Source organism: Trachinotus anak, unplaced genomic scaffold (assembly GCF_046630095.1).
Source record: "Trachinotus anak isolate AG129_WGS33_773 ecotype Australia unplaced genomic scaffold, CSIRO_AGI_Tana_v1 ptg000008l, whole genome shotgun sequence".
Lineage (NCBI taxonomy): Eukaryota > Metazoa > Chordata > Actinopteri > Carangiformes > Carangidae > Trachinotus > Trachinotus anak.
In genome coordinates, this window is record NW_027273859.1 from 7,952,908 (window position 1) to 8,086,287 (window position 133,380).

Sequence of the window (133,380 nt, forward strand, 5' to 3'; positions counted from 1 at the left end):
AACTCCTGCCTGGTTTTTGTCATCACGAGGTACAAGGAGATGCGCAACGTCACCAACGTCTTCATCGTCAACTTGTCTTGCTCTGACATCCTCATGTGTATTGTTTGCCTGCCGGTCACCATTATCTACACTCTGATGGACCGCTGGATCCTTGGAGACACCCTCTGTAAGCTCACGCCCTTCATCCAGTGTATATCAGTTACTGTTTCCATCTTTTCCCTCGTCCTTATTGCCATGGAGCGCTACCAACTCATTGTCCACCCGACTGGATGGAAGCCCGTGGTGTGCCAGTCCTACTTGGCCGTGGCTGTCACCTGGATCGTGGCCTGCCTAATCTCAGTGCCTTTCCTCTCATACAGCGTACTTACCTTGCCTTTCCAGAACCTGAGCATGCCCTTCCCACTCAGTGATCACCTTGTCTGTATGGAGCAGTGGCCGTCAATTCAAGAACGCCGAGCTTACACCACCTCCCTGCTCATCTTCCAATACTTCCTTCCGCTCATCCTCATCATGGCCTGCTACATGCACATCTACCTGCGTCTGAGGAGGAGGAAGGACATGGTGGAGCGCGGCAGGAACACCACTCAAAAGAAAAACAAGGGCTCCACAAGGATCAACGCCATGTTAATCTCCATAGTGGTGGCAGTCACGCTCTCCTGGCTCCCTCTCAATGTCTTCAACACGGTGTTTGACTGGAACTATGAGGCCATCCCCTCCTGTAGCCACAATGTCATCTTCTCATTCTGCCACCTCACGGCCATGGCCTCCACCTGCATCAACCCCATCATCTACGGTTTCCTCAACAGCAATTTCCAGAAACACCTCAAATCCACTCTGTTGCGCTGTCGCTGCTGGGGGGTGGTAGAGAGGTATGAGACCGTCCCACTCTCCACTGTCAGCACGGAGGTCACCAAGGGGTCGATCTTGAGCAATGGATCTATTAGCATCAATACTTAAATGAAGCCTTTTCAGTAAAAGACAAAAAACTACTGGGGCCTCTCCAGCCCTCATTGTGTCATCCTTTAGAGCTTTTCTTGCTTCATTGCGTGCAAAAGCAGGGTTGACATTTACAAAGTTTTAAACCTCACAATTGCAGTCCGGAGGGAGCAGACTGAAGAGACTTAACCAATGGCGCGGTGTCCTCAATTCAGTACAAGTTCACATGTAAGAGGAAGTAGATAACAGAATGATGGTGCAAAGGTTGGACAAGTCTAAGTATTGTTGGGTGACAGAAGACACTTTACATGAGCACTTTTGCGACTGCAGTCTGAATCGTCTATTCCCCATGTGCTGCGGGCACACATGAATGAAGAGAAAGCATTTCCTCTCGTAAACAAATGTCATGTTTCCTTTCTCAAGTACTATCAGCTATTTTGGGTTTTGCTTTTCACACTTTTCCCTGCTGTAAATGTGAGCGATAGAATCACCGGAGAGTACTGAAAGGACAAAGGGTTTGGGGTTGTTTTGTTTTTTTTTCAGTTCTGCTGTTTTATGTTAATGCTATTGATGAAAATATTAAGGGATTGTGAACTGTGATGTGTTTGTGATAACTGGCAGAGTAGCTTATTACACCACCGAAGGAGAGAACATTAGTGCATTAAATGTGGCTCCAGGCGTTCATTCAGCCGATTTACTAGCATCATCTTAATGCATTTCTTATTACCTAAAATCACCACAAACGATGTAATGATCTTTAACAATGACCGTTGGCAAGAGCTATATACATTTCTGCTGTCTGCCAAGGTCTGCGTTCCATATACTGTGCGTGTATGCGGGATGGTTTTGTCATAAAATGTTACATACATCAACCGTATATCAAGTGCCATAAAACAAAATAAAAACGACAGTAATGGACTTTTCTAGAGCAGGGTTCTTCTGCTGTATGTAACATTACTAAATACATGTATGGCCTGTAAAAATGTGACACAGTAATAGTTTATGGTGTGGTCGGCAATAAAGAGCACTGTGTAGCATAGCAGATATCTCCTAGGAAACCTGTTGTTAGTCACTTCACTTTGTGGTATTGAACTGAATTAAAATATTTACTATCATCTTTAATTATAAAGTCTATGTTGTAATATTTGGTCTTGATGAGTCACCATCTTGCTTTTGTCCTTCAAATCTTGTGCTGCATTCATTTTTGTTTTGTTTGTTTGGCAGGCTTCATGTCCACCTTGCTGTCTGAGTCTGTGTTAAACCAGAATTGATTTTTCACTGTCACCGTGTAGGTCGTCCATCCACATCTCAGCTTTTAACCGATAATTGATTACCCATGAAAGGCAAAATGGTACACTGAGACCAGACTGCACCGTGTCCACAGCAGGAAACAGGTTGGACTGTGGAATTGGAATTCCCTGGAGATTATAGTGTTGATTTGTTTAAATACGAGCTAGTCAGCACTTGTATTAAATAGCAATATTTTAGTATGGGATATACGTTAAAAAAAAAAAAAACACTCAATATGTCAAACAATTTTTGTTGTTTCTGTCTGAGGTCAAATTCGGTGCACTGCCTGTGTTTGCATTATTCAGGAGGAAGTCTGAGATCACAACACGTTTTAGATGTGCTGGTAGTGCTGAATAAATCAGTGTTGTGTTTGGTGCCGTAGATGTTAAACAGCATGGAGAAAGAAAAAAAAAAACTGTATGAGAGATCAATGGGAATTGTGCTGAATATTCATTCTGAGGGAATGCATGTTAACAGCTCTACATTTATCTTTCTGAAATTAGAAGCCTATCATCTAAGCAGGAAGGAGAAAGGTAAGGTTTTGGCTGTCAGCGGCCTTGTGGTTTTGATGATACGTCAGGAGGTCAAGTATAGGATGTTTTTACGACTTAAAGCCAAACCTTAACCAGCCAAAGTGTTTTCTAAGGGCAAGAGAGCTCTCAGAGGTCCTTGTCAGCATAATTGACTCTGTGCTTCTGCTGTTTTGGCCCAGTCTGACCTTTGCAGGCTGTCAATCCTCTCTCCTCTCTTATACTCCCTTCCCCTCACCTGTCTTTCCTTTTAAAACACCACTGAATGAAGTAGCAGTGTTCATTTTGTTTGAAATAAAGGAAGCGAGATGCTGGAGGTGCTGATGGACTCCTGCGACACTTGACAATGAGTGGAACTTAAATGGTGCCATTGTACATTGTTACTCAAGTAACTGTGAAGTGGCTATGGGAACATTAATGTGCTATGAAATGAAGCTCAGTGGGAGACAAACACTTATGACTCCACAGGGCCAGACTCTCTTTGTCTGTGGAGCAGCTCCAGAAAGATTAGCATATTGGCTCTCTGCATTTTAATTTAGAGAGATTCTCATATAAGCAATTTCTGCAGATCACAGGAACAACATGAACTGCAGAGTTGGCCAGAGATTTCCTCAAGCTGTTATTTTGAGCGTTTAAATTATCTTCAGTCACATATTTTGCCTGCCTTACTACTGTAAGGAAATTCATCACATTTTGCCTTGTTCCCATATTAAGAGTAATAATAGCTTTCAATGCATTCTGTTGCATTGTAAAAGAAAGTGCAACCCTGATGTGCGAATCCTTCTCCCAAGCCAATACTTGTAAAGCTCTGGAGGATGCAAAAGACATACATACATACATAATTCACCACATACACTATCTTCAGTATAATGTGTACCTGCAGGGTCCATGCTGAGCCTGAAACACTGTGAGAAGTTATATAAGGTGTCTCAATACAGAAGACAAAATGATTTTCAGCTAAAAATCTTGTATGCAGTGATGTCAGACAAAGTCATTGGCCTCATGTTCTTTGATCCCTTGTGAGAGGGAACAAATCTTTTCGTTTTGACATATGAAAAGGTCAAAGGGAGTTTGACACTGGAATCCTAATGATGCTATTATGTGCACTAACATCTGTAGGATGCACTGAAACAGGTAGGTAACTCATGGAAGGGTCAAACACATAGATCACCTGAGTCAATAATTTCCTTGTTGTCTTATCTTTCTATTGGATTGCCCTAATGGTTCCGCCTTGTGTCAGACGCTTCCTGATTCATCAGATCTGTCAGGGAGGGTTTATGTCAGGGGGTATTTCCATGTTTTACCTATTTATTAGTTTGGATATCATAACAGCATGAATGTTGTGTCAGCCCGTTTATGTCCCAGGCCTGAGTTATACACTCATAATCCCCTACAATATATTCATGGCAAAACAGTCCTACGTGTTTCCCGCTTTTGAAATACATCTAGAAATATCACTTGTATACTGGAGGATATTTCTGGTCCTCAATTTCCTCTGTCCTCTGTAGTATTAATAACACACACACACACACACACACGCACGCAGAAACACATACACACACTTTTGTCTTGCATAACAAAAGCAGACTTGACAGCCGGGAATAGCAACCCCCAGATTGGTGTCGGCCAGTTTTTCCTCAGGATTAGTTTTGCCATTGCATGCATGAGCAATGTTCAAAAAGAAAATACAATAGATAGATAGATAGATAGATAGATAGATAGAATTCTTTCATCTCTATGATCTTGCCTGACAATTTAGGGCCTGGCCTTTGTGTCTGACCTTCCATTTTCTTTGATCAGAAGAAAACAGGTAGCCCACAGCCTGCTTTAGTTGCCTGGTTACAGCTTCCTCGGGGGTTTCAGTGGATTTCCTTCAAACTGACACAGAGCACCAAGCTATTAAAGGCACTTTATTAAACCCTGACAGAGGAGCTACACCAGACTGAGGCAGTTTTAGTGGAACCAGGTCAGTCAAATGGTTATCTCATGTGAAAAGAAGGACAAAAAAAGAAAGTGAAACGCAAAATTTATTACTGGGGATACTAGATGACACATAAAGTAACTTTCCTTTTGACTTGCATTGGCTTATCAAGGTATTTTAACTGAAGCAGCCACTGGAAAGTGATAGGGACTTTGTTTTCAGCAGTGTGTCATAGCTGGAAAAGCAAATGTGTACTTAAAAAGGTGGACTTGCACTTTTACAGCTATTGTAAAATTCTATCTATCTAGCTAATTTTAGGTACCAGCATTAAAGGAATAGTCTAATAATCTGTATGGATTTAACAAATGTTATATAATATGTGGGGCTAAAAGCACTGCTAGATTACTTTGGTTACCTTTGTACATGGCTAAATGATGCTAAGCTAAGCTAACCAGCCATTGGCAGTAGCTTCATATTTATTATACAGACAAGAGAATACTTTTAAAAGGAAGAGTTTGATATTTTGAGAAAACTTACTTTCTTGTTGAGAGTTAGATATGCACCCATTGTTTGTCTCTGTCCAAAGATTACCTGATGATTACCTGTTAACTTTGGACAGAACAAGGCTGTTAATGCAATGCTAAGCTAATTGGCTGATGGCAGTAGCTTCATTGTGCAGGCAAAACAAGTTCTGTTTGAAATCATCGAATGCCCCACTACTTTTGTCTAACTATTCTTTAATAACACAAGTTAGCACTGCTTTGAAGTTTCCTTTTTGTTTTTTTTAATGTAAATAATGTTTCTTGCTGTGTTTAAAGTGTGATATGATGTATTTGATTTTTAAAAGGAGGATAGATGGGCACTGAGAGTTACTGTTCATGGCAGTATTGATCCTGAGTAAATATTTTATGTCCTGTGCTTTTATCTTTCATATTTTTATCCCTTATCAAATCACTTCCAATAAAGGACAATACTTGACCCATATGGTGTCATGGTGTATGTTCAGTGAATGTAGCCGCAATCTCATCAACAAGATGAAACCCATGGAAGTGATTTTCTCTCGTGTGTTTGCTGAATAACAGCTGAGAGACAGACAGATTAACCCTAACTACATTGAAAAACATACTTTCCACTGAAGATAAGAGCATGGCCACCCATATTCTGGTCAGCAGGATATTACAGGCTGTTGTATCACTGTCAAATCTCCATGATGAATACACTTCGATTTGTTTTTCACTTTGTTTAAATTCCATACTCTATTGGCAAACACACACATGTGACGCCTGCTCAAATAATTTTCATGTTGCTTATCCATCCAAGAATAATCACTTTTATAATCCCAAGGAGATTGTGGAGTGTGCATGAAACATGCCAAGCAAACAATGAGCTATTACAATACAATAAATTGGTATCAGACACATGTCCTCATGGTGAACAAATACAATAAAGTACAGTAAATTACAATAAATTAGTGTTGACAGGATTTGATACAGGCTTATGAAAAAATGAGGACAAAATCTCAGCAGCAGTCAGGGAGATAGTATAGATTCTACAAACTTTGGATTTTCTGGCAGATTATTTTATGAATCATACAGGCACTTAATCACCACAGCAATAAAGGAGTAGAAACCTTGAGGATTCAGTTTCATCTTGGTTTCTAGTGCTCTCTGGTGGTTGGCCACTGAACTCCTGATCTGTTACAGTATGATGTTCAGATTAAAAGTTCTGCTAAAAGTATTCAAAAAACACCTTTTTCAATAGAAAAGTGCATGTACTTGGCTTATTTTCTATAAAGAAAACAACATATTAGGTACCCATGCTGAGCGCCCCCTATAAATTCAGGTCAAGGCCAAGTTTAATATAATTCCTACAGCAGGCTGGAAGGGTTTTTCTCTCACCACATCTCTGAAATCTCCAAGTCACCTCCACACTGACACCTGTTGGGTGGTACTGGACACGATCAGTGGTGGAGGAAATGCTCTGAGATTTTACACTATGTCATGGTCCGGCTCATAGACCATGATGAAAAGAGGAAAATACACACAGTTGTACTGGGAAGAACAAACAATCACATTTATTTACATAAATGGAAAAAGAATCCATGAACAAAATGTATGAAACGGTATATCAGTTGATTAGCTATGTTAGTGTGAAAATGCATCAAAGGGTACTGTTGTACGATAGAGATACAGTGAGAGAGAGAAGAAGTGGATAGCTGATCCTAAAGGCATTCTGGATGGACTGGCCAGGTGCACACTGTTGCTCTAATGTACTAGGACCTGAAGGGAGACACAAAATACAAGCAGCAGCCAACGACAAGACACAAATCTACAGGCAAAGGCAGAGCCAGAGGGGCGTCACAAGTAAAAGCAGGAAAACAAAAGAGAGGGAGGGTGGACGGGGAAATTGATTAGAAAGTATGACAACAATGGAAAGGTAATGTAAAGAAGATGAAGAATCTGAAAGGCGAAAAAATTTAAAAGGAAAAAGTTGGAAGTGAATGGAAGGAGGTGGGAGAGAGAGGGAGAAGAAGAAAAGGTAAACGTGGAAAGCTGATCCTAATCGCATTCTGGATGGACTGGCCGGGTGCACACAGTTGCTCTAAGGTAAGCTCCACCTACCAGGACCTGAAGGGAGACATAAAACACAAGCGGCAGCCAACGACAGGACACAAACCTAAAGGAGAGGGAGGGTGGAAAGGGAGATTGTTGAGAAAGTGTAGCAACAATGGAAAGGTAACGTAAAAAAAAGATGAAGAATTGGAAAGGCGGGAGTGGGAGGTGGGAGACGTAGGGAGAGGAAAGAAACAAGGTAGAGTAATTGAAAAGGGAAGAAGGGTGGATTGGAGAAGGAAGAAGGCAAAAAGAAAGGGAGAAAGGATGGAGAGCTAGAGAAAGCAAGATAAAGGGAAGGAAAGCTTGTCAGTAAAATCAATGAACGTGCCCCATGAAAAAAGAAGATAGAGAGGAATCATAGAAGGAAGAGGAAGACGATAAAAAGAAAATAAGTTCAAATTTAAAGGGGGGAAAACAAAGAAGGATGGGAATCAGACACGAAGGACAAAAAAGGAAGAAATGTTGTGAGGTAAATCACTGAATCTGCTGAATGAAAAAAGATGAAAGAAGAAGTGTGCTTTAACAGGAAGAAGATAAATGAGAAAAGAATTGAAAAGTTAAAGGAAGGAAAATGAAGATTGGAAATCAGCCATGAAGGACAAAAAGGGGTGAAAATGTAAAAAAAACAGGGAAGGAAAGGTGGATGGGAAATGGAGGGATGAGAAAGGGAAGAAAAATGAAAAGTGAAGGTGGAAAGAGAAATTGGTGAGAAAATATAAGAACAGTGGAAAGGTAACAAAAACAGGATGAAGAATTGGAAAGGCGAAAATGTGATGGGAAAAAGTTTGAAGTAAATGGAAGGAGATGAAAGGTAGGAGGGAGAGGGAGGGAGAGGAAAGAGAAAAGGTAGAGTAGCAGGAAAGGAAAGATAAGAAATATAGGAGAGTGAAAGGATAAGGACAATGAAGGGAGATCAAGGAGAGGAAGGGCAGATTGAAGAAAGAAGAAGAGGAAAGACAGATGGAAAGGATAGAGAGATTGAGGAAGCAAGATGAAAGAATGGAAAGGTTGTGAGGTAAATCACTGAATCTGCCCCATGAAAAACGATGAGAGAGAGGAAGCATGGAGGAGATAAAAAAGAGAGAAGTCAAAAGTTAAAGGAAAGAAAAAAGAGATGGAAATGAATAAGCCACGAAGGACAAAAAGGGTGAAAATGCAAAAAAAACAGGAAGAGAAAAGAAGCAACGGTGGATGGGAAATAGAGGAATGTGAAGACAGAATAAGAAGTTAAAGGAAGGAAGATAAAGGAGACGGAGGGTGGAAAGAGAAATCTTGAGAAAGTATAAAAACAATACAAAGGTAAAATGAAAAAGATGAAGAATAGGAAAGGTGAAAATTTACAGGGAAAAAGTTGGAAGTAAATGGAAAGAGATGAAAGGTAGGTGGGAGAGAGAGGGAGAGGAAAGATAAAAGGTAGATTAGTAGGAAAGGTAAGTAAAGAGAGACGGGAAGAAGAGGAAAGACAGGGAGAAAAGATAGAGATAGAGGAAGCAAGATGAAGGAAAGGAAAGACTGTGAGGTAAATCACTGAATCTGCCCCATGAAAAAAGATGAAAGAGAGCACTGGAGGAAGAGGAAGAACATGTTAAAAGTTAAAGAAAGGAAAAAAGATGGAAAGAAATGAACCATATAGAAAAAAGGTATTAAAAATATGAAAAAAAAGGAAGAGAAAAAGAACAGTGAATGGGAAATGGAGGGATGTGAAGAAAGAATGAGAAATCAAATGAGAAAGAACAAAGGAGAGAGAGAATGGAAAAAGAAATGTTTGGGAAAGCATGATATCAATGGAAAAGTATCGGAAACAAGATAAAGAACTGGGAAGGTGAAAATGTGAAGGGAAAATGTTGGAAGTAAATGGAAGGAGATGAAAGTAAGTTGGGATAGGCAGAGAGAGAGGAAAGTGAAAAGGCAGATTAGGAAGAAAATTAAAATGACAGAGACAGTAGAATTGAAAAACACAGGAAGGACAAATAAGGAAGATCAAGGAGAGGAAAGGTGGATTGGAGCAGGAAGAAGAGGAAAGACAGAAAAATTATAGAGAGTAAGAAGAAGGAAAGGAAAACTAGTGAGGTAAATCACTGCATCTATTGCATGAAACAAAATTAAAGAGAGGAAGCGTGAAACAAAGAGGAAGAAGTAAAAAGAAGAGAAAAGAGGATGAAGAATTTGAAAGGTGAAAATACAAAGGGAAAAAATTAGCAGGAGATGAAAGGTATGATTGAGAGGGAGGGAGAGGAAAAGGTGGAGTAGTAGGAAAGGTAGGAAAAGAGAGACAGGAGAATGGAAAGATACGAGAAGGACAATAAAGGAAGATAAAGGAGATGAAGGATGGATTAGAGAAGGAAGAAGAGGAAAGACAGAGAGAAAGGATGGAGAGATAGAGGAAGGAAGATGAAGGAAAGGAAAACTTTTGAGGTAAATCACTGCATCTAGTGCACGAAAAAAGATGAAAGAGAGGAAGTGTTGAAGGTAGAGGAAGAAGATGAAAATAAGTCAAAAGTTAAATGAAGTAAAAAAGATGGAAAGCAATCTGCCATGAAGGACAAAAAGGGTGTAAATGCAAAAAAAAAAAAAAAACAGGAAGAGAAAAGAAAGAACGGTGGATGGGAAATGGAGGAATGTGAAGAAAGGATGAGAAGTCAAAGGAAGGAAGACAAAGGAGATGGAGGGTGGAAAGAGAAATTGTTGAGAAAGTATAACAACAATGGAAAAGGAAACGTGAAAAAGAATTGGAAAGGCAAAAATATAAAGGGAAAAAGTTGGAAGTAAATGGAAGGAGATGAAGGGTAGGTGGGTAGAGAGGGGAGAGGAAAGATAAAAGAAAGAGTAGCAGGAAATGTAAGATAATAGATAGAAGAGAGAGAAAAGGTATAGGAAGGACAATGAAGGAGAATCAAGGAGAATTAGGGTGGCAGGAAAAGTTCAGATGAGAGAGACGGGAGAGTGGAAAGATACAGGAAGGACAATGAAGGAAGATCAAGGAGAGGAAAGGAAGATTGGAGAAAGAAGAAGAGGAAAGACAGGGAGAAAGGATAGAGAGATAAAGAAAGGAAGATGAAGGAAAGGAAAACTTGTGAGGTAAATCACTGAATCTGCCCCATGAAAAAAATGAGAGAGCATGGAAGGAAGAGGAAGAAGATAGAAAGAAGAGAGATGTCAAAAGTTAAAGGAAGGAAAAAAGATGGAAAGGAATGAGCCAGGACAGAAAAGGTCAAAATGTAAAAAAGAAATTAAAAGAGAAAAGAAGGAACAGTGTATGGGAAATGGAGGAATGGAAAGAAAGGATGAGAAGTCAAAGAAAGGAAGACAAAGGAGATGGAGAGTGGAAAGAGAAATTGTCGAGAAAGTATAACAACAATGTAAAGGTAACATAAAAAAGATGAAGAATAGAAAACTCAAAATTGTGAAGAGGAAATGCTGAAAGTAAATGGAAGGAGATGAAAGGTGGGTGGGAGAGGGAGGGAAAGTGAAAAGGTAGATTAGGAGGAAGGATAAGATGAGAGAGACAGAAGAGTGGAAAGATACAGGAAAGATAATGAAGGTAGATCAAGGAGAGGAAAGGTGGATTGGAGCAGGAAGAAGAGGAAAGACAGAAAAATTATGGAGAGTAAGAAGAAGGAAAGGAAAACTAGTGAGGTAAATCACTGCATCTGTTGCGTGAAACAAAATTAAAGAGAGGAAGCATGGAACAAAGAGGAAGAAGTAAAAAGAAGAGAAAAGAATATGAAGAATTGGAAAGGCGACAATACAAAGGGAAAAGGTTGGAAGTAAATGGCAGGAGATGAAAGGTAGGAGGGAGAGGGAGGAGAGGAAGGAGAAAAGGTAGAGTAGTAGGAGAGGTAAGATAAGAGAGAAAGGATGGTGAGAAAGAGGAAGCAAGATGAAGGGAAGGAAAGGTGGTGAGGTAAATCACTGAATCTGCCCCATGAAAAAAGATGAAAGAGAGGAAGTTTGGAAGGAAGAGGAAGAAGATGAAAAAAAAGAGCAAAGGAGTCAAATTTAAAGGAAAGAAAACAAAGATGGATAGGAACCAGTCATGATGGACAAAAAGGGTGAAAATGTAAAGAAAAAACAGGAAGAGAAAAGAGGGAATGATGGATGGGAAATGGAGGAATGTGAAGACAGGATGAGCTGTCAAAAGATGGAAGACAAAGGAGAGGGAGGGTCGGAGGGAAAGAGAAAGTGTTGAGAAAATATGACATGAATGGAAAGGAAACGTAAAAAAGATGAAGATTTGGAAAAGCGAAAATGTGAAGGGAAAAAGTTGGAAGTAAATGGAAGGAGATGAAAGGTAGGTGGGAGAGGAAAGGAGAGGAAAGATAAAAGGTAGAGTAGCAGGAAAGGTAAGATAAGAAATACAGGAGAGAGAAAAGATACAAGAAGGACAATGAAGGAGGATCAAGTAGAATTAGGGTGGTAGGAAAGGTAAGATGAGAGAGACGGGAGAGTGGAAAGATACAGGAAGGACAAAGTAGGAAGACCAAGGAGAGGAAGGGCAGATTGGAGAAAGAAGAAGAGCAAAGACAGGCAGAAAGGATGAGAGATATAGGAAGCAAGATAAGGAAAGGAAAGATTTTGAGGTAAATCACTGAATCTGCCCCATGAAAAAAGATGAAAGAACGTGGAAGGAAGAGAAGAAGATAGAAAGAAGAAAGATGTCAAAAGTTAAAGGAAGGAAAAAAGATGGAAAGGAATGAGCCATGAAGGACAAAAAGAGTGAAAATGTGGTGGATGGGAAATGGAGGAATGTGAAGAAAGGATGAGAAGTCAAAGGACGGAGGACAAAGGAGACGGAGGGTGGAAAGAGAAACTGTTGAGAAAGTATAACAACAATGGAAAGGAAACATAAAAAAGAATTGAAAAGGTGAAAATATAAAGGGAAAATGTTGGAAGTAAATGGACATGAAAGGTAGGTGGGAGAGGGAGGGAAAGAGAAAAGATGGATTAAGAGGAAAGGTAAGATGACAGAGACAAGAGAGTAGAAAGATACAGGAAGGACAATGAAGGAACAGGATAGTGAAAAGATAGCATAGTAGGAAAGGTAGGAAAAGAGAGACAGGAGAATGGAAAGATACAGGAAAGACAATGAAAGAAGATCAAGGAGAGGAAGGGTGGATTGGAGCAGGAAGAAGAGGAAAGACGGAGTAATTATGGAGAGAAAGAGGAAGGAAGTTGAAGGAAAGAAAACCTTGTGAGGTAAATCACTGCATCTGTTGCATGGAAAAGATGAAAGACAGGAAGCGTGGAGGAAAAAGGGGGAAGAAGATAAAAGAAGAAAAGAGAAGATGAAGAATTGGAAAGGTGAAAATACCAAGGGAAAAGGTTGGAAGTAAATGGTGGGAGATGAAAGGTAGGATTGAGATGGAGGGAGAGGAAAGAGAAAAGGTAGAGTAGTAGGAGAGGTAAGAAAAGCTGTACAGGAGAGTGGAAAGATACAAGAAGGACAATACAGGAAGATCAAGGAGATGGGTGGATTAGAGAGGGAAGAAGAGGAAAGACAGGCAGAAAGGATGAGAGATAGAGGAAGCAACATAAGGAAAGGAAAGATTTTGTGGTAAATCACTGAATCTGCCCCGAGAAAAAAATGGAAGAGCGTAGATGAAAGAAGAAGAAGATAGAAAAAAAGTTAAAACTTAAAGGAAGCAAAAAAGATGGAAAGCAATCTGCCATGAAGGACAAAAAGGGTGAAAATGCAAAAAAAGCAGGAAGAGAAAAGAAAGAATGGTGTATGGGAAATAGAGAAATGTGAAGAAAGGATGAGAAGTCAAAGGAAAGATAAAATGAAAAAAATGAAGAATAGGAAAGGCGAAAATTTACAGGGAAAAAGTTGGAGGTGGTGGTAGGAAAAGTAAGAAAAGAGAGACCGGAGAGTGTAAAGATACAGGAAGGACAATGAAGGAAGATAAAGGAGAGGAAGGGTGGGTTGGAGAAAGAAGATGAGGAAAGACAGGCAGGAAGGATAGAGAGATAGAAGAAGCAAGATGAAAAAACAGAAAGATTGTGAGGTAAATCACTAAATCTGCCCCATGAAAAAAGATGAAAGAGCGTGGAAGGTAGAGGAAGATGATAAAAAAGAAGTCCTGAGTTAATGTAAAAAGAAAATGTAAAAAAAAAAAACACAGGAAGAGAAAAGAAAGAATAGTTGATGGGAAATGGAGGAATGTGAAGACAGGATAGGAAATTAAAGGAAGGAAGACAAAGGAGATGGAGGGTGGAAAGAGAAAGTGTTGAGAAAATAGAACAACAATGCGAAGATAAAAATGAAAAACATGAAGAATAGGAAAGGTGAAAATTTACAGGGAAAAAGTTGGAAGTAAATGGAGATGAAAGGTAGGTGGGAGAGAGAGGGAAAGAGAAAAGATGGATTAAAAGGAAAGGTAGGAAAAGAGAGACAGGAGAATGGAAAGATACAGGAAAGACAATGAAAGAAGATCAAGGAGGGGAAGGGTGGATTGGAGCAGGAAGAAGAGGAAAGACAGAGAAAAAGGATGGAGAGTTAGAGGAAGCAAGATGAAAGGAAGGAAAGGTTGTGAGGTAAATGACTGAATCTGTAGGAAGAGGAAGCTGATAAAAGAAGAGAAAAGAGGATGAAGAATTTGAAAGGCGAAAATACAAAGGGAAAAAATTGGAAGTAAATGGAAAGTGATGAAAGATAGGGGAAGAGAGAAAAGGTAGAGTAGGAGAGGTAAGATGAGAGATACAGGAGAGTGGAAAGATACAGGAAGGACAAATAAGGAAGATCAAGGAAATGAAGGGTGGATTGGAGCAGGAGGAAGAGGAAAGACAGAGAAATTATGGAGAGTAAGAGGAAGCAAGATGAAGGAAAGGAAAACTTGTGAGGTAAATCACTGCATCTGTTGCATGAAAAAATATGAAAGAGAGGAAGCCTGGAGGGAAGAGAAAGAAGATAAAAGAAGAGAAAAGAAAATGATGAATTGGAACGGGGAAAATGCAAAGGGAAAAATTTAGTAGGAGAGGTAAGATAAGATATACAGGAAGGACATTGAAGGAAGATCAACGAGTGGAAAGTTGGATTAAAGAAGGAAGAAGAGGAAAAACAGGGAGAAAGGATGGAGAGATAGAGGAAGCAAGATGAAGGAAAGGAAAGGTTGTGAGGTAAATGTAAAAAAACACAGGAAGAGAAAAGAAGGAATGGTGGATGGGAAATGGAGGAATGTAAAGGAAGGCTGAGAAGTCAAAGGACGGTTGAAAAGGAGAGGGAGAGTGGAAAAAGAAATTTTTGAGAAAGTATAACATCAATGGAAAAGTAACATAAATAAGATGAAGAATTGGAAAGGTGAAAATGTGAAGGGAAAATGTTGGAAGTAAATGGAAGGAGATGAAAGGCAGGTGGGAGAGGGAGGGAGAAGAAAGACAATAGGTAGAATAGTAGGAAAAGTAAGATCAGAAATACAGGAGAGTGGAAAGATTAGGACAATGAAGGAAGATCAAGGAGAGGAAAGATGGTAGGAAAGGCAAGATGAGAGATGATGAGAGACAGAAGAGTGGAAAGATACAGGAACGACAATGAAGGGAGATCAAGGAGAAAGAAGAAGAGGACAGACAGGGAGAAAGGATGAGAGATAGAGGAAGCAAGATGAAAGAAAGGAAAGATTGTGATGTAAATCACTGAATCTGCCCCATGAAAAAAAAAAGAAAGAGTGTGGAAGGAGGAGGAAGATGATAAAAAAGAAGGATGTCAAAACTTAAAGGAAGGAAAAAAGATGGAAAGGAATGAGCTTTGAAGGACAAAAAAAGTCAAAATGTAAAAAAACAGTAAGAGAAAAGAAGACACAAGTCAAAGGAAGGAAGACAAAGGAGAGGGAGGGTAGAACAAGAAATTGTTGAGAAAGTATAACACCAATGAAAAGGCGACGTAAACAAGATGAAGAATTGGAAAGGCGAAAATGTTAAGGGAAAATGTTGGAAGTAAATGGAAGGAGATGAAAGGTAGGTGGGAGAGGGAGGGAAAGAGAAAAGATGGATTAGGAGGAAAGGTAAGATGACAGAGAGAGGAGAGTGCAAAGATACAGGAAGGACAATGAAGGAACAGGATTGTGAAAAGGTAGCATAGTCGGAAAGGTAGGAAAAGAGAGACAGGAGAATGGAAAGACACAGGGAGGGCAATGAAAGGAAGATAAAGGAGAGGAAGGGTGGATCTGAGCAGGAAGAAGAGGAAAGACAGAGAAATTATGGAGACAAAGAGGAATGAAGTTGAAGGAAAGGAAAACTTGTGAGGTAAATCACTGTATCTGTTGCATGAAAAAAGATGAAAGAGAGGAAGCGTAGAGGAAAAAGGGGGAAGAAGATAAAAGAATAAAAAAGAAGATGAAGAATTGGAAAGGTGAAAATACCAAGGGAAAAAGTTGTTGGGATGTAAATGGTGGGAGATGAAAGGTAGGATTGAAATGGAGGGAGAGGAAAGAGAAAAGGTCGAGTAGTAGGCGAGGTAAGAAAAGATGTACAGGAGAGTGGAAAGATACAAGAAGGACAAATAAGGAATATCAAGGAGAGGAAGGGTGGATTGGAGCAGGAAGAAGAGGAAAGATGGAGAAATTATGGAGAGTAAGAGGAAGTAAGAGAAAAGGTAGTGTAGTAGGAAAAGTAAGAAAAGAGAGGTGAGAGAGTGGAAAGATACAGGGAGGACAATGAAGAAAGATCAAGGAGATGTGTGGATTAGAGAAAGAAGAAGAGGAAAGACAGAGAAAAAGGATGGAGAGTTAGAGGAAGCAAGATGAAAGGAAGGAAAGGTTGTGAGGTAAATGACTGAATCTGTAGGAAGAGGAAGCTGATAAAAGAAGAGAAAAGAGGATGAAGAATTTGAAAGGCGAAAATACAAAGGGAAAAAATTGGAAGTAAATGGAAAGTGATGAAAGATAGGGGAAGAGAGAAAAGGTAGAGTAGGAGAGGTAAGATAAGAGATACAGGAGAGTGGAAAGATACAGGAAGGACAAATAAGGAAGATCAAGGAAATGAAGGGTGGATTGGAGCAGGAGGAAGAGGAAAGACAGAGAAATTATGGAGAGTAAGAGGAAGCAAGATGAAGGAAAGGAAAACTTGTGAGGTAAATCACTGCATCTGTTGCATGAAAAAATATGAAAGAGAGGAAGTGTGGAGGGAAGAACAAAGTAGGAAGACGAAGGAGAGGAAGGGCAGATTGGAGAAAGAAGAAGAGCAAAGACAGGCAGAAAGGATGGAGAGACTGAGGAAGCAAGATGAAAGAACAGAAAGATTGTGAGGTAAATCACTGAATCTGCCCCATGAAAAAAAATGAAAGAGCGTGGAAGGGAGGAGAAGAAGATAGAAAGAAGAGAGATGTCAAAAGTTAAAGGAAGGAAAAAAGATGGAAAGGAATGAGCCATGAAGGACAAAAAGAGTGAAAATGTGGTGGATGGGAAATGGAGGAATGTGAAGAAAGGATGAGAAGTCAAAGGAAGGAAGACAAAGGAAACGGAGGGTGGAAAGAGAAACTGTTGAGAAAGTATAACAACAATCGAAAGGCAATATAAAAAAGATGAAGAATAGAAAAGGTGAAAATTTAAAGGGAAAAAGTTGGAAGTAAATGGAGATGAAAGGTAGGTGGAAGAGGGAGGGAAAGAGAAAAGGTGGATTAGGAGGAAAGGTAAGATGTCAGAAACAGGACAGTAGAAAGATACAGGAAGGACAAATAAGGAAGATCAAGGAGAGGAAGGGTGGATTGGAGCAGGAAGAAGAGGAAAGATGGAGAAATGATGGAGAGTAAGAGGAAGTAAGAGAAAAGGTAGTGTAGTAGGAAAAGTAAGAAAAGAGAGACGTAAGAGTGGAAAGATACAGGGAGGACAATGAAGAAAGATCAAGGAGATGTGTGGATTAGAGAAGGAAGAAGAGGAAAGACAGAGAAAAAGGATGGAGAGTTAGAGGAAGGAAAGGTTGTGAGGTAAATGACTGAATCTGTAGGAAGAGGAAGCTGATAAAAGAAGAGAAAAGAGGATGAAGAATTTGAAAGGCGAAAATACAAAGGGAAAAAATTGGAAGTAAATGGAAAGTGATGAAAGATAGGGGAAGAGAGAAAAGGTAGAGTAGGAGAGGTAAGATAAGAGATACAGGAGAGTGGAAAGATACAGGAAGGACAAATAAGGAAGATCAAGGAAATGAAGGGTGGATTAGAGAAGGAAGAAGAGGAAAGTATAACAACAATGTAAAGGTAACATAAACGAGATGAATCACTGAATCTGCCACATGAAAAAAGATGAGAGAGAGAGGAAGTTTGGAAGGAAGGAAGAGGAAGAAGATAGAAAAAAGAGCAAAAAAGTCAAATTTAAAGGAAAGAAAACATAGATGGGGGGAATCAGCCATGAAGGACAAAAGGGGTGAAAATGTTAGAAAACAGGAAGAGAAAAGAAGGAATGGTGGATGGGAAATGGAGGAATGTGAAGGAAGGCTGAGAAGTCAAAGGAAGGAAGACAAAAGAGAGGGAGGGTGGAAAAAGACATTTTTGAGAAAGTGTAACATCAATGGAAAAGTAACATAAAAAAGATGAAGAAAAGGTGAAAGTGTGAAGGGAAAATGTTGGAAGTAAATGGAAGGAGATGAACGGTAGGTGGGAGAGGGAGGGAAAGAGAAAAGGTAGATTAGGAGGAAAGGTAAGATGACAGAGACAGGAGAGTAGAAAGATACAGGAAGGACAATGAAGGAAGATCAAGGAGAGGAAAGGTGGATTGGAGCAGGAAGAAGAGGAAAGACGGAGAAATTATGGAGAGAAAGAGGAAGCAAGATGAAGGAATAAAGATGAAAGAGAGGAAGTGTGGAGGAAAGAGGAAGAAGATAAAAGAAGAGAAAAGAAAATGAAGAACTGGAAAGGCGACAATACAAAGGGAAAAAGTTGGAAGTAAATGTCAGGAGATGAAAGGTAGGAGGGAGAGGGAGGGAGAGGGAGGTAGAGGAACGAGAAAAGGTAGAGAAGTGGGAGAGGTAAGAAAAGATATACAGGAGAGTGGTAAGATACAAGAAGGAGAATAAAGGAAGATTGAGGAGATGAAGAGTGGATTAAAGAAGGAAGAAGAGGAAAGACAGAGAGAAAGGTTGGACGGATAGAGGAAGTAAGATGAAGGAAAGGAAGGGTTGTGAGGTAAATCACTGAATCTGCCCCATGAAAATAGTTGAAAGAGAGGAAGCTTGGAAGGAAGAGGGGAAAAAAAAGAAGTCAAAATGAAAAGGAAGGAAAAAGCATGGAAAGGAATCTGGCATGAAGGACAAAAAGGGTGAAAATGTGAAAAAATAGGAAGAGAAAAGAAGGAATGGTGGATGGGAAATGGAGGAATGTGAAGACAGGATGAGCTGTCAAAAGATGGAAGATAAAGGAGAGGGAGGGTAGGAGGGAAAGAGAAAATGTTGAGAAAATATAACATCAATGGAAAGGAAATGTAAAAAAGATGAAGATTTGGAAAAGCGAAAATGTGAAGCGAAAAAGTTGGAAGTAAATGGAAGGAGATGAAAGGTAGGTGAGAGAGGAAAGGAGAGGAAAGATAAAAGGTAGAGTAGCAGGAAAGGTAAGATAAGAAATACAGGAGAGAGAAAAGATACAAGAAGGACAATGAGAGAGGATCAGGTAGAATTAGGGTGGTAGGAAAGGTAAGATGAGAGAGACGGGAGAGTGGAAAGATACAGGAAGGACAAAGTAGGAAGACGAAGGAGAGGAAGGGCAGATTGGAGAAAGAAGAAGAGCAAAGACAGGCAGAAAGGATAGAGAGACTGAGGAAGCAAGATGAAAGAACAGAAAGATTGTGAGGTAAATCACTGAATCTGCCCCATGAAAAAAAATGAAAGAGCGTGGAAGGGAGGAGAAGAAGATAGAAAGAAGAGAGATGTCAAAAGTTAAAGGAAGGAAAAAAGATGGAAAGGAATGAGCCATGAAGGACAAAAAGAGTGAAAATGTGGTGGATGGGAAATGGAGGAATGTGAAGAAAGGATGAGAAGTCAAAGGACGGAGGACAAAGGAGACGGAGGGTGGAAAGAGAAACTGTTGAGAAAGTAAAACAACAATGGAAAGGAAACATAAAAAAGAATTGCAAAGGAGAAAATATAAAGGGAAAAAGTTGGAGGTGGTGGCAGGAAAGGTAAGAAAAGAGAGACAGGAGTGGAAAGATACAGGAAGGACAATGAAGGAGGTGGGTTGAAGAAAGAAGATGAGGAAAGACAGGCAGAAAGGATAGAGAGATAGAAGAAGCAAGATGAAAGAACAGAGAGATTGTGAAGAAAAAAAAAATCACTGAATTTGCCCCACGAAAAAAGATGAAAGAGCATGGAAGGTAGAGGAAGAAGATAAAAAAGAAGTCCTGAGTTAATGTAAAAAGAAAATGTAAAAAAAAAAAACACAGGAAGAGAAAAGAAAGAATAGTTGATGGGAAATGGAGGAATGTGAAGAGAGGATAGGAAGTTAAAGGAAGGAAGACAAAGGAGATGGAGGCCAAATGAAAATTGCTGAGAAATTATAACACAGATGGAAAGATAATGTAAACAATATGAAGAATAGGAAAGGCGAAAATCTAAAGAGAAAAATTGGAAGTAAATCAGAGGAGACGAAATGGTGGGTGGGTGAGGGAGGGCAAGAGAAAAGGTAGAGTAGTAGGAAAGGTAAGATAAGAGGTACAAGAAAGAAATTTAATGGAAGATTAAGGAGACGAATGGTGGATTGGAGAAAAAAGAATAGGAAAGAAAGAGAGAATAGGATGGAGGATAGAGTGTAAGAGGAAGCAAGATGAAGGAATGGAAAAGTTGTGAGGTAAATCACTGAATCTGCTGCATGAAAAAAGATGAAAGAGTGGAAGCGAGGATGGAAGGGGAAGAAGATGAAAGAGAAAAGCAGTGAAAAATTAAAGGAAGGAAAACTAAAATGAATGGGAATCGGCCATGAGGGACAAAATGGGTAAAAATGTAAAAAAAAAAATAGGAAGAGAAAGGAAGGATGGGAGGGATGTGAAGAAAAGATGAGAAGTAAAAGGAAGGAAGATAAAGAGATTGAAGGTGGTAAAGGAAATTATAACAACAGAAGAGGGAAGATGGAAAGGAATGAAGACAGAAGGAAAGGAAGGGTAGATAAAAGGGGGGGCTATGAAAGATAAAAGAAGAAGAAAGATATAGAGAGTGACCAGCCTCTGCACGGACATGACTTAACCAACAGAACACAAAATTTGGTGCACTTTTTTTTTTGTCTATTTGTTCAGGCAATTGCAATATGTCAGGTTTTCACCTCACAAAATGCACATACATGGCACATAGTACGGTTCGCCACAAACTTCAGCCATTACCATGTACAGCATTTATGCATTTCCAAATATGTGTACACATCTAAAAATCTATGCACACATTTACACTTGCAAACCTGAATAAAGATTTGGATATATTGTTTCACATATTTACAAATCTGATTATGCACACATGGATTCTTCACACACGTTTGGACAGATAGATGGTCAAGGAAGGGAGGTGAAAGTGAATGGGTGATTTAGGGAGATAAAAAAAATAGATGGGTAAAGGAAGGAGAGAAACATTCAAGGCGCAAGCAAGGGAGATGCAGACTAAGTGAGGTTATATTAAGGACAACGAAGGAGAGGAAGTGTCGGTAGGTAAAGTAGGGAGAAAAAAGAAAGGGTAGGAAAAAGAAAAAGAATTTCCTACTTTGCCGTTGGAGCCAGTCAGTTGCCTTTTCTGAGGCCTGTCAGAGAGTGTGGACATCCATCTGTGTAGTTGACCCATATGGATGTGGCCTGCATTTCCGGCAAAATCACTGCACTCCAGAAATGTACATTAAGAGTTAAACAAAAAAAAAATCAATCACACAGATACACCCAATACACTTCATACTTTTACATGTGCTGTCAAATATAACTGATGCTGAATTTTCAAAGAGTCTGGCTTCAAGTCTATCACAAGAAATCCTGTCACACTGAAATATAAAACTGTGTTAAAATTGACATTTAGTCTCCTTTCAGTTTTTCACGAAAGCACAAGAATTTATTTTAAATTGTTATGGTCCCTAAGCCTACGTTGTTTTAGCTTGTGTGTTTCTTCAATAAAACAAACATTGTATTGTCATGTACTAGTGACATCTGTTTCAATCGCTTCACTGGTGGAAGTCTACAGATCCTTCACTTAATTACAAATACCAACAATGCAATGCAAAAAATACTTTTACTTTACAAGTAAACATCATCTAGCAATTAGAAAGAATTGTATTACCAGCAAAATGGGGGCAAGTTAAAGTATGAAAATTAAAAGTACTTACTATGCCAGCAGAAAGGTCCCTATTAACACATTAACACATTATTAGATTATTATTACTGATGCATTAACATGTAACATTGAAGCACTTTGTTTTTGCTTGAATACTTCAAACCTGTTCTTTTCAGTGTTGACAAAGTCTGGTTAAATCTAAGTAAATTACAGTTAAAAATTGTGTACAGTTCATACAGAAAATAACACATCTGTTATCTGTTCAGCAAATAAGAATTGCATTTGAATTTGTTGTCAAGCCAAATATTTATTTATTTCTCAGTGTGTTTTTCAGTTTAAGTTCGTACTTACTGAAACATTACCTAATCATGTCTGGAAATTGACATGGTTTCTAGAAAAAGAAAAGATTTTTTCACTTGGCAAGATAAAATGTAAAGAAATGAAGGAAGTAGTTTGTTCGTTTAGATAAGTGTTGAGCTGAACAATGTGTTTTGTCATGAAGTTTTCCTTGGTCAAATGAGAAACTCTTACCTTGCATCTTCTGTGTCAGCTCTCCACGCCAGCTGAACAAAGAAACAGGTGACTGGACAGTAGCAGGATGTAAATTTCCACTCAAGCTGAGTGCTTCTGAGTGCAGACTGCAGTAAAGAGAGTGCTCTGTGTATCAGCAGTTAGTTCTAGAATGAAGACATCATAGTTGATCAAAGGAGCTCATTATAATATTATGGAACTTTGGAACAACACACACACACACACACACAAACACTCTCACAGAGAGAGAGAGAGAGAGCGAGAGAGAGAGAGAGAGAGAGAGAGAGAGAGATCTTGCTATAGTTGTGAGGACACTCATTGACATAATAGATTCCCTATCCCATTACTATAACCTTAACCATCACAAATGGATGTTTGACCTTTACAAAACTGGTATTTGTACCGTTTTGTTATTTTACAGGTTTTTCTGCTGCTGGGTTTAAAGGAGAACTAATAACCTGTCATTTCTTAGTTTCCAAAGTGTATATACAGTAACAACATTTAAGAAAATTAACAGAAGAGACCATGCAGAGTAAATTACTCGAAGTTGACAGACCAAACTAACGCTGTCACACTAAAGAACCAAGGAACTCAAATGCACTAAAATACTAATCACTAGCAGTTATACTAACAAAACCATGTGGTATGTAAGGGCATCATATAATATCCTTAATTAAAGTATGTTGGGTCCTCTGCAAGTCATCATTTTGCCCTTACAAAGCTCATGTTGTTACCAGTGTGTCCAGTGTATGAGTCTCTGTGTGTGTCATTATGGTGTGTAAATATGGTCCTGGAGACAACCACTGCAGCAGGAACTACAGCAGAGGTGGTTTAGAGTACTTTGGCAGGTGTTTATATGTCTGTGGGTATATTTTGTCACCATGATAGTGTCACAACTGGGTAAGATACCATCACCACAATTAACAGGTGTGTAGTTGACATCAAAATGAAGGCCTAGTTCAAAGATGGGTGTGGTCCAACCCATAATAATGTTGTAATAACTACTGAGTACCCATGTAATAATGTAGTAATGACTATTGAGTACTTATGATTGGAATATCAGCATGTTGATGAGCATTGCGACTTGTGTGATCCCATCATCAGATGGTCTCCAGTTTTTGTCAGCATACATCATCACCTGAAGCCACTGCATTATGTTTGTCTTTGACATTTCAGACACTGCAGAATTGATCCCTAGTCAAACTGAACGAAAAACAAATCAGGTTTTCCATTCTACATCAAAGACAATGAAAAGGACTTTTAAATGCTCTGTGTATATTTTCTTGTTCAAATCTGCTGTGTTTGGCTGTGTGCCGTCAGAAACTCTGAAGCTGCCAGGGGCATAAATCAAAATCGAAACACTGAGGTGAATCTTTATTTGAGGAAATACAAGTAAGTTGTTGTTGCATAAAAAAAAAAATACAGAAAACCTTTAGTAGAGTAAAAGTGTCTGTCGCTTGTATTACTGTTTTGCAATAACCACAACAATTTTGTTTTGCCAATATAATCATTTATTGTAGAATCAAGTAATCAACATTTTTTATATGTTCTGTGTCCATTTTCCCTGTCAGTGACACTGCCCTGAAAGAGAACAAGAGATCAAATCTGTGAGAATGAGGTTAAAACTTTATCAGAACCATGAGGTTAAAACTCTCGACAGTATTGATAGATGCATAAAGAGAAAACCCAAACACAGAACACAAACGAAGAAAACTTACAAGGAGTCCTTTCATTCTGTAAATTCTGGCAAAAGGTGATTCCTCTGCACAACCCATTATGCTGCAAGGTGTGTCCACATGTGGGACCCCCTCAACTATCTGTTGAAGACAAAACATCACAATTAATATGTACAGGATAAAAGAGGAACATCCAATGTTTAAAGAGCCATGAGACTGATAAATGCTTACATCGGCCAGTGTGTCTGAAAGACTGTCCAGTTCCCTCTTCCCTCCTGGGCTCAGTCCATATGACCAGTGCTGACAGCAGTGCTGTGACACCAGTGTACCCGCAAGCAACAGCCACAGTGCCAAGGTTTTCACACCCATCCTGAGGAAAAAAACAACATTATTTTGCAGATATGCATGCCAATAATCTTCTTTAGTTTAACCCGAGAGTCTCTTGGTTCTAAGCCCATCACTGATTTTTGTACCTTCTGTGCAGGAAGCAGGCAACGTCTGATTTGTTTGTCTTCAGTCCTTTGTGAGCACTGCAAACTATTTTCCAAGCTTTATATAACCCTGTGATGCTTCCATTTCTCTTAACACTTCACTACAGGGGGTCACAAAGTGGGATTAAGCTACACTTACTGGCAACCTGCAGAGCTGTTTAAAAGCTTACACTTGGTGTGTGAGAAGAAGTCACATGGGGCGAACTATCAACCATTTCCAGCTATTTATTTGTCATTTTCTGGACTTTTATGATGTATTTTGAACATACAAAACAAAAACATCCATTCATTTCCAACTGAGACACAATAAATACAGACATCTTCTTCTTCATTGTAGTTTATTTATAACAGTCATTTAATGGAAATATATATATTTCCATGGTCGAGTGCAATAATCATAGGTAGGGAGACCAACATCACTCCCTCTCTCAAACACAAACCAATCTTTGCCGCATATTGCATTCAGTGAGAAGTATTAAAATAAATAACCATAACTCTTCAGTTGATTTTCACACTCAAGGTGAAATACACAATATGATTGCCTTCATCATTCATTCTCACAGGCTGGGTACCTACTATTGAACTTAGTGAATAGTATTGCATCGGAGCAGCTTTGAGCTACAGCTAGAGAAACTTCACCAGTTAAAGACGAGTATAGCTCTTCACACATGCAAACGGACACTGTCCAGTAAGAACTGAAGTGAGACCCTAGACAAAACAGCTGACAACACCTGTCCACTCTAATAGTGATTTTTTTGGGAAGATTTGGAAGCGCTGGATTTGATTTACATAAGATTACAAGCACCAAAAATTTTTGGTGAAAAGGTATAACATGTTACAAGTTAACATATACTTGTGCAAATAGGTTCAAAGCATGATTAAGTGATATACATTGATACATGGATCATGTTTCCAGGTAAACCCACTTTGACAATACGAACACATAAAAATGGCTTTCTGTTAAAGCACGACAAGTTGGATTATTTCCTCATAATGGTAAGAATAATGAATGACATACATAAACATGATAAGAGACAGTGCCACAGTCAAATGCATGCAACTGTGGATCACTCACACACCGGATTAAAAAAAAAAGAGGTAGATTCACAGAGCAAAACAAAACAGGGAAAGTTTTTAACATCACAATATTTCAAAGTAGGAAAGGAGAAACCTCACAGCTGTAAATTATGTATTGCATACCCAAGCTGTGTTTATAACTAGCCTGCCGCATAGTTTTACGGTGCACTAACATCACTTTTAGCCTTTTAGACTGTGCTATTGTATGGCTTTGGCTTGCATTGCTTCCTTTATAATAGTTGAACCCAGCAAAAATTAAGTTACATAGTTAAAAAGTAATATATAATGACACAGTTATTGGTAAGTGACCCCTTCAATTTCTGCTACAGCAGCATTCAGTGAAGCTCAGTGCTCTGAACTTTACCACGCACAGATAATCTGATTTTGACTCCCATTAATGTAACATGTCAGTATAGTCACTGGATTGCATCCAGACACATCTACATACACTAGTAACATGACTTTGTTTTGGTGATATATGCAGCTTAACATTTAAAAACATCCTACCATAAAAACATACATGATCAACCCTGGATAAATTCTAGTGCAAGATATTTAAAGCTAACATAATATTGGTGGAATGCCAGGGATGTGCATACAACTACCTGTACTGCAGACAGGTAAAGAGAGATTGATAGTAGGGTAGTATGGCAGAGGCTGACTGGAGGAAAGGAGCATTAAAGAAGCCAGCTGTGGCCCCCACTGCACTTGCAGGTGTGTGCTGAGTTATCTGACGCTCTGTGACATGTGCAGAGGGGTCAGCATCTCTTCAAAAATGGCTCCTTTTACATTGGACCCTCTCAGGTTGGCTTCTTGTAGATCGCAGCCAGACAGATCACAGTTCTGTAAAAAAGAAATTTTAAAAAAATTGCAGCTGGGACAAAATGGTAAGACAGGAGGATTAAATGGACGTGATAAAATAGCTGCAATTTTAGAGAAGAATTCTAATGTACTATTTTATACAGAAGGCTGAAAAGTATTCACATTTTGCTGGTGATATAATTCCAGACAAAGAGCTGCAACAAAGGATTATTGATTACTGACTAGGTCATGATCTTAGTTTATGAAATGTTAATGTGAAAATAGTCAAAAATGTACACAGCAATTTCTCACTGTCCATGCTGACATATTTAGATTGCTTGTTTTTGTGTAAAACACATACATATTCAGGTTTCAGCCATATAGCACAAAGAAAATCAGCTTTTTTGTTAAAAAATGACTTTAATAAATCATTAAGAATGTTGCTAATGACTTTTTTGGTTTATCATCTAATCATTGCTCTGGTTCTATGGCTACTCTGAAAGCTTCTGTAAACCCAAAGCATTTATGGTTCAATGTTATTTTATCCTCCAGAAAAGAATTAATGAAATCTGATATATTAATTGGTGGCTATCACACATACTTCAGGTTTAAAAAGCTAGTCCTCTACATTAAAACACAAGCTAAAGTTCACTCAAAAACTTGCTCTTCTTACAGTCTGGCAAAATAAAACTGAAATGCCAGGGAGCACTTTTATCTACTTGCAAAAATAAATCTCAGACATAAACAATCATTAAATTCTAATAGAGATAAATAAGAAAATATAATGAATTGTATCCACTGTATTAGCTGCCATCTACTGGTGGGTTTGACCGCATATTACCATAAAATTCACAGATCCTGCTGCTGAACTACCCGAGAAAAAGCCATTTTGGCAAAAGCTCTGGGATGTGCAACAAAAATATAGTAATAAATTGAAAATTATCTAAGAAAACATTTATTCAGATCTGCACCACCTCATCCTTTTTGGCCCTAAAAAGTTGCTGTAAATAAGACTGGCAGCTGAGTCAACATGAGCATTTTTAGAGGGTAACCCTTCTGGTGGCCTTAACTCACCTCAAGATCAGTCCCTGCTAAAGTGGCTCCCCGAAGATTGCAGTTCTTCAGCTTTGCATTTTTCAGAGTGGCCACGCGCAGGTTGATACCGGTCATTTGGCTTCCTTCCATGTCAACCCCTTTCAGATTAGCACCTGGTTACAAAATCATTTGGTTAAATCATGACTGCAAATGTGGGACAGCGTCTTCTTTGATCAAAAATTGTGGCAGACTACCTTCCAGGTTCGCCTTCAGTCCAGATGGATCTTCAAAATTGCATCCTTTGAGAGAAGCTCCCTCAGCGTTGGAACAGAGCATCTTCACCCCTTGTAAATTAGCACCCTTCAAAACACAAACCAAAACATCAATTGAAGTTATGCTTTACTGCTTATGTGAATTTGTAAAAAAAGGTGTTACATTACCAGAGTGAGGCTACAGCCGCACTTTAAAATACATCACTTTTGCCATGTATGCCTGGCATCCATACTACTACAAGAGTTCTTGAGGCCCTTGAGGAAAAAAACTGTCTGCTTATTTATTTATTTTTTTTTCAACTGAGATTTTCAAATGTGCAGCGGGTGTGAAATGGCTGCAAACCAAAAGTCAAGTCCACTGGTCACCAGAGGGAAGGCCAACAATTAAAAATAACACAAAAACACATCTTAGAAGAGGGAAATGCTTGCTTCCCCAGAGTGGAAAAAGATTTGACTGCATTCTGCACTTACTTCACATCACCTGATACAGTACGTGCACATGAATCATTTAGTGCTGACAAGAAAAGAGTTTTCAGACTTACATCCAGGTTGGCTCCAGAAAGATCAGCCCGCTCCAGATTGGAACAGCACAGGTTGGCATGTGTCAGATTGCAGCGGCTCAGATTAGCCATTTTGAAATTTATGTAGCGCAGATCAAGTCGGGACAGATCAGCACCACTGAAATTAAGTCCCTAAAAACATTAAGAGTAATAGTGTCAAATGTTAACTTGATACGGTGACATGATGGGGGGGGGTGGGGGGTGGAAATACTGTCATTAAGCTGTACCTGACAGCGTAGCTCTGACTTGGTGGGTGTTGCCAGAAGAAAACGAACAAACTCCTTGCGGGAAATGGGAGAGTGGTCCTCAGGTGGCTGTGCATTCTGTTTAGAAAGTAACCATGTGGTCAGTCACGATGCAGTCAAGGGAGGGATCACATCACTAATGTAGATGTTTGCCTTCCACACTTACCTTGATTGCTACTTCCAGCTGTTCAGCCAGCTGCTCAATTCCAAAGAACCGAGCCTCTTCGAGGACACCTGGAGGACATTTAGGACAATGCTACTAATCCGTGCTTCATTTCTAACTTTATAAGAAAATTGTTGTGGGAATTTTAGGTAGTGATCCTCTTCAAAGTTATTGAGATAGACTTCATCATTTAGGATGTGTTATAAGCTTACCTCGTATATTAATGCCTTCGTTGATGATGAGCTGACCATGTCTCAAGTAGTTGAGAATAGGTTCAAAGTATTCAGGGCTGCGGTCAATTAGATAAGCCCCATGCTCGTCCTGCTTGTTCCCCCACACATCTGGAGCAAACACAGGTTGACAAAACCCATTCAAAAGGTGGCTCACATTTGAAAAATAAAATATTAAATGGTTACTGACTGGCTAGTCTGCTCTGTGGCAATAATTTACCTTTCTCTCGGAACATGTGAGCAAGCATACTCTCTGGCTCTTTGCTGACCAAGGTGCTCCTGAACACAAAACAGACACAGTAAGCAAAGGAGAAACTTATATATAAAAGTTAACATAAACAAACACTGTGGTATCAAAATCTCAAGTCTTCTGTGATATGTGTATTACTAGTGAACACAGCATTAAAACCGCAGATACCTGGTGGTGGTGAAGAGACGCCCACCAATATTAAGGGTCAGCCAATCAGTGTGTGCTCCATGTGGATCAGATCTAACCTTGGCTTCATTTTGAGGATCTGTGAAATAAAGAAAGTGTTCCCGAAGCCATGTACACACTTTCACTGACAGTGGATGGAAACTCCTGCAGCAGACAATACAGCACTCACCTATAAATGGATCTCCTTCAGACACATACAGCACGTCGTCATCTCTGTTAAAGGCACAAATAGACTCAATGAGGTGACAGGTCCTTTATGTTTCAGCAGCATTTTTATTAGTACCGTGTGAGCTTACCTTATAAGGGCAATGTCATCTATAAGACCACCCTTCCCATTGTATAAACTAGAGGCTTTGATTCCTAACTTATTGCTTGCTACGGACAGTAGGTCGGACAAGGTCCCATACACTGCTACAACCTAGAAAGAAAACAGAAATAGAAATCAGTGGGTTGTCAGGGATTGAAGTCTGAAGCAAAATGGGTCACTCCTGTCTAAAAGATTAATGAGTCGCAGTTAGCAGTGAGCTAATAGTTACGTTTATCTTACATGTGGAAAGAATGTATTAAAGGGTAAAGTAAACCACATGACTGCTCTTCATAATCTGCAGTCGTTACAATGTACAGCTGGTTAGTTACCTATAATAATGAAACACGTATGCTCAGTGGAAAAAGCCAGTCATACTGCGGCCCAAGCTCCCACACTGAGCAGCCTGTCTAACAGTTGTTACCCACCTTGCCATTTTTAGATGTCCCGTTAATAAATAACGTAACTCTTCTCATTCTTTATGCGCTTTGGTTATAAGTACTTTGCTATAATTTCAACAATGATGTAGCTTTAGCCAGCTACTTGTTTGCCGATCTAAGCTGGCTAGCTAGCTGCATCAGACAACAACACGAGACAAGAGGTGCCTTCACACGCTTGCAGGGAAAATGGGATTATGAGATTTTAATCTTCAACGAGGCTGTGAGGCGCATTTTTTAAATTTATAGCCATACCTGGGCTTAGGAGTATTGCATAGTTATGATATTATATTTATTATCAGTGAATTATTTACATACATTTTATTTATGCTAATGTATTGAATGAAACAGAAGGGAAAATATGACACATATCACTAATTGACAATAAAAATGATATTCAAGTGTTTTATAATGTAGAAATACACGGACTGACCGGTTACACTAATACACCTGTCCCAATCATCACAGCACAAAGTTGTAAGTCAATTGTTTTTCTAAACAGTTCTGGGTCGACCGAGAGCACTTGAACGGTACCTTCGGGCTGCAGCTCTGTGATTGGTCGGGTTGCTCATACGTATCTTCGTGCGTCGGGTGTTCTGCTGTAAACGAAAAGTTGTTGTTAATGTTTTGTTTGACAAACAGTAATGTGGCTGTGAGTCTGAATTGTAGTATAATGTATTTTAGTCATTTGTTTAAACATTTACTGGCTTCTTTATTTTTGGGACCGTATGTTCGGAAGCTAGCTAGTGGTTGACCATTGAAGATAGAAGAAGAAACACAGAACCGTCAAACAGCAAGATGCTACCAATTGTAAATTCATATCTGTGACTTAAAAAATTAGCAGTGTTCAGCTTCAGGTTTGACTCATTCTGGGGCAATTCTTATTCTGTTTGTGCTGATAAATACAATGGCGTCTGACAGACAGCACTGCTCATGCTGCTCCCATCCAGTCTCCTCTCCCAGTGTTTACCAGACGCTGAGTGAAATGGATTTTGAACGAGGTTTGCACTCTTGTGTTAAGGATGTAGTGGCAAAGTTAAACCATGTTACTGATGCAGTTATAGTATAGACAAGATATATTTGTAGTCTCTCTCACTAAAGGGGTCAATATAAAACTGATGCACATTTCATTTTTCATTAAATGACTTGGGCTAACAGTTATTTTCATTCCTGATTTGACTGGTGTGTCAGTGAAGTACAATGCTGTATTGTGTTGTTAATTCTTCTATGCAGGTATCTGGTCTGCTGCAATGGATGGAGACCTAGAGAGGGTTGAGTCCTTGGTCCAGAAAGGCACAGACCCAAACCTGAGAGACTCATCTGGATACACAGCTCTGGTGAGTTTGCTGGGAAGATGTTTTGGCTGTAAGTGCTATATTGTCCTCTCTTCTCATGTATATATATTGCTCCCTCATTTCTGTGTGTTTTTCGTCTCAGCATTATGCAAGTCGCAGTGGTCACCTTGCTGTGTGCAAGTTTCTTCTTGAGAATGGTGCCTGTGCATCTCCCCAGACACCAGGCGGTGCCACACCACTGCATCGATCAGCTTACTGTGGTCACCTGGATGTGGTTAGACTCCTTGTACACCACAAGGCAGATCCAAGGCTCTGTGATGACGATGGTGCATCCCCTTTACATAAGGTACAGAATTGTTAGCGGTAACATCACAAAACCTTTCCTGAGAGATCGTTTGAGGATCATTTAACTGGTACCTGCATTTGTTTCTCTGCTGAATGCTGGAGCAGGCTGCAGAACAGGGTCATGAAGAGGTGTGTCAGCTGCTTCTTGAGCAGTGTCCAGCACTCTGCAGCCAGGCGAACAAGAGGCTCCAGCTACCCTACCAGCTGGCACAGCAGGGAGCTCTGCAGGAGCTCTTAAAACCACCTCGGTGACGATGGACACATTGCATCTGGAGCATGCTGAGTTGCTAAGATCAGACAAATGACATGACCTCAAAACATACTAGGTGAGGTCCACTTAAGTCAGGATCACGTTGACCTGCATTCACTACATCGGGCTACTGTTTTTCTCAACTGAACATCAGCAAAGAGCGACTGAATGAAACAAGATGAACACACATTACATTTTCTAGCTTTATGCCATAAACATCATCCTGTTTTTGGTTTCTAGTTATTTGCTTGTCTCATGATTAAAGATCGTAACATATAGAAACCAAATAACATGAGTTTCCACTGTCTGCCACTGCTGCACTGTTATCAGGTAGTTGGAATAAAATAAAATTTAACAAATCTGTTTCATTAACAAATCATGGCTGCCATCTCCAGATTCTTCCAATCATTGACCACGACCTTTGAGGGGAAAAAAAGTGCATCAGCCTTTGTGTTATCATGTGCAAGTTATAGATAATAAAAATAAATCAGTTAATGATAATAGATAATAAATGATAAGTGATGAAAAATCAAGGCATACTCCCACCTCACCATCTGATGTGGTGTTTATGGCTGAAACTTGACACCTCGATGCTGTGTAGGCACTCTGAACTTCAATGTGCATTTGTTGATGCTTTCAGAGTGGAATTACCCTGACATACAGCTTTCTAAGTTCAGTTCAGGTGCAGAATTTGCATACAGGTTAGCTGCTGACAGACAGGAACAGCAGTCCAGTTTGAAAAGCACTAAGTCTTGTTATGAGTAGTGAAGTTTCTCTTTTAAAATACTGCACTTAAAACCACTATGGTTTTGGTGTTTGATTTTAAATGGACAGAAAGCAACATATAAATACATTAATGCATCAGAATGATTTGAAAGACATAGTTACATAAAAAATATCAACACAAAATTCAACCTAGCAAATCAAACAGCTCCTAAAGCATCTTATAAGCCTCATATAAGTGGTTAGGGGATGATGGGTTGGAGTCAAGGAATTGTTATCACATACTGAATTTGCACAGTGCACTCCAAACACCAGCATTTGTCCTCACTGCAGCAGTAATGATTGTATACTTTGAAGATGTGCCATATATGTGGTTGGTGAAGATGTGGTTGTCATTATATCAAACTTATAATGACCATAAAGCTTTCTATTCTATTCTATTCTAAGATGTGCCATGTTTGAGACAGAGGTTTGTGTTAAAACTGGAGGTAAGCATGTTCCTAATGTTAGGGTTGTTTGTTTACATTTGTCTGGCAAATTTATGTGGCCTGGTCATGCTGGGCTTTTTTCAAATCTCCAGCAGCAGGGGGAGCTATTGTCTTAGAAGCAGCCAGTGTTTTTTTTTTCAGTACACCATGTGAATTAGCTGGCATCTTACACACAGTGACCTCATTCGATCCTCTCAGCTCACTGTTGGAAAGCTCAACGGAGTAACTGTTAGAAAGAGAGAAAAGCATCAGTACTTTACAATGATAACAGATAGCACCATGGATGGACACCACAGTTCAGCCAAGTTATGTACGGTATATATGCCACCGTACTGGGTCATTTACTGTATATTAATGAAATTATCAATCAAACACTTCAACAGATTTTTATTTTTTTTAAACTGCTGAAAAATCTGATAATTTTGACACATTCCTAAATTTGACGTGGTCTTTAGGAACTCAGGCTCATCTTACATATTTTACTAGTGACCTGTTGCTAGCAACATGTCTCAGCTGCTTCTACTGTGTTAGTTTTATGTCTCTGTAACTATTTAGCAAAGACTTGAGACCTGCTGCTTCTAGGGTAAAGCATTTACACTTTTCTGCTCTGAGAGCAGATGCTGATGATTTGTATATTTGGAGAGGTAATGACATGAAACCTCAACAATCCACTTATTTGGAAGTTCTGGCTCCTGTTTTGTCATACCTGTGGTTTTTGTTGCATCTCTGTGTATCACTGTGACCTATAATGGAAGATTGAGCTAAATTAAAAGTAGTGATAATTAATAGTTTTACTAACACATATTTTAAAGAAAACTATTGCTTAACAGTTTTTAGCCTTTCTCTTGCTGCTGTCACTGAGATGACTCGTCTTTTCATAGATTATCAAAGGCACAACACATTACTGAGTACTTTTTTAACTGGTATTTATATGCAAGGGGAACAAAGGATGAAAGCCTGGGGGTGAATAAAGGATGTTGATATTTCCATATCTCTTGAAACAGATGGAAATACTTTCAACTATTGTCTCACTTACTTACTTATTCAAAGCATGTTCAATAAGTAACACATGCACATACAAGAGGCAGATACCTCTTCCCCTCAGCCTTCCGCAGAGGAGCAAGTACTGCACTTCTTCTGCGCTCCTGCAGTCCGCACAAAAGCAAACCCACGACTGAAACCTCTTGCTGCAGTCTGAGGAACTTTCATTGGGTCCGCTGGTGGGTGGTGTTTCCAAACTACCTTCAAACCACATCCAGCACCGTGACTGGAGGGGTGCCAGGCCACATCTGGAGCTCATTGCAGCTGACGCCACACAGCACAAGGAGATGGGGTGTCGGGGGGCGGGGGGTGGGATGGGGGTATTTTAGCTCAGAAAACCGAGCCAAGAGAGCTGTTTACGCTCACTGACAAGTTCCTCCTTCCACCCAGCTGAGGATCTGATCACTCGACTTGAGTGCCACATGTCAGTAATAGCAGTGTTTGACTCAACCTTTTTTCTCTTGTCACTGAGGAGATTGGTTAGAAGATATCCCTGTTTGATATCTAAATGGCTCAACAAACAAAAGCACATTATGCTATTTGAATCAAACCAGTAATTTTGACTGGTGCACAGACTATCACACCCGCCCACAGCTCCCTCTGATTGTTCCCTTGCCAGGTTCTATGTAACATAATCAAAGGTGATGTCTTAGATTTGCTAGCAGTGAGCGAGGTAATGAAAACCCTCTGTGTCACTCGGTAAAACCTGGAGGAATGTTAAAGGGCCTCATTCGTTTTTGATAATTTTTCATGAGCTGGTTTGAATTTGAAAGCTGCTTTGCCCCTTTATGTGGAAACAATCAGAAACGGGCCTGTGCTGGGTGAAAATGAGCAGCTATGTCGGAAAGAAAAAAGACATTTTCCACCCTTTTTCAAAAGTTACTTTCAAACAACTGTGCTACTTCACTCACTTTTGTCTGTAACGAGTAACATCTAGAGGGATATAGCATAATTTTTATGTCTGGCTTTTGCAAGCTTTCACGTAATGTGAGGACTTGGAGAGGACTCCACAAGACGAGGAATTTGGATTACAGCTCTGTTTAGTGAGATTTATTTGGAAAGCAATGAAACTTCCTGGCCCTGGAACCCACTTCCACCATAATGAGCCCAAGTTAAACCAGCACTGGATGTTATTTTCCTCAGAAATAGAAGGTGGTCTGTATGCCATGTTTGTGTGGAGGATTTGTAGTCAGTGCTTTGCACTTTATTTTAAACAGCGCTTCAGTCTGAGAGTGGACGAGAAGAACAGCTTGTGCTCTGTGTATATTCCTCCACTTTGAGAATTTGGTTCAAGCTGTTAACTTAGTTGTTTTGTGACTATAAATGGGTGTAGTTCAACACCAAGAAGTATGTAATCCAACATTGTATTTGATCGTGCCTGATGTCAATTTTCCCCATTTAGGTGACATCAGGATGCTTGTAAAAGGGTCATCTGGCCCTTATCTTTCCTGTGTCCACCTGTACAAAACTAATGCCAGTCTCTGGCCTCCCAGCTGCCCTGGCAGAGCCGGACCTGTCTGAGTTATCCCAAAGTAATCAGGTAAATGGCTGGCAGATGGGCTCACATTAAAAAGTGCAGTACCAGACTCTGTCATGGAGGACCGCCCCACACCGTTTCATCTGCTTTGGGGAAGTGGGAGTCGGGGTGTTGGGTGAGGGGGCGTGTGTAATCAAATCTACGGGAGCTGCTCCTCAGAGATGCTGCATAATCCAATATAGGTCCACTCCCACTTCAAAGCAGCATGTTGTCTGCTGGTTGAAGTGATGTTGCAGATCTTACGATCCCACTTTCCAGGTCAGCAGGTGATGAGAGCCATGAGTCCAGAGGGCTGCAGCTCAGCTCTTCCCAGCAATTAACATTGCAACTGTGGAAACTGTTAGGCTTATCAGGTGATGCAGCCTCACACAAACAGGACCGTGTGATATAAGGTTTTTGAAGACGTAATCAACATACTTGTGAGTTTTAGATTTAGATTTGGATTCATCCACATTCAGCCATGAGAATTTGGGTTCCCGTAGCCACGCTTGGACTAAAATGCACATCTGGATAATGTCAAAATGTCCCTATACATGCAACCATAGTCATGAAAAAGTTTCCTCGGGAAGTAGGGCTGAGTAAACGTTCTGTGATTTTTGTAATATTGTTGGTATATTTGTGGGGGGAAAGTTTTTCCCATATGTTTTTTTCTTTTTTTCTACCTCATGGTGGATGTAAGTTTCTTTTTATTGATTATGGAGATGTAATCTTCTCAAAAGCATGGCCAGACAAACAGCCCATAAGCTGTACCATATGAGTCAGAGGACAATTAATGAAGCTTTTGGGATCATATATCTAGGTCCCATCATACTAGAAGGTTGTTAGAAATCAGTTTATCATGTATCATCTACCAAATCTGCAAAGGAACTTTACTCTGCTGTACACTGCATGCCACTTGTTCAGTTCACATATTGTCCACCCTATGGAGTTTTAATTTGCCTGTATATTCTCCATGTGTTTCTTTAATTACCTGTGCAGTTTATGGTGATGAGAGAATTCATTAAGTTACCTAGAGACTGTGGTTCAAAAGGATGGAGGTTTTGGCTGTCCATCATATTTTTATGTAATTCAACTGTACTGTGCTTTCACTGTTTTTAAAACATAAATAATATTATACTGTGTATGTCAAATTAAACCATTTAAACTATCTGTTTTAACCTAATTTTCCTCATGTTTTGTCACCATAGAATGATGTGAAATCCGAATGTGGGGGTTGAATATTGATCTCAGATACATCCAGCATCATCAATATGTAACTTAATGTTGAGGTAAGTGCTCAGGATCATTGTGTGAAGTAGTATTCAAAAGTACATATTCTCAGATACAAACTACTTAAAACAGTGGTATTTGTACTTTATCCTATTCTATACTTTTACTCCACTACAGTTTAAGGGAAAATATACTGCTTTTTACTTCATTACATTACTAGTTACTTTACAGACTTAGTTTCTAAATACAATATATACAGCATGATGAACTTGTAAAATGATGCATTGGTATATGATAAACTATCCAAGAGAATGTAAAGAGAATAAAATGAGGTCGACCTCATCCAATCAAACGTTAAAATGCTACTTACACATCAATCTGCTGGTAAGAGTAATCCAGTATAATAGTGTTTAATAGTATGACATTCACACACGGGCCATTTTCTGCATTACAGCTAGTTTTATTTTTTTTAATACTTAAAAAAATTTGCAGATAACATTGTACTTAAAGTATTTTAAATGTAGAATTTGTAATGGGGTATTTTTACGGTGTTAGGTTACGGTGTTACGGTGTTCTTCCGCCAATGGTGAAGTAAAAGGACAGAATCAAGAAAAATACTTAAAAAACACACAAAAAAAAGCTCATTAATACTACAAATGATGTTAAAAAAGACATTTTGGTCTTCAAATCTCATTAATGTGGTCAGACAAAGACCTATAGGCAACTGGATATTGGGAGATTGGAAATTTACATCTAAAAACTTTGATATATCAGGTTTATTCATGCACTGTTAATATTAGCAGATAAGAGGTTGACTTAACACAAAGACAAGATCCTGCAAATGCTCTTTATAAATCAGATTTGATAAATCACATTCCACATTGAATTTAGATATCAAGGAGAACATGGCTAGAGCACAATAGAAAACAAAACAACTGCATCTCATGGTAATCATTCACAACTGAAACAATGGAGCTGGCACCTCATTTGTTACTGAACAGCAAAATATTCACAACACCAGCGACAATGCTCCCATTCAGTGTGAATGTCCAGGGAGCGCAACAGCGGGCTGCACGTGTAATTGAACAAGATGGTTACGCTGATGAACTAAGACTCACAGAGGCTCACCGTGCCTCTGTCAGTAGGTGCCCAGCACACACTGGCCCATTCATATGCGCATTCCTGTCTCTCCACTCGCAGCCCAGCAGGTCCCTCTCTGCCACTCAGGACAGGGGCTGACGCACACAAAGGGTCTTCAATCTGCCTAAGACAACAGCCAGCATAAAGGCCCGGAAAGCCACAACAGCGTTATGTCAAAGAGTAGGCTGGGGGCGGTGAGCAGAGCTTGGGGGGCCTTGTGCAGAACAGGGGCACCGCTGATGGATGGATGAGGGCTGGGCTCAGACGACGTAGTGGAAGGCATGTCTGAGGTTTTTGTGCATAAAGGAGGATATTTGTACTTGCCCAGTAACAATGGAATGCAAACACGAAAAGCGAGGACAATAAAACACCACTTTGGGGTGATGAAGAAGCTGCTAGGGAAATCATCATGCAAAGCATCCCAGGGGCAGATATTGTTCACTCTGAGGATTGCATGACTCTGGGTTTGTTCTCATGCTGATGTGTGGCTTAGCCTGCCTTCAGTTTGCTTTTGCATAAGGTATTCCTGGCTTTAACAGTGTCCGGCACATTTCCTTACACTGAAAGGAAGTGAGGAGTGATCAGAAATGCCCCACCTCATCTTAAAACAGACTGTGCGCAGGCTGAGCTTTTGTCAGCAGCATCTAAGCAAAGGTGCAACTGACTGTAAAGCCCACACAGTCCTGTTCCTATCTCAGACGATGTAGATGGCTGATTTACATTATTTGACCCTTGTAGACAAACTGTGAACATTTTTAGCATTTCCCTACAGGTGAAAAATAACTGCACTGTGCAATTATTAATAAAAAAAATCATAAACTTTGTGCCGTCATTTTATAGCCACTCGGGTAAGTCCTGTCATTAAGCTTACCTACACGATTCTTCAGCTACCATGGTATGTACACATCACAGGGACAGGTTAATGTTTAGTGAATGAAGCTCTTTCAAATTAGCCCCACACTATACAAGCTTTTACTGTCCTGTGTGTATTAGCACTCGTTTAGAAATATAGACTGTGTGTCTCCCCTGTGCTGCTGTAAACAACTGAAGACCATCTTTTATTGGTCTGCAATTGCTTTCTGAAATTTTGTCGCATCTGTTTCACACAAATTTTTATCACCCTAAGCTGTCTCTGTTCAGACCGGGGTGAAGATTTCCAGAGTTTCAAACATATCACTCACCTCCTACCATCAGAGAAAAACAATAAGCAACTAAATGAATAAACAGTCACCATATGTAATAGATTCTGCCAAGACTTTCATGTCCTATGTTGAACTTTTTTTAATCATTAACAGCTTGATGAACATCTCAGGGGAACTCTTTATCAGTGGCACAAAAAGAAAAAGAAAGGCCTGTAAAATATCTGGTTTCAAACTGCTGTTGCATCAAAGATCAACATCTTGTAAGATGTGGCTGGTGGCAGCACGTGCACATTTAACTCTCACTATTTGTGACCCTAATAAACATGCATGGTTTTTCTCTGGTATGTATGCGGTTGTCAGATTCACACTTCATGTGCTTTATAGTTAGCTGTTCTGTTTGAAGTTGCAAGTTAATTTCAGCACAAAAAACATTTGACAAAAAAAAAAAAAAACGGAATATGTTTAGAAATGGTAAAAGAAAGAATGTTTGACCAAAATAAACTGATCTCAAAATGTTGCATAGAGACAGTATTGGCATCACAGACAGCCAGTCAGTATAACTTTAAGAAATAGTCAACATTTTGGGAATTATACCGTATGTATTTGCTTTCTTGCCAGGAGTTTGATGAGAAGATTGATACCCCTCTCATGACTGTATGTTAAATGTGAAGCTGCAGCTGGTTAGCGTAGCTTAGCATAAAGAAACAGCTTGCCAGCTCTGTCTAAAGGCAGCAAAATCTGCCAATGAACAAACTTGGAGGTGTAAAACCAGCGGCATTCTCCTTTAAGAAAAGTTACTGAACTGAATAGAGGTTTTAAACTAATTATAACACAGGTGACAAAGTTAACACTACGAGAGTGTAACATTCAAAACTTGCACCTACATGAGATGTGCATTTAATTATGTTGCATATTCTGAGTACCTGAGCATAACAAAGCAGCTGTTAACAAAATAATACTAATGATAATATTTCTACTAATGATAGTATTTCATGTCTGTCTTGCCCCTGAACTCTATTGTATAGTGGACTCAGAGGCAATGTCGGTATCTTGGTGGCTTTCCTGGTTTATGTTTATACAGCAGTTGTTCAGTTGAAATCTCTTCTTGTTCTTTCTGTTTATAATCTAAAATTGAAATTTAGATTGATTTTTTTTTTTTTTTTTTTTTAAGATTGATTACTCAATCAACACTTAATCTAATCTAAATGAGTAAAAGAAGCAATACATTGTGCAACATCATGCCAGGATCGATCCTCCTGTGTTTGCTGATAGGAGCTCAGGTTAGGGCTTGTGTTACAACCAATATAACAGCAATAAGATAATGTTTGCTTTCTCAGTAGAGGAGTAGAAGAGAATAGTGCAGCACCTACAAATCCAGAGCAGAAGTTTTTTTTTTTTTTTTATGAGATTCAGTTCTTGTTTTTGTGTGTGACTCTCCAGTACTGACCTTCACAGTGCAAAATTTGGATCTCCAGTAAAGTAAAGCAAATAATGAATGTCCCTAACATCACAGAGTTAATATTGCCTGGAAGATGAAAGGCCAACACATGTTGAATCGCAGATCTGTTTCTTTGTTTCCCAATCTTTAATCTAACTACCAAGCTGGGCTTCATGTGTCTCTGCTGCTTCAGTCGTCAATCATTTGTCAATTGTGACATTAAATCAAAGGCCGTATGAGCTCTTCAGATATGAGATATGTGTTTGATCAGGCAAAGCAAACTTGTGTTTGTGCTGAGTTGGCAGACACATTTGAAATTCTGATGCGCTTTGAAATGCTGCCAAAGCATATGATCTTAACACCAGCACAGTAAAGCTATTTTATAGTTGCTTTGAATAGGATGTTGATGAAAGTGCCTGTTTTCTGTTGGCGTATTAATATTCATGTTGGTTATCTGAAATTCTGCAAAGAAAAGCTGCTCAGATACATACTCATTTCCCGCTCTTTCAGTCAGTAAACGTCTCTGTACACATCTGCTTACACTGAGGAACCTTTGTTTTCTACCATCATGCTTTTAAAGAACATTATAAATGTGGTTTGGAAAACGTAGTCCTTATGTGTTTGTGAGCTCAACCTCTCTGTAAAATGCAATTAACACATTACTGTTCTTTTAAGTCTACATGGGGCTGTTCTCAGTGATCCTTAGAGTTTCATTCCAAAGTAAAAGTGGTGTTCAAAACAACGAAGCCTGTTTCCTATGGTTCGTAAAAGGGTTTCTGTCAAATTCAGTGACCTTATAGTGATCTTCTTAAACTCTATAGTTTAGATCAGTATAGATCTCTATAGTTTTTACATTTACATGTTATTTCATAAGTACTATTCGCCTATGTATGTTTTTTGTCGTGTTTTGTTGTGATTAGACCTGAAGTTGTAGTTTGTAGTGTGTAGATTTGGTTGTTTGAATACAATGCAGTAGTGCTCTAATTATTTATGGCCTGGGTATTAGCCTGTGGGTTGTTAAGGTCTCCAGTCCCACAATGCAAAGAGCGCGGTGTGGGGCTCTGCTGGAGAGGTGCAGTGGATGGCAGGGGGAGCCAGGTTTCCACCAGCCCGGGAAGACATGCGTCAAGGTGGAAAGTAAAAGCCTGAATGATGGCGGAAGTCCGGCGATTTGACATTCAAAATAAAAGCACCTTCATCCCAGAGGAGACAGAAAAATCTGTATTTGTACTGTGCAAAACAACAAACAACATTATGTGAGGCAATGCAATGAATATGGAGTAAATGTACATTTATTCACATGGTGCACAATATTTCCAGATGAATTGCCTTTCTTTATGAAGTGAGGTTCAAAAAAAAAAAAAAGTGTCATTAAATAACTTAAATGGAAACACTTAATGGGGACAACTTTGAAGAAGCACAAATGAATTTCAATGTAAACTCACTTCACAGTAAGTAGCACAGTGAACAAAACCAACACATGTCAAATGTCAACAGTTTGTCTGGAAGAAGTAACAAAATACAGGGAATATTTGTTCTCTATTTTGGTTGGATGGCACTTTTCTATTTTAATTAATGTACAGTATCAATCAGAAAAATCCCCCACATTAACACTCCCTGGCAACTTTCCCTTAAATCTTTGCTAAATGCGTAATGTTAAAAAAAAAAAAAAAAAAAAGCCATGTTTTACCTTTTGAGGTGGCTCAGTTAAGAGCAGAATGGGAGCTAAATATGACCTGGGTGCTGTGCAGCCAGAAGTAACTACTCAGCTGGGTAATGCTTTTATCTAAATCTATTTACTTCAGCCCAGTAAAGTTATCCAACCGGCTACCGCTGTGTCAAGCAATTACCGTTTTCTTTGGGGGAGGGCCTCATGTTGGCTTTTATTTTATAATTGAAGACCGGATGTTGTTTATGTGACCGTCTGCGTCTTGTCGCGGGTCCTTGGGATGAGCATAGTCTGAGATTTAAGGGGGAGGTTTGGAGCAGCCCTCACTCTCGTTGTTTAACAGCGTTTCTCCGCCAGGAACAGTCGAAATACTTTCTAGGATTCACTCAAGAGCGCCTCTTTTGTGAGATTATCACAGCTTGTCCCCGGGTGTCCTGTTGGGGTGAGCGGAACAACTTTAGGACGCAGTTTCCAGAGGTGAGGAGACTTCGCTTCATCGCCAGAGGGACGTTTTGGGATAAAGGGAAAACCAAACCCACCGCATGAGCTTCACTCGCCTGGTCTCCTCGGATCTGTTCAGGTTAGCTTGGCAGGATTCAACAAGGAAACCAGACTCCAGCGTTACAGTTGTAAAATCGACCAACTTCACACTTTTTTTCCTCTCCATTGATCGGTTTGGGTTTTTTTTTTCTTTTTTTCTTTTTTTCTTCTGTGGCTCAAGTTTGGCAAAAATATGCGCAAACTTGTTAGCTAAACGCCTGTAGCTCGGAGTGTGTGGATATACAGTTTTTCGGGAAGTTTTTCCGCTGCATCCAGTCTCAGCTCGGCAGCCGTCCCCATCGGACCAACGGGCTGCTTCACGGCCCCCCGCCAGTGAGGTGAGCCGGGCTCTCTCCTCCACCTCCCCCCGGTGGAGCTTCCCTCTGCTCTTTATTTACGTGCTCAAGCGCTTAGCTAATGCTCCCCATTGTAATGATCTGATTTTATTGACCTAATCAAAAAGCTGTGGCTCTTAAATCGACCAGCAGATATTTCATTGCCCAGATCCGACCACCTGTTTTTCTTTCAAATGTTTTTTTTTTTTTTTTTTTTTTTTTGTGCTCTGGAAATGAGTAAAAAAATGTGAAAAACAATGAAAAACTGTCAGCGTAAACATGTTTGTTTCATGCTGAGAAACACCTCGGTGTCCCCCATGCTTGAAAAGGAGGGGGTACAAACAGTAATGTTAAAGCTCAAGGCCCAAATGTTGCCTGTGGTCCAAAAAACTGCTTTGGTTTTCCATCTAAAGTCACGGCATGTGTCTGTGTTCAGATTGTCTGATAAAAACCACTCACATCAAGGGTGAAACCTGGTGAGCAACTGTTATAAACATGCCCATGGAGGCTTCTTATACAGTGGAGTTTGGCTTCATGGATCCACAGCATTTTTCTGAACTGTACTGTCTTGTGATATAAGTTTGTGGTGTGTGTGTAGTGTTATCATTTGTGTTGTGTCTCTGCAAATTGATCCTGGCCCTGGTCTTTAGCCCCCCCCCCCCCCCCCCCCCCCATTGTGCCACAGGCTCATGTCTCAAAAACTATCAAACATAACCAATGAAGTTTGTATTCACATTTTTTTTTCTTTCTGTTGTATTGGGTAGATTGCTTGCTAAGGAATGGAGTGAAGTTACATTATATTCTCAGAGGACGGCCATCATTGCTACATCTGTCATGAAGTCTGGCTCTGAAGGGGCAAGCCTGATGTTATGTAAAGCTCAAAATGTTATGTTATAAAGGGAGACGGAGAAGATGGATGGTTTAGAAAAACAGCATGTCCGCAGGGAGTTCACCAGAGAGAGAAAAGTTTTCTCCTGAACCATATAATGGGAAGTGAGGAATAGTCCTGCCCTTTAATTTACTAAGCTGCTCTACTGCCACAGAACCATTGTGACTTGAGCTGTATGATTGTTTTTAGTAGAACTAAATACTTGAAGAAATGTGCTTTTTGTGAATGTAAGTTTTACTAGTACTCAGGTTGATACTGCAAGTTGTTTTCTCGAGGTTGAGGATGTCATTTGATTTGGTGTGTGTCTAAAAATAATCCAGTATTCTGTGCATGTTGGTAACATCTCCAGACTTATATCCACGCGAATGGAAATGAATTCACGGAGAAGCACTTAGGATTCAAGTGTCAACCAAATGGAATAGTGTCAGATGGCTTGACCTTAATTGTCTTTACATTTGAGTGTAATCTCATGACACCTGATCTCCCTCCATGGCACGCTGGTGGCAAAGCACTGATACAGATTGTGAGGCTGCAAAGAAAAAACAGAGGTGTCTGTTTTTGTGAAAACAGTAGCCTTAGGGAAATGGCCTGATGCTCTTATGTCTGCTGAACTGCAGCCGTGTGCAGACTGGCCTGCTGCTGGCAGTGAGTGCAGACGTAGCCGGGATGGGGGCTACAGAAATTGGGAGCTGAGGAATTTTATGCATGGATGGCAGTGAACAGTAATTATGGCGCAGGCCGTGTTATGGGTTAGGCCTGTAACCTTTGTCTTTGTATAATGAGAGAAGCTAAATGTGTCTTGCATGCTTTAATCTGTTTAGTTTAACCCCATTTATTTGCCAGATTTTCAGGGAAATGTTTTCCTCTCAACAGGATTTTACCAAGGGTGATTTTTTTTTGTACATTTTCTAATGCAACAAAATTCTAGTCAGAAAATGTGAGTTTCCTGGCTAGAAAGTTTCCTTTCTGACCTTACCTAAGCAACATTATGGATTATTTCTGTTTATTTAATTTATTTTTGGAACCAATGTGTTTTATACTTTGATAGCAAGATTTCTTCCTAAAAAATGAGAAACAAAACTGAGACTGTATTTTCCTGCCTGTGTGTAGGATGTATTTGTAATTAGAAACCGAGGTAATGCCAGAAAAGGTACAGAGGTGAGAAACAAGAAGGTGGCACATTAAAGTGAAGTGAAAACATTTGGACAGGTTTGGGTCTCGATATTTCAGTTTGACTCTCCCACTGGAGAGTTTAGATTTGCTTTTTATTCTTACACAAGTCAAATTATGTTGGAAGTGAATCATTTTGAAGACCTTAAACCCACCTGAACCACTCAATGAGTTGTAGCTGCACAATTACAACAATAGAGGACTGTAATATTGCAGATATCACAGGTGTGAGAAGTGCTTGTGTGTTTATTGAGTTTATTCCTTTAGTCTCTCGTGTGATAACTGTGAATCAGAATGTGTCCTCTGTGATGTGGCTGGTTTAAAAAAAAAAAAATGAGAGAGAACTGTGTTTAACCATGTTCTGTCCAAATACTGTATCACCTACTCTACAGCACCAGTCAAAGGTTTGGACACATTTTCTCATACACTTCACTCGGAAAGTGTGTTCAAACTTCTCACTGATCCTGTATGTGTTTAAAAATACACATAATAAAATACAGATTATTTGGCAGGCATCCTTCAAATTTGGTTATTATTATAATTTTTATTATTAATTCTGCCAAAAAAAAGCTAGGAACGCCTGGTAATTTTACTGCTAAATAAGAAGTATAAAGTGGCAGTAGGTACAAAGTAACAGTAAATTTAGACTAGTAAATGTCAATGAAAATTACATTGTGACCCCACAATTGAGACCAAGCTACGCACTAAGTGGGACATTTTACAATTAAAAAAAGCTGTAGTGGCGAAACAGTTTCAAAATGTATTACAATTTCTTCTTCTTTTTTTTTTTTTTGACTTTGTATATCCCAATAAAGATATCTCTGCAGTGAGATGATATCATCTGATATATCAGCCTGGCTGATTTATAAGTTCAGCTTCAATAGTAACTAGCAATAAAGGCTCCAATAAAGATAAATTAAACTGACAAAATGGGGAGCAAATATACACTGTTTTTCATGTTGTACCATTACTTTTAACTGATACTAGTATCTATGATAAAACCAAATTGTCCAGTATGACCAGCCTGCCAATGTGTGGCTCACTCTCTGCTCAGACCTGTTCAAACCCACTCACAAGCTCATGACGAATGTGCTCTGTGTGTGCATAGTAAGACATACTCTATGTTTAACCCGTGCTCCCATGAGAGCGCAGTATGACAAAGTGTTGTGTCATACTTTGAAGAAGCTACTTCCTCCTCTTTCAATTATTGACGGTTGTTGTAGTGACAAGGGCCCGGGGAACGTGGTCGGCTGCTCTTTGCGGTTCCTTCTGTCTGGCTGCAGAAGCACTTTCTTGGAGCCCTCCCAAACACTGACTCACTGCATACAAAGCTGCGATGACCAAGCTTCTTTATCCCCCTCGGACCCCCCTGACCCAGCTCAGCTGCTGGAACACTAGACCATTCTTGGAAAGTGAAATTGAATTGGTTTTGAGGAGAACACAATGACTGTTTCAGTGATGAACGCTCACACAAGTGATTACCTCTTAAAGGAAGCCACAGCTGCATCTGAACATGACTGTGTGTGGAAACGTAAACCAAGTTGGGGTTTCTTTGACCCAGATGTGACGCTTGTGTTGTTGTTTAATGGAATTTACTTGAATGGATATTTTGGATTCTTCATTGATGAGGCCGGGGTCCTCAAGCTTGAATTAAGAAGAGTTAAGAAACCCTAAAAAAGAGCATTTGTTTAACACCCCTTGACAACTCGTGGGAGCAAATGGTTGCAGGGAGGTCATTTTAGGCTTGGGGACCAAAACCAACTGTTAGGTGATAGATCTCTCAGCGTGGAAATGATGGCCCGGCGGTCTCTCTCTACAAGGGTGTCGCGTAACAGGCTGTAGTTTTTTTGGCCTTAAACAAATTCCTCAAGGGGGGTTATGGGGGTTAGGGGCAAGTGTTAATCTCTGCGGCCAGATGCTACAGAGGTGATGATGCGAGCAGATGTGCATGTGAGGGTCACCCACTGCACTGTGCCCCGTTTTGGAGGGTACTGTACATCCTTCAACTCCGAGAGCGGTGTGCCAGCGAAACCAGAAACTTGATATGGCATCGTCTGAGTGTGATGACAGACTTTATGAGTCCAAACTTTAATAGTCGCTGCAAAGTTTTGAAAAGAGGAACATTTTATTCCTAAGAACTGAGCAAGACGTATCCACTTTGTTTGCTTGAGTTATCAGAGTGAGTCTGGTGCTCTGGAGTTCTTATCAGTGTTTTTGTACAAGCAGCCCTAAATGCTGAAGTACCTACCTTGAACCCTGTAGACATACAGAATATTCTCTTCTTTTGTGGCAAGGGAGGAATTTCCATGTCATATAAAACATAAGATTGTGAGGGATTTGTTCTAGTGGATTGTTTCAGTTTTTAATTGACCTACTTTCTGTCTTGTATATCAAAGTTTATTTTCCTCTAGCATAGCAAACATTTCTATCTCTTTTACTTGCTCCTAGAATAGATTTTGATGTATCGTTTTTCTTGCTGAAAACTGACCTGTGAAGATATGCGGTCATGCATTCATTTGTTTTTATTATTTTTTTGCTTGTTTTTTAGTTGAGTGCTGTGAATGACCCACTGCTGATGCCACAAAGGTCTGAATGGAGTTCCAGTCGCAGAAAAGCCAACAGCTGTAGCTCCCTCAGCAGGATGCTGATGAGGCAAAGTGTGCTTCTGTTCCTGGCTTTCTTCGCCCAAGTTTTAAGGACCCAGTGCCGGCCAACCACCGCTGATGAAGGTAAGATGGCTTGATAACTTCAGGCTCCTCAGACTTCATTTGCACACTGCTTTTTTTTCCCCAGTTCTGGTTGAACTAATGAACTTATTAAAGCTGACTTATCTTGACTCTTTCCTTGAAAAACAGTACATTGATAATCAAAGCTTTGTTCTTGGTGCAGGAATGTAATCCTAACACACTCCAGGCTTTGGTGAAGTCTGTCCTTTGTAGCGTCACTGTTCCCCCACCACCCCCATTTGCCCATGTCTGTTGTTGTTTGAGTAGACTGGACTGCGTCAGAGGCAGCTCAACTCTGTTTCTGACTATTAAAAAGCTTATTAAAAATGGAAATCTTAGTAACAGAACTTTTTCACTGTGTAATTGTTTTATTTTGTTCTTAAACTGGACAGTACAACGTAAAGATTTTCTGTAAAGAATTTAGCCTGGTTTGGCTGCTAAACAAGTTCAATTCTGAAAAGGGGAAAGAGGCACTGAAATCGAATCCTTAAAAATGTGTCTCTTGGATACAGTCCAGCAGTGTAATAGCTGCCTGGACTTGTGGGTAGATGGGTTTGGATGTTTACACTCTGCAGTCGGAAGTGGAGAGCAGCAAAAGAATATGATAAAGCTCAGCATTATAATTAGAGTAATTAAGCAAGAGGGTCTCTCTTGGGCTGTAAGCCCTAAAATAAACTTGGTGCGGCTGTGTTTAAGCCAACAGTTCAACAGGGAGGAGAAAATGACTCCCATCTGTAGCCCAAGGGCAGCCCCACTACCTAGCAGTCCCTGCTCCTCTCCTTCTTTGTAATGAAAAGGTATTTGTTGTCACTGAGAGAGGAGTTAACTGCCAGGGAAACTATAAATTAGCCTCTTTTTTTTTTTTTGGAAAAAAAAGGAAAGAAGATGCTACTCTGAGCCCCTCTTATCCTCAAGGATAGGGTTTCTGAGTAGAATGTTTGTCTTCTAAGGTGAGCCATAAATTTCCAGCAGGGTGGGGGAAGTCTGATGCATTTACACTCCACCCAGTTCTTAATCACCAAATGGCCAGGTACTATCTATGCGCCTCGGTGCTTGTCCTCCTGCTCCCCCACTGACTTCAGCTTGGGAATGCTTCACTTTCCCCCCGCTTCCCTGCTGGGTGACGGATGGCTTCAGCTGTCGACAAACAATCACAGCAGAAGCATTTGGTTGCATTCCTTTTTGTATTGGGTGAGGAAACAAAATAGTTATATGGAAATGGCCATGTTTTATGCGTGCTTCATTGTTTGTCTTGGGGTTTTTTTTTGTTGTCTGTTGTTCACATAAGAAAAGAATATTCCCTGAACAAATTAAGTTCATTGAATTACTTGAGGGGCCACATGGACAGACATTGAAATGATTACTGCCCCTTTAACTTTTTCTCAGTATGATCATTCAGAGAAACTTGACTGTGTTTTAGTCTTAAAATAAAATAAAAGTTTTAGTGTTTGTGTATATTTTTTAGACATGACTCACAGATGTAAGGAAGTTATTTATGTGTTGCTCCCAGTGGACTCGATGTTCTGCTGTCAGTCAGAGCAGAGGAGCCACTGACCCTTTAATGGAGGGCTCTTCAGATTTAGAGCTGTCACAGTCCTGAGAAGGACTCAAAGACTCGTTTCAGACAGAAATGGGGCCCGAGGAGCACAGCTTTGCTGACTCTCTGAGCAGAGGAAACAAGTGAATTTAAGGATTAACACCCGATTAATGTTACATTTTTCCTGTCAATTCAATCTCTGTGACATTATATCGTGATGGTGTCATTTTATTGTGATATTGATTCACTTGCGTTTTTCATTCATAGTAAACGAGCTTCCACGTTTTATCTTTTAGTATGAGCCCTTGGTGGCTGGGGGGCAACTTCAAAAATAGCAATGAGAAAAATGTCTTCTTAAAGATTCAGGATTACGACATTGAGGCGCAAAAAAATTTAATCGTGCTTTATGAATTAAACATTTTACACACAATTGAAAATGGTGGATACAATTTAAAGATGAAAAGAGAAATTGAGAACAGAGACATGGTTAAAACTACCACCACATAACATTTTTCCAGCTGAAGATAAAACAACAATACAGTAACTTGAGGTTGTTGAAAAACCTTTACCAACTGCCAGATCTTCCACATACTTAAGAAAAGGCACACAAATCTCTGGATATGTTGAGAGTTTCATTGCACAGGAGTTGCATCTGTGTTGTACATGTTGAAGCTCAGATACAAATTACTGTTGTGGTGCAAAATCCACATTTTTCCACAATCCAGAAGCTCTCAGCAGTTTGATGCTGTGAACAGTATAACAGTAAACATCTTTGAGCAACACTGCAGAGCATAGAGGGTAAAATGGCCCAGTTTAACCTGGTAATTAGTTATTGGAAATTTCAGGTTGGAATGAACAGCAAACCTTGTGTTGTTGTTTTTTTTTTAAGTGTAATGGATTACTTTAGACTGCACAGCAACATGCTCATTTTTAAAGGATTTTTCAAACAGTGTGAGTCTGTGACTTTGTGGTTGCTGAGGCAAAACTGCAGTAGAGCAAATTGAAAGTAATAAAACTAGATCAACATGTTTCTTTTTTTTTCATTTAAGATGTCCTAGTTTTAATGTGTTTGTCCATTAAAGACATAATGTAAGTCTAAATGTATCTGAACTCATTTGAATGACAGTGGAACAGCTTTGCACTGCATAGCAATCCTTGTAGCTCCCAAGTGTTAATCCATGCTGATTGCCAGCAGCTCATTTAGGAATGAAAAGGTCCTCCACTGGAGTGCTTTCAGGAGGGACACTCGCTCGGTGAATTTTTTTTTTCCTCTTTTTTTGGGCTTGCTAATGGGCATTGTCCTATTCGTTTGCTTCCTGCCGGTCCTGCCTTTTGTCTCTTATCAATCCCCTCTACACGTCACCCACCCTTTCACTCTGGTGTAGTCGATTCAGCAGAGGAAAACTTGCCACAGCCATTTTCTCTGTGTGCCACAGCAGAGCCTCAACCAGCCTGACTTTACTGCATTCAACCATCACTCCAGTGAGAGCAGGAAATCCCAGAAGTCATTCACACAGCATATTGCTTCCTATCTTGTAGCCAGAGAAGGTTCCATAGACTGGCGCCAACTCTTCCTTTTAGCTGGTCTTGTATTTACAGACCAGTGGACTTTTTTCACCCATAGTTTAAAACCTCCCAATGCTTTGGTCTTCACCAAAAGTCCTTTCATGATTCAATGTAATTAGGCTGATTTTAAATGATGTCAATCAACTTGTACCAAATGGTTGGAAGAACACACGAGAGACTATTCCAGATGGGTTGCTCTTTGAAAATATGGTTCTTAATCCATTTTAATCCAATCATAGCAGCAGGAGGATTAACTGAGATGAAACATCCTGAAATTCAAAGGAAATGTTGGAAATTTGGCCCCTTGCTCCATGTGAGGAGTTGAAAATAAATTTACTGAGAGGGAATAAAGTGTGTTGCTATTTGTTTTTCTACACTGAGTTAGTCAGAAAAATGTTAGCTCTGTCTCTTGGTTTGATTTCACTAGGCCGTGTTATATCTTACTCCAGTTTTAAGTAGGTTGTCACAGAAGCACAAATGGTCCTGACTGGCCCAGTAAAGCAACAAGCAAATTTTACAGCTTTTATGGGCGTTTTATGATGTCTGCAGCCAGATTAACAGCTGGGATGTTGACACAGCCTTATCAGCGGCATCTCCATTTAGAGGGGCAGGGACAGAAACATACTGGCCAGCCCCCACACACAGCGCAGAGACCTTGTGTTTAAGGCTGTGTCCAGGTTTGATAGCTGTAGCCCATCACTAAATGCCTCTTCTGCTTTCCCCCCTTTGGTTTTGTTTTTGAGGAGAAAGTTGATCCTACCCCCTGGCCCCTTTTCCTTCTGGGATTAAGGGCCTGTCAGACATATGTGATCCAGGAAATACCTTTACTAGGCCCAAGTGGGGTCACCATAGCAACTGGCACTAGAACCTGCCGCTGCAGGCCCTCTCTCGCTCACTCGCTCGCTCCTGTGCACATGCTCACTGGCTCGCTCTCCCTGCTCCCTCTTCCCCTTTATTGTGTGGTGGCCTTTGTTGTGATGTGGGAGGGATTAGTCAGGTTTGCTGGTGTTGTCCTGAGTTTTTTTTGCTACATAGATGTGCTTCCTGTTGTGAGGAAGTGCGTTTACAAACATACCATGTGCTTTGAGAACAGTACAGAATAATCTCATTTTGAGGGATTGCTCAACACTATGGCATCTGATTATCTAGCTCAGTTTTTTTCTTGTTACAATGCTGAAGGGAGCTTGGGAAGGGAAAGGAAAGGAGTGGAAGATTTTATATTCTAGTGCTGCAACAGGGCATTACTTTGGAGATACTACTTTGCTAAAACAACAGAACTATGTCAAAACTGAAATGATTTGTCAATTAATCAGTCAACATAAATTAATAAGCAGATATTTTGATAATTGATTAATAACTTGAGTTATTTTTCAAGCAAAACTCTTCAAATGGGAAGATTTGCTGCTTGTTTTATATCATTTACTGAAAATCTTTGGGTTGTGGACTGTTGGTTGAACAAAACAAGACATTTGAGTGTCATGGGGCATCTTGAGCTATAGGAAAGCTTTTTAAACTATTTTCTGAGATATGGAAAAACAAGAAAATAATCATGATAATTAATTACTTGCCCGCAGGATGTTATTTCACTTAATCAGAACAGCGTACCTCGTGTACCTTGTTGGCATGGAAGTATGATCCTGGAGCAAGAATGTCAAGCAGGTTGGCCAGTGACGATCTACCTTTTGTAACTAGACAAACAACACCATTGTGATGGACAACGTGTCAGCATAATTGGGTTACCCCCTCCCCCTTGCAGACTATGTAGACATTTAGAACAGGGGGGCTCAGGTGTCTTGCTCCATGACACCTCTCCTCTCTTCATTCCTCTAATTGAATTTCACCTTCCTTTCCCAAGTAGCTCCTTGCCTGCCTGACGATACGGCCTTGACTAATTTGAGACGCGGTTTAATTTTTGGGAGAGGTTAGGCAGGCAGTGCGCCAGGAAGAAGTCAGGGAAGCTCTTTTCTGCTGTCTTTTGGATGCTGTTTTATGATTGAAACAGTTTCTGATGTGTTTACAGTACAGATACAGCCCTGTTTTTTGTGTGAGCAGTCTGAACATTGTAAACGCTCCTGTCAGCAACTGTTTATTCAGTCTGAGATATGGTGCAGTATATTTGAGTAGGAGTAATCCTGGTTGTTATTCTAACGCGCATGACGTACACTTTGTGTCATAGTTTTTACCAAAGATCTAAACTTTTTTTTGCTCATGGAGCCCTATTATTGTGTTTGTAATTACGTTAAAAAGTCTACTGAGCTGATAAAGTAGAACCATGTGCTATGTTTCCCTTGTAGTGTCTGTGGAAACACAAGCAGAGCTGTTCACGCTCTATTCCGGGGATCGCCTGGATCTGAGTTGCTCTGCCAAGGACTCCCTCCATGCTGTCAATTGGACCAAAGACCATGTGGCCATAGTGGATGGAGAACACACACGCATCCGCAATGGCCAGCTGGAGATCGAGACTGTGGAGATGACGGACTCTGGTCTGTACACATGCACCACCTTTGGCAACCACAGCCTGTACTTCAACGTCACAGGTAAAGTTATGGAAACGGCACAGAAAAGTTGGAGCAGCTTTTGTAGTTGTTCCTCTAAGTTATGTTATTCTTTTTTTGCCATTAAATAGTCCCATTCTTTTTGTCCTAGTGTATATAAACACCTCAGTCATTAAATGGTATCATGATGTTGCCATCACAAGGGAAATGAGCTGTAAAGGGATTTAAAATTGAAATTAATTTAGGATTTGTCACGTAAACATTGGAAATGTGTTTTAATGTACAAGATGAACACACTTGGATCAGCATCACCTCTATCAGACTATTCCAATTTTCAAATTAAGATCTTATCATTTTAAAAAATCCCTTAAGACTTCATACACACTTGTTACAAACAAGTACAGTGAGTGTATCACAAGTAGTACAAGTCTGTGTATATTACTTGAACATACTGTACATACTTGCCCTTGTCTTCAGTGTATACATACATACAAAGACTGTGTCCATAATTAATGTAAAAACAAAATGACACTGAAATGTTACTACTTTGCTCCAAATGTTGTTTTTCTTTTCTTTTCTCTTTTTTAAACATGTCTTAAAAATTATTTACTACTCATAAAATAATGTGTGGATCAGTTTGTCAATTGTAGATCAATTGTCTTTGGCCTCACAGTTACTTTCTGTTTCACTAGTTGACACCCTGGCCTCATCTGAGGATGATGATGAAGATGAAGAATCTTCATCGGAGGAATCCAAAAGTCTGGGGAGTCAAAAACTGATTCGTAAGTGTGCTGATCACCTCACGTTACTAATGTTTCCTAATGCCACTGCAACAAATGGTCATTACTCATTTGCCCAGGGTCACGGGGTTATGAGTAACAGTCATGAATGGTTGGTGAATTTGAAAGCTCTCTGATTCGATTACGGGTCTGTCGTGTGCATGTGGGTCACGGTTTGGTGAATGATTTCACTCTGAAGCAGAGGGTTTTCACTACCTCAGTGACAGCTTTAACAGGAGGAATGTCACTGCGGTGACTAACTGTGGTTAACCTGACATGTCTTCCAATTTGTCTGTAGAGCAATTAAGACACTCAGACTTCATCATCTGGCTACTACTGCCCGCTCTGCCCACAAAGAATCCAGAGACCACCAAGCATGGCAAGCATGCCGACCTTGAGTTTCTACTCTGACTCCTAGAGCTTTATCTCCCCCTGGAATTTACACAACATGACTTTACTTATCTGAGGCAATTTTGAAACCACAGCTTCTGAAAAAAGGGATTTTCTTTTCATTTTGAGAAACTTGAGACTTTTATCCATCCAGTGCTGCCAAGCCCTGTGACTGTAATTTAGAAATAATTTTTTTGGGTGAATATGATTCATGTAAGGTCCTCTATCAAAGGAGCTTTAGGCTTAGGAGTTTGGAAATTATTTTTAAGCTTTGTGTTATTTAGTTTTAGAAAATACAGCTCTTTTTCAGACTCATTATTATGTTTGTTACTGATCTATCTGCTTTTTTCCCATCTTATTCTTTAGCAATGGCCCCACAATGGGCCCATCCAGAAAAAATGGAGAAAAAGCTTCACGCTGTTCCAGCCAGTAAGACTGTGAAGTTTCGATGCCAGGCCAACGGCAATCCTACTCCCACTCTGAAATGGTACAAGAATGGCAAAGAGTTCAAGAGAGACCATCGCATTGGAGGCTTCAAGGTTAATAGTAATACTTTGAAAATATGTTTCCTTCAGCTTTGTCTAAGTGACAATACACCCACCTTAGCATTTCTTGTTGAATCACCGCAAGCTCATCCACTACCGGTGATGTGTCAGTGATCTCATTGCCACATTAGATCACCAGCCACTCCCCTGGAGTAAGAAATGCTGTCTGCAAGTGAAAAGCAGACACAAGTTTCATATTTGAGCTGAGAAACAATTCAAGATGAAACCCTATACCACAGAAAGGAATAAGACCTCCAGGTGGACAATCCTAGCCATCCGTTTGTGTGAAGGACACTGACTGTCCTCATTCTGGGTATCAGTGCATCGTCCTTTCTGTAATTACATCCATGCAGCAGTAAATTTACCATGATACCTGGTGTGTCTCTGATATATGACATGTGGTGGGATTACTCTCTTTGTCAGTGTCTTGATCAGCATCTTCCCATTTCCTGGCAGGCTGTATTCAAATGTGACGCTTAACCACTGATAAAGCATGAGGCTGTAACCGGTGATAAGACAGTTTACACCAGGCTGTAGATTTACTCAGCAGAGGTGTGGCAGGTGAGGTGTGTGTACCGGATGTGTTTATATCCCCATGACTTACTGTAAATGGTATCAAGAGCAAACCTGAGAGATCAACATAATTAATCTTATCATTTTTTTTTTTTTCTTAAGATAATTTCCTACTGGACCCAAGGGAGTCATTGTATTAATCCACAACATTATCAAACAACACATAATATGGCCTTTATGGAGGGAGGCTGCAGATGCTTTATGTACCTCAATATTGACTGATATGTCTGTGAATGGCTGTATTCAGTGGCCGTTGCCTCACAGGTGTGGGATGTATGTGCGTGTTCACAGAGACTAGGAAACAACCGTCCCCACATCTGCTCTTCCCATCAAGGTGTAGGCCAGTCCAGCCTTGTCTTGTGCTTCCCCGGTCCATCTCCCTTCCCAGCTGGGACACATTTAGGAGTTTCCTCTCAGCTGCCTGCTCCCCTCTTTCCCCAAGCCCCCCACCCAGCCAGGCAGCACATTAACCACCTGGCTGCTGCTTTTTCAGACAAGGTGCAAAGGTCTGCATCAGCGGCTGGGGACGTCTGTCATCCCTCCCACACTCTTGCTTTTATGGCCAGGCTTCTATTGTTCACATCGTCTGCATGGAGACGTGCAGGAGGGAGGGAGTAATGTGGACCACATGTATATGAAGCCAAGCACAACACATCTGGCAGCAGGCAGCTGGACTCCCTCATCACGTTTTTAGCTAAATGAGGGAAACCGTATGGCTCAGTCTGTGTATATGCATGTTTGATGTTGCCATTGCCTTAGAGGTTCGCTGGTTAATCACACACTGCCGGTCTTGGCAGATTTATGGAAGAAAAATTATAACATGTCTTGGAAAAAAGAGCCAGACATCAGTTGGCGCTAATAAGACAGGTTGGGACAGATGTGTATAAAACATGTACCAGTTTTCATGCTGTCTTTGTTAGGTAGGATAAAGATCCGCTGTTTGAAACATCGGGTGGTGTCACAGGAAGAGGGAGTAGTGTGTTATTTTGTTATCATCACATCACACATCATTGACCTTGTTAGCTGCTGCTTTCAAATGAACAAAATTTGAAGTACAACAATTCATATTGGGAGAAAGCAGATGGAAAAGAAATTAATTAAATTTAATTGACAACATTTCCTTTCAGCTTTGAATTTGTAAGAGCTATTACATTCTTAACAATCTTATCTTAACATATTTATCGTGGACAGAAACTGAAATGACCTGCACAAAGACTTTTTTGTGCACACATGCAGTTTCTCATACAATAAACTGTGTGTTTGGTAATGTTCATCAGGAATCAACAAATACAACCAATTGAACAATCAGTAGAAGTTTTGACTGGGCCGTGTGAATTTTTTTTTTTTTTTTTTTTTTGTGTTGTGCTGTTCTACCCACCAGCCATTGTAACGTTGTCTCTTTCCCAAACCTTTAGGTCCGTGACCATGTGTGGACCATCATCATGGAGTCTGTAGTTCCCTCTGACAAGGGAAACTATACCTGTGTGGTGGAAAACGACCATGGCAGCATCAATCACACCTACCAGCTAGATGTAGTCGGTAAGTTTTAACTGTAATTATGTTACTATGTTTATAACTTGCCAAGAAGTCTTGATTATGGTTTAATCACCTGTTGAATATTCATGACAGTTGTCTCACATCAGTACACCTGATTAACTGACTGAATGTGATTGCACAGTGATTCAGTCTTGTAGCCTTCACGTAGAGTGAACTGGGTCTTTTTATCATTTATCATCCATTTGATAAGTTAGGCCTGTTTACTTGTGGCTTTAGTAATGGATCCATGTTGAGGAGAGAGGTGATTACTCCTCTAGGACCTGCCCTGTGATTCGCTCCAACACCACTGGTCCTATAAATCACAATCCCACTTCCTCCGTCACTGATATCCCCTGAGCACTGCCTGACCTCAGTAGAAGTCTAGAGCCTGATGAACAGTGAGATGGCTTCAGAGAGGGGAGAGTTTTGTCACAAGTGCTTTCTAAGTCCCCACGGATGTCTCGGTTGAAACTCAGCCAGATTCTTGGCTCATAAGTTTACTTTGGAGAGTTATCAGTCATCAAAATGGAGCCACGGGAACATTTCATTTCACAGTAACGGCTCCAGATGAGATACTTCACTTGCTTGCCCGTCTATTGCGGCCAGCTCTTAGATATTACACGAACAGCATTCAGCTGGGGAAATGGCTGCTTCAAGTCTCCATATGAGAAATTATAATCTGTAACTGGTGAAATTACACAGTATCATATCACGTTATATGTGCGACCTTGTTTGCCATCAGCTCCAGCCTTTTCCAGGAACAAAGCCCTGACGTGATGGAGGTTTATCTGTGTTTGACAACCAGTCAGCCGTGTGCACTTTTGAATTATTGCACATGTGTTTGTCTTTGCCATTACATGTTTGCTTCACTGCTCACCAGACTTGAAAACTAAGATTTATGTGTCTTTTTTGTTGTGTCGCAGAGCGCTCTCCACACAGGCCAATCCTGCAGGCTGGCCTGCCAGCTAATCGCACCGTAGCGGTGGGCAGCGACGTGGAGTTTGAGTGCAAAGTGTTCAGCGACCCTCAGCCTCACATCCAGTGGCTGAAGCACATTGAGGTCAACGGGAGCCGTGTTGGTCCTGATGGTTTACCGTACGTCCGTGTCCTCAAGGTAGGAGCACACTTTGCCCAATCCTGCTGCAACAAACCCAACTCTGCACGTGTTGCTGTAATAGTTTTTTGTATTGCAAAAGCGAAACAGAAGATTTTAGTACAGAGTGATATGCATTAGTTTATTTTTCCTCATTGCTAAGCCACTTCTTTGCCCAGTATTGTCTGTGATCTTGTAAATTGTTTGAACTGAATTATATTTTTCTGCTATTTTAACTCTGAAATACTGACACAAACCAATCAGAGATCCTGTGTCTGCTTCTTGTTTTTCTGTGCTGCACATGACTTGTTTTTATTTCCAGCATTCTGGGGTCAATAGCTCGGACGCTCAGGTGCTGACCCTCTACAATGTGACTGAGGAGGAGAGCGGAGAGTATATATGTAAAGTGTCCAATTATATAGGAGAGGCCAATCAGTCGGCCTGGCTGACTGTCACCAGATATGAGCCCACAGGTAACCACCACGCAGCAGTACAGGGGCGACACAGTGGAGGCGCTTCTGGGACCACCTGGAAAAACTAGGGCCGTATAACTCGAGACAACCTCAGCTGTTTCTCTCCTCCCTCCCTTCGTTTCTCCCTCCCTCTCTCCTGCCTCAGCGCTCCTGACTGTAAATGACGCTATGGAAAATTCCCAGCAGAACAGTTGAAAGTGTTCAGTCTCTGGTTTATGTTGGACCCACTCTCATTCCTGCCCCATGCCTCTGCTGTGCCCTCCTAATAAGGGCTTCCCTTGCCATCTTCTTCTATTACTCTCGCTCTCTTGCCCTTCAAAGTCCTCCGTGTACAGCTCGCAGACCGTTTCTCTCCTTTGTTTTTTTTCCAGCTGTCCTCCTCTGCTTACCTATGTTTCACAGACCTCCTGTTGTTTGTCTAATGTTCACATAGTTGGCAAAGGTGTGAGTGTGAGTTTGAGTGTGCCCTGTTCTGCTGTGGAGTTTTCCATGTTGCCCATCTCTTGCATGTAGAGATGAGACTGAGGTATTTGATGTGGTGATGGGGTGGACCAGTGTCGGGTTCAGCAGTGCAGACTTAACCTAACCAGCTCCTCCACTAACAGATACTGGAGGGCTCTTCCTGACAGAGTCCTCTGCAGGGGCTCTCTGTGGTACCTTTTGGGAAGATGGTGTTGGATCGAGGAGGAGAACGCTCCTCCTTCCCCTTTCTCTATCAGAATCCCTTACTCATGGTTCCCTTTCCTCTCTTGGGCCTCTTGTTGGGTCTGCTTCCTTTGTTATTTTCTAGACCGCTGGCCTTAACACCACGGACAAGGAAATGGAAGTCCTCCAACTGAGAAATGTGTCTTTTGATGACGCTGGGGAGTATACCTGCTTGGCGGGCAATTCTATCGGGTTCTCTCATCACTCTGCATGGTTGACCGTTTTTGAAGGTATCAGTAGTTCTGTCTCTTTCCTGTATTTTCCCTTTTCCAACTCCAGCCTGGCTGTCCACCCTCACATTTGCCAGAATTAGGTCTTTTCTGACTTAAATTCTGTTAGAAAATGTGAGAGGAAGCCAGGGCAAGTTACAATAACTAAACCCCCCCCTCTCCCTGTGCTCAGCATGGCTCCTGCTCCATCGAAACTCTCTAGATGGAAGAGTATGGTCCATGCTCTGCTGTTTGTTAAAAGAAATCACAGAATGCCAAACAACCCGTGAGCTGTGTAATAACAGCGTGGTATTATTTAAAAAAAAAAAAAAAAGTTCACAGAGACGTTTACTTACTGCTCTCAGCCAGGTAGAATCTCACATTTATAGAAGGGTTGTTTAGCAGCTCTGATCAGATTTCACTTTGAACTCTCCACCATTCTGCTCTTTAATTGGTGTTTGCATTTGATTTGGTATAAAGCTGATTTTCTTTGACAAGTGCTACAAATGACATGTATTCCTGATGTCATTTCCTGCTGTGAGCACAGCAGCTGGCTTTGATAATTGGCTTGCTGTAGTGGATGTGTCTCATTCCTGAGGGTTGGAATGGGCATTTGTCCAATTATCATGCTGCTTGTCAGTCAGCCTCTTCACACAAGTGCAGCTCACTTGTGTTGCTGGTGTTGGTTTGGGGTGTAATGGCAAACTCAAGTCAGTATGGGGCCCTTGGTTTGGGATGCAGTGTTCAACATGTAGTACTTCCAGCAAAGATGAGTCATAGGTGATAATCTCCCACTAACAGGACAACAAAATGTCTTGTCAGGCTTTTTTCAGCATTAATGGTTGCTGCGTTGTGCAAATGTCCATTTAAATACAAAATCAAGCACTTAATTCAAGTTCAGACATTCACTACAATGCCGAATTTACATCTACTAATGAAAAAGGCTCTTTTATCAGATGAATAAAATTATGCATTGAAACAAACACCATTATTAAAGTTAATGGGTATGTATATATATATATATATATATATATATATTCATTTAGAAGTGGTTATTGTATTGTACCAGACAGGAATGACAGCAGTTGCATTTATATCTAAAAGTCATCCATCATTAGACTACCTTCAGTTTTTCAAGAATAAAGAAAAAAAAATACAATGAACTGCATCATTAATGGCCTCAGCAGGATTTAAGGCCATGGGTAGACTTATGTATGAACATGATACACATCCAGAACTGGTACTGATACTGATAAGTAGCTCCTGTACACAAAGCCACATCCCAAGCCAAGGTATGCCCCAGACTATCAATTTCAATAAAATGTGGAATCCATTACACCCCTAGTGTTGGTATGAATAAACGTTGGTGTTTTCACTGAATGGGAGGAAAAAAACAAGATCTGAATTTAACATTTTTTCTTTAAATGTTATTACTTTTTTAAAATGTATTTTTTATTATTTATTTTTATAGCAATTTAGCCCATAAATATGTTTTATCTTTAAAACATTATTTGTATTACCAGCACCAACACACAACTCTTTGACAAATACATATCATGGGGAGGAAGAATTTGACCTATGAAGCAATTAAACTAGTGTACTGAGCTCATGCTTTGTGATACGCTGTTTTTAGACCTACATGTAGACATGAAATGTGAATGAGACTGTTTCAAGTAGAAATGATTTGCAGTGTTGAGATATTCAGTATGAAGTGTTGAAAGTCTGTATAAAAGTCAGATCCTTCTTTGCACACTGTTACAATCCTTTTTATAATAGGAATTTTTTATATATATATATATATATATATATATATATAATATATATAATTTTTTTTTTTTTTTTTTTTTTTTTTTTTTTTTACTGAGTACATCAACAAATGACCCATATTTGTGTTTGTATTAAAATATTGGTATTTCTGAATCTGGGTTGTTTGGGTTTGTCCCCAATGAGAAGAATATAAAGTGAAAACTCAGGGAGTTTGTGTCCCATATGTGTCTGTGTGGAAGGCTCTGGTTTTTAGACACGGCAGCTGTGTGTGTGTGAGTCTGTGTGTGTTTGTGTGTGCCAATTTTTTTGATTTGTGTTACAATGTACTTTAAAGCATGGGTATGTTTGGTGTGCTTGGACATGTACAGTCAGTTCATTCATGACAGCTGACCCCACCCCTCCCTGCCCCTGTCACCCTGCGTCCCCCCTCCACCTAGCTGTCACGCACTACCCTCCGGCGAGCCACACCTACCTGGAGGTGGTCATCTACTGCGTGGGCTTCTTTTTCATCGCCGTCATGATTGCCATCGCAGTCATCGTAAAGATTCGCACCTCGTCCAAGAAGAGTGAATTCAACAGTCAGCTGGCTGTCCACAAGCTGGCCAAAAGCATCCCCCTGCGCAGACAGGTAACAGAAAGTAGATAGGGGGTTTGGAATATTTATACCTTTTCATCTCTTCTTTCTGCCACTTTCTCAGATTTTTATAATTCAGTACTTTTACAATGTCTTTGACTTGTTTGACTCATCTGCACACCTTCACAGCACCTAATTTTGATGCTCATAAAACTAAAAGCATGCACTCAGAGCTTTCAGGTTCATTGTAGGTCCTTGAGGCCTTGTACATCAGGTGAGTATGAGTAATTTAAGGAATGTCTAGAGTCCATGAGCATGACACATCTGAGTTGTGTGGTTGGTTTTTACGTGGTCTTATAAAGGAATTTAGTTTTCATCTTCTTGTGCTCACTGTTGGCTACATAAGCTCCTGCAACTGGCGTCTGTTTCATTATGAGGGGAGTAATGTCAGTGCTCTTTACCACAGGTGTCTGTGGACTCGAGCTCCTCCATCCACTCAGGAGTGATGCTGGTTCGCCCCTCCCGCCTCTCGTCTAGTGGATCTCCAATGCTTTCAGGGGTGTCTGAGTATGAACTGCCCCAAGATCCCCGCTGGGAGCTTTCCCGGGGAAGGTATGTCCTGGACAAACTCTTCAGAAAGGTGCAACAACAGCCTAGAGGCTAGAAAAGTGACCCTCTGAAAGGAAAGTTTGTTTGAAATAGTCATTTTGTTGGGACAGAAACTGGCTGCACAAAGAAAGTTTCTCTCGCTCTTCCTCAAAAGGAGATTGTGGAGGTGCTGTTGTTATTGTTCTACATAAATGTAGTTTGTACTGTTTAAAATATAATTAAACCTCAGAAGCAGAAATGTCAAAAATTGAACTTGAAATCAACTCTAAAGTAAAAGTCCAAACTTTATTTCATTCACATAATACAGATTTGGAGTTGAACTCCACTCATTGTTAATGACTGTCTCATGTGTTTTCTCCCCCTCACAGACTTGTTCTTGGGAAGCCGCTGGGTGAAGGCTGCTTCGGTCAGGTGGTGATGGGAGAGGCGCTGGGCCTGGACAAAGAGAAGCCAAACCGTGTGACCAAGGTTGCAGTCAAAATGTTGAAATGTAAGTTAGCTGTTCTTTTCAAAGGTTCTCAGTAATGTGTGTGTATATGGTAGGTTTGGATTGATGGGTACTGAAAGTTATGAGATCTGCTGGAATAAGTTATGGATTTGCAGAGAGGAAAGCTCTTTAGAGTGTAGTAATAGATTTAACAGAAGCCTCAAGTCCAGGCTCCAGGGACGAGAAAACTTCGGACACCAAAACTGTGATGAACAGATACTCAGAGACATCTGCCATTGGATCCCCGCCACCATGCAAATGGGAGAGCAGAGTAAAAATTTATGAGAACCCTTGACATCCCATATAAAACAGTGTTCATTAAACTGCACAGAGGAGTAAGGATGTAGGGAAAGTAGCATTTATTGTGTTGCGCTGTAAGTGCCTTTCCCCAGGGAGTATTCTCCAAGACAAACGGCAGCCTAACTGCAGTGTTTGTGTATATGCTTTGCAAGGTGATTATTGTGAGGCCTTTTTGGGCCTTTGCACCAACAGAACATCAACTAATTACCCTAATATCATTTATTTCCCTCTCCCTCCAGCTGATGCCACAGAGAAAGACCTGTCAGACCTGATTTCAGAGATGGAGATGATGAAGATCATCGGGAAGCACAAGAACATCATTAATCTGCTGGGAGCGTGTACACAGGATGGTAGGACCAGACAGACTGGGGCCTGCTCAGGCCAACACACATTTTTGTCCCTCAGACAACAGTGTTGCAGTGAGGCTTATTTTGAAAGATGTGTAGAACAGCATGAATAAATGATTCTGACACCAGCTTCCGAGCTCACAGTTTGAATCAACCACAGCTGCCGCCATTTCTCTCCAATCATCCCTGACGAACAGCTAAAGGAAAACTAACCTCTTATGACCCCGTGGTGCACATAGCTCTGATGCCTTCACACTGACACGCAAAGCTCTTTGTTCTCTCCACTTTATTTACCAACTGGTGTAACTTTCAAATGTACCTTAAGTTTGCATTTATCTGTGGAAGTATTCACTACTTCTCCCACAGGGTGCGGGTTACATCCATCTGCTTGGTTAAAACCAAAGGATTTAAACCAGTGACTGGATTGGAATCAAATTTGTGCACATTCTCTTTCACAAAATGAAAGATTACCATTCATTTTGATGACCTCGATACCTTTACCTGTGCACATTGATGCAGAATTAGGGTCCCACACAAAAAGAAGCACACTGATTGGTCCCCCTGTTACCTTTTCCTTACTGCTGCCATCATTACTTTTCTATGAAATAATTCAGGTGTCTCATTTTAGAGTGTTACATGGCATGAAATGTATTTATTCTAATGTTGTTTTCCATTGTTTCTAGGTCCTCTGTATGTGATAGTAGAGTATGCGTCCAAGGGAAACTTGCGTGAGTACTTAAGAGCTCGGCGCCCCCCAGGCATGGAGTACTGCTACAACCCAGACCAGGTTCCTGTGGAGAACATGTCCATCAAAGACCTGGTGTCTTGTGCCTACCAAGTGGCCCGAGGCATGGAGTATTTGGCCTCCAAAAAGGTAACCAACCTGCCATTCTCAGAGGACGTGTATATGAGTTTGGACCCAGTTTGTGATCAGGCTTTGTATTTAATACAGTGATTCCCAGGACGTTGGTTCAGTTCGAGTAATGTCTGCTTTTTTTTTTTTTTTTTTGTGCAGTGCATCCACAGAGATCTTGCTGCTCGCAATGTTTTGGTAACGGAGGACAACGTGATGAAAATAGCTGACTTCGGTCTGGCAAGAGATATCCACCACATTGATTACTACAAGAAGACCACCAACGTGAGTACTCGTATCATTCATTTAATTTTACTCACAAATGTAAAAGTGTAGTGCAGATAGCTGTAACATGCGCACCTTTCCCTCAGGGTCGTTTACCAGTGAAGTGGATGGCTCCCGAGGCTCTGTTTGACCGGATATACACCCACCAAAGTGATGTGTGAGTATAAGTACCGTTAATTCTCCAATGCGGTCTTGATGGAATGTGAGTTAAACATTTAGTCGTGCAGAAAACCGAGACACTCCTGTCTGTTTCTGTCTGCAGCTGGTCGTTTGGGGTGCTGCTTTGGGAGATCTTCACCCTGGGAGGCTCTCCGTATCCCGGCGTCCCGGTGGAAGAGCTGTTCAAGCTGCTGAAGGAAGGTCACCGTATGGACAAGCCCTCAACATGCACGCATGAGCTGTAAGGAAACACCATGCACTTGAAATCAAACATGACTCGTCTATTACTGTTTGAGCTGTCAGTATCTCTTGCCTTGCAGTTGCTTAATGCTTAACTAATGGGGGAGTTACTGAATGACAGGGCCAAAATAAAAAAGATCTTTTAAACTAGTCGTAAAAAAGAACTTTCAAGCCCACATCTAATAAAACAAGTAGAAGCACTTTTATTCTCTGATTTGGAAAAAGTTACAAAAGTTGTATATTTGAACAATTTGTTCCATTTGTAAAAATGCATTTTGTTGTGCACACACAACCTGAAATAACATGTGACTTTATAAAGTTGTTTTGAAAGTAACAGATGATCGGGAAAGCTTTTAATTTGAGGCAAAGTTTAGTCACTGCTGTGGCTCATGCTTGCCCCAACACTTGACATTATTATTTACATTACCCTTGTTCTTGTTTATCAGAAAAAATAAATAAAGAAATAATATTCCAGGTGCTTAGCAACATAATAATGATCCCTACCATTGTTTATGTGATGACCAATAAAATGAAGGTTGAGTGAGCTTCGACTGGAACATATTGTTCAGCTTTGTTTTTTTTATTGTCACCTCCCAGTTACAGCTAGGAGATGGGAGGTTTTTGACCACTCTTCACAAGAATTTAACATATTAATGCTCAAAGATTAAAGGCAAAATATTCTTGACTGAATCTCTTGATCTCTGCAGGTATATGATGATGAGGGACTGCTGGCATGCTGTGCCCTCTCAGAGACCCACATTCAAACAGCTGGTAGAGGATCTAGATCGCTGCCTGGCCATGACATCCAACCAGGTCAGTATTCCTCTCTTCACTGTGTACAGATGAAGCAGAAATGTCTGTTCTGGAAATACTATAATGAATGATTTCTTCCCTCCCCCTTTCTGCCTACAGGAGTATTTGGAGCTCTCTGTGCCTCTGGACCAATATTCCCCCAGCTACCCCGACACCCGCAGCTCCACCTGTTCCTCTGGCGAGGACTCAGTCTTCTCCCACGATGCTGGAGCTGAGGAGCCCTGCCTGCCAAAGTTCCCTCCCCACTCCAATGGGGCAGCCATTAAGAAACGCTGATACCTCATCTCCCCATTCAGACAAACATTGACATTTCCTCCGCTCCCTGCCTCATGGGGTTGAACTCTTCCCCATATTCCCAGAGATGAAGCTAAAAAAACACTGGTGCTCTGTGAGAAAGGAGCTTGGAGACACCTTGTAGAACTTGTTGGATCACACGGACTGAAGAGTGCAGCAGTTTTCCCGGTTCTTGGTGGTGACAATGTTTATGGGGCACTTTGTATTAACGGGAGTGGCAGTTTGTCACAGTGTCAGAAAGAAAAGAGCAGACTCACACTCTTCTCCCCACTTTGGGCATTCCACGGGTCGGAAGAATGGAAAGGACTGACGGCGATCACAACAGTTTTTTGTTGTTTTTTTTTTGTTTTGTTTTGTTTTTTTTCCCTCCAAGCTCGTTTCATCAGTAGCGAAGGACAGCATTCTGCTTTTCAGACCAAATCCAGAGAAAACGCTACCAAGGGACATAAAGCACCGTGGTTCACTGCATCATTCACTCTTTTCTTGTAAATACAGTTAGAAAATTATAAATATGAATATATATTTACACTGTACCCTTTATTTTTATTACCATAATTGATTTATTTTCTTTTGTACAAGGATGCTTTTGTTTGATCCATTTTTGAATATAGTCAGTAGGGGCTGTTGTTACATGAGAATATCTTAAAATTGCTGAGGATTACATGGCCAGTTTTTTTTCCTGTGATTCCCCTAAATTTACTGCATAATCATCAATGAAAAGTATATATATATTGGTTTTCTATTTTTTAACTGTAAGTGCTTTTCATGACACAACCTGCAATACAGTGTAACTCAGTGTTTGGGGTTTCTCACCATGAAAAGATTTATGAAAGTGTGTGTGTGTGTGTCTGTGTGTGTGTGTGTCTGTGTGTGTGAGATTGACTCTGCGTATGTATGCTGGGTTTGTGTGGAAGAAATTTTATCTTGTCTCCCTCAAGATTGTTCATTTACTTCAAGGATGGTCACAACTGTAAATATCCCTGGTTGTATGCCATACTTGTTAAACCCCCCCCCCCCCCCCCCCCCCCCCCCCCCCCCGAGTAATTTGCTTCAGTCAACATCATGCACTTCCACTGTGCATGCCCTCCATGTGATGAACTTATCTTCTACTGTACATGCTTTAACAGGAGTTACATTTGCTGCCATATAACTTCTGATGAAGGGTTGCAGAACACGTATGTCATCGTAAAAGGATTACATTAAATAAAATGCTATCGAAAAACAAACCACTGAAGCTTTCAGAGTTTGAACTCAACTCCATAAACGGGTCTATAAATATCAAGATTTTCATGTTTGTGATGTAAATCATGTTTGCAGAGATGGAACGATGGCCACTTCAATCTCCCACCCATTTAACACGGGTTGCTGGGGGCTGATTAGATATGATAATGCGCTGCTGACATCAGAAGAAATGTTGGCGAGCGCAGAGAGCCACAGCCGGCAGTAAACATGTAATTTATGGCCTGTGTGAATGGCTTGGCAAGTGCTGGTGCTACACTTCCATCCATCAGCCACACCAACCTTGATGCCCGTGTCTGGCTCTGGCTTCCTGCCATTGGCTGATGCATCACCTGGATTGCAGTCTCCATGCAACAGGCTAAAATCAGCCTCGCAGCACGACTGGCTCTCGACCCTTTTTAAAAGCCGGCTCTTGCAGCTCGGGTCAGTGCAGTTAGCCTTCTGTGCGTTCTGTATTACAACAGGCCGGGAGAACTTTTCTGTTAGTAATGGAGTCACTTTTATCCCAACAGTTATGCTGGGATTTGTGAAACACCAACATGCTGTGTGCTCAACATGGATACAAGGTCATTTCTGTCTCACCTCCAGTTTTCCACACACACTGCCAGGATTCAAACAAACATATGACCTTATTGTTTTTGGGAGAAATATCATCCACTCCTGGAAACGGAGAGTAATAAAAAAGTATTGTGTGTGCGCCGTGGTTGAGGTGATGATGAAGAGCTCTATTTAAGAACAGAAAGGAGAGCAGAGGCCTCGCTTTATAACCCGCTAATGGTGCAGAGCAAGGAGCAGAGGTGCCATTAGGTGGAGGGTATTATCACTTCTGACAGATGGCACAGGAAGAGTTTGGTGGAGCAAAGGTCATCGGCTATCATCCAGTATAGCAACAGTGCTCTGTTGATGGCTGTGGTTCATGAGCTCATGAAGTCGGAGTGCATCTTTATTTTTGCTCTGATGGGGACTCACAGGGGAAAGCGTGTATTGTTAGCAGTTATGATTTGGGAATGTGACAGTATCTAATTAATGGTTTGTAATCACTGAGATGAAAGAAGAAGGGACTGCTATGTCCTGTTTTTGTCTTCTCTGAGAAATTACTATCTGATGACTGATGTAAATTGATTTGGGAATACTGGAATTTAAGCCATCCAAGCATTACCCAGCTGGAAGTGGTATATTAAAGCACCAGCAAAACCCTTACTCCATTCCAGTCGGCCTAACACACTGTGCGCCTGTATACCAACTACTTATTTTTAAGACATTTTGCTGCAAATAATAATGTTAAAAAAAACAAAACAAAACAAAAAAAAACACTCAATCTGTCTACTGTCCTTAATTGCAGGAAGCATGACGCACATTTAGAAAGTGCAGCTGTTCCTTGCAGCATTGGTTGAAAATACTGATGAACCAAAGCTTTGTTGTGAAATGGCCGAGGGATCTTGATGTGAGAGTAGATACAATTTTATAGGCTAATGTCTGGACAATTGCTAGACATCCTTTCTGTTCAAAAATGGGTGTGCATGAAAAAAGCAGTTTTTCAATGTTTGAGCTACTAAAGCATCATTCGGACACCTTCTGTGGGAAAGCAACAGTCAAACAACTAACTAAACATCTTACCATTATCTTACAGTCAGATGCACATAGAGATTTTTCAATTATCTACAATTTAAAAAAATAATTTGAATCAGAATAGTGACAAAGAACAATTTTACTTTTATAAACAATTAGGTTGATTATTGCTATTGTTATTACAGCTTTCATTGATGGTGATGATAATACTGATGATAACAATTTATTTACAACAGATTTCTAAGAAGGTTTTAAGTGGTTTTCATAGACATAGAAATATTGACAAACACTGACATGTTGGTAAAACTTTTTCCCTCTCGTCAGATCTGAGTGATTTAATGTTGTTTGACAAGCTGGATGATTATACCCGCCCGTGAAATGACAGTAGATTTGTTTAAATCTGTCGCTTTTGACTTCCCCAGCATGATACAAAATGGCCAGAGCACCATTAAACATGAAATATGATTTATTTTCCAATGTGTATTGCTATGTCACACTTTATCTCTTCTTCGCATCGTCACACTTCGCCACACCTTGAAAATATAAATGCCTGAAAGTGAGCATGTCATCTGCAAACTGTGTAACTTTTCTGAGAGTCAGTCATATGAATAAGATGTGAGCCCTGCATGTATCCTCTGCAGCCTGTTAGATGAATTGCTTTGTGTTCTTGTTTACCAGAGATGGTTTGATTTATTCCAGTTTAGGCTTATCATCTCTAGTTCTAGAGAGAAGCCTGAACGTCTCCATTAATCTCCACCCTATGTGTTTCCTGTCAGCAGTGACAGATGACCTGCCCTTCACCTCTCTGCCACCCTGTGGAGGAGACGCGTCATCAATCAGAGTTCATTTCTCAGCTTCATGCAGTTAGGAGAGAGGGTCCTGGAAGGGTGATGCTGGTGGTGATGATGGTACCGGTGATGGTGTGTTTGTGTGTGTGTGTCTGCTTGCTTTAGGCTCTGGGAAACAGGATCAGTGACATCAGCCTGTTGTCGTGCACCTCTGTCTCCTCACAAATGAACTGATAATTTATGGGAAAGAGGGAGGAGAGTTTAGTGGAGAGAGGCTGTCAATGCACGTGAAGGGACAGAGAGAAAAGGGGTTACAGCAGCACAGTACTGGAACTCATGAATATCATTCTGGCCAGCCTCCATGTGCAAGGTGAAGGAGACATGTTTCTTGGCCTGGCATTCCTCCCTGTGCTGCGTAAAAAAAGAGACCTCAAACAGTTCAGACACTAAGAGTGGCGGTAACCGCAGCAGACAGGCTTAGTTTCACCAAAGCATAGATTGCTGATTTCAAAACAGAGGAGGAATTTAAATTTTCTGTTGTTTGCTCGCTGTGACAGATTCCCTACCCTCGTCAACAATAGTTAAGATAATGAACAGCTCTTTTGTGTCTGAATGTGGCCACTGTGGTTTTGGGTGTAACTCACTCATGAGGGCATATTCTGCAGCAGAACAAAATATGTAATTAATGATGTAAATATTTTGTCAAGGGATGCTGACAGCTTGGTGTTGAACCCTCTGCCAGCTTCCTGAAATAGAAATGATAGACAAAGGCACTTGGTGTCCTCTCCTCGTCTGTGCTCTTTGGTTGTTGATGTTTTTTCGTTTCCACAGAGGGCCCGGACCCCTGTTTGTGAGATGGCTGTCTATATGACAGGTCCCTGGTGCCGTCGCTGCTCTGTGGGACAGACATGACAGAAGGGGTGAGCCTAGGGCATGGCCTGTCACTCACTTCATGTCTCAGTGCCTTTGAGTCATTGCCCCTTTCCTTCTTTTCCCCACATCACAAAATCCATAAGCATAAAACTTTGTGGGGAGACATCTGTTCCCTAAAAGCACTAGTTTAAACATACAGCAAATGGTAATGCTTTCTATTTGAACAATTACCCTGAAATTATTTATGAAAGTCTTTGCATGTAAATATGGACAACTTATTGCACAAACTTTTTTTTTTTAAGTTTATTGGGCAAGATTATTTATTTATTTATTTATTTATTTTGTGATGACAGAACACTATGATCAGAAAAATAAAGTGGTCCATTAATCACCACTATTTCACTGTAACTATAGTGTAATTGGTTTGGTTTTATTCTGTCATAAAGATGCTTAACAATATTCACCCAAAATACAACAAAAAAGACACAGATTCAACCCAACACTGAACATTACAATTACAATTACAGAGTATGTAAAATGAGGTGTTCTATTGTTTACCCCTTTTTCACATAAGTTATAGTTACATTGTAAAACAGTCTCTTGTTCAGTATGGTGTGCAGGCTGTGACATGTAGCATTACATATCAACAAGACTAATCAGCAGCCGAGCTAGCAGCACCGAGGCTGTGCTTCGAGCTAATACTAACATAAGCATGCTAAGGCGATCAAAGTTACAATGCAAACATGCTGACGTTAAAGACATAAAAACATTACACCATATTCACCACCCTAGTTTAGCATTAGCATGCTAACATTTGCTAACTAGCACAAAACTCAAAGTACACCTGAGATGGTATTTGGTCATAAAAAGTATTGGGCAAATTAGACTTTGGACCAGATGGTGGTACTAGATCAGAAGCCTGGGAATCACCAAAGTCTTTACAACATATCCTGAGGAGGGCTTGAATATGTATAGCAAACTTCAGGTTAATCCTTCAAATAGTTGTTGAGATCTTTCAGTTGGAACCACCACCAAAGATCACAGACTCACCACCAGACAACATTTCTGTAGCTATGCTATAAGCATTCCTAAAAGCATAGAAAAATGAAACACCTAGCTACTGTGAAAGGACATATATGGTAAGCCTTTTGGTCCCTTGTTAGCACTGTGTCATTATGTTTTATATACTTGGTAATTTAAAAAGTTCCATTTAGCTCTAGATCCACCCAAAGGCCAGTTTCTTACCCCCTTGTTCCTTGTACTTTTCCCCATGTAATTACAATAAGTACCATCATTGGTGCCCGAAATGAACAAAATATTTATAGTGCATTTTGCCAAATTAAGGTTGCAAAAGTGTAACAGACAGGACTGATAATAAGAAATTTTGAGGTAAGTGTCACTGCTCTCTCATAGCGAAATATACAGTATATCTGGCATGATTTGTGGAAAGAGTATTTCTGGTGTCTGGAGGCACGGGTGTGGTCAGGTAAATGAGATGGGTGAGGGTGTTTGTTTGGTGTCGAGCTAGCAGGGGGGTGGAGAGGGGGTAGTGGTAGTGGTGTCTGCCCGACAAGGTGTGTGTTGGCGTCCATACAAAAACTGACGCCTACAGGCATGGCCCCGCCTCTTTCCCACCAGATCGACTTTCTTCAGCGGAGGAATGAGACACAGACACCTCCTCCAGGCTGAGACATATAATCTGGGCCTGTCAGAGCCTTTATCAAACAGGATCAACTGGTGCGCTGGGCCTTTCTCCACCGTCCCCACAGGCAGCTGGATACCTGCACACGCATTCCTTCAACACATCCCTGTCCCAAGAGGCGTATCACCTGTCTTTTATGGCAGCTCGGCTCAAGGGCTGGGGTACAGTTGCTCCTCTGCATTGTCCTGATTGAAAACCAAGATAGCTGCATTGCCTTCAGTTTGGAGGATTTTCCTGATCCCCCGAGCCTCAAATGTCAGAATGCTGATCAACAGAAAAGCCTTATCTTAGGAAAAAAAAACATACATTTTGTTTTCTTGCTTGTTTTGTGACTGCAGTCTCTGCACTGCAAAGATAATGACAACATGACCTAGTGATTGGGAGAGATTAGCCCAGGAGACCTCTTACAGCCCCTTGAGGATAGTGCAGCTCACCTGAGGGAGCACTGCTTGGCTCAGTTGCTTCAGCTCCAAGACCCATTGCTGTGGGTGACCAGAGAAGAGAGGAAATGAATCAAAGCAGAAGCGTCGTTGTGCACAGGACTCTAATCATATCACTCGCCCCTGAGCCATATGTCTTTGTACTCTCTTTAATTGAATTGAGCCCGGGATGAGATTGGCTGACATACCTTCTAGTGACTGAACCGCACTTAGAGAGCGAGGCAAGGAATAAGAGCAATTTGGGATGGTTGTTTTCTTGGCACAGTATTGCATGAAGCCCTGAAGGTATCCTACAACCTGTCTTTGCCCTTTAACTTGTCCAAGCCCTTAACATTTGTTGTCTACTATGAAATAATAGTGAATTTTACTGGCTTGTTTACCACCCTATGATTGCTTATTAAAGACGGACTCATCAAGCATGACAGATTTGCGCTCAGCAGTGCTTGTTGTGACAAACACTTACCTTATTGAATTTCTTTGTCACGTGTGAATGCATTATTTGCTCCTGACTCACCGGGGAGGACATCTGACGTCAACTTGTCCTCAGACTTGGCCAGCTGAGTTACTGGCATCTATCAGCTTGTGGCCTCATGAAGGCACATGAAGAATGAAATTAATGATTTAATGCTTCAGAATGACCTGTTTATTTGTGGCCTTGTCCACCTCTGTTAATCACTTTGTGTAAAGAATTGCAGCGGAGGTGCAGACATGTTGCGTTCATATCTCCAGCAGTACAGTATCTACAGTATAGAAACACCGTAACGTGTGCGTACATGTCTGACTGAAGTCTCAACACCTTTGTGAGTCCTGTATAAAGCATGTTGCCTGGAGCAGTGGGGATTTTCCCTGAAAAGAAGTTAGGTGAAACACATTTTGTCTTTCTTCCTATTTTGTTTTTCCTGCTTCCTGTGGAGCAAGGAGGCCAAACCGTGAAAACCAAACAGAAATGGAAACAGACAGACAGAGAGGTCTTTTCAGGCTCCTTGGCCCATAATCAGAATGGGATGTGGGTTTGAGACTGAAGTGAACAAAGCCAGTGTTAAACGTGGCTGTGACGTAGAGTTAAAGCTGTCCAAACAGTGTAGAGGCAGGGCTGGCTGCTGAAGAGGTGAAAAGCTCTGATTTTAGGAATCATACGTGCCAGACAGCAGAGGATATAATGAGACAGTGAGAGTCTGGCACAGGAGACAGGAACACTTTGTGATGTTTGATGACTAATTTTTGCCAAACTCAGCATGGCCAAGTGCTCCTTCTGATGTCGAGCTCTCGGAGTGAGTGGTAACTTGGCTAAAAGGCTGATGTGAAACAAGGCAGCTCGAGAGGCACAGCTGTTAAGGCTATACAGTACCTGACTGAGAGATGTGCTGAGGCCGCACTGCTCGTACAGAGGCAGACTAGACTCTCAACATTAGTCCTCAGTGCTGCTGCAGATCACAGCCTGGTGTGTTTTACTGAAAAGGCCACTGACTATTGCTAGTTATACTACTATATAAAAATAGTTTATTTATACAGAATAGAATAATAAAACAAGCAACAAACACATGCAGGCAAATTACTCAAGATAAAAAACAAAAACAGTAAAAACTCAATAAAAATAGGAACACAGAATAACAAGGTAAAATACGTGGAAGTTTTGTGAAAGTTTTGTTTTAAGAAGCGATTCAAAAGAAGATACTGATTCTGCAAGTCTAAGTTCATCTGGCAGGTAGCTCCAGGGCCGTGGTGCCCTGACAGCAAAAGCTCGGTCCCCTGTAGTCTCACATGTTGACATAGGAACTAACAACAAGTTCCTGTCTGAGGACCTCAGACTGTGTGCAGGTTGATAGGGGACAATCAGAAATATAGTCTGGGGCTAGGCCATGAAGTGCTTTAAAAGTCATAAGCAGAAATCTTAAAATCAATAGATGTACTCAATAAAAACTGCTACAAGTAGTTTCCAAACAATTTTAAATTTAATCAACATACTTTCTTAATACAGTAATTATATTTTAACCAATTTCGGTGGAGAAAATCTAACTATAATCTATTGAGTTGAAGTTAATCATATTCTATGAAGAAAACCTATAAGATGAATATTGTTCAGTCATTCCATGTACAAAGTTGTTGTTTGTAAAAACAAAATCATGGAAGTTTTGATGTGATAACTTACTTATTTCACACAACATGTGCTCCAAAACAGTGTTTTACTGAGTGTACTTGGAGAGAGAGAGAGAATTTAGTGGATTAAGCTTTTCAGATTCCTCTGCTTCACACAGGGCATGTCAGGGTTTCCAGCTGCTGTTTCATGCTCCGTTCTCTATGCCATGCAATTATGCTGGTTCCCACCGGAGGTTTGGACTGGGTGGAGCTCTGCAAGGAATAAGCTCAGGCATTAACTGCTCCTCACTGAGCATGACTTACATGAAACCACAAATACAGTTAGAACAAAAAAGAAAAAAAAAAAAAAAGCTGAGACGCACGCAAACACACTGCACCGAAGCACAAAAGAAAATAAACCTTAAAGATAGCTGCTGCACAGGAAATGGCATTCCGGCACAAAGAGACACCACCCATAATTTTGTAACAGACTCACATTTGAATTTACTCTTATAGAGAGGCCTCACAGATTTGATCTGATTCTGATCTGATTTCTGTTCAAAAACATTAGCCTTTGGAAGCCTTTCACTGATAAACATCAAACTGTCTCAAGGCAAAAGAAAACATCAAACAGATTTCAAACGAAACCCCTGAAGACATCCTGGGATTTTCCTTTCATCCGTCAAGATAATGTTTTTATTTCATTTCATATCTTACAGTGGGTACACATCAGAGAACAAGGGGCTGCGTTAAGAAAGAAAGAAAGAAAGAAAGAAAGAAAGAAAGAAAGAAAGAAAGAAAGAAAGAAAGAAAGAAAGAAAGAAAGAAAGAAATTTAATTGATGGGTTTATTGTATGTATAGTTATCATCTGCCTTAAAATTAGTACCAAACAGCTGCTTTGGATCAGATGTTGGAGACCACATGCTGTATCTCTGCTGCCTGTCTGGGTTGGGGACAATGTGCTGAGACCTGGACAGACAGTACGTTGCAGGGGCTCTCTGCCTGTGACAACGGCGTCGTTGTGCAGGAAGGCTGGTAATGCCTGGCACTGAGGCTACAGCCCTGCCAGCAGACACTCAGCCACTCACTGCACTGTCGCCTGCTCTGAACTGACTTCATTTGATGGCCAACAGCGTCCTCTGCTGTCACAAGTCAGCTCTGAGAGTCTCGGGGCAGATTTGTTTTGGAATGTGTGATCATGTATCTGTTGTTACTGCATGAAATGAGACGAGTACATCATAGCTAGTAATCTGAAACAAAAACGTGGCGCTGGTATCAATCCTTTCCTTGATGCTGCTGACAAGTGGAAGCTATTAATCTGCCTGACCTGGCGATGTTTAGAACTTTCAGATAAACATAACTGAACTTCAACAATTAATTTGTGAAGACCATGTTCCAGTCAGTCTGAAACCGACATGCTTACAGTTTACTGATGATGGTTTTAATGGGGTCAAAGCAAAAATCAGTCAGCCAAAGATTTGATAACTGATAAATCATTCAAGTAATATTTGAAGATTCACTGGTTCCAGATTCTCATATTGTCTGTTTGTTTACTTGGATCTCTGTTCTTCTCTCTGGGCTCAATATAGAAATACACCACACATGGGGACAATGCCATCAACACTATTTACACAAGAAAGAAAGAATTAAGAATTAAAAACTGCCATAATAATCTCAACTATCATGATGACAAAGAGTAAGAGGTAAAAAGTTGTTTCACTTTATCTGAAGTCTCTTTCACACAACTCTTTTTCAGTCATAGGTCATAACAATCAGGATAATCACATGTGAATATCACCTGGTTTTCTTTATCTTACATGACAATAAACTGAATATATTTGCATTTGAAAATGTTGATCAGACAGGACAAGATATTTAAAGCATCTTGAGCTCTGGGAACTTGTGATGGGCGATTTTTCAGTATTTCCTGACCAGTGCAACCAAACGATTGAGAAAATAACTGGTGGATTAGTTGAGAATAAAGATAATTGTTAGTTGCAACCTGAAATGTAATGTTTATACAATTTGGAGAGCAGGAGGTATTCACATTGACCTCATTGCTCCTCTTCTTCTTCTTTACTGAAGTGTGTGTACTGTACCTTCATGCCTTCAAAAAAAAATCTCAGCACTGGTTGCTGTAAAGAAACTGCCAGAATATAAACACCGCCCACACACACACACACACACACAAACACAAACACAAACACACACACACACACACACACACACACACACATGCAACACACATTTTCCCCTGCATCCTTGATGCTTCCTTGTCTGCTGTCATGACTGCAGCAGCTTGACACCTGATAAGACGTCAGAACATGCAGACTGCTGGCAGCATAATCTTCCATCAGTACTGATGTGACCCCCTCCCCCTCGTCTCCCCTCCCTCCCTGCTGCAGTTGTTTTAAGGTTTTCTGCGTGTGCAACAGTAAATAATTCATTGTCAGCGACGCTGCCCACAGGTCCTGGTGCGGAGAAAGCAGCCTTGCTCTTCATTCCTGCAGTGTGCAATCTGGCAGCAGCTCCTGACAGAGACAGGGAGAGATTGCACAGATCCAGGGAAGCTGCAGAGCACCCACACCCACCGAGGATACACAGGGAATACCCTTACTCTCTCTCCTCCCTCCCTTCCTTTCTCTCTCACTCAGTCCCTATCTCTCTCTCTCTCTCTCAACTCTGCGCTCAGCATTATTGGAACTGCTGGGGTTGTAGGCAGGCTGACCATCGCCTCTCACCAAACCACTAGCCACTGAGGAGAAACTTCAAGAAGCTCACTCACACAGCTTCAGTTTCCTCCGGTCTAAGGATGTTGGAGCTCGGAGCGAGATGGCTCAGGCTGATCTGCTTGTCTCTCCTGTTTCTGTGTCTCTGCCTGCCAAGGGAATCAGACGGCAGGAGAGCTCCTAAGATACCCCGCTGTCCTTCGACCTGCTCCTGTACCAAAGACAGTGCCTTCTGTGTGGATACCAAGGCTATCCCCAAGAGCTTCCCTCCTGGAATCATCTCTCTGTGAGTCAAAAATTCATGTTTGTCCCTTTCACCCACCAAAAATCATCTTATCTTAACCATATCCTGTATAAAGTCTCAGCAGTCTGCAGGCTGGTACAGATGGCTACATCACTGATGTCACCCTCCATTATGTAATGATGCATAAAATCCCTACCTCTCACCTAAAAGTGAATATAGGTGCGTTTACTGTTGATGTTTTCTTGATGCAGTGTGTGTTGGCATCACCTGAAAGATGTATACCAGCCAGCATTACATAATGATCATAATAAAAAAATGTCCCTCTGCTGTTTGCTGAACTTAGTTGAAGGAGCAGTAGAATCCTGTCGAGCTCCAGGGAAGAATACTAACAATAGATTCCTTATCTTGCTGCAGGAGACCTGCTTCTCCTCTGAGAGATTTAATCTTGAAGAGAGGACAGAGATACATTCAATTAATAGTAAATATAATGAAATGGAAAGCTTAGCATTTGACGGCAGAGGGGAGGTCATGTCAAGATGCTTGCTTTCATCTCATATTGACCTCCCCATCGCCTCTGCATTGAATATTGAGATTAAACAGTCAAGGGAATTCAAGAGCACAGGCTGGTGGAGGTGGCCTCATTTCACAATGGAGAAGAAGTAAAGACGTGAAGATGGAAGTTGTGTGCCCTACTTTTTTAAAACATTTAGCCCTCCTTGATATCTAAACTGCAAGGACAGACGTGTGCAGAGACAGGAAGGACTTCAGAAGGAATACAAATGACATGGTTTATGTCGGGAACAAGACATTTTCTCCCATTGAACACATGACGTCACACTTCTAAGCTTTGGCACTGCCTGTGTAATCTGCATTTTAACATCTACAAAAATACATGTGATGAGAACTGCTGTTGTTTTTGTCTGAACAGGACCATGGTGAATGCAGCCTTCACTACTATCCCAGAGGGAGCTTTCTCCCACCTTCACCTGCTGCAGTTCCTGTGAGTGCTGCCCCCCACCAAACAGAGCATTAGTACAACTGTAAAACATCCTAAACTTTTGATTCAGTCTCTCTCCCAGAGCCAGTTAGGTTGTCCCTATTTGAAAATACAGACACAACACTTATATCACAGGTATGTTTTCATGCAGCTGATACACTCAGACATCTTTTGTTTTGCAGTGACAATGAACGTACTTGAGCTACTAGAAATGAATGGTTATTGAAAACAGTGGTGACATAGCAGTAATAAGTGTAAAGTGGCTCTGTATCAGTGTCATTGCCAATGACTGACTCCCTTCAGTTGTGCTCTGCGAGACAAAGGGCTGTTTATCTCCTCAGATGCAATCATGAGGGTGTGTTCATGTGTAGGTCTGTGTGTGTTTGTTTATATTTGAAACTTATTTATCTCATTGTTCAGAACTGTAACCTTACAGTTATCGGTTTATACTGAGAATGGTTTATGTTAGTGAGACCACAATTTATTTTTTTTTATCATTGCAGGTTATTCACTTATTTATAAAGCATCTAAAAACAATCCAAAAGAATCAGAATCAGTTGTTTAGATGTTTGCCTATAACTTCAGCAGGACACATGCATATTACCATTACGACTGGTTCACTGCTGCCTCCTTTCTACAGGCTCCTGAACTCCAACACATTCACCACAGTTGCTGATGATGCCTTTGCTGGCCTGTCTCACCTGCAGTATCTGTGAGTGTCCGACTTTATGTCACTTAATTCATAATACTACTACTTAAAAATGATTTCAAGACAGTAACTTACAATGTTGTGGTGTATTTGATTTTTGAGAATATTAAAATAAAATGTACTATTATATATGCACTGTCAAAAGAACTACCTATTACTCAAGAAATAGCTTTAAAGTGAGTCTATGTAACTTTTTAAAACATCACCTTCTTCCTCTTACAAATCGAAAGTTAGATTCATTAGCCTGACTGAGGTCAATACTCTCAGGGGGTTTGCTGCTACAGCCTAGCTTGGTCTGGTATGACCAGCAGCTAATGAGCTAATGTTGGAAAAACGTGTGTGTGACATTACTGAGTCTGTTTTCTGACTGTGACTCTTCTCTTCTTGTGCCATTATTTTTTAGTAAATATTATTATTAATAATTTTATTATATTGTCATTATATAATATATTGTCATAATGGTTTAGCAAGCACCATTACAGCTCACTATAATTACCTGAGTAAGTAAGTTAGATTTGCTTTAAAGCAAGGGGCTGAGCTATTATCAGTCTTGTTTCCTGACATGTATTCTTTACATGATTAGTTACAGTAAGTCTAGGCAGGTTTATTCATCCATAAAGTTAATAAAATTAACCTGCCTCAAGGCTGCACTATAAGATTTCCGGATTGGACTCTGCAGTATGGCGGAATGCCAAAAGTAAAACTGAAAAATAAATCCTCCCACAACAGCGGGCACACTGCATCTGTAGTCTGATAAAGCTGCATATACCATTTTTTGAATTGATGGGCTTTAGAAAGTAGTTAGCTGATGGCTTGGAGTGTGCAGTGAGTAGCTCTGGCAGAAGCCCAGCCATCAGCTCTCTCTGCATCACTGCCACCACAGCTGCTACCAGCTGTGAATGCTAATAGTCTTTTTTTTTTTTTTTCTCATATCCAGCCACCAGGAAGTCTGCACATGCTGTATGTCCTCGACTATCAATAGACAATGCAAAGACAGGGCAGGATCAAATGGTGCTGACACGTAGACCCTTGAAACACCACGCTGCACTCAGTGTCTCATTCTGAGCTTTCAGCTTTTACCATTTAATTTCTTACATTTTTGGCAGCTAATACACTGATTGTATAAGTGATTAGGATCTATCAAATACAAATGAAAAACGGTTAAATGTTTCTCTATATTGTTACATCTTCGTTTGTTGCTATCTCAGAGCTTTTTTTTAAGATAGACAGGCTGTCACCTTTTCATTGTAACTCCACCAGAGGTCTGCTATTACTGAAATAATGACTGCTTACGGTCACACTCCTAATGTACCCTCCACAAACCACACAACCACCTCTCAAAACAAGAATGGCATTATATAACACTGGCTGAATTTCAGTCTTTGGCATCACTGTGTGTCATAAGAGCGCTTTCTTCTCTTCTCAGGTTCATTGAGAACAATGACATCCAGGCTTTCTCGAAGTATACCTTTAGAGGACTCAAATCCCTGACTCATCTGTGAGTATTTTCTTCAGCTAAGAAGATGGAGACAGTGTCTTTGGCAATTACAGACAATACAAGCCAGACATAATGATAACTACTTCTTCTTTTTTTCAGATCGCTCTCAAACAACAACCTGCAGCAGCTGCCTAGAGATCTCTTCAAACATTTAGAGATCCTGACAGATTTGTAAGTGTACCCACACCGAAATCAAAACAGTGACTTGACATCCCGTGAGCTTTGACCCTGCAATCTGTCACTACAAAACACTGGTTTTCTTGGGTGTCCCCAAGGGTTTAGTGGACTACCACACTCGCCTGCAAAACTGTCTGGCTTGAGTGTGTGGTTTGTTTCTAATTCAAACTATGTTGATGCACTTATTTACCTGTTCTGCTAAGTTATGCTACTTATTTAACTGGCAAATTCTTTCTTTTGTCTCCTTGTTGCCCAGAGATCTGCGGGGGAACTCTTTCCGCTGTGACTGTAAAATCAAGTGGCTGGTAGACTGGATGGAGAAGACTAACACCTCTGTTCCTGCCATCTACTGTGCCAGTCCCTTTGAATTCCAGGGACGAAGAATCCAAGATCTCGTACCACGGGACTTCAGCTGCATCAGCGCAGGTTTTACTTTGTCTCCTCTGAAAATTAAGCAACTAGAGATGTCATGACATTAGTTCTTGGTTCCTAAATTCTGCCACTCTGGCTTTTCTTCCTATAGATTTTGCTGTTTATGAAACCTTCCCTTTCCACTCTGTGTCGGTGGAGTCCTATGAGTTCAGTGGAGATCAGTTTGTGGCCTTTGCTCAGCCTGATTCAGGGTTCTGCACCGTGTATGTATGGGATCATGTGGAGATGGTCTTCAGGAGGTTTCACAACATTACCTGTAAGTTGCAGACTATGAAGACATAAAAAGTGTATGACACCATGTTAAAAGATGTAATCCTGATATTTGTTTTGGCTTCTGTGTGTCCATCTTACAGCTCGCTCAGCTGTTTACTGCAAACCAGTGGTGATAAACAACACACTTTACATGGTTGTGGCTCAACTTTTTGGTGGATCTCACATCTACAAGTGAGACTTAATCTTGCATACAGCCAGTGTCTTGTTGTCAACATGGCCTTGAAGAAATAGTTCGACATTTTGGGAAATACTATTCACTTTCCTGCTGAGAGTTAGACAAGAAGACTGATAGCACTCACACACCAATACAGCAAATATATACCTGAAGCTAACAGGTGATTAGCTTAATTAAACATAAAGACTGGAAACAGAGAGAAACCTCTACCTCCAAAGCTCACAATTAACATGTTACATCTTATTTGTTTACTCCATACAAAAACTAAAGTGTTATGTGCTAGACTATTTCTTGACCTAGTGCAGTTGCCCTCTTTTTTTTCACTTGATGCTAAGCTATGCTAACTGGCTGCTGGTCCTAGCTTCATCTTTATGGCACAAATGTGAGAGTGGTGTCAATCTTCTCATCTAAGACTCAACTATAAAGCAAATAAGCAATGTTTCCCTAAATGTCGAGCTATTCCTTTAATTGTGTAAAGCTTTAGGAATAATATGCCAACGTTCATGTTATCACAGGTGGGAAGAGGACCCACTGCGCTTTGTAAAGATCCAAGACATAGACACCACTCGAGTGAGGAAGCCCAACTTTGTGGAGACCTTCCAGCTGGATGGAGAGTGGTACTTTATAGTAGCAGACAGCTCCAAGGCAGGCTCCACCAGCATTTATCGCTGGAACAGCAATGGTTTCTACTCCCACCAGTCCCTCCATCCCTGGCATCGGGACACCCATGTGGAGTTCCTTGATGTTGGGGGAAAGCCTCACCTCATCCTCTCCAGCGCCTCTCAACCGCCGATAGTTTACCAGTGGAGCCGAAGCCAGAAGCAGTTTGCGTTCTTCTCCCAAATCACCGAGCTGGCCGACGTGCAGATGGTTAAGCACTTCTGGGTGAGGAAAGTTCTTTACCTTTGCCTCACACGCTTCATCGGTGACTCTAAGATCCTCCGCTGGGAAGGGCAGCGTTTCATAGAGATCCAGACTCTCCCGTCTCGTGGCTCAATGGTAGTGTATCCTTTCACAGTGGGGCTCCGCCAGTACCTCATTCTTGGAAGTGATTTCTCCTTCTCCAGAGTATACCTGTGGGATGACCTCACTCAGCGCTTTCAGCCCTTCCAGGAGCTCAACATGAGAGCCCCACGGTCGTTCAGCTTGGTATCCGTTGACAACAAGGACATTCTGCTGGCTGCCAGCTTCAAAGGGAACACCCTGGCCTACCAGCACCTGGTGGTGGATCTCAGTGCCAAGTAGACATGTGACAGTCAGAGAGAAAGGAGGCGTCTCTGAGCATTTAGCAAAATGTGCCAAATAAACGAAAGACTGCAAAATGTTTAAGCCATGTAACTAAAGATCCGCTGTTTCACCTGATGTTTTAAGCAAGGCAACTAATTAAATTATTAATCCCTTTTATGCACTATCCCTTAACATCTGAATGAAATGATGTGATCATATACAGCATCAGTAACATGCCAACATAAGTGTCATGCACCTGTTGCATCACTGCTTCTGTTCTGCCAGCCACAGGTCTAGGCCAAATATGTTTTGAAAGTATTATGTTGTAAGTTGTACTTTACTAATGTTAAAATGACGTGCATGTGTGTATCTTCTGAATTATCCACTGGACGAGACTGGAAATTATAAATGACTGTAAAACTATGGAGGTTTTGTAAGTTACACGGTGTAGTTTCTCTGTGTAGCATTTTGCATGACAAATGATATAACTATTTGAAACAAGCAATACTTACCATTGCAATACTTTAAATCCTTGATTGTGTTTATCTTTACATGAGATATCCTTGATATCCTCCCTCTGTTTTGGATATAATTTTTGTTCTGCAATAATAACTTGGGGTCATGCAGAGCCAGCCTGAGACATGAGCAAACTAAACAAGGGGCCCTAACATTAATCAAAAATGTATACCTACTGAAGTCTTGCTCTGTTTATGTTCTTTTGAATTTAAGTTTTTAAAGACATATCTCCCTGATTTTGTGAAATTGCCCAAATCTTAAAATGTTGTTTCAGTTCTTAACAGTGCCATTTTTTTGGGAAAGTGGGAAATGAGAAATAATTTGGGGGCACTCTGGTATATTCGGGGACTATAATTGATAACTAGTTTTGGAGGTGTTTTACAAAAATTGGGAGTTTGTGGAAACTATGACAAGATGAGAGAACCTATATTTAAGTTAGATTTTTTTTTATTAAAAAAAACTGTATTTAATTGTTGCTGTGCAAATTTGCACATGACAGGTTGGGTGGGAAGGGTGTATAATTAAATCCTGTCTATGGCCCCTAAAAAAAAAATGTGTGTTCTATGCTCTATGTTTTCACAATTGCTTTTTTAAAGAAAAACAAAAAACAATCTAACAAGCAAAAAACAAAAACATGACAACCAAAAAATTCAACAGCTGCAGCCTAATAAGTTTCTCTTGTAATGCAGTACAAGTTAGTCCCAAAGGATGATGATGATGATGATGATGATGATGGTATATCAGTCAATTTAAGTTACAAAAAATAGTGACGAAAGAAGAAGAGGAGCGGAAAACCAATGGAAGAAGACTTGAGAAAAGGTCAAATCTCGTAGATGCGCATTTAGGGCGCACACACAGTGTTCTCCAACAGAGCTGTGGGTGCGCTTGATTTGGCTTCCGGAGTGTCCGTGTGGGAGGAGCTAACATATTCGCACTCAGGAACAGACGGCGCCGCTCTCTCGCGCGGCTCTAGGTTGTAAAACGCGCACCCGCGTCTGTTGTTGTTGTTGTGGATCGTTAGCCCGTGTTAGCCAAGTTTCATGCATCATGGTGAAGTGAGGACCTGCTCTGACAGCGGGCGGTGACAGGGGAGCTGCTGCTCTGAGCTCTGCTTCAACACACGGTACCTGAGCTTAGACGCTGCTTAACGTCCAGTTGTGATATTTATTTCTAGTTGAAGTGGGGGCTGGAGGTGGATGTTGCTAGCTAACATACCGTGAACGCGGTTGTAAACTAGCTAACGATAGACCTGCCCGCTTGGTCGATAACACGGGCTTAGCTCAAGTTTAGCTTCGGGTTTTGTAAATGTCTAACTCCTCCGAGATGACCCTGCCGCCCGACTGGGACGATGACGAGCGGATGAATTTTATGTTCTCCGACTTCAAGGAGAACCGAGATGTCAACACGACGGACTGGGACAGTAAGATGGACTTCTGGACGGCTCTGATCGCAAAGAGCTGCACGGAGCGCGGCACTGTGTGCGTCAATCTGCAGGAGCTCAACAACACCTTTAAGAGGAAAGAGAAATCGCCGCTGGGCTTGGCGACGGTCCTCCAGTCCATGGCCAGGTAACTGCTGTGTCTGCGCCGTCACTGCCGACTGCTCCTCTCTGTCGGGGTCGGTCTGCTTACATTGCCTGTGTTTGCGCTTCTGCCAGATGTGGGAAGATCCAGAGGGAGTCAGAGTTCGCTGCCAACGTGGACTGCGGCTGGCTGTCCTGGGGTGTCGGCCTGCTTCTGGTGAAGCCTCTGAAATGGACCTTCTCCACTCTGCTGGGAAGCAGCAGGGTCCCCTTGGAGGAGTCATTCGTTGTAATTGAACTAGTGAAGGTTTGTCAAGCTCAGTGTCTCACAGGGGTCTAATTCAGATGCATTCATGATACCAGAGCCCCCGTGATTTGTGCATCACCGCAGGTATTCTGCTGAATGGTTTCTCTTTCCCTTCCTCTGGTGTTATAACTAACCAGAGGTTTTCAAAGTGGCAGGCGGGCTTCACCGGGGGTGGGGGGGGGGGGGGGGGGGGGGGTATTATAAATTATTGCATTAGTTATCAAAAGGAGATTACTTAAATTGGCCTAAATGTGTGTTATTTAGTAAAAGAGATAGTTCAGAGACACAGTTGTTAGGGGAAATTGTACTGTTTTTTTCCCCACTTTTGCAGAGTCAGAAACTAATAAAAGCCTGAGGGCACACCATTTTTATTTATTTGGTTTATTGTCAAGTTATGCAAACAGCAGTGTGAGGCTATCTCTCATTGAGTATCAATGAGATCATATTACATAATCATGATCCCATAGTCATCCAGGAATTGAGCGAAACAAAGCAAGTAAACTAAGGTGGGGTGAGGTAGCGCCTTCTCAAGGTTTTTGCGAGGGGATGTCCTCAGTCTCAGCCTTTGAAAACCATTAAAGCTGTGATGGATGGAAGTTGCTGTATTCAACGTTATGTTTTGTTTTTGTTTTTTTCAGGAGAAAGCAACAGAATTACTCAGGGTCTACAGGAACAGTGAATATGCAAGCCGCTCAATCCTGTCATTTCAAGAGCTCTGTACTCTCTCCTCTGATGTCTGTGCTGATGAGAGCACCATGTGCATGGCTCTCCTGCAGCTGCAGAGGGACAAACAAGTCATGGTTTCATTGCACGAAGGCGAGAAGGTGAAGTGTAACCTACCAGTCCACGAACTGTTCCTTCATAGTCTGTAGAGGCATCTTATGCTGGTAATCTTACTGTCTTTCTGTGTTTTCTTCCTAGATCGTTAAGTTTTGTCAGCCCGGGCAGGACCGTGTCTCTCCAGTCAGTGATGTGGATATTGGCATCTACCAGCTGCAGCGCAGTGAGAAGCTGCTGGGAGAGCGTGTGGAGAAACTGGGCCTGGAGGCTGACAAGTATATCAACTCAAATATGAGCTTCAAGTAGAATTTTCAGTTTTAGCAAAATCCATGATGTTGTGCTTGTAAAAGGTCAGATCAAGTCTGGATTCAACATATCATATTATTATTATTATTATTATTATAGAGAATAACATTTTGGGTATATGATATAGTCAGAATTAAATTGCTCCTGATCTGAAATAACCAGTGGTTTGTGAGCAACTTGATTCCTGACTCATCTACACTACCGTTCAAAAGTTTGGGGTCACCCAGACAATTTTGTGTTTTCCATGAAAACTCACACTTTTATTTATCAAATGAGCTGCAAAATGAATAGAAAATATAGTCAAGACATTGACAAGGTTAGAAATAATGATTTTTATTTGAAATAATAATTTTCTCCTTCAAACTTTGCTTTCGTCAAAGAATGCTCCATTTGCAGCAATTACAGCATTGCAGACCTTTGGCATTCTAGCTGTTAATTTGTTGAGGTAATCTGGAGAAATTTCACCCCACGCTTCCAGAAGCCCCTCCCACAAGTTGGATTGGCTTGATGGGCACTTCTTGCGTACCATACGGTCAAGCTGCTCCCACAACAGCTCAGTGGGGTGGAGATCTGGTGACTGCACTGGCCACTCCATTACAGATAGAATACCAGCTGCCTGCTTCTTCCCTAAATAGTTCTTGTATAATCTGGAGGTGTGCTTTGGGTCATTGTCCTGTTGTTGGAGGAAATTGGCTCCAATCAAGCGCTGTCCACAGGGTATGGCATGGCGTTGCAAAATGGAGTGATAGCCTTCCTTATTCAGAATCCCTTTTACCTTGTACAAATCTCCCACTTTACCAGCACCAAAGCAACCCCAGACCGTCACGTTACCTCCACTATGCTTGACAGATGGCGTCAGGCACTCTTCCAGCATCTTTTCAGTTGTTCTGCATCTCACAAATGTTCTTCTGTGTGATCCAAACACCTCAAACTTCGATTCGTCTGTCCATAACACTTTTTTCCAATCTTCTTCTGTCCAATGTCTGTGTTCTTTTGCCCATATTAATCTTTTCCTTTTATTGGCCAGTCTCAGATATGGCTTCTTCTTTGCCACTCTGCCCTGAAGGCCAGCATCCCGGAGTCGCCTCTTCACTGTAGACGTTGACACTGGCGTTTTGCGGGTACTATTTAATGAAGCTGCCAGTTGAGGACCTGTGAGGCGTCTATTTCTCAAACTAGAGACTCTAATGTACTTGTCTTCTTGCTCAGTTGTGCAGCGGGGCCTCCCACTTCTCTTTCTACTCTGGTTAGAGCCTGTTTGTGCTGTTCTCTGAAGGGAGTAGTACACACCGTTGTAGGAAATCTTCAGTTTCTTGGCAATTTCTCACATGGAATAGCCTTCATTTCTAAGAACAAGAAGAGACTGTCGAGTTTCACATGAAAGTTCTCTTTTTCTGGCCATTTTGAGAGTTTAATCGAACCCACAAATGTGATGCTCCAGATTCTCAACTAGCTCAAAGGAAGGTCAGTTTTATAGCTTCTCTAACCAGCAAAACTGTTTTCAGCTGTGCTAACATAATTGCACCAGGGTTTTCAAGGGTTTTCTAATCATCCATTAGCCTTCTAATGCAATTAGCAAACACAATGTACCATTAGAACACTGGAGTGATGGTTGCTGGAAATGGGCCTCTATACACCTATGTAGATATTGCATTAAAAACCAGACGTTTGCAGCTAGAATAGTCATCTACCACATTAACAATGTATGGAGTGTATTTCTGATTAGTTTAATGTTATCTTCATTGAAAAAACAGTGCTTTTATTTCAAAAATAAGGACATTTCTAAGTGACCCCAAACTTTTGAACGGTAGTGTATTGCCAGGCATTGGAGTATTATTCAGGCCAGATGGATTGCACTGCAAGATTTTAATTATTGCAAAAATTGCTTTACATTATCTTTGTGCAGGTGCAGAGAGGAGGCAAAGCTTCTGTTGTCAGAAGGGAAGAAATCACAGGTTACTACTAATGTTAACTGTAAAAAAAAAAAAAACATTTTATACCGAGTATCCCATAGCAGGTAGTTCAGCTGGTTATATCACTCTCTGCTCCACAGGCACTGAGGTGTTTGAGAGGCCGCAAGAGGGTAGAAAAGAGAGCAGACAACTTGTTTGCCAAACTGGAGACCATCAGAGGAATCCTGGACAGAATAGCCCAGTCACAGACTGATAAGATGGTAACAAACCTCCCTCTATCAACAAGTCTGTCTGTGAAGGTTGTCTATAAGTTTGTTGTCAGTATTTAAAGTTTGTGCTGAACACGTCTGTAGGTTATGCAAGCATATCAGGCTGGAGTGTCTGCCCTCAGACTGTCTCTCAAGGATGCGACTGTGGAACGTGCCGAGAACCTTGTGGATCAAATCCAGGAGGTAGCTGTTTATTTGAAGACAATCACTTGTGTATTTTCTTATTTTATTTAAGATGCTTAAGTGTAAGATTCAATCTATCTTTCCTATCTTTTCACCAGTTATGTGACACCCAAGATGAGGTGAATCAAACTATATCCAGTGGTGTGACCAGCGCAGGTATGCCAATCTGTTACTGACATGTATTTTATACAGTGTATTGTATAAATTTGTATCAGTGAGAGCTAAGTTTGTCATATTTATTTCTGTAGATGAAGACATAGATGAGTTGGAGGAAGAACTGAAATCTTTGCTGGATGAGTCAAAGCCAGATTCCATCTCAGGTTTACCTGAAGTTCCAACAAACCCTCTGCGACCCTCTGGGGAGCTGAGCCTCCCAGGTAACGACCTGCTCGCTTCTCTCCCGGCTGTACCTTACAGCCAGCTCAACATTACCGCTGAGCAACTGGAAGAAGAATTGAATCAATTAACCCTTACAGATTCAGGTTTGCACTTCCAGATTTCTCCATCTTTTTTTTTCTCTATTGGGCTGAAATATAAATGTTTTGAAGTAACACACGGTCACCTCTCTGTCCAGGCTTTCAACAGAAGAAAATGACATCACCTGCCAAGAGATTAGAGCCGGCACAGTGAGGGCATCGGCAAAACATGGGCAAGTTTCTGCATCAACATATCAATGAAAACTGTATCTCAGAAAAATGTTCTGAGCCAGAGTTCATAGTAGTTTAAAAACTGTTCTAAACTAACAAGTGATAAATCCTAATTCTAAGCGTTGTAAAGTGAATATCAGGATATAAACAAAGCACTTTCCTTCATGTAAAAATAAGAATGCCTTTACTGTGGAGGTGTGCCAAAAAATCATTTTTAAAATAAGTTTTCTTTCATAAATCAACTTTCATAAACTTTTAACTTGAGTGCTTTCAGATCAGCTCTGTCACCAAATATCTGAAGGCTCTCAAGTCAAAAATACAGATTTTAATGGTTTCAAATGTTTTTGGTGTGCCGCTGCCACCAGGAATGCTTTTAATTTTGTGGTATTTTTGACAAGAAAAAGAAAACGGCTATACTTGTGGTTTATTGTGTGTTTATTGATGTAAACGTCCACCATTGGCAGTCCTGTAAAGTGTATTAAGTGGCCTTCTGAACTGTTAATATCAACTTAAAGAAAACACAATATTATGCCAAATGATTTATGACGACCATAAGTATATTTTGCCTCACCACAACACACCTGTGTGAAGTGAGAAGCCTACCCGAAGTGAGTTTAACCAAATATGTTTCACAAAATAAAGTTTATTTTAATCACTTGTCTAGTCATGGTATTTGTTTGACGCAGACACAGAGGTTGAGGAGGAGCCTCGCTTCCTTTTCTTTACAGTCTCTGCATGTGAGTTAATCCAATTGAACTTGTTCTGCTCAACAGTAGTGGTTGGTTTGCACACTTACCTGACATGAAGGCTGTTTGACTTCCTGGTTATTCTGGGGGTGCCACCACACCTCAAAAAAGTTTTGGGTCAAATCAAGGACTTGTGGGTCTATGTAACTGTCAACCTTTCGACCAGATTCACACAGACGCCACAGGCAGAGTGTGTGTGCTAATGAACAGTGAGAAACATGGCTGTGTGTATCTTTACATGCAACCTGCAACATGTAAAGGTGGTCTTCCGTCCTGGTGTTATAATACAGAAAACGTGCATATTAAATCTTTAGAGAGGAATGTTTGTAAGTAAAGGATTAAACATCATTTGAACATACTTTTTAATTACCAGTGGCTAATAACTAATATTTGGCAGTGTGGTTAAATAGAAAATAGAAAAATACTGGATAAAATTACTGAATGTTTTCTTTCTCACAATAACTAACATATTTTATCTGAGTATATGTAGTACACTGGCCACCAGGGGTCACTATCAGCCATACAGATACTTCTGACCGACACAATCCAGTTTCTTATGTTAAGTTTTAATTGATTGGATCGAACTGTCCTAAAGCCAAGGGTTAAAGCTGTGCCACTGAGTTGTGTCAGCGTTTGTACACAATATCTTTGACTTGACCAAAATTAATACAAAATATGAGTAGCTCAATTTCTCAAGTTAAAGCAAGTATCACACATAAATACATTTGCTCTGCACCGACAGAGAAATTGAAGATCGGGACCTTTAAAAATCAATTACATGTTTTTGGAAGTGTTAAAGAAAAAATATTAGGACACTATACTAGTACTTGTAGCAGTGGCAGAACAGAGAGTAGAGACATACAGACCAGGGCCATGTTAAGGCTAATAAATATGTTGAATGGTTGAGAGGCAGAGAGCATTAAAATCTGTTACGGCTGACTGAATATTCTAATTAAAATGTGCTTTGGAATAATGAAGGTAAGAAATTCAGATTCATTTATGTCTGCCACAGGGTAATATTGTGTCAAGATCCTTATGTCAAATTAACAAGTGTTAGTATCTAATACCCTTTCTCCTTTAAGCCAGTTTGGAGTTTCTCAATCGGTTATTTCAAAAGGTTTACATCAGTTTAGAGACTATGTTTTTTAGAATCAGATAATCGGTCCTGGTTCTGGTGGGTCCACAAGCCTTTGTGTGTGACAGACAGGATCCTTATTTAGGAGACCAACTCCAAACAGTTTTTTATCAGTGGGCATTTGAGCAGTTTATTATTAGTTCAGGAAAAGAAATCCACAGACATATGTATCGCTCTAAAGTAATGCCAAGTGTAGTGTTTGTGGGGATAGTGGTAGCAGGTTGTGTTCTCCATAGACTTCCATCCCATCAAGACACACTGGATGACCTAAACACAATTTGTATAAACTGGCACAACGTTTTTCCATCGAGATGCACGTGCCATTTTCAGTAGACTCTTCAGACTGAGTTGGATGTGAGGTTGCTGTTGCTGAGAGACACTGTAATCTTATTAATATGATACTGAATGGTCACGATTCCCTTTTTTGATAAGCAGTTCTGAAGTGCACTTTAGCGAAACACTTCACCTCCACCACATCCAGTGGAGCAGCTCAGTGGTCAGCAGGACTTCGCTTTCACATATAATGTCATTACTGTTCTTATCACACCCTGGTATCAGTAACTAATTGCAGCATCTTTCACAGAGGAGGCACTGAATGATTTAATGAATATGAAAATCATATGAATCATATGCTATAGCCTTTACAATCCCCTGATCTCCACCTATGGGTGATTTTGAACAGACATGTTAGGCTCTGGTGCTCTCACAACCATCACTGAAGCATTACATTAGAGAATATCTTTTGGAAGAAAGTTGTTGTTTCCTTCAGTAGATTTCCACAGAAAAGCTAAGATAAGCCAAGAAACACTGAAGTTGTTCAGGAGGCTTATAATTGCCAAAAACCCTTCTAAGACACTTGATGTTGTCTTTTCCTGAAAACCTTCACCCATCAGTTTATACAGAAACCAGGTAACAAAACCCCCCCAAAAAAACATTGCTTTATTGTATTGATTGATATACTTCAAAAACAAGTGGTGTTAATGTGAAAAGCAGAATTTTAAGTGATTATAATTACCTTCTTGTTGGTAGTGCAGTAGCTACTGTAAATATCTGAGGTGCTTTTGTGTTCTCTATTAAACAATAAATTAAAAAAGAATTCATTACAAATGTACAGCCTTTATAAAGTACAGTTAATAATATCACAAAATCCTATTACAGCAGTGTTTTCAAAAATGCCCTTGTATCACAAATAACGTCAGTAGATATTGTTTAAGCCAAAACTTAATCCTCTCAATGGCCTTCATTATCTTTCTCTGAAACACACACACACACACACACACACACACACACAAATATACGCCCCGCTCACCATCATTTCCTACTGCATCCAAACATGTACACCACTGCTGTTTTCGCCAGTCAACAGAAGTAAGGTGAAATTACAGCTCTTTCACCTTGACAACCAGCAAATTTCAATTGCACATTATGCAGATCGCACCTACAGTAACGTTATTATACTGATAGCACAAGAAGATGAAAGACATTTGGGTAGTATGAAGTTTAATAATTTAATTTCTATCCTATGCAGCGGCAGACATCTTGTTATATAGTTGGTTGATATGCCCAGGCTGTTGCTGAGAAGACGGAGCGGACAGAGATATGTAGAGTTTAACTATCAGGCATGACTACACTACACAGCTTGTGTATGGTTGAACCGGTCGAGCAGGCACTGATGCAGATATTTGGCTGAGAGTTTGTTGTATCCACCACATAAGACAGAATGAGTGAAAGTCTAAGCAAAAAATCAACGTGTGTAATACAAGATTTCAATGGGCTGTAATTAAGAAACATTTGGCATGCTTTATAGTAGTCCTTTCTACTATATATTAGGAAAAACAAAAGTCTTTATGGAATACCATAAACAAAATGATAATTTTATCATTTTTTTTATATTGCAGTGTTGCGTAAAAAGCAGGTTACACAGTGGGTCAGGCTCCTTCCTGCTCTTGCAGTGTGGTGTGTATACAGCAGATATGTGTGTGTACTTATGTGCATGTTAGCATTGCAGTATTAAACTGTCCTGTCGGCTCCTGAGCGCTTCCGCACGACCTTCTCCTCATTGACCTGGTCCACTGCCAGTGTCTCCAGCTCTGCTTGTGGTGGGGCCAGGGGAGGGGTGCCATGTGGGATGCGGTGTGCCACACCCACATGAGCCCTGTACTGACGGTCTCGAGCGGGGCTGTGACGAGGGCTGGCCGTAGCACCCAGGGTAGGGACAGGGGAGCGCTCAGAGGCAATGGGAGGGATGACGGCAGGCCGTTCACGCACTACCTGTGGTTCAGGAGATTCTCTCCCAGCCTGCAGGAAAGGTGTGGGGTCAGGCATGGCATCCACCGTCTCCCGCAAAACCACCCGCCTCCCATCTGGGCCGAGTCGGTACACCTCTGTCAACTCCGGGTGAAGAGGCTGGGAGAGGCTCTTCTTCATGCGGCGACGTGGCGTTTCAGGCTGTCTGTCCTTGGCTGGAGGAGGCATGGGCTTGTATGAGGTGACTGGACTGACATTGGGGCTGGCTTCAGAGGAGCTGCCAGCCAACAGCTTCTTCTTAGTGGCGTGAAGTTGTGAGGTAAGGTAAGCAATGGTACTCGCTCTCTGCTCAAGCTCTCCGGACAAAACAGCCAACTTGTGGCTCTTCATCTTAAGCTCCTCTAAATACTTCTTCTCCCTCTCCTTGATGGTGTTTTCCAGGACAGAGATCATGGCATTTTTCTGCTCCAGGTCCCTGAGCAGCTCGGTGTTCTCCTCCTCCTTCTTCTTCAACTGGGCCTCAAGCTCCTCACACCTCCTTTGCAGCTCCCTGCAACGGACTTCACCGCTGTCTGCACACACAGTAAAAGGCAGTTAAATCAGCAGCTCTGACTTGTATACAGAAATGCACACTTAAAACAGCAAACATAAGTGCACATAAATGAGTGCACCCAAGAAATACACACTCAGAGACTCACGTATCCCCAGACTGGACCAATCATTAGTGCATTAAGTGCAGACACTGAGTATGGACAGTCTTTCAGCTGACAGAGATGGTATGATCCTATGGAGACTCATCTGCAGTAGGCAGAGAGCTTCAGTCTCACATTACAGCTTTGTAAACAGCAAGGGCAGTGCTCTCCTCTGACCTTCATCACTGCTGCCCCCGCACTGCCCTGCCCCACCCAGTTATAGCCGATACAGCCATTTCTGCATATGTGCAGAATTAAAATACAATTCTGCACTGTAAATATAATTTCGAAGAGGGGCTGGTAAATTTTCACCCCAGCTGGGGCAGCTGAGCCCTGCTGCACTTAGCAGGTTGCAGGCTGTGCATTAGTGATGTGACAGATAATCTCATTTCCTGCACTGCAATCTCTGAGATGTCCCACACTAACATGATAGTGCCTCTCACTGAGAGCCCTGACAACATTGCCCCGATCTGGGCCAGCCATGTTAGAAAGCTTATAACATGCTGTGACCCTGGTGAGATGCAACATGCTTCCTGTTTAGCTGCACACATCAGTGAGGTCATTGTTAGCCTGAAAATAAATTAAACTGCATGCTGCCTGTTAGTGGCCCCCCTGACTGTACTGTGCTGTACGTCAAGCCAGTATAAAGACAGTGGAGCCGGGCCTGAATCACATCAGTTTTGTGACTCCATGTCATGGCCATGGTAACGTGGGGGGAGGGGCAGTTGGCAATGAGCAGTGGGAGCACTAATGAACAGTGGGTAGTCCCACAATGCAATGCTTCCTGGGTGGGACTCTGTTACCAGGAAACAGACAGAGCCCTCTTCTCTCAGGTCTGTCCAATGACACAGACCTCTGTTTCTGCAGAAACACAGATTTATAGCATTGACTACTGTAGAGTTTGTCTGCTGCTGTGCACTTTACAATTTGAAACACTTGAGTGAAAAATAAAAACTGTACTCTAAGAAAAATAAAGACTTTATACAAATAACTGAAGCATTTTGTGGTAAATCTAATACAACACAGTGCAATAGGTTTTAAATCAGCACTGATGAATTATACAGTATCATTATATAAGTTGAATAAGAGTAGTACTTTAACTGAAGTCACACCACAGTAATTGTAGACGAAAACACGAACAAAGGGATCACACTAACAGACCCACAGTTAAGAAGCTTAACAGTAATAAATTCTGCAATTTGTTAATATTGATGACACAAGAGATTGGATGTCACCAGTAAAACTGATGTGTACTGTGTGACGGAGGCTTACCTGAGGGATCAGAGCTTCTCATAGTGAGCTCATATGTCAGATCTGTGAAAAAAGGAGAGGGTTACTCACATGTCTGCGTCACATGCAGTTCCAACGGGGCAGCTATCACAACAACATGCTCCTCAGACACTCTAAATAGCCACAAAGCATGTTTGGGGAAAACATGTCAGTGCTACCCATATGGTGAAGCATTAGTTTAACAAGATTAGTGAGAGTTCCACGTTAGCTTTAGTGACAGGTTAGCCAAGGATACGCAAAATGAGGGCTAAAGGATATAGTGTCCTGTTTTTCTTTGAACTCAGCGACCATCTCTTTCCTTTGGAGCAGAGTGTATCCAGTACTGGTGGTATGATCGATACACATTTTTCTATGTTGCATCATTACAGTGCATTGTGTACTCACTAATGCTTGAGTGCATTTCCCATAAGTCATCAAATTCTCTCTAAATGGCTTAACAGTGGCACCACAGCACCTTGTTGACTTTGGTACCAAATATCCATTAAGGTTGTGCATCTATCCCACTTATGAACTCAAGAATACCAGGATTATTAATAACATTTATTGTTTGGTTGCTCTACTGTTTTCAGATATCCTCTACAAAGATCTTAAATGAGCTGATTTTCCACAGCCGCATGAAGAGGAGAATGTGGCTGTGCTCACCTGTGCACTGCTGTTGTAATCTGCGGATCTCAGCGTGTAGCCCCTTCAATGTATTGGCATGATCCTGCTGGAGAAACAGCAGGTTTTTCTGTGCGCTGTGCAGCTGATTTTCCAGGGTAACATTTGCTGATGCCATGGCTGATAATGTTCGGACACACACCAGCCTTGCAACCTCTTGACAGATATGAAAGAAAACAAGGAGAGGAGAGAGAAAGGAGGGGGGGGGGGGCATAAACAAAAGTCAACTCATCTGGCAAACAGACCATTAATTCTCACCCTTTTGCACAGGTTTTGGGGTGTGCTCCAACTTTGCTCTGACTGCAAATGGGCCACAACACAATTTGCTTTAGAAGACAGATCAAACTAGTCACCATTGAATAATGCCATGAAAATTCATCCACACTTTAAATAACCAAGCAACAGTAAAACTTGTAACCCTGTTTGTTGTTTTAAAAAAAGAGAAGTAAAAATGCTGAAGAAAAAGTGAAGATCCACATTTATTTAAATGCAGAATACGTGTGTAGGCTATCATTGTTATTTAGGCTTGAGTCACTGCTAGAGTACAGCTGTAGCACAGAACTGGTCATAAGTAGAGACACTGTTTTGTTTGCTGTAATTAGCAACCAATTGCTGAAATGAGGCTATTGATTTAGAGCCTGAGAGTGAGCAGTGAGTGCCTTCAAAAAAAGACTTCTGAAAGGTAACACTAATCTAATATAACCTAATCCAATCTACGCTCTATTTTATAATTTTATTAGGACATCCAGTGGAAATACTCCTCCTCAGCACAGAAGATATATAACTTCAATTCTTATACTGGAATCAAAGTAGAAAAGTCTAAAATATGAGATACTTGTTCCAGGCACATATCCTGTAGCACAGCTTCTCTCGTATGATGCGCGTCAACACCATGCTCCGTAACAACAAAAACTAAAAAAGAAAAATAATTAAATAGAAGCTGAACACACTGATAGACATCACACTGGCACTGGGTGTGGCGTGGAGGTGGCCAGTCTTGAGCAGGCTTTTTCCTTCCCTGTCTTGCCCCACCCTCCTCTTCCCTCCCTTCATGGATGTCCTTGTCTTCAGAGCCAGACCAGAGAGAGAGAAAAGCAATCATTCAGTCCCAACATCTCCACCCTCTGCCAGACATCTGTACTGGGCTGAGAGTTGAGAGCACATTGATCCCTGTGAAACACCCCTCCTGAGTGCAGATAAAGCCTCTCCCTGCATACACGAGCGTGCTTGAATAAAACATCCCACAGCTTCTCACTCTTACATCATCAGCTAACTAGCATGAATAATATATCCAATGGCACTTTGCCGGACACACTCCTCAGTTTAAGAAGTTGTCTGTGTGTTTATTTTTTTTCATTGCTTACATAGGAAAAGGAAGACGTGCTATAACCAAAACACTATCTGGTAATCACAAATAGAGCCAGTGATGTATCATTAAGGATGAAGAGATAATCTATTATTGATGAGTAATGTGGTGTCCTTCCCGTAAACCCTGCACTGCAAGCATATCACTCATCCCATCCCTTTCCTAGAATAGCTTTCCATTTGCAAAGGCATCACCTCAGCCAACTCCACAACATGGCTCATACCAAAGCATGGAGGTGACAGTGGTACAAAGTGAGTACAGAATGTCAGGGACTTAAACAGACAATAAAGTTTTTCTCTATTTATTCAGAGACAATGAACAGGGCGAATCTATCAGTAATTATGTCGGCTTTAAAAGACAGATTAATGTCGAACCACCATGAGGTGTTCTTCTACTTTCTATATCTTTCTTTTCCTAATACACAAACCAGCATTTCCCCAAACAGAGAACATAAATAATCAATGAACTGCAGCAGCATGAAGCATTAGCTAGTAGCTACCATCCTCAGCTACTACAAGAGCTTGGGACTCACTGTTCAGCTGTCTCAGTTTCTTTGCGCACAAATGTCCATACTTCATCCTCGGATTTGGCTGTGTGGACTATGGCTTTTCTTGGCATATATTCTTTAAATTTGTCGCTAGTATTTCAGGAGAAAACACAATCTGGAATAATCAAGCTACTCCACGCAACACCAATCGCCTACCACGTCAACAATAATAATAATAATAATTATGAGCAAACAATTAAACAACTAGAGCTAAATTAGTTTAACCATTACAAACACTGGCTGCAGTTTTAACAGAATATACAGCTACGTGTTAGCCGGCGGGGAGGCTTGATACTTTCTACGGCACTTTCAATTTCAGCACCTGCATTGCGGACAGCACCCCAAACCCAGAGCTCACATTAAACCGCTGCCGGTCCTGGCAGGAGCTGCCAGAGGCTCATTACTTCACACTAACGTTATTGTCAAACATCAACCAGCGAGATCATTCAGGACATGACCTTCTTTATCATTAGCAAACAAAACGTTGGTGCTCATAAATCCGGGCCCGGCGAGCGGTGCTTATGATCGACTTCAAAACATTTCGCTTCCCATTGTTGTTTAATGACCTAATGTACTGTAGGATGCCATTTCCTTCGGCCATCACAAAGAGTGTCCTTGCAGCTAATGGTATGTAGCCTGCTGCTGCTGTCCAGGGAGGAGCTGTCCAGTTTCAGGAACCGCAAACAAGCTAGCTCCGATACGTGCTATTCTCTGTTGAATGGGGAAAACGTCACACCAAACTCCCTTTACAATCCGACACCCAAACAATCGCCTGCAAAACACAAAAGGAAATGTACCTGGCAGAATATGAACAAGGGTCTTTTATGCATTGTGTAAATGTTCTAATAAATTCGGCGTACATTGAATCCACCAAATTTATCATCATTTGTGTGGGTTACATATTAGCAGCTGCCAACCTAGTATTCAACGATTTAATAATTTTCTAACGAATAAACAGGAATAACAGGCAAAGCTTTTAAAATGTCACTGAACTCAACCTGCTTGGGTGAAAGCCGGAATGAACATTTTCTGCAAAGATAAACAAAATGATATCAAATTGCGGCATTTATTTATTTTTTTTCTGAAGCAGTCCCTTCAAACAGGGCAAGTGTGTATGAGGCTTTAATTGTGCTAGCTTCGCTGAACAGCTAACGAGGCTACAGCCGCACATTATCTTGCGGAGAGCTTACCTTATAGCTAAAAATAGGCGTCCGTCGAATATCTGATAAAAGGTTGTAAACTGTCGTTGAACAGACAAGCCCCACCGGCTAAGTGCGCTCTCCCTTGCGGGACATGTCGGGGAAGCTGTCGGGGGGTCGCCTTGGTCGGGTGAGGGCTGAGGGTGGCTGTGTCAGTATCTGCTCATCTCCCCGAGCTACTAGACAAAATAAAGCGATGCATCATGGGAAATCAGGCGAAATTATTTCTAGCCTAAGGATGTTCAAAAGCATCTATTTCTAACAGTGATCAACATTAATGATTAGAATGATAATGTAACTTTTTTTTTTAAAGTACAACATAAGTGGTAAAACAGGTTTAACCTACCTTATATGACATGAAATGTAGAAGTATAAGGGACGTGCTTCGGTTTTCAGTGACCAGCGTCATCACCATAGCAACAGAATGTGTCACCTGCTTAGTAATGATGCATTCACGCCACCTAGTGACAGCCTCGGAATATAGGGTTCCTGCAATAAGGGAGATGTCTGGTAATATTTTAACACTTGCTACACTGTTTTATTTAGGTGTCAGCTTTAATGTCCATCATGTGCCAAAATAAGTTAATGAATAAGTAAGTTAATGAAAACAGACGAAAGCTGCTGGACAGAGTAGAGCTGGTGGACAGCAGAGGGGAGTGTTGCTCTTCAGTGGCAGTGAAGGGACATCCCATCAGCAAACCCGGGACATTCCTTCACATGCAACACAACTCTCTCTTATTCCAAACACACACCAGAAAGGGTGGCTTAGTGTGTTTCTCAAATATGCTTAATACCCAGCTATCAAAAAACAGTTCAACTGTATTTTTGTAAAATTAAATGATTTTTAACGATTTTTCATAAATCTCAGTGTTTGGTTTTATTATTTTCACAGTTTTAACTTTTCATAATAATCTCTCTTTTTAAAAAAAATAATTCTAATCATTGATATATTTTAGAATTACATCTATGGTACATAGATGTTACATCAAACTTAGCATTACAGCTTAACATGTGTGTGTGTGTGTGTGTGTGTGTGTGTGTGTGCATGTGCATGTGTTGTAAATTTAAATTGTACTGTTCACTGCTTCCCATGTAATCTTCCAGAGGAAAGATTAAACTTTGCCTAATCTTCAGTGATATCAGCACTCCACTCTGAGTTTCGTAGTCTGAGGTATGAAAACTTGGGACACAGAAGCCTTTTCATACAGACCCAAAATATCACCTTAAATTATTTCTGGCAAAAGAAATTCCTCAGTGGCACAGCTACTGCGTAAAATGATATAGAGCAAAAACAAAAGCATCAATTTTCATTCCCAACCAAAGAAAGAGTCTCACATGTAAAAAGAAAAATATCTTGTGGAATAAATGGAATTATTGTCCTGAACCAGAAATGTTCATTTTCGGAAGCAGCCTTTAATCTCCCCCCCGGCTATGGCATGTTTGTGATAGGGATTAAATTTTTCTCGTTTCTTTATTTTTAGAGTTTCTGGCACACTTCCCAGCTGCCTGCAGAAGGCAACCAGTTGAGGAGAAGGTAAGTTATCCTCACCTCAGCAGGAGTGAGGTGAAAAATAATTCCCCAACAGAGACCCTTACCTTCCTTGTGATTTGTTGTACTTATACACTACTAGAGATCTTCATATATCATACCAGGTAGTAAAATAGCTCAATGAGAAACACTAACCAAATAAAACAAGCAGGATTGACTCTGGACTCCTCCTGTGACTCTAACCATTTCACAGCCCTTGTTTTCTTGGCCTTTGCCTACGGGTGATCTGGTGCTGGGTTGAATCCAGCTGAGAAATGTCCTTCACACAAGCTGACCAAAGCTTCTCTCCCACCTGAGGTGTCCACAGTGGGATTTCCTTTAACAATCTGGCAGGCCTCATATATGTGTCTGGGATTTACTGCCAAGTGTGTCTGTAGCTTGACATTCTGTTTTTTATGAAGAAGATGAGGAAACACATTCTCTCAAACACAGCCATGCACTCAAAAATCGTCCAAGTGATGGCGTACAGACAGTGGCGAGGGTGCTGGAAGTGGGCCCCATATTTTGTATGTTACACCGCTGGAAAAGTAATAAGAGTGAACTATTAAGCTTTTGTTACAACTTCTGGGCATCAGTGAAACATCAAGACGTATCAAAAATCAAATTTATACCATTTTTAAATGTGTCTCATTGGTATAGTTGCTGGACTACAAACAGATAGCACCGGTCCTTCTCAAATTCATGGACTTACAAATGAAATGTAAGCACATGGCAGCCTGTCTCAAATGGCACTGTTTTACTGCCCCTGCTCTGACAAGCTGCCAATAGCAACACTTCTCAGGTTGTAATAGTTTTACAGTTATTATATTGAGGTTGGCAAGGCAAAATGCCTTTAAAACCCTGAAAGCCTCATTTAATTTTCCAAGACCGTTTCATATTTGTCTGTCCAAAGAAAGTCATAATCACTCGACTGTTGAACTGAATGTGTCATTTATGTGAAAACTTCAAAGTAAGCCACTGGCGATACAATGGCATTAATTTATTTCAACTTTATAACAGTGTATTGAATACTGGATATACAGTGTCATAACGTGGATGCAGTTGGGCAATACTTGAACTTTAGTTGATGTTTAAAAAAAAATCTGCCATCATAATAGACTTTGAAATCTCTTGTATACTGTAAGCAGTAAGTGTGCATGCTTGTGCATGCTCAAACCCCACATACAAAGAGGGCACAGCGCTTCTCGTTTGGCTGCTCATCAGATTCTAGGCAGCTGTTGAGTCTGTAACAGACATTTGAATCTTCTCTCAGTCCAAGTGTAAATGGACCCAGAGATTTTTCTATTTTGATTTGCTCTGTGCTTTTGTGGTATGGAAAGTATTTGTGCCTTCGAGTCCTTACATAGTATCTACAGTATGAATGCCGGTAGCATCTGGACTTTATATGAGGCCATTTGAAAATAAAGAGGCCAGAATATGTGAAATGAGCACTTAAAGTGAAGGTTATTTCAACAGCAATCAACTTCTCTGACACAGTTTTGCACCTTTCAATTAATTCATGACAAATTTACTAGCTGACAAAACACAGAGAGGAAATTATAGCCAACATGTTACATAGGGCCCACATGGAAAGCTCTGCTATGGAATCATTGCACCAGCACTGCCAAAATGTCTGTGCCTTTATTCTGGTAATGAGGGCGGACTGCAGGAAACCATGCTTTCTATGCAACATTTTTTTTCTTTTACATTTTTTTTTTTTACAGTCCAGGGAGAGCAAAGCACTCAATGCCATTTAAAGTGACACTTTAATTACTAGTGGTTAATGGACCACTAAGACCAGACTTTGAAGTGGCTGTAACTCAAGGTGCCCGCACAGTCAGCCACAGCAGTAAGAATGTGTGCCATGGTTTAATCCCTCCACACGTACTGTTACAAGACACACTGTGATAAGACACATAATTCAGTTCAAATGATCTAATGACATAGAAAACGTGAGAGCTCACTGGACAAATCAAAGGCAAGCAATTATGGGATAAGCTTTGTGTATTCTGCCTGAGACTCTTGCTTTTTGCCTACTAAGATCACAGTCTCTCATCATTGTATGTGGTGTTTGTGATTGTCACTTTATGTATGCCATGATGAACACATGAATCAATAAATAACATCAAGAAGTGTGTTTTATTTATTTTATTTTGCATATTTTATTTTCATTTTCATATGTCATCCACAATGAAAGACCAGCACCAAACAAACAGGATAATGCAAAAAGAAAAGCTGCATCCAATTAGAGCAAATATATTAATCAAGCCACAGAGCAATCCTTTCCATAGCAGTTGCAGTGGTTGATATAGCTTGTTTTTCATGTGTGCATATATAGTAGTGTCATCAGCATACATTTGCAATTCTATCCTGTGACACTGTTGTTGGAGATCATTAATATATGGACTAAGTACTGGAGGGTCCTCAACATTGATCCTTGAGGTACACCCATTGTACACTTCATGTCACTGGAAAGTCCAACATCAATACACTGTATCATTTTAAATGAATGTGAAAACATCCATTTAGATGAAAATTTAAATCTAGAGAGTTTAGAAATCAGAACACTATGTCTGTATCTAACACCGTGAGCAAATCTAAAAATACAGCACAAACTACTTTTCTTTTTCAAGCTTAGACTTAACTTGCCCTATTACGGTTAAGGAAGCTGTTTCAGTGAATGTTCAGGTGCATATTATATAAGTATAGCCTCAAGCACAGAATTAATTTGAGGCTTACTTGTGTGGTAAGGTTATGTGCTCGCCCTTTGTTTGTGGTGGACACACTCCTCTCAGATTATCACAGTTTGGTCGACAACCAGGAAAGAAGCAGAAGCAGACATGCCTTTCCTGGACTCAGAGCAGTCATAAAATCCTCCAGGCTCCTATTTCGACCACCTCAGCCATCCACTCTGCACCACCATAATCATGCCTCCAAGATACAGCTCAAAGATTCTCTATTTTTCCAGAGACATAAGAGACTGGTTGTAGGTTTTCCCTGTTTTCAATAGAAATATTTCATTTTGGTGTCTAGTCACAATAAGGATGAGAATTCTGCTGACTTATCCATTTCATGTCCCCATGTTTATCCATCCTCAAACCACTGCTGTATTATGCAAAAAAAAAAAGAAATCTTTGAACACTGGATGTTCAAAAGCAGAGGGAGCATGTCTCTGAAATATAATGCGCAGAACATAAGCCACCAGCACTGCCAAATAATGCATGTATAGACTATCTAACTTGTAAATGCATTTCATGAAAAAGTTACAGGAAAAGGGTCAAAACACTTGCTAGTGCTCAAAATGTCCTCGTGGCCTTTTATGCCCTTGCAGAGTGAAACTCATGCATATGCATGAGATCTGTGTTATATGGCGGTGACCCCGAAACCCTGCTGTGCTGTGCTGCATAACCCTGCATCTTCAGAATTATACTGACAGCAGTTGAATTTGTTGTGCTTTTTGCTGGGTCTGAGCAGTCTCAGTTTAATGAGAGTGATGGAAGCCTCTAAACCTAAACTAGCCCCAACCCTATAGCACAAATTATTACACTCTGCCACTTGGACTGAACAAAAGGAAAAAGTCAAAATGCTCTTGATACCCACTAAACACCAAACAGAGTATTCTGATATTTTGGAAAATAAACTTATTTACTGTTTTGCCCAGAGTTAGATGAGAAGATTGATGCAACTTTCACAAGTGGCCAGTAACTATAGGCCTACAACCAGCAGGGGGTTAGCTTAAGGCTTAGCTTGGCAAGAAAGACTGGAAACAACTCGCTTGCCTCTGTCTGAAGATGACAAAATCTACCTCTCACCACCTCTAAAGCTCGCTAATTCACATTATATCCCATTTGTTTAATCCAGAAGAAAACCTGTATATAAACAAGTGTAAAAACAACAGTTAGTCTTTTCATTGGCTGTAGCTCTTATGTAGCTCTTGTTACCTCTGGACAGAGCCAGGCGATCTGCTTCCAGTCTATATGCTAAGCTAAGCTAACTGGCTGCTGGTGATAGCTTAATATTAGATTCACAGGTATACGAGTGGTATCAATCTTCTAATCTAATGCTCAGCAAAAAAGCAAACAAGGTATATTTCCTAAAATGTCGAACTATTCCTTTAATCTACATGAACACTAACAGAAGTCAGGACGAGCCCTCTCAAATGTCTTAGTAGATATAATCTACAAATCTGAAGCAAAACATATATATTTTGTCCAAGATATTAAAATTGTATTGCAGGTACACCGAAGTTTGTAAAATCTGCTTAAGTTAGTGGTTTATTCTCTGTGCTTATTGCCCTTACACAACCTAGGTATGTGCGACTTCAGCTCCTCTTTCCAGCGTGTGCAGCTAGCAAGCATGGGGCGCATGCTGAAGGATCAAATGCTGTAAATAAACACTGACTGCTGTTTATACATCTCACATATGGATTTTAGTGCCTGTGTGATCTCCAAAGGCCTTGGGCCTGCTCCAGTCAAGCTGGGCTACTCATCCTTTAGCACAGGACTCCAAATAAAACAGAGCTGCCTGGCCAAGCAAAACCCACTACAGAGCTATTTTCCACCATCTGTGTGGCCAGGCAAAATACAAGGAAACCATTTCAACCCTGAGGCCTTCCCACATCGACAAACACTAGATCAGTCAGATTGACGAAAAGGCCCAATCAACACACTGTCAAGGCCCTTCCTAAAGTTGTCCACTTCCTCTGTGGGGGTTAGTGAAAAGCTTCACCTAACCTTGCATCTCTCCCAGCAGGAGAGCTGCTTCACAAGCTCCACATGCCCTACCCTGTCTGAGAAACCTTCTTGAACTGAAAACATTTGCTTTTTTGTCTTTTATTTCTTCCCATCATTTGAGTCAGACACATTTCACCCATACTGACAACATCCTGACTTCCCACACTGGTTCAAGACCTTCCAAGTTACTTGCCAAATATTCCTCTTCACACTGGTGCTGTGTTCACCTGTTGCCAATGTCTCCCAGAGTCTTCCAGCTGCTCTCTGCAGGCCTGTTGTCTTTTTAGTCGTCTGCGACGGGGATGCCTCTCCTCAGTGTGGCTGCAGTGGCAGGGTCCTCAGGGCCTCATGGAGGGACTCAAATTGACTATCCCCTTTCAAAGAGGACTGAAGTGGACGACAAAAAACCCAAGCCCAGCTGCTTGGATGGAAACCCAACACCAGCTGGGCTCTGTGAGACCAGTCAACACAGGAAAGCCACGGATTATGGCCTCCACCACCACACCATCTTCAGAAACACCACTGTTGTCCTTGGCTGCCAGCTCACCTCTACTCCAAAGAAAGGCTCCTCCACAACAAAAGTCAGAACATTTCTATGTGTCAGATGGAAGAAACTGAATTACCGTAAAGAGGAAAACCAGTGTTCAGTGCATTTTGAATTACATATAACGTTGCTTTTGTTCCACCCTCAGAACTTTCCCTTTCATGGAGCTGGATGTTTTTATCTTGTCTAATTTTGATTGTTAGGCAACTATTCTATAATTTTCAAGAACTACTTTAGCGAGCCACTCAAACCCAAGACTTTGTTCATGGTTCCCTCAGTGCATATTCTGCCTTTTTAGTGGCAAATGCGATTGAGTTTCATTTCAGGAAATTCTTTCCATGCTGTATTTTCATTCAAGCGGGGGCACAGCTCTAACTTGAAACTCCATGACAGGCCTGCTCCAGTGCCCCAGAGTGTGTAATGAAAAGAGTCTTTATCTGCCACTCACTCAAAGTCATTACTAGGAGTGACATCTTGCCAGAAACTCTCAGAATTTATAATACTCAGAAAACAATCAGAACAAACAGTTTGAATGGGATGTGTATCTACCTCCTGGGTTGGCAAAATATATGCCCTTCCTTGTATTATACAAAACAATTTCATTGATTTATTTGTCCATTTTCAATAATTAAACCCCCCTGACTTTAAATCTAATGGCACATGCAATAGTTCCATAGAGACTGTAATTTTATTTTCCTGGAGCAATGTCACTGATAAACACACCTTAACATAAATCACTCCTTTGACTGTTTTGTTCTCACTCCTGGACTAAGGGAGCTCTTAATGAATCAAGTGCTTGGCAGCATTCACAGCCTCCTGGCTTTGATAGCAGCATCATCAGACTTGCACCTCTAAATATCCTGCAGTAATGTCATAAATGCAACACAAGATTTTATGCGAGTGACATTGGTGTAAAATCATATTGGAAAGCACTGGTTCAAAATGGGCAGGCTGACACACGGGGATGATGGGGTGCCCCATATTGTGTGAGGTAGCAGCATGAGACAAACTGGACTATACAACATATCAGTCCATAAAGGTCTAAAGCTGTGATCACCTTTGACCAGAAGTCTACTGGTGCAGTGTTTTATGAAGGAAATTATACTGATCAGGGTGACATGCATGAAATAGATTACACAGACTTGATGGAGGGAAAAATTGGAATTGGGGGTTGTGTAAACTAAGCTGCTGTCTGTGCTGTCGGCTCACTGCTGAGCGAGCAGCTGGTGGGCCGTCAGGGTGAAGTGAACATGGCAGGAACAACAACATACTGCCATCACAGCTTCTGCCCCAAAAATGGTAATTACTTAGTAAAAGGGACTAGGGTAGTACTAAATTTTGATTTGCACATATGATATATTGTTTATTCTATTTTTATACTTATTTCAGGTGTCTAGGTGAGCTAAGAGGAGTCTTTTGAATATTGTCGATGTATAAGGAATTTAATTTGCAGCCTATTTATTTGTCAGTTGAATTAACTCCGACTGATTAATATGCTATGTCAGTGACCTCTATATAATTTTATAGAAAGTAAATGCTTGCAGTGTTTCAGTTTTTAACTGAATAGCTCAACATTTTGGGAAATGTACTTAGTTGATTTCTTTCTCAGAGTTAGATGAGAGGAGCGATACCACTCTCACATCTGTGCAGTATATGAAGCTAGAGCTAACACAGCTGGTTAGCATAGCCTAGCACAGGGAATAACAGATGGGAATATCTTTGTCTAAAGGTAATAAAATACATCCAAGGCTCACAGATTCACCTGTTTTTATCTTGTTTGTTTGATCCGCACAAAAGCCCATGGACCCGGGACAATTTAATATTTTACAGGGGGTAATGTACCAGACTTTTTGGCTAGGACCAGTTTCCACTGGTTCTCTGGTAAACAGCTCTCCATAACAAGGCAAGTTGTCATCTTTATTTTTTCTGTTTTGCATGAAATGAACAAACAAGATGTAATGCTCTATTGCTGAGATTTAGAAGTACTGGTAGTATCGGTAGAAGGATATGTTGCCCTTAGACAGAGCCAGATGAACTATTTCCATTCTGTATGTTAAGTTAAGTGAAGTGGCTGTTGGCTGCAGCTTCGCATTAAGCATACGAACATGACAGTGGTATCACTCTCCTAAGCAAGAATAATGTTTCCCAACATGTCAAACTATCCCTTTAAGACATTTATTTTTTATTTAAAAAGATGTCCAAAATAAATTTAACAATTTTTGGTGCAAAATATCAGTAATCAGCAGTTTCCAGATCAAAAATACCAGTTTCAGCTTTCAAACATCTGCAATTTGCAGGTGAGGCAGACAGAGAGAGAAAATGGCAGCTGATGATACTTGGCACTGAGGGCAACAGAGAGGCGGTGGGTCCGTGCACATTCCTGGAGGCCGCAGCTCCTGTTGGCAGGTTGTCCTCCTGTGCCTGTTAGCTCTCCCAGCTCCATGTGTTTATGTCTTGGGTTTCTTTCTTTCTCCCTCCCTCTCCAAATATTTTCTAATGCCACTGAAGAATGTTCTGATGTTGTTGAAATAGTGGAGCAGTCATATCCAGTGAGCAGGATTGTTGTTTTTTCTTTCAGCTGATACTTTATGAGGATGAGGCAGAACTCGGCCAAACCTCCCTCCTCTCCTGATCCCAGGGATCATGACCAAACCCTCATGTGAGGAGACACTAGCTTCACCCCAGTATGACACCCACTTTGCATGTGACAAATGTAAGATTTTACAGTAGCATAAATGTAAATACGTGAGATGGTTTATTTCTGTAACTCACAAAGAAATATTTGCTTCTGGATTAACTTGAATGACTTCTTTGTTGAGTTGAAGAATGTTGGCTAAAAATAAAGCTGCAGTGTAATGGAGGGTTTCTCTGGCCCCATTGGTTGCCCTGCCGGTGGGCTCAGAGTGGGTCTGCGGGGCCTCTGTCTCTCTAATTCATCCCACATATATTCCTACGTTTTTCATACATAAATAAACAGAAACCACACAGTCTTGCCACAACATGACAGGGAAGGTGAAAATTACACAACCACAATGTGGGGACCAAGGCTCAGCTCTGTTATGCTAGTCACGTTAGATGAAGACTTACTGGAAGCTGAAGTTACAGCCAGTAGTGTGAAATCACTGTGAAAAGAATAGTTTTACATTTTTAGAAATACAGAAGCCTTATAGTCAGCTCAGTCCTCAGTTCTTATCTTGCTGGACCTATCGGCAGCCTTTGATACAGTGAACCACCACTGCTGACCATACTCTCTGATATGAGCGTCTCACTGGGCACTCCTTCAGTCTGTCACGATGAGGGCAAACATCCTTATCCCATATCTCCCCACTGTAATACCTCAACGATTGGTACTGGGACCCCTCCTCTTTGCAATATACACCACCTACTTGGATCCAGTTGGTCACTCACATGGCTTCTCATATCATTGCTATGCAGATGACACTCAACTATACCTGTTGTTTGCACAGACGACCTCTCTGTCTCAGTCTCTGCGCAGATATCGGCCTGTTTCTCTGACATATCTACATGGATGAAGGAGCGCCACCTTCGACTAAACAAAGACTGAACTCCTAGTCATCCCAGACAATCAGTCTTACCATCACGATATCGATATTATAATCAAGGTCACAAGAAACAAGGGTGTCATGTTTGATGAACAGCTATCCCTGTCTGACCACATTGCATCCATCCCCCAGTCGTGCCACTTAGCACTATACAACAGGCCTTTTCTGACTCAGTGCACCACCCAGCTCTTGGTAGGCCATGATTATCTCTTATATCTCTTATGATTATACTCTTCGGGGGGGGGGCTCCCTCCCTGCACAGTGAAACCCTTGCACATGATCCAGAAAGCGGCAGCCTGTCCGGTCTCCAATCAGCCCAAAAGGGCACATGTTACTCCAATACTCATCGACGTACATGGTCGCCCAAATCTAATTCAAGTCACTAATGCTTGCCTTCAGAGTAACTTCTGGGTCTGCACCCATCTACTTGATCAAAATCATACCTCTTTACTTGATCTTCTTGCACTTATTTAATAATACTTAGCACTTCCTTAAATTTCCTCTGTCAATGAGGTTAATGGTATGCAGCTAAACAGCTAATTAAAAACCGCTGCATTAATATTATCCACTACAACCTTAACTTTTCTATATGCAAGTAGCACTAGACTCAGATGCAGATTTCTTCTTTTCAGACAAGTTTCCCTTTTTCCCACAGTAAGTCTGTCTCCTCTGAACCACCAGGGGCGGAGAGGACACATCTGCTGCAGCCGTGCAGACGCATAGCTGATGATTACTGCAGGTAAACTCGCTTATTACTGCACTGAAAATGAAGGGCTGTGGCTGCCAGCAGTGACAACAATATTTCTCCAGTGTACACACTACACACTTCTTTCAACATTTTTGATAAACAAGGCATAAATGTTTAAACAGGACAGCATATTGAAGAGGCTGTGAATTTGCAGGTAATGTGATTTGTGTGCACAGCTGGCACTGTCAGTATATTTATATCTGTATATGTGGCAAATTTCTCATTGCAGTGAACAGCTCTAGGATTGATGAGTGCCTGGACTGTGTCAGGTACAGCCAACATCCTGGAGTGGAATATTTATTTTTCACTCTAAAACTGGGGAAGGGGAAACCAAAATCCAACACAAACCTGTTTGTTCAGCAGCTGTTTAGTCAGGTGAGCAAGCTCTAATTGAGGCCTTTTCTGCTTACTCTGTGGATTAGAGGGAACTTTATAGAACTATCAGACTTTAAAAGCTGTGATTCAGCTCACACAAAGAGAGTCACGCTCACCGCATGCTGTAGTTGAAGGAAATATTTAAATGCTCTGTCTCGATTTGACCTCTAATTTGCCTGCAGTTGGTTGGTGATCTTGCATGAATAGGTGCACACTATCTATCCTGACCATGGCTTTGTTGAAGCAACATCATGATCTGTATTTTTTAAATAAAAGCTCCTTAATCAACTGGCAGTTGTAAATTCTTTTAATGAACCACTTTACAGGAATTTCTCTTTACAAGTTTCCCTCAATGAGAAGAAATGTCGAGACTTGCCCATCTATCCAAGTACTGGAAAAAATCCTGCAGAAATAAAAGAAATGTTTTATGGGAACAAGTAGATTCATAACAGGCAAGCTGTCAGGGACATTTTCCACTCTAAACATGAGCCACGCAGGAAAGTGCAAATGAGCAACAAAACAGCTGTTAAAATTTACAGGCCTGCAGCAATTTATTCATACATTTCAAACAAGAGAAAAACTTTGAAGGAGCTATTTACTTGAGGTCATACATGACAGCCCATGCTGTGAGAATAAGACAGACATGGGGGAGAGACAGAGGGGCAGCCACCTTTTCGTATTTGAGATCACAAACATTCAGACAATGTGAGTAAACTTGTAAAAACATTTACACACTGAGATTAAGTTGTAAAATTCCCAACAAACTAATGCCGATCAAGACACTGGCATAGACTTAACATGAAGTGACTTAGGTTTCCTCCCATGCTGGCTCCTTAAACACAGGATGAAGACTTTTGTCCCTATTTCTTAGCCAACCTATTTGCCAAGGAAAAAAAGCTCCATTGAAAAAAGCTCGCATTGAAATAAGCTGAACTTATTTTACTTATTTACATTCTTTTTGCTACAACAAGAGTGAAGTTGTTCACTGACCCCAGATATGAACGCCCTTCCCTCCAGACTCAGAGGCTTGACAGTGACACAGGCAGGTCCTTGTCATTTGTGATGAACTCCTCCTGCAGGTCTGGAATTCATCAAGCATTGTCCTCATGAGTCCAACAGCTATATTTTCTTGACATTTTTTCTTATATAAACAAACATTCATCAAGTGCCACCAGCAGGTTGAAGTTTTCATTTATCCAGTGATATATTCTGACATCTATACAATAGAAAATTGAAAAAAATTGGCATAGACATACATGGTTCCAAGACGATGACTGTGGTGATATTATGGCTTCTTCAGTCATTTTCGGTTAATGTCTTTATAACCATTGGATGAAGTGCCATCTCCCCCTCAGGATGAAATGCTTCTTGTACCATCACCTGATCAAAAACCTATTTTGTCTAAAACTCAGCATCAGCTGAGCCTTGTGTTCAGTGCTAATTAGCAAATGTTACCTTGATAAGTTGCTGCACTGCTTACCATAGAAATGTTAGCATTGCCATTGTGATCATGGTGGCATGGTGGTGTTAGCATTTAGCTCTCTTGGAACTCTTGTAACCATAATTATTCCATTTGTAAAGACAATTTTCAGATGTTGGCTTTTCTTTCCTTTCAAGTTGGTAGTGTTTCATTTTTGCTAAACTTGTATTCCATTGTCACAATCAGTTTTCCTCTGCTCTTTCTCCGGCTGGAATAAAACAGAAGTGAATTAGCAGTATGTTTTCCATCTCTTATTAGCTGTAATAGAAGCCTCCAGCTCTGAGAAATGTACTGCGTCCATGAATACAGAGACCTTTGACATAAAATAACACCCTGCTCCTTCCAGACATGCCTGAACATACACTCACAAAGCCACACAGGCTTTGGCATCGGCTTGTCTGCATTCATCTGTAGGAGTCGTTAGATTGCTGAGTCACAGAAAGCTATAGGCTCTGAACTATAAAGAGCTATAGCTGAGAACATAAACTGCTGGATGCAAATAAGGCTGTAAAATATATTGCCTCTGCGGTCTTGGCTGTGGTGCAGACAAGGGAGCTTGTTCTGAGTCACACAAACAGGACAGCAGTTACCGCAAACTGCATCGAGTTCAACACCAACTGCTAAATGTACTGTTACTCACATAGTAGTCATGTTCTTTCATGTATTTCATGTATTATTAAGTATAATGGTCAGCCTACAGTATCTAAACTTGTAGCATATGGCATCAGTCAATTTGCATGGCGCAGAACAAAATCCATGGTTACAGAGCTATTTCTGCACATAAAAAGTGGCCAACTATTCAAGTTTGAATTCAGATTTGGACGGTGACGCTATTCCAGCTCTCCTCTGCTTTCCCTCCCTCTGTATGTTTGTACAGGTGCATGCGTGATGTATGTGTTACAGCCACTGTGTGACAGAGCACTGACCCACTTCCACCATTTGGCACGCTGGCACTGCTTGGTCTGTCCTGAGCAGAGAGACCGTGAGGTCGAACAACAAACAGCCCTCTGTCGATGGGAAGAAGCCATACTTCTTTTAATGGTCCTCGAGTCTGTTTGGGCTCTATTCATAGATTTTTCTGAAGTTACAGTATAAACATGTATGTCCATATATACTAGATTGACTATATGTTGCTGTATCATTAACTGCAAGAGTCCTAAATCATTATCATGTGGCATACACACTTCTGATGCTGCTGCTATAATTCTTACTGTAGCTCTGCTGTTGATCCAGCGCCACCTTCAACCAACCATTAAACAGCAAGAAGTTTGTCAAAACACAGCCATAGTACAAAGTGGCAGAAACAATCGGCATGGCAACCATCAGGGTGAGGGGGCCTGATGGGACAAGGAAAATGGGGTGCATACAGTCTGGCATAATTAAACCTGAGCTTTAGGGTTAGTTTACATTAACTCCTGTGCCAATTCAAGCATAATAAAAGCTGAAGCGTCAACAGGGGAGCGTGTCCCCATGTGGTCTCTGTGCTGACTCCCATTCTTCAGGGCGGTGCTCCCTTGCCACGACTCTTTCCTGTTCCATGCCTGATTGTAGCAAATGGAGTTGACTAAAATCAAGGAAGCTGAAGACATTGACACAACATTATCATTCACATATTATTATGTCAACAGGTTGAAGATATTGATTTTGATTGGTAAAAACTGTATAATATGGCGGAGAGCGGACTGTCTGCTTTAAAAGATGAACTAAACCACTTTCAGTGTCTCTTTCTAACAGGCCTGGGGAGCAGAGGAGATGACAGGAGAGGGCAGACCAATATGAAGGAGATGCCCATGTATTTCCATCTTTAATATGTTTGGTTAGATGCAAAATTATTTTGACTCTGAAATATTACTGGGCTATAATTGGTTTAATTTCTTTGTATCAAAATCCAAGCAGGCCACTAGGTGTCTCCTATCACTGCTGACAAACACACTCAGGTCCAGTCTCCAGCTCTGCATTTTTGCAGAAATGCATGGTGAGCTCCAGTAAGTAGGTAGGTCAGTGCTGTGTGTACATCGACGCTCAGAGGGGAAGCTAGTTTGGTCGTTTGTGCACAGTGACAAAAAACAAAGGCCACACAAGTTATGCAGCTCACAGCAGACAACACATGAATCACAAACTGTCAGAACAAACTACCACGTATTGCAACAGGATATAAGTGGAGCCTGCATAGCTGCTAAATTAAGAAACAATGTATTTAATACAATCAATCCATTAATGACTAAAAGCTGAACCATAAGTGATACACACGAAAACAGGCCCAATAATCAGGCAATAAATATGAACTGAAACCTTAAAAATTGACAACTGGAAAAATTATGTCAAGAACACAATCACATATCTTAGGAAACAAGCAAGCAACATATTATTCAAATTAATACATCATATAAATCCTTCTGTGAGGAATCTCTAAGCCATCACTGAATACATGTTTTAGACCTTTGAACTGATATATATATATAATAAATAAACTGATATAAAAAAAAAATGTCAAAGGGTGGAACATAAATGAAGTGGGCCTGATATAAATTAGTAAATCTTTTTCTGATTGTTCTCCATTTTCTTACAGTTTATTTATGTCCACATCTCACTGGGAGCAGGAGCTATTTGCTGTAGGGAGACTATTTTAGGGCCCATGGGTGGACTTTATGAGCCTTGGGCCTCAAATCACTTCTGGCAGCAAAAAGAAGCAGACAGATTGACATGGCTGATATTGGCTGACATGGCTGACTGACAACTAAAACACAAACAAAAGTCTATAAATATAAAAGTATAACAGATACATATATGTTGCAAGTAAAAGCATTGAAAGCTTGTGATCTGACCTGCTGGGATACTAGCTAAGTGAATCGAGTTCAGCTGGCCAGTCCAGCCCATCAGTCCACCTCCCTGCCATCTCCTCTCTCCCGAGCTTGGCCGTTGAAGGCTGGGAGTGGTGTGTGAATCTGTTCCCCTGCCAGCTTCCTGTACAGCAGCTTTCAGACCTCTGTACTGTGTTTTAATGGTCTAAATTACAGCACTGCATTTGATGGCTGCCTGGCAAACAGGGAGTTCCCACACCTGAAAGCTGACAGGGCGGCGAGGCCGATTGCTGCCGGCAAAATTTAGACTGACGCTGCTGGACGGGGAACAGTCATTTTGGCCATAGCTATTCCGTTCACGGCCACGACTGCCGCTGTCGCCCCCTCTCTACTCTCTGGAAGTAGGCCAAGCATTTTGGGTGTGCGCCTGTTTTCATGGCACTGAAAAGCAATATTCTGACAAGCTGACACGCCTGTCCTAAAACAAGTGACAGTTGAGCGTCAGAGACGTTTCAGCGAGACTCTCTGGAGTTTGACCTCAAACTGCAGGCGGATGGGAAAGCAGGCACGGTTCTACATCATGGACTAAACGGACAACTTGAGCAAGTGGCTGGGACACTGGGCGGTGGCGAAGAGTGGGGCTGCAGTATATCAAATTTAGCAGTAAAATATAAATACACATCAACAAAAAAATAAAGTCTCCTCTAAATAAGATTTGAACTTGGAACAACCATCGCCTTTTTTGACTTGCAGCAGACGTTGCATTTTGGGGAACATGAGTCAGTAGACTGGGAGGTCAGTGGTGGAGTGACACCCTTCCCTGCAGCTACTGTTGAGGTGTACTAAATACAGATTAATGCATTTCTTTTACATGCTAATTTTCTCCTCAAAGTATCTGTTCAACAGCTGGGATAGAGCACTGGCACCAGCTATTAGTACACTTTGACAGCCAGACACACCTCCTCTCAGCTGATCTTTTGACAGACAGACTGTGCGTTTGCATGAGTTGAAAAAGCTCTGAAAATACTGGTAACGAAATTCCTGATCTGCATGTGGTTTAGTAGTGCAGCAACCAAAACCACTACTAGCTCTGCATCAGATGGAGGTCTAGCTGTGTTCGCTGGAGCATGGGCGAGCCCATCCAAAAGAGGCTCAAGCAAATTGGTGTCAGCTGTTGAGATCCTCACAAATTTGAGGTGCATCTCCAGGATCTGATTTTGATCAGTTTTCTTTTTTGGTTTGTTTCAATATTTCTTGGAATGAAGTAGTTTTGTTTGACATTGATAAGAATGTGTTCACTGTTATTTCTATTCTGCACTACAGTAAAAAAAAAAAATTGTTGGGGTTGCTGGAGGCTGCTGGAGCACAGATTTTGTGTCTGGGGCTAGGAAGCAGGGCTCCTTCCTGTCTCTCACAGGATGTGGGGTATCCTGTCTGGCAGAAGCTGAGAAGGGCGCCCGGCTTCAAAGGCAGGAGGAAGTGGTCAGGGGATGGAGAGAGGTAGGCAGGACAGGGGGAGGAGGCACATAATGCCAGAGATGGAGCCCTGCAGTGGTGAATGGCCTTTTAAACTCTCCTTCTTGAATTCAGTACATTTCATCTTGCAGTCAAAAAGCACACAGTATTAACTTGATTAAAGCTGGTACAACTAAGAGAGGATGGAGATGATATTCTCTTTCACACCATTTGAACTGCATGGAGTTTTCATGCAGTTCAGCTTTCATGTACTTATCAAAGAGGATACTTGTAAAGCATTCAGTGTTGTTAATAGCTCTACAAGGCTTATGAGTGGAGTTCAGTTTCCTTCCTACAGACCCTTGTTCTATTTACTAGTGAGGGGGCTCTCAGAAAGACGCTTGCAAATCTTGACTTCAGAAATATGTGCAGTTGGCAATGGGAGACGCACCCTGTTCCACTGGCATCTGAGTCATGCCATAGTCAGCGGCGAATGTGTCAAGAGGCATGTAGGCTGCACGCACAAACACACACACACACATAGCAAACAAATTGGAGAGAAACAACAAGTGTCAAAGAACAGATAATAGAAAGAGAGAAGGAGGAATAAAGCAGGGAACAAGTAAACGAGAGACATTCCCTAATTACACATGTCATGCTAAAGAATGGGCCTTTTAAACTCATTACACTCTCCTGTAATTTTATGCTTGTCTTGCAGCACATCAAAGGCTAAGGGCAGAGAAGGAATCAAGTAATTATCACTTAAAAGATGAAACATCTTTGCTTGCCTTCGCTGTAAACCCTTTTCCTCCACACATGTGTTTGACATTAGTTGTCCTGTGCCCCACATTGGTAAAGACACTCTAAGACCACTGAGAGGCCTGAGGCGCAAGGAAGTCTATTTATAGACCTGGGTCACAACAAGCTGCTGCTAATTAGTCAGGTTCATCACAGAGTGGGAAACGTAGTGAAACATAGGAAAAGAGAAACACTGACAGTAAAGGAGGCAAACTGGGTTAAAGTTTAAAGACACAAAAGCTGAGATGTTTCTGAGATTGTGCAACTGAAAATCTGCTTCTAACCTGCAAATCTGTCATTTATTTATTCTATTTATCCACTACAACTACTACTATTGTAATTCTCAGTATGTATATAATTGCTAGAATAATTTTCTTGGTAGTGTACAACATTGAGCATAGATATAAATATGTTATAGGGCTAATTCTGACCAAAAGATGCAGGTAAAGCAGTCTAGCAAGTTTGTATTTTGAAATATATTAGGAAACAACTGGCCAGTCACAACATTTTTTTTTTTGCTATGTGTGAGCAGTGAAAGTGACATATTATGACCTTTTAACGTTGATAATGCAAACATGCATACACATCAAACAGACCTAGATTAACAATAGCATTAATTTGGCGTCATGTCTCTGACCACCTGATGAATATAAGTCCAATGTTCAGTCTTCTTTTAGCTCCACTGTTGGTCTCCACCAACTCTTGAGGGAAAGAGCTGTCTGTTTAGCTGATAAATGCTTCACACACAGCTGCCTGTCACTGCCAAAAACTGCACTAATTAGGATGTTGGCAGTGAACTTCAACAGCAAAGTGGGGAAATCAAAACAATGAGCTGAAACATGCTAAAACCCTCGTTGGAGCTGAGGCAAACTGCAGAGTCTGATGATAATCATTGGTTATCACTACCAGTGGCCTCTTTCAAATATAAGTAGTCACACCATCCATTGTCAATTTTAAAGTTTTGAAGAGAGCAGCTTTAAAAAACAGTCAATAAGCACCTTCTTTGTCACATACCTAATACAGCAGCATCTGACCTCTTGTAAGTTTTGGGCTGTTACTGTAAATCACTGCAAACCTCTATTGTGTGAATGCTATACACCAGTTTGGATCCGTCATTTTGAATGAGTCTGCATTTCGGGTCCAGAATGTAAAGGAAGATATGAACGATCTGGACAAACACCTTAAAGGTTTCAACACTCTAAAGATTAATGCTCTTTGGCAAACCTGTCCTGGCTACAAGTTACAGCATGATGATTTTTTATTTTTGAAATGTATCAAATTGGCGTAAATGTACTCTAGGTGTGACTGTGCTTGTTTTTTTGACTGCCCAGGGTATCTTACCTTTTGCCCACTGCATGCAGGGAATTCCACATCTTCAGTAATCTGCACAATGCAGAGATTTGTCCCACAGTCAAAACTTAAGGCATGAATATATAAAAATAAATCAGGACATAAACTCAACTGAGCCAGAAAAGTAACGATTTACATCCAATAACTTAAAGTTTCGAACTCAACTAATGCTGTATGTGGTGCGACTGAAATACTTGGCTGAATTCTTGTTTGGTTCGTGGCTCTGAGATGGGGGCGTTTGTATTCACAAGAGCAGAAACGTTGGAATAACAAAATGCTTCTGATGCCAAAACCTCCTCATAGATCCTGCCAGGGTGTCAACATGCCCTGCAAGAATGTGCTGAGCTCTACTTTAGCAGGGGGTTAGTCGAGTGTATGAGTGTGTGTTCACGTGTGCGCAGGATTTGCGTCGCGTGCGTGTGTGTGGGATATGTTTCTATCCATGGGATTCACTATCTGTGTGTAGGCGTGGGCGAGGAGGGTTTAAGATGAGTCAGCTGGGCTTGCATGGGTATGTGAAGAGCCGGTGGAGAAGTGAGAAGAGCTCAGGTTTTAAGAGGCTCTTTGGTGCTGGAGGCGGACAATCGCTGACCAACAGTAACCAATACAATCACTCATACTTTAATATAACATTGTAGCAGCTGTCACTGCATTGCAGTGTCAGTAATGAGAACTGTTTTATGCCCCCCCTGCTTGCACCCACGCTGCTAAAGCGTCCTTGAGAAAAATACTAAATGTCCTCCAGTATCTGACGCTGACCTCTGACCTGCGTGTGGAGGGGGTAAATGGAAACTTGGCTACTTAATACTGAAGAATGTCATCATTTCTAATATGAGTGTTTTGACCTCTCAGCTGGACCTTGTGGATCATTGAGGCATGCATAATGGGTTAGATGTGACCCCTCTGCAACACAATTGCCCTGCAGCAAGGTGCATAATTTTCTTCTTGTCTCACATTATGTAAATTATATCTCAGTCATGTTTATGGGAACTGGGAGTGGAATTTTTCAGCTCCATTTTGTTCAGCAGCTGTTGCCCAGAGCAGCAGTCAACCCAGCCTGCCTGCGGTGTCTCTGCAGGCCAACTCAGCCCACACACTGTGGAGATGAGAAGTGGCATGGAGAACTTACTGGACTATGCCGTAATCCCCCTTGGTAACAGGGATCGGTCACAGTAGATCTGGAAAAGGTAGGGGATAGCCTCTGTTCTCTGTGTGTGTGCCTGTGTCAATGCCTGTGCCCAAACTTGCTTATTTTTTTCACATATGCATGTCTGAATTTTTTCCACAGTGTGTATGTACATAGGTCCCCATGGGTGTGCACCCACTTTGTTCAGCATATCGGGGTGAAGGTGCTTTCACTCAGGTGAAAAGGCGGACGAGGTCAGTGTTTGTAACAAGGGGAAATACAGTAATCGCTGTGAAGGATGCTGCTCGGCACAAAGACTGATTCACAGGGCTGATGGGAACATGTGCGCAACACATGGTGAAGCTTGAACAGAGTGAGAGCTATGGGCTGGAGAGGCCCACAGAGACCTGGCTACAAACAACCACCACACATCACTCACACACACAGACCCACACACACACACACAAGTCCACAAATACCCATGTTCTTGTACATTCTCCACAGGGGGTTGAAGCTTCGCACTATTACTTCAGTTTCCAGGTAGAACTCAGTGTGTGTGTGTGTGTGTGTGATTGGGATGTGGTGATGAGGGATATCCGGTGGAGTGCCAGCGTGTGAAAGTGTCTTAGAACACCCAGAGAGCTCAGAGAGCTGATTACAGCTAATTGCTCAGATGAAGCACAACAGCTGGAACTGCCTAGCTGCCATTCAAAGACACCAAACACACACACATCCACACACACACACAATGACCCCCTGGTTTTTACTAGGACAGAAATGAGCTCCCTCTTTGCACCTCACCCCCATTCCTCTGGCTCCCCTACTCTTGGCAGGGCCAGATCTAGAGCTCTGAGAGCTCCGCGAGATGACTGAGAGGTTGTTGAAGTTGATATTAGCTGGCCTGCACTCAGACTGCTGAGGCTGCTTTTTTCAGTTGTGGGGTTTTCCCCCCTTGCTGTGGTATTGATGGAATCCTAAAGATGCTTGCAGCCAGATGTCTCAAAGACAGAGAGAAGGAGGCCGCTTGCAGCTCCTCACAGAGGCCGCAGCATGCTCGAGCTCTCTTCAGGCTTGCAAAGCCTGAGAAGCAAACGTTCTGATCGTCAGTGATCTGCATCCATCCAGAAATGAGACCATGTCTAGATGCACATTTTAATCTAAACCGTTAAAAGGTTGCAAAAAAAAAAAAAAAAAAAAAGGACTTGTGAATTTATGGTTTTTTGTGCTCTGAAAGACACAAGCCCAACAACAAATTAATCCTTAAACCTTTTCCCTTCTCCAACCTGGCTGACAATTCATGCATCACATTCAACATTCTTACCCCCATTTTCTTTTTTTTTTTTTTTAGCTTTTCCACTCCCATTTTTCACTCTCTCTCTCACACACAGACACACACACACATAATCTTTCTCTCTTCACATTTTTTTCTGCCTCATGTACCCTCTCTTTCTGTCTCCCTGACCTTCTTTCCTGTCAATTCTCTGCTCTTTCTCCCAAACACCAGCTCCTGCAGGCAGGAAGTGTGGTCTCCTCTGAGTTTGGGCCCATCAATATGGTGTTTATTGTCCTAACCTCAGGGAATTAGCAACGAAGACTTAGAGTACAAAGTCAAGGGCATCAGATCCTGCGGAGGCTGCAGGGGAGGGAGAGGAAGCAAAACAGGACCAGACTGGGTTGTATATTTGTTTAGTGTAGGGTGTGGGGCTGCGAACAGGAGGCGAGATGATCAGAAGGGTGAGGAGAATGTGAATTGGGGTGGGGTGATTGTTGCAAAGCTACACCCATTCCTCCAATTGTGCACCTCATCTTGTTCTCCCATCACTCTGTTTATGTAGAAATGATCTGATTAGGCAGGACTGCGTGCATGCATTCCTCAATCTCAACTCATGAAACAACATTTTCTCAGCTCAAATTCTTAGTTACAAAGCTCTAAACCACTTTAACATATGTGTAAAATAGCCAGTGGACAATGAAAAAGGCTGCATATGGTACCTTTCTCTCCTGACTACTCTAGGGCAATAAAAGGAGAAGTTAACGACTGAAAGTGTGTGTTCCTCCTTTGTAAAGAGCCATGCAGAGCAGTTAAAGTTCCTCTCCTCCACAGCAGCAGGGAACAGGAGGCTGCAGGAATGTGGAAGCAAGAAATAGTAAGAAATACAGCTATGGAGAGTGCAGCGAGGAGGCGCCTGTTCCCACCAACGTGGAGGGCAGAGTAAACATACCGAAGCTTAATATAATGTGTATGACTTTGTCCATCATTAAAATCAAATGTGCATTTTGTGTAGCCTGAGCCAAAGAGGCAAATGAAGAAGAATATAATCTAAACCAGTGACACCAAACTCATTTCTTTCCTCATGACTTCTTAACACAATGTCTCTGCAGCCACGCATTTCTAGTCATATACTGTATATCACCAGTATTATTTTGGTATAAGAAGCAGGAACATTTTACTTGTGTTTGTGCGTGGACTTGTGTTATATTTATTCTTATATACAGTATACAGGGTCAAAAAGTCATTGCACAAACAAGGTATTGTAATCCTCCACTATTTTCACCAGCTGGTCACCTACTTTGTCTCCCTGCTGTTTGATTTAGTAGGTAGCATACAGTGGGTACACGTTTTGTGAAACATGAAACAACAACAGTGAGAGAGGTGACGGTGAACCAAAATCTCTGCAGAGCTGAGAACCACAGAGTCTCTTCTTCATCATTATGGAGCAACACTTTTCACAGACACGCACAGTCAGCACTCTGTCACTTGGGGGCCAAGGAGGGACAGCTCTGACTCACCAGATGTAGGCTGTGGGTATAAAGCCTATTAGGCCAATGGGCACCTGTTTTCCACTTCTTCTGCCTGTTACTGTCATCAAAATCCCTTTCTCTAGCAAAAACAACAACAACCTCTGAGTGAGAAACCTACAGGCTGGAAATGACAAGTTTTGATGAAGATTTGGATCATGTGATCACACCAGCAGGATATGTCTTGGCTCTTTTTTTATGGTGTTTTCATGGTGTTTTAGGGATCTCACTGACAGTGCTCCTCACATGCAAATGTTCCACCAAAACAAGTTCCCCTATTTTACAGGCTTTGCCAAAGATGAATGTGATTGGTTTAAAGAAATGCAAACAAGCCAAATCGTTTTTTCCCCTGTAGCAGCTCCATAATGGGTGCCACCAGACCAGCGGTGGAGAATGGTCTGGCTGTAACAGCAACCAAATGCCACCAAAAACAGCCATGTAGCCACATGCAACAACCATATCCTCTGGATGGTGTGATTGCTCTGCAGAGGAGGTGGGATAACTAGCTAATATAAACCTATAATTATTGTTAAATACACTGCTTTCCCTTCAATTACTTCAATCAGAAACATGTGGAGGCTCCTTTTTAGTGGAGAGACTGTCAATTCACACAGTGAAGTAAAGAAACAGAGAAACTTCTATAATGCTTTGTAAACCAAGTCAAATGTCAATGGATTAAGCAGTTAAAGCTGATTCCCATGGTTTATGGTATTACAGAATGCCAAAAAACATGAAGCCAAAGGTGGCCAGTTAGAAAAAGTACCCACATTCAGCACGAGCCAAGAAATGATCTGTCTCATTAGTAGAAGAAAAGCGTTTCAGTCGATGCTGTTAGTGACCAAGTACAGAAAAGGTTTGCTCAGAGGACTGAGCTCTCTCGGCGCTCTGCTTCTCTACTCTGAAACGAAAGTAATTTTTCTTCTTGAAAAAATGCTAAAAGAGAAAGGACAGAGTGCAGCAGCAGAATACCAGCCATACCCACATTAGTTACGCTCTGAGCAGCCAAAAAGTGAGTTGGACATTAATGCAGCAATTTGACCTGCTAAAATGAAATGGATTGCAAATAAAATAAATGGGGTAATGACTCAGTTGTTGCAGTAACAGATTTGTCACCAATGTGTGGGAGAAGGTGGGGACGAAGGAATGGATTTATGAGACAGTTCAGAGGTCAAGCACTTAATAGAACTAATTTGTGTTCACTTGCCTTTGTTTAGAAGGGAACATCTATGCACATAAATCCTTCACTGTTGATGGGCTGTCGTCCAACTGAGATGTTACACAGAGTTTCACGCTTGTGACTCTGAATTTGCCAAGAGAGGGAAAAAAAAGTTAGGGGAGGCCACACAGTTTCAGTGTAATGAAACTTAAAGAAAGTGAGCGGATACACAGCGTGACATCAGGAGAGACTTATTTAAGGAGGATTAGAGTCGCAGTTGTTTTGCTCCTGGTTAGGACCAGAGCTGGGCAAGCCATGCATGACAAATCCTATAGATGTAAATGATGGAAGACCGTGAGGATTTAGCTGAACAGGCTGAAGGCCTGGCATTCTGAAGAAAGGGGGAAAATCTCTGCCATTTCATCCACTGAGCTCTGTGACTCTAATCAGGAAAATCTCCCTGAAGAGGAGAACTTGAGATGAAACCACGAAATGTCTGGAAGGAGTTGACTCCAGGGAAAAGCTGGAGTAAGGTAAGATATGGCAACTGGGCCTGACCTTAATCTTGAGTGCTGAAACGGTTATGAGGAACTGCCCTAGATAGAGGCACTGATTACTTTAAATGTAGGCTCTGATGTCTGATGAATCAGCCTGCCTGGCTATCAAAACAAGGTCTGGGAAAAAGGTAAAAGATGGTGAGCTGTGGTGGCCCAAAGGATAACTCAGGACTTCCTCAGTATGTGGGTCCGCAGATCTTACCCCAGCTGTCCTACCTCTCTCGAATCTCTGCGAATACTGGGTATTGAGTTGAACTGGCAGAGGAATGCTTTCATGTTGCTGCTTAGGAACTGGAATGGAAGTATTAAAGCAATTCAAAACATGACCCTAATTTATTAAAAGTCATCTGTTTCCTATAAGCAAGTGCTAATTAATGGCCATGGCCGGGAGGGAAATGAGAGCCTGTGCAGATGAGAGGCAGAGAGAGGAAAAGGGAAATGGAGAAGGAGAAAAGTTTGTGTGGGTTGGGGAATTAGAGGACACAGAGATGCTATACATTACTTACTGTCACATATTTCAAATGGGATTACTGCTCAAGTTAGACAAGAAGGCTGCGTTCAAAAATCATTTGCACTTTCACAATGTTTTGATTAGGACCAATTTGCTGTGTTTGTTTGGTGACTGGAAAAGCAGGGTAAACAAAAAAGAGGGTGAGTTTCCTCTGTGTTTACTTTAACATGGAGGGAACAGCATATGTCTGTGTACAACTTATGACAGCAATTTTCTCAATCCCTGCGAGATGCATGGAAATGATTAGGGGAAAAATGTGCACTGTGGTGGTCACAGTTTTGCTGGCAATCAGCGGGAGGAGAAAGATGCAAGAGAAAGCCTTGAGTTTTTTTTTTTCTCAACATTTTTCCTGCACCTGGACTCATCCTGATCAATTCAGAAACATTAGGGGTCATTTTCACAAATCAGAATGTAATGCAGACTTCTCATTTCTCCTCACCTGTTTTTCATACCGTAATAATCAGATCCAACTGGGGTCAGTGGACATGACCAACCTTTCTTTTGTGGAATGAGACAGTTTTGCACAGGAACTTGCAGTAAGTTTCAGCTACATGGAAAAACATGCAGTACCTGGAGATTTCCTACTGAGACAACCATCAGCAAGTTTTCAGACCGTGGCAAGAGGAAGTCTTCTTTTCCCCATATTGGAGTCTAGATTAAATCAGCATCTGCGGTCTGGAGGAAGACAGGATCACCAGACCAGAGAGCGTCTGGTAGCAAGGAGAAAGTCCTCTTTCCCTTCTCCATGTCTCTCCCACCAAATCTTTGAATACTCACACCCCATCTGCTGCAGACCTGCCATGTTTGCACAGCTGCTGCTTTCTCAATCTTTCTCCATATTGCAAACCATTTCTTACACTCGCACTGCAAGAGAATAACATTACAGAAGCCCCCAGGTACCACAGCTTCTGCTCAGTGGTGGAAGACGTGTAACCAAGCCGCTGAATGACCACGGCTTGACTGGCCCACCGGACGTCCGCTCTCACGGCTGGACCGGACATGCTGGTGTTGACAGAGAAATATGAGGACGTCTTCACTGGAAGCACGCTCACTTTTTTTTCTGAATCTAATAAAGGGCTCAGATTCCCAGAAAAGCACTAAGTCTTGGTTGACTACATGACTGTCATCAGCACTTGATTTCTTACCGACCACCAGCTCAGGCAATATATCTTTATATCAGTCTAAGTAAAACTCTGTTGACAGACTGTTGCTCAATTCTGCCAGTAATGCAGCTGTTTTTATGCTCCACACTGTCGAGTGCTATGTATGACACTCTCTTGTGTTTTTGACTGCCTTCAACAAATATATTTGAGGTTATTTGAAATAATATTGGCTCTCTGTCTGTCTAAGCTTGAGCTGCCATTGTGGACAGTGTATTTAGAGCACTCTTAAGCAAGGTCTGGCAATAACAGGAGGGCATTAATTAAAACTGTTCTCTGAGATTTGAATTTCATTTGGTGCTTGTGGTAATTTTGTCTGCACTGAGATCACTTTGTGACGTCTTAGGTGGATTTGACAAAGACATATCCAAACTTGTACTTTCAGGGAAGATCATTCAGCCGCTTTGGTCCAGACTGATTTTCAGACTGAATTTTAAAGTGTTGGATATATTACATGAAATGCTCTATGGAAATTCACCAGAGGATGAGTCCTAATGATTAATGACCCAAATAATATAATATAATATAATATAATATAATATAATATAATATAATATAATATAATATAATATAATATAATATAATATAATATAATATAATATAATATAATATAATATAATAATGACATTAGCATGATGTTTAGCACTTACCTTGAGTAGAGCCTCACAGCTGGCAGCACAGCTGTAGACTCGCTGTTCTCATACATCAGTGCAATGCTGATGAGTCATATGTCTCACCTATAAGGGGATATATCATTATCACATATATCAATATGTTATAAACATTTTGGGTATTTCATATATATATATATATATATATATATATATATATATATATATATATATATATATGAGGGAGAAAAATCTACACAGCTCATCTGAATCTGAATATTCATCAGTGCAGAAATCAAGGTTGAGGTTAAAAGTGGGTGGAATATAATGTCATGAAAAAAAACTAGAGATGAATGTCATCAGTGACCAGAATGATTAATGATTTGAAAAGGTTGGGGAGCAAATAGACTCTTAAAAACTATAAAACATTTTTTCCTTGGTTCATTAATCTGCTGGAGGGTGGGATGTTCATGTCAAAGATAAGAAATGTTTACATAAAATGTTCCTAATCTGTTTTAAGTGTGTAGGGTGGGGGCTCTGTTTAATAGGGCTGTCCCATGCAAGTTCAAGGACAAGGTGAAATTAAATTTACCTGTCAGTTGACACTGTTGATAAGAACTCTGGGATATGTAAATACTCCAGCTCTCACTCCCACTACTGCCTTTGTCTTTCTCACACAGAAATACACACACACTACCACACCAGGGGAAACACAGCCAAGTATAATCACACTGTTTTCATATTTCAGGAAGCTGTCGAAGGGTGATTTATCTTTTCTGTTAACGTCAGATTGCCCCTTTTTCTCAGGGCAAACTTTGGTAGTCTGGTAGTTCCACTGAACTTGTTTTGCTAGATTAGAGGAAACCATCCACTGTAGCCAATCTTGCATCCACCCAAACACTTTGCCACACACAGCAGCCTGTCTCCTTTCTCCTCCCATAACAATACTAAGTATTTTTGGACGGTGCCACTGCCCCTATACTTGGTGCAGTTCCAGGATATTTTTAGAAGGATTCCCTTTTTGCATTTTGTTTGTGTTGTATATTTAACAGGCATGTTTCCATTCCTACTTTCTGTACTTCTCATGCCTCACCAGCAGTCACTGACAGCCTCTCTGCTGGCCGCTGCTTTGGCTTGGCTGCAGGCACAAAAACACATGTGTTTGAGAAGAAGGCGGCGGCACTGACAAGGAAGGGTGTGGTAATAAATGTCCAAAATTCATGGTAGGCTGGGAGTTAAGTTTAGCCCACTTGAGCTGGCAACTACTGGGGAGGCCCAGCAACATGCACACAGAGGGGAATGAAGGGAGGAGTGTGATAGGGTGAGTCAGAAAATGCCAGCGTGTGAGACACAGAGACACAGTGTTGTCATTTAATCTATCATCAACAACCCAATGGTGCTGTATCACGCTACCACGTCTCTGTCTCTTTCTCTTTGCTGTTTATAAATGGTACATGTGACTAATACATCTACCCCTGTCCACTGTCTAGACACATTAGACCGGAATGTTCTGTGTCTGCAAGTTGACACCAAAGCTCTGATTAATTTCTGTTCAGTGCAAACACATTTCAAATGTTATACATATTATATGCATAAGAGCACAGCACTGTAGGCCATATTAGCTCTGTCAGTGTCCAGAATTAGTTTTTTATGAACCACTACTAGTGGTACAGCGTCAGGGGTGGCAGAGTCTGACTGTCTATCAATACAACACTTTGGTTCAGACTGAAATATCTATTGACTGATGGACTGCCATGAAACTGTGTAAAGACATTTATTGTCCCCAAAAGATGAACTGCTCTGACTCTGATTTTGACATTAGTGAAATGTATCAACGACAACTGGATGGGTTATAATGAAATTTATTGATTTCCAGATATATGATGCCCACAGGATGAATCCTGAATTTCCATCTGGTGCCCCAGGCAGGTCAGGGTTTTTCTTATTTAGTAAATATTTCAATGTCTACAAGATGGATTGGCACAAAATTTTGTATAAACATTCATGGTTCCTAAATGATGTTCCTAAGTGATGCCCAGATTTTTCCTTTATTGTGAAGTTGCCGAAACTGGGTGCTCACATTCATGTCCTCCTGAGGATAAAATGTAATACTTTTAAAGATCCCCTGACTTTCCAGTTTTTAATGTGTCTAATACTTGGCATTTATGACCAGATATTGACAAAACTGAAGACATTTGTCTGTGTTTAGTGCTAATTAGCATATGTTAGCATACTAAAAAGTCAGGCTAAAATGGCGAACAAATATGGCAGAGCTAGTTGATGTTCAGAGCTCAAATCGCTGCTGGTCTATGCACCGTCACAGACCTGCTATAGCTTTCCTGTAAGACTCTCAGTCTTGTGTCAGCCATCACTTCATGCTGCACATCATTTTCCTCAACTGATGTTTGATTTATTTTTCACACTACCTTCTCAACTGAACCCGGAAATAAAAAAGTATGACATTCTCACCAACTATAATAAAACAAATAATACTAAACAAAATAATATAATGTCAGCACACCTAATAGCAATATTTGCAGAAGACAGTCACTACAACTTTTCCCTTTTCTCAAATAGACCACTCCTTTGCTAGCTTTCCAGGATGACAATGAAGAATGTGGGTGAGAAATTCATTCCTATCATTCCTGCTCAGCGAGTGGGAGTGGATTCACCTCAAGTGTTTGAATCAACCTGTTGGGACTCAGATCTATTATCTCTGTTATGTCTTGTGATACAGAACAGATCTGGCAGCTTTGCAACAAAGTAGACAATAAATCTTGAATGACAGAAAATTATCAGTTTCCATCTGTGTTCCACTGCTTATGGCAGAGCCTGTCACTTGTCAAGTTTTGCAATGAAAGTGTGAAATGACTTTATTCCACACGAGTGACAAAGTGATAAAGGTGCCAGTTGTACAACCAAGTGCAAATCGTTAAGATTCTATCCCTGCAGCAGCCTCACTCATGCTTATATGGTGCAATGTTTACTCAGAGCCAATATTTAATAACAAGTTATGTACCAAGTTGAAATAAATAAAATCTCAGGATTTAGTGCCAGAAACCACCATGGTCCCAAATATGAAGCATTCCCTCAGTGTTTGGGTTTGCGGGCTGTCAGTAGTGGTGAGGACTCAAGCTCTCTGGCGAAACACATTCATGCCCAGCATGCATAGCAGCGGGGGTGGGGGGGGGGTTGTTGCGAGGGGTTTTAGGGAGCTTCTCTTTCTTTCTCTTTCTGATCTCTCTTTCTGTCCCTCTCATTTTCTGTCTCTGTCTACGTGGCCTCTGCTTCTCACTTTGTAGGTCGAGTTTGAAACCCAACACTGGCACCAGGAGTCACCTTCCAGGCATGGCTCAAATGCCCACCACCATCCCTATACCCTGTAGTCACAAGACTGCGGTGGGACGGGAGGTCAGGATCGAAGGCAAAGCTGTTGCACTGGGCCCAGAGGTGGATCCCCCTCTTTGTGACGCTTACATAACTTGCTGGAGGACATTGGATGGAGCAGCACCTCAAGGCCCATGATCAAAGCACATCTCCATCTGTTTGATCAGTGTCGGGGCCAGTGTGACCTTCCATAAACCTGCACGGCCTCCCCTTTAGTGGCCGTCTTGCTTTCCCACTCCCATCTGAGGATTCGGTTTCAGTGGAGCCAGGCAGTGGATTCCCGTTATACACACAGAAGCAAATTAGAGAAGCAGTGAGTGAGAGAAAAGGAATGGTTGCAATGAATGAGTGAGTGTGAAAAAGAAGAGGTAAAGAGGCATAAATAGGGGGATGAGGTGGCAGTGTAGACAGCACACAAACAGACTGGTGCTTTTTCTGCTTGTCGCTGCTTCAGATGGGGAGATGGTCATTGGGGATGTGTGTAGGTAAAATTGTGTTTGTGTGTGGGCAGAGGGTGTTTGCTGACTTTGCAAGAGGACATTAACAGTACAGAACCTGAGCCCTGCTGAGACCACCCGTGGTGGACTGTAACAGAGTCATCCTGCCACAAATGGTCACATGAGCAGCTCTGACCTGCTCCACCATCCATTCAGGTCTTACACATAATTAATGTTTATTACAAGTTGGGTGTTATTCTTATGAGAAGTCATGATCAGACAGGTCGCAAACAGGCTTAGTCAGATTATCTAAACCTCTTAACTCAGAGGTAAAACTGAAACTGTGTGCATCTGAAATAGGCCCATCCTACGACTTGAACCTTTTATTCTGTCATTGTTATGGTAAGCAATGTTCACTCTCACAGGTCTCATCTACCTTGTTTATAGCAGCAGTTGTTTTCAGTGAAAAAACTCAACTCTGATAAACCCACTGTACACTATCTGCCCAACACCAGACGAAAGACAGACTATATTAGCCACTATGATGAACATTGTGAAACATTTAGCGGCTAAAGAAACAGATACTGCCCTCAGGAGTAGGTGGAGCCCAAAACAGAGCTAAAAGATGAGTGAACGTTGCTTACATTCAGCATCAGGTGGACAGAAACATGACTCCAGATGAAAGGTCATGTTGCTTCATGTCTGGTAGATGTGTAAAGAGATAGCTGTTTGCTAACATGTTCACCATATTACCTTTGTATATGTCATTTATTGTGTTTATGACAGCTTTAAACACTGTTGACAAGTAGAGTCAGCTGTATCCAACTGTGCAGCATACTGTAAACCTGTATTCCTTACTCTCTTCTTAGTCCAATTATACACAAGCAACTGATAATCAAGACAAAATACATCAACAGAGCTGACAGTAATTCAATCCTCATTTCAGTAGCCTACATAGCTACTTCTATGCATGCTCCCCAAAACTGTGCCCTCTCTGACCCTGTCAGTAAAGGTGACACATGCTGTCACAACATCAGATTGCACTCCTGCAGCCAGTGGCCCCTGATGTAAGCTTGTACACATTAAATTCTTGTTGGTAACCGAACACCGTGGGCAGCCATGCAGGAGCCAGGCTCCATGAACCCACGGAGAGTTATAAAAATAGTGGAGCACAAGTAAAAGGGCACTCCCTCTCTGCTTCTTTGCCTCTGCCTCTTTCCTGGGTTTCATTAGCTGTTGTTCCTGTCCACCTATTATCCAGGTGTGACAGAGATTAATTGCCAATTATGTGCTTTATTACATTGCACTTTGGTTCAACTAATTGAGGGCATGTCATATAGTTAGGTATGTTTGGTTAATAGAAACATAATGAAGTGTGCTACAAACATTCATATGTGGTTGTCTAAGCAGCTCTCAATGTAGTGTCCTATTGTCTTGTATAGCATTATGTAAAACCCCGCCAATGTAGCATTTATCTAGAATAAAACAAGTAATAACGAGGAATTTTGACTAACAGCTGCGCCTGCCTTTCCTATTTTGCCTCTTTCACTGGTATACTTTAACATCTCCCTTGAATTACTGGTTTTTTTGCTAGTCTAGGACACTTGCTCTTTGTGGGAACTGTTGGGTTTTTCTCTATAACAAAGTAAGGTCTCGGCCTTACAGTGTAAAGTGCCTTGAGATAATGTATATTATGATTTGGTGCTATACAAATAAATTGAATTGAATTTGCCCCCTCTGTATTAATCAGCATGGTGTTGATTAGGGCATCATTAAATATTATATTGACTTTGTTACGGACATGAATTAAGCAAATCTGCTTGATTCTGAATTTAGCTACCTGAGGACAGTGAATCAATCTGTAAACCCAATACTTACACATATAACAAATATTATCATCAGTATAAAGTTGATATGGTAAACATAATAGCAAACAGTGGCTTATTATGAGCGTGTATATATAAAGAGCAACATTATTATTTCAGTCAACATTATCATTCATTTGGAATCTTGTTTCTGTTCTGTTTTGGCCTCCACCAACGCCCGAGGGAACAACTTGGCTCTTTACTGTAAATACTCCACTTTGACACCAGCTGGTTGATCACGCTGACTGTTTGTCATTTCATGCTGGGTTTATCAAGGCTCTTTAGCTGAGAACATCTGCCTGCTGCTTCTGGAAACTAAATCTATGAAAGTCGTGAGAGGGAATCAAAACTGTAAAGTTGTGGGCTATAAAACCAAAACAATGATCTAAAACATACTATAATGCTCTGCAAAGCTGATGGAAACTGCACAGTGGGATGGTAATTATCTGTGAGGTTGACAAGCTAGACCCCCCCACACACACACACATTTGATCCTGTGTTAATGTAAAAATGATCGTTGTAGCTTTAAAACTAAATGTTGCTGTTAACTCACAAGATCTTGTGTCTGCTTTGTTTAGTGAAGACAAACTAATGT

At 41.1% G+C, this 133,380-nt stretch overlaps 8 protein-coding genes, 1 long non-coding RNA gene and 1 pseudogene across 20 annotated transcripts in view; 6 read left to right on the top strand and 4 right to left on the bottom strand.

The window, feature by feature from the left end:
• npy8br (neuropeptide Y receptor Y8b) overlaps positions 1-2,058 on the top strand; it is a 14,898-nt gene extending 12,840 nt beyond the window's left edge. For all 4 annotated transcript variants that reach the window (XM_071482268.1, XM_071482269.1, XM_071482267.1 and 1 more), the window contains one exon: positions 1-2,058. This exon is cut by the window's left edge and continues 296 nt beyond it. In XM_071482268.1, coding sequence (XP_071338369.1) covers positions 1-957 — 957 coding nt within the window. In that variant the 3' untranslated portion in view covers positions 958-2,058.
• Positions 2,059-10,787: 8,729 nt separating this feature from the next.
• LOC139624760 (uncharacterized) lies at positions 10,788-18,460 on the top strand (annotated as a pseudogene).
• Positions 18,461-22,848: 4,388 nt separating this feature from the next.
• Positions 22,849-24,391, bottom strand: LOC139623773 (progonadoliberin-1-like). The gene is made up of 2 exons (XM_071482272.1): positions 23,753-24,391; positions 22,849-23,615 (listed from the first exon to the last, which is right to left on the bottom strand). Exons 1-2 carry the CDS (start codon positions 24,077-24,079, stop codon positions 23,565-23,567), a joined length of 378 nt encoding a protein of 125 aa, XP_071338373.1. The 5' UTR covers positions 24,080-24,391; the 3' UTR covers positions 22,849-23,564.
• A 129-nt stretch (positions 24,392-24,520) lies between these two features.
• kctd9a (potassium channel tetramerization domain containing 9a) lies at positions 24,521-29,944 on the bottom strand. The gene is made up of 12 exons (XM_071482266.1): positions 29,753-29,944; positions 29,317-29,438; positions 29,190-29,233; positions 29,003-29,099; positions 28,805-28,863; positions 28,567-28,695; positions 28,358-28,425; positions 28,174-28,269; positions 27,929-28,078; positions 27,369-27,474; positions 27,154-27,287; positions 24,521-26,121 (listed from the first exon to the last, which is right to left on the bottom strand). The coding sequence occupies exons 1-12, from the start codon at positions 29,798-29,800 to the stop codon at positions 26,005-26,007; spliced, it is 1,170 nt and encodes a 389-aa protein (XP_071338367.1). The 5' UTR covers positions 29,801-29,944; the 3' UTR covers positions 24,521-26,004.
• Positions 29,945-30,323: 379 nt separating this feature from the next.
• ankrd39 (ankyrin repeat domain 39) lies at positions 30,324-32,027 on the top strand. The gene is made up of 4 exons (XM_071482271.1): positions 30,324-30,762; positions 30,995-31,098; positions 31,199-31,402; positions 31,507-32,027. The coding sequence occupies exons 1-4, from the start codon at positions 30,669-30,671 to the stop codon at positions 31,651-31,653; spliced, it is 549 nt and encodes a 182-aa protein (XP_071338372.1). The 5' UTR covers positions 30,324-30,668; the 3' UTR covers positions 31,654-32,027.
• A 10,301-nt stretch (positions 32,028-42,328) lies between these two features.
• Positions 42,329-67,553, top strand: fgfr1a (fibroblast growth factor receptor 1a). Of its 8 annotated transcripts, XM_071482273.1 has the most exons (19): positions 42,329-42,618; positions 42,760-42,916; positions 47,521-47,701; positions 53,096-53,338; positions 53,989-54,078; positions 54,832-55,004; positions 56,999-57,122; positions 58,043-58,233; positions 58,535-58,685; positions 61,804-62,000; positions 62,407-62,552; positions 62,918-63,039; positions 63,576-63,686; positions 64,367-64,557; positions 64,699-64,821; positions 64,908-64,978; positions 65,084-65,221; positions 65,928-66,033; positions 66,133-67,553. In XM_071482273.1, exons 3-19 carry the CDS (start codon positions 47,548-47,550, stop codon positions 66,307-66,309), a joined length of 2,508 nt encoding a protein of 835 aa, XP_071338374.1. In that variant the 5' UTR covers positions 42,329-42,618; positions 42,760-42,916; positions 47,521-47,547; the 3' UTR covers positions 66,310-67,553. The 8 variants fall into 8 exon arrangements, with proteins under 8 accessions (XP_071338374.1, XP_071338380.1, XP_071338377.1 ...); XM_071482279.1 differs by having other exon boundaries at positions 42,329-42,916; positions 61,804-61,994; XM_071482276.1 differs by lacking the exon at positions 58,535-58,685 and adding an exon at positions 59,476-59,620 and having other exon boundaries at positions 42,329-42,916.
• A 10,125-nt stretch (positions 67,554-77,678) lies between these two features.
• Positions 77,679-84,545, top strand: lgi3 (leucine-rich repeat LGI family, member 3). Its single transcript, XM_071482282.1, has 9 exons — positions 77,679-78,030; positions 78,917-78,988; positions 79,626-79,697; positions 81,121-81,192; positions 81,292-81,363; positions 81,626-81,795; positions 81,893-82,057; positions 82,155-82,245; positions 82,765-84,545. Exons 1-9 carry the CDS (start codon positions 77,828-77,830, stop codon positions 83,492-83,494), a joined length of 1,647 nt encoding a protein of 548 aa, XP_071338383.1. The 5' UTR covers positions 77,679-77,827; the 3' UTR covers positions 83,495-84,545.
• A 400-nt stretch (positions 84,546-84,945) lies between these two features.
• chmp7 (charged multivesicular body protein 7) lies at positions 84,946-90,574 on the top strand. The gene is made up of 10 exons (XM_071482283.1): positions 84,946-85,560; positions 85,650-85,821; positions 86,460-86,645; positions 86,743-86,876; positions 88,814-88,862; positions 88,961-89,080; positions 89,174-89,272; positions 89,371-89,428; positions 89,521-89,754; positions 89,847-90,574. Exons 1-10 carry the CDS (start codon positions 85,298-85,300, stop codon positions 89,900-89,902), a joined length of 1,371 nt encoding a protein of 456 aa, XP_071338384.1. The 5' UTR covers positions 84,946-85,297; the 3' UTR covers positions 89,903-90,574.
• A 2,147-nt stretch (positions 90,575-92,721) lies between these two features.
• ccdc92 (coiled-coil domain containing 92) lies at positions 92,722-100,207 on the bottom strand. Of its 2 annotated transcripts, XM_071482285.1 has the most exons (5): positions 100,148-100,207; positions 99,793-99,980; positions 96,672-96,845; positions 96,012-96,053; positions 92,722-94,619 (listed from the first exon to the last, which is right to left on the bottom strand). In XM_071482285.1, exons 3-5 carry the CDS (start codon positions 96,805-96,807, stop codon positions 93,811-93,813), a joined length of 987 nt encoding a protein of 328 aa, XP_071338386.1. In that variant the 5' UTR covers positions 96,808-96,845; positions 99,793-99,980; positions 100,148-100,207; the 3' UTR covers positions 92,722-93,810. The 2 variants fall into 2 exon arrangements, with proteins under 2 accessions (XP_071338386.1, XP_071338385.1); XM_071482284.1 differs by lacking the exons at positions 99,793-99,980; positions 100,148-100,207 and adding an exon at positions 97,640-97,661 and having other exon boundaries at positions 93,669-94,619.
• A 10,227-nt stretch (positions 100,208-110,434) lies between these two features.
• LOC139623779 (uncharacterized) lies at positions 110,435-119,349 on the bottom strand. Its single transcript, XR_011691589.1, has 3 exons — positions 115,598-119,349; positions 112,283-112,373; positions 110,435-111,695 (listed from the first exon to the last, which is right to left on the bottom strand). It is a non-coding gene; the product is annotated as an uncharacterized lncRNA (long non-coding RNA).
• Between the last annotated feature and the right edge of the window lie 14,031 nt (positions 119,350-133,380).

Coding starts and splice junctions, on each gene's coding strand:
- lgi3 (XM_071482282.1), top strand. CDS start 77,828: ATGTTGGAGCTCGGAGCGAGATGGCTCAGGCTGATCTGCTTGTCTCTC. Junction 78,031..78,916: donor CCTCCTGGAATCATCTCTCT/GTGAGTCAAAAA, acceptor TTGTCTGAACAG/GACCATGGTGAATGCAGCCT. Junction 82,246..82,764: donor GGTGGATCTCACATCTACAA/GTGAGACTTAAT, acceptor ATGTTATCACAG/GTGGGAAGAGGACCCACTGC.
- ankrd39 (XM_071482271.1), top strand. CDS start 30,669: ATGGCGTCTGACAGACAGCACTGCTCATGCTGCTCCCATCCAGTCTCC. Junction 30,763..30,994: donor TGAAATGGATTTTGAACGAG/GTTTGCACTCTT, acceptor TCTTCTATGCAG/GTATCTGGTCTGCTGCAATG. Junction 31,403..31,506: donor GTGCATCCCCTTTACATAAG/GTACAGAATTGT, acceptor ATGCTGGAGCAG/GCTGCAGAACAGGGTCATGA.
- kctd9a (XM_071482266.1), bottom strand. CDS start 29,800: ATGAGAAGAGTTACGTTATTTATTAACGGGACATCTAAAAATGGCAAG. Junction 29,234..29,316: donor GATGACATTGCCCTTATAAG/GTAAGCTCACAC, acceptor TGCCTTTAACAG/AGATGACGACGTGCTGTATG. Junction 26,122..27,153: donor TAGCAGGGACTGATCTTGAG/GTGAGTTAAGGC, acceptor TCTTTTTTACAG/AACTGTGATCTGTCTGGCTG.
- fgfr1a (XM_071482273.1), top strand. CDS start 47,548: ATGCCACAAAGGTCTGAATGGAGTTCCAGTCGCAGAAAAGCCAACAGC. Junction 47,702..53,095: donor GCCAACCACCGCTGATGAAG/GTAAGATGGCTT, acceptor TTTCCCTTGTAG/TGTCTGTGGAAACACAAGCA. Junction 53,339..53,988: donor CCTGTACTTCAACGTCACAG/GTAAAGTTATGG, acceptor CTGTTTCACTAG/TTGACACCCTGGCCTCATCT.
- LOC139623773 (XM_071482272.1), bottom strand. CDS start 24,079: ATGGGTGTGAAAACCTTGGCACTGTGGCTGTTGCTTGCGGGTACACTG. Junction 23,616..23,752: donor ACAGAATGAAAGGACTCCTT/GTAAGTTTTCTT, acceptor GTTCTCTTTCAG/GGCAGTGTCACTGACAGGGA.
- ccdc92 (XM_071482284.1), bottom strand. Junction 96,054..96,671: donor ATTACAACAGCAGTGCACAG/GTGAGCACAGCC, acceptor CTTTTTTCACAG/ATCTGACATATGAGCTCACT. Junction 94,620..96,011: donor GAGAAGCTCTGATCCCTCAG/GTAAGCCTCCGT, acceptor CTGTGTGTGCAG/ACAGCGGTGAAGTCCGTTGC.
- chmp7 (XM_071482283.1), top strand. CDS start 85,298: ATGTCTAACTCCTCCGAGATGACCCTGCCGCCCGACTGGGACGATGAC. Junction 85,561..85,649: donor GTCCTCCAGTCCATGGCCAG/GTAACTGCTGTG, acceptor CGCTTCTGCCAG/ATGTGGGAAGATCCAGAGGG. Junction 89,755..89,846: donor ATTAACCCTTACAGATTCAG/GTTTGCACTTCC, acceptor CTCTCTGTCCAG/GCTTTCAACAGAAGAAAATG.